The sequence below is a fragment of the Protopterus annectens genome, chromosome 2.part1, assembly GCF_019279795.1.
Source record: "Protopterus annectens isolate FY-2018-M chromosome 2.part1, PAN1.0, whole genome shotgun sequence".
NCBI classification, from domain to species: Eukaryota; Metazoa; Chordata; order Ceratodontiformes; family Protopteridae; genus Protopterus; species Protopterus annectens.
The window spans coordinates 568,683,607-568,827,785 of record NC_056729.1 but is presented as its reverse complement, the minus strand read 5'-3'; the positions used below and the strand labels follow the sequence as shown (position 1 = coordinate 568,827,785).

Below are 144,179 nucleotides of genomic sequence, written 5' to 3'. Positions count from 1 at the left end.
AAAACCATTGTGAGAATTACAAATGGATGCCAGGTGTACGTCAATAGTAGAATAACTACAGCTAACCTCAAATACATTTGAAAGGAACTGTAAAATGTTTGGAATTGAATACAAAAATGGGTCTAAACCTGGTCCTGTAGCCCAAATGGAAAAAATGCTTCCATTTACTCTTGCAAAATTTACAAGTGAAAGTTTTTTGTTTTTTTGAGGTGGACAAGATGCATACTACAGTCTGAGATAAAAAGAAGTTATGTACTCACCATAATGTTCCATCTTTGTCAATTTTTCATCTTTCCTCACATATGGGTTCAGATCTGATCCATCAGATCAGACTCAGCTGTCGCTAAGCTCGTGGCAACCAAAAGGCTCTTGGGCACCTCACCTTGTTGCCTCAGATCTTGTTTGCTAGGATTATCCCCAGAAAGAAAGGAAATTTATATTCAAAGATTGTAAGGAGACCACTGCTGGAGAAAATAAAGGTGGCATAAATTATGCTTCCCGTCCTACCAGAAACCAAAGGTAAGAGGCTTGGAGGGAGGGAATGTGAGGAGAGATGAAAAACTGACAATACAAATGGAACGTTACGGTGAGTACATTACTTCTTTACCTTATATTGTCAATTTCTCATCTTGTCCTCACATATGGGACAGAGTCCCCAGCTACCTTTATCCCGGGCAGACTCATGGGCGGATGTTTCTCAGAACAACTGAATTAAAGGAGGCTCTTCTCCTGGAGACCAAATCTAACTTGTAATCAGTGATAAAGGTATGATTAGCCCATGTGGCTGCTGCACAAATCTCATCCATTGAAGCATTAGACTGGAAAACCACAGAAGTGGCCATGGCTCTGGCTGATTGAGCTTGAACAGGTTTGGAAAGATCTATACCTTATGTGGTGTAGATAAAAGAAATGCAATCTGAGAGCCATTTTGCTAAGGTAACTGGATACTGATAGGTCCTTCCTAGGCCATACATAGAAAAACAACTGGCTTGCTTTCCGAAAATCTTTAGTCCTATGCAAATAGAAACATAGTTGCCTATGGACATATAACAAATGTAGGGCATATTCACCTTTGCTGCTGAAGTTAGGAAAGAAAATAGGCAAATGTATGGCCTGATATTAGTCTGTGAAACACACAAGGAAACTCTGTCATTATGAAAAATCAGATATGGAAATTGGGAGGATAGGGCCTGAATTTCTGATATTCGTCTTGCAGATGTAATGGCCACTAGGAAGATGGTTTTCCAAGATAAGAACTTTATATTGCAAGTCACTGGATGTTCAAACAGGGGCTGAACAATAGGACATAGTACCAAGTTTAAGTCCCATGGAGGAGAGGGATCTTTGTGATGTGGCCTTAACAGGGTCCCTTTTAAAAAGGCTTTGCAAAGTTTGTGGAAAATCAGAGAGAAGTTATCTTTCCCAATGTGAAAATAAGAGATAGCTGCTAACTGTACTTCAATGGTAGAGGTAGCTGCCGCATTATCAAAGTTGAGCCAAAAATTCTAAAATGGAGTGGATAGATGCTTTAAAGGGATCTACATTGTTGGTCAGCCCAGATTACAACCCTCTTCCATTTACTCCTGTAAAACTTTTGAGTGAATGACTTATGACAGGACATCAAAATATGATGGAGTGGGGAGGAAAGCATTGGTTCTTTGGCTATCAATGGAATTGGAGGAACCAAGCCATCAGTTTGAGGTTGGAAAGGGTGGAATGAATCATACTTGGATGTGACAGAAGGTTCGGAATGGGTTCCAGAATCCAGGGTTGCTTCTGTAAATGAGGCCAGAGGAAGGGAAAGCAGAGTTGTCAAGGCCAAAATGGGGCAATGAGGATTACTGTTCTCTTCTACCCATTTGCTTTCTGAAGGAATTTGGGAATCAAGGTGATGGAGGGAAAGACATAGAGGAGACCGGGAGGCCAATCGTGTATGACAACATCCCTCAGGGATTCCCCCAGTGCAGGGATAAGGGCAAAGCAGTGCACTCTGTTACCTGACTGTTTCCAACCCTCCTACAGTGTCTCTTGCCCACTCTACTCTCCTCCCTGCCCCCCAGTGGTCCTACCTTTATTGATATTTAGTAACCACTCCCATCTTTCCAACAGCCTACCACAACACTGCACCTACGCTACCTCCTCCAGCTTCCCACTACTATCCTTCCTGTTCTGCTAATATGTACATGCACACGATACCTTTACTCACTGCATGCACACTCCTCACATACATCACATCTTACCAAACCTCCGCCATTCCCCCACTCAACCACTACCACTGTACTACAACACTCACCACCACTCATATCTCACTCCTACTCTACTACTCTCCCACCAGCTCAAAAACCTTCCCTATGCACCCTCCACATATTCTACCAACCAACCACAGTACCTAAACTAAACTAATCCCCATACCTTGACATAACAACCCTACCACCATGCCTATTACCCACAAAACACAATCATAAAATTTCCCTAATAGCCAAGTAGATTCAAAAATTGATAAAACTAATAATCTTATCCATATCTAACCTAGCACTCAGTGGAGGCATCCATTCCAATCCTGGCCCCTCAAACTCCAACCCCACCCCTCATAATCAGACTAAGAACCATGACTTCTCCCAAACAACAGCCAATAGAAAAGCAAATGACCTCCTCCTGCTAAGCCTACACATTTACCGAAACATGGTTGAAACCACACACTGCCAATGAGCAAATCCTCCCTACCAGTTACAGTATACTAAGAGTAGACAGAATAAATAAGAAAGGAGGTGGTATGGCTATATTATTCAAACAGCATCTAAACATACAGATCTTATACTTAGCAGCTCCCCAAATAGGTAAGAAAGAAATAATATATACCAACCTTAAAATAAACCAAAATAAAACCATAAACTTTATAGGTTGCCACTTTCCACCTGGCCAAAACATCCTTCCACTAGAAAACCTCCTACATTGGACTACCCACCATCTGCCCCAAAAAATAAGAAGTTATGTACTCACCATAACGTTCCATCTGAGTAGGTATCTTCATTTGTCTACAACCTGTGGGATACGGATCCGAGCCGGCAACTTCTATCATAGCATAGATCCGAGCTCTTAGCTCCTCCCCTTACCCATAATCCCCTGCCTGCCCTAACTGACCTCAGATCAAGTTTGCCCCATAGCACAACAGATAACAGGTGTCCCAATGGGAACATATGCTAATAACACAAGAGCGATCAAATCGGTCAGGGGGAAGGAGGGGGGGATGGTTGCAGACAAATGAAGATACCTACTCAGATGGAACGTTATGGTGAGTACATAACTTCTTAATCTGAAGTAGGAACTTCATTTGTCAGCAACCTGTGGGACAGAGTCTCCAGCTACCTAAGTCTTGGGTGGCCTTCATGGAAGGATATTCCGGAGCACCGCAGAGCCAAAGGACGCTCTACCTCGGGAAACAATATCTACTTTATAATGGCTGATAAAGGTGTGAGATGAAGCCCAAGTGGCTGCGGAACAAATGTCATCCAGTGGAACCCTAGCTTGAAAGGCCGCAGAAGTGGCAACGGCCCTAGTAGAATGAGCATGGACTCCTTGAGGTGCAGGCCTCCCCGAACTCTGATATGCTAAAAGAATACAACTCGAGATCCATCTTGAGAGAGAAACCTTAGAAACTGATTTTCCGAAATTACTTTTGGCAAAGGAGATAAACAACTGATCGGATTGCCTATGACCAGCAGTTCTATGGATATAAAAACGTAATTGTCTGTGTATGTCCAAGGAATGTAGCTTGTATTCTCCTTTGTTATGAAAGTTGGGGAAAAACACTGGGAGATTGATGGATTGATTGATGTTCGCTTCTGAAGATACCTTAGGTAGAAAGGACGGGTTGATTCTGAGGTAAACCCTATCCGGGTGAAAAAACAGATATGGTGGTTTGACACAAAGGGCTTGCAATTCCGATACCCTTTTGGCTGAAGTTATGGCCACCAAAAAGGCTGTCTTCCAAGAGAGAAATTTGAGATCAACCGTGGCTGCCGGTTCGAATAGGGGACCAGTCAAGGCCTGCAAGACTAAGGATAAATCCCATGGAGGTACCACCTCTTTAACTGGAGGCCTAAGGAGGAAGGTACCCTTGAGGAAGGTCTTACACAGTTTGGAAGTGATAAGAGGACCAGACTCTTGTCCCGCATGGTAGTATGAGATTGCTGCCAGTTGTACCTTGACTGTGGAAGAACTAGCCCCCTGGTGAAAGAGACAGGTTAGAAAATCTAGAATCAATGATATCGGGGCTGTAAAAGGGTCTAAACGACGGTGTTCTGCCCAAATGGTGAAGCGTTTCTACTTACTCCGATAAACCTTCCTGGTGGAAGGCTTGTGAGCTGCTACAAGAATGGCTTTGACTGGTGATGAGATCCCGGGAGTCCTTATGAGGAGTGGAACTGGAGCAACCAAGCCGTCAGCTTGAGGTTGACCAGGTTCGGAGTCGAAAGACCAAGAGGATGAGAGATGAGATCCGGAATGGGATCCAGAATCCATGGTGGATACACTAGGTGAGACCATAGGTAAGGGAACCATGTCTGATGAGGCCAGAATGGGGCAATGAGGATCATTCTGCTCCCCAGCTGCCTGGCTTTCTGTAGCAATTTCAACATCAGGGGTAGAGGAGGGTAAGCATAAAGCAGACCGGGAGGCCAAGCATGAACTAGAGAGTCTCTCGGGGACTTCCCCGGAGGGGGGATCAGAGCGAAGTAATCGTTGCATTTCGTGTTTGAAGGAGAGGCAAAAAGATCGCAACAAGGTTGCCCCCATCGGGCAAATACTTGCTCTGCGACTCGGTGGTTGAGAGACCACTCGTAAGGAGTCAGGATAGTACGACTGAGCCTGTCCGCTAGAATGTTGGACCGTCCCGGAATGTGCGTTGCTATGAGAAAGCGGTTGGTGGAAATCGCCCATTCCCACACTCTCATGGCCTCGCGGCAAAGGGGGTAAAAACCTGGTTCCCCCCTGTTTGTTGATGTACCAGACTACCGACATGTTGTCTGTCTGTACTGCAATTGTCCCTACCAGAAGAGAGTTGTGTAGTGCCTGCAACGTCAAAATCACCGCTCTCATCTCTAGGACATTGATATGCAAAGAGGTCTCTACGTCGTTCCAAGTGCCTTGGACTGTTCTGCCTGAAAAATACCCCCCCCCACCCCAGGCGAGAAGCGTCCGTGGTCACTGTCGACTGGTGGAGGTAGTGAGAAGGGACGTCCCGTGTGGAGGTTGGGAGACTGGAGCCACCACAGGAGTGATTTTCTGCAAACCTTGCTTAAGGAAATGGGGTGAGACAGAGGGTTGCAAGACAGGGACCATTGTACCTGGAGGGTCCACTGTAGAACCCTCATGTTCAACCGGGCCAATGGCAGCAGAGGGATTGCAGCCGCCATAGATCCTAGGGCCCCCAGAATCAATTCCGCCGAAGGAGTTTGCAGTTGAAGAATGGCCTGCACGTGTAACATCAGGTTCCGAAGCCGATCTGGAGTCAAGAACGCAAGCATCTGTCTGGAATCCAGTCTTGCCCCTATAAAATCTAGCATCTGTGTAGGGATGAGAGAGGATTTGGTCATGTTGATGGTTAATCCTAATAGTGGAGCCAGACTGAGAAAATAGTCCCTGCCTGAACAAAGTAGATGCCTTGTTGGGGCTGTGAGGAGCCAGTCGTCCAGGTATGGAAAGACCTGAATTCCCTGGAGTCTCAGGTGGGCCGCCCGCTACTACCACTATGACCTTGGTGAACACCCTGGGGGCTGAGGTGAGACCGAAGGGGAGGACCCTGAACTGAAAGTGACTGGCTCCCAGCCGGAAGCGGAGGAACCTCCTGGAACGCCTGTCCACTAGAACGTGATAGTACGCATCCTTGAGGTCTATAGAGCACATCCAGTCGTCCTCCCGCAATAAGGGGAGGACGGATTGCAATGTGACCATTCTGAACTTTTCTTTGGGTACCGCCAGGTTTAGGAGAGAGAGGTCGAGGACGGACCTCAAGTCCCCTGTCTTTTTTGGCACCAGAAAGAACCTGGAGTAAAACCCTGATCCGACTTGATCTGGGGGGACGGGCTGGATGACTCTTTTTTGTAGAAGAAGCTGAATTTCTGCAACGGCCACCTTCTTTTGACTGGGTGGGACGTCGGGAAGGCTTCTGATTCTGGGGTTGGCTATGAAGGGAATTAGGTAACCTCTGGATATAATACGAAGCACCCAGCGATCTGTTGTTATGGACTCCCATTTTGCCAGGTGCTACGAAAAACGCCCCCCAACTGCCTCCAGAGTGGAGCAGTCGGGAAACCCCTCAGGGGTTCTGCGGGGGCCTCTCAGAGAAAGGTTCTCTGGACCCAAAATTCCTCGGACCCCCTCTGCCTCTGGGGTGGCGTCCTCCCTGTCCTCCTCTGCCACGAGAGGACTGGTTGTCCTGAGCAGACTGAGATTGATGCGATTTTCAGAACCACATCTTCTTCTGACCCTTTTGGTTCTTGGAAAAGGACCTCTGGGGTGCAGAGAAGCGGACTCTGATGGCAGACAAGGTCTTCCCGTCTTTCTCGCTCTGGACAAGTGTGTCGCGAACGGTTTTGCCGAACAGTGCAAAAACATCAAAAGGGGCATTCGCGAATGACGCCTTAAAGGGTTCCAAGAAGTCACAGTGACGGAGCCAGGCCTGTCTCCTCATGACAAGCCCAACTCCGCCTGCTCTAGCGGCTCCCTCTGTAGCATGAGCATGAGCAATAGCCGCATAGAGGTATTAGAGATAGAGCAGAGGGTGGCCATTCGGGAAGAGTACAAATCCTTGTCTCCCTTCGACATGGACCCCGGGGGGGAGCAGCGTATTCCTTAATTACATCCCGCTGCATCCTAATAACGTGTGCCATGTAGTTCAAGGCCCTCATAGAGAAGGTCGCTGAACTGAAGGCCCGCTTCCCAAGATGGTCCATCGCTCGAGACTCCTTGCTCGGAGGATGAACCGTGGGGCTCTCCTGAGCCAACTCTTTCTTGGTGGCTGCAGCCACCAACATGGCATCCATAGGGGGACCTCTGCTCCAATGTGATCTCTCTGCAGGGGGGCTCAAACATTTGTCTGGGCGCTTGGGGATCGGCTCTACGGTGTCTGGTTCCTTCCAAGCCCTAGAGGATATGAGATCCACCAGGGGGTCGGGTGGAGGGGACACCCAAGAGGTAGATGGTCCTGCCTCAAACGCCTCAAGGAATATGGACTCATCAGAGGAAGCCTTGGGGGCAGACCACCCACCCCTGATTTTGAGCATTTCCATGATGTCTCCAAAGGAGACATCCTCAGGGGGTGATCTAGGGGAACCTTCCCCTTCATCCAAGTCCGTATCTTCTGTGAGACTCTCAGGGGAGTCCATGTGCCTCCTTTTGCACTTTGCCTTGTGGGGAATCTCCTCGGGGGGGCTGTCCGAGGAGTCCTCACGGGCTGTATCCTGTTCCACTGGAACTCCTAAAGGTGCTGAGGCAGGCTGCCCCGAGGGCCGGGTGAGGGGAGCCAGGACCAGATGAGAAGGAGTGCGGGAGGGAGCCGAAGTCAGGACTGGAGGCCTGGAAGCACTCGACAGTGCCCTCTCCATCGCAGCAAAAGCTGAGGGGGAGCCGCTCTCAGATGGATCTGAGATCCGACTCCCACTCGGATCCGAAGCGGGGATCGGACCCGGCGCCGAGAACATCGGATCCGAAGGACCAGTGTGCTCCGACCGGGACGGAGCCAAAAGTACACCGAATCCCTCGGATCCGAAGCTCGGCCCCGAGAGGTCGGATCCGACAAATTCGAGGGAATAGTCTGAGCCGACGTGCCAGCACGGTCGGCTCCGACCTACCCCCGGATCCAACGTGGCTCGGCTCAGAGCCCGGAATGCGGGTCGGAGAAGGAGCTATAGGAGCGAAAAAAGGGGTCGAGCTCCCCCCCAGAGGGGGGGGGGGCAAGAGCACTCCCATCTGCATCTGGGCCTGGATGAATCTCCTCATCATCTGGTCCATATCCGCATCAGACATGCTAAATGTGGACCTCGACGAGGCCACTGAGGCAGACCTGGAGTGTTGCCTCGATGACCTCGACGGGGACCGGATCACCTCCTCCTCGGGTCCCGGGGAGAAACAAGGGGATCGGATCCGAGGAGGAGGAGATTGAAAAGACTTGGACGGGGAAGCCCTCTTGGTGGGCGGGGCCGATGAAGAGTCCTCGGCCCACCACTTAAGGTGCTTCTCCCACCGCTTCTCTTTCCTGGCCTCCCTATCCTCCGGAGCCGAAGCGGGAGGTTGAGTCCCGGTCGGAGGAAGGGAGGCAGGAGTGACCGCTACCGGGGGGGTAGCGGGCACCGAAGCACCGGAGGCCGAAGCAGAGTCTGGGGGTAGAAGGCCCGCCAGAACTAGCTTTGACCTTCGATCCTTGAGTGCCCTGGGGTTGAACGCCGCACAAATCGCGCAACCCGAAGAGAGGTGTTCAACCCCAAGGCACCTAACGCACCGAGTGTGGCCATCAGCCGGTGAAAGCTTGTGACCACACTCGGTGCATTTCGAAAAAATTGCCTTAGGGGCCTCCGACATACTGTAGAAAAGCACACTCACTAGGCCCCTAACACTCAGTCACACACACATGCTACGACCAGCGGGGGAGGGAGAAATATTCTTAAATTAAATCAAAAGCATATAAGATATAAAAAGGAGTAACAGTAAACCTACCACACACACAACCAGTCACTCAGAAAGAAAAAATACAAAACTTTTTTTCTCACAAAACGCCAAGAGCTCTGAACCTAGCTGTTGCTTGAAGAGTGGCAAACTAGATCTGAGGTCAGTTAGGGCAGGCAGGGGATTATGGGTAAGGGGAAGGAGCTAGGAGCTCGGATCTATGCTATGATAGAAGTTGCCGGCTCGGATCCGAGATCGGATCCGTATCCCACAGGTTGCTGACAAATGAAGTTCCTACTTCAGATCTCTAATTTTAGGAGACTTCAACATTGACTGGCAAGCCTGTTCTAGCAATCACCTAACCCATCATGTAAACCTTCATGGCTTCACCCAACTAGTTCAGTCTCTTACTAGGATAAATAAAAACTCCAACAAATACACTACCCTGGATTGGATACTAGTCAATAAGAGCCCGCAGTCATATATAGCAGGCTGCCTATCAGACAGCCTTCAGTGATCACTCCCCAAACACTCCTACTCAGAAAAGACCTATACCAAGTGAAAACTGTCAAATACGCAAAAAAAAAAAAGTCAACCCTCTCATTCAGCTTAGCCCTTAAAAAATGTAACTGGCAACCTCTAAAATACCTCAGCCTAGATGAAGCGGTTGACTACTTTAATAACACCTTCCTAAGCATCCTTAATTATCATGCCCCCATAAGATGTTCCCGAACCAGAGCTCAACCATCCCCATGACTTCAGAAAACTACTAGGTCAGAAATGAAAAACGGATAAAACCTGGGAGCAATGGCGCAAAACCAAAACACCCTCTAGTAGACAGAAATTCCAAGAACTATGTAACAGAGTCAAAAAGCTAATAAAACAGAACAAAATCCAATACTACCAGTCTGCCCTTACCTCCTCCCAACATAACCCCAAACAATTCTGGTCCCCAATAAACTCCATCCTCCACCTAGGTAAAGTAAGTACCCCTACTCCTAACATCACTCACTCCTCCGAAAATATTGCTAACTCTTTCAACACACATTTCACACAAACTGTGCTATCACTAGCTAAACAACACAACCCCCCCCTCCTCAAACCCACTCCAACTAACAATCTCCCCACTAGCTTCTAGTTCTCTCCTGTTCCTACCTACAAAATAAAACTATTGACTAAACTTAAACCCACCAAATTAGCAGCAGACAACCTCCCAAGTGAATACCTACAACTCGCAGCTGACATTCTAGCCTACACAGTATCTATCTTGATTAACAGATCTCTGTCAGAAAGTTACATTCCTACACTATGGAAAGTATCACACATAATTCCACTCCTCAAAGGTGGCCCCTCCAGAGAGCTAACCATCTACTGCCCCATAGCTATTCTCTCTCCACTCTCCAAAATACTAGAGAGATGCATCCATTCTCAGGTCTCAGATCACCTCATTGCTAACAACCTCCTCTCCAACACCCAACACGGTTTCCGACCAAACCATAGCACCACCACTGCCTTACTCTCTTTCACTAACACTATCCTACAACATAAACATACTGGTTTATCTCTCCTCAGCTACTTTCCTAGACCTTTCTAAAGCCTTTGACATGGTACCACACACACAACTCAACTCTCTTCTCAAAAGCCTATCCTTCTCTCAATCAGTCACCAACTGGTTTGAGCTACCTCTCTGACCGCCAACAATTTATTGTATGGAATGACAACCTATCCCCCCAATTACCTGGCTCCATAGGGGTTCCCCAAGGGTCCATCCTTGGACCCCTACTCTTCTCTATTTTCGCCAATAATCTAGCCTCCGACACCATACATGGCACACACATACAATACGCAGATGACTCAACCATCATCTGCTCAGCCCACTCCCTACCCAAACTGCAAAAAGTCACACAGGATGCATTTTCCTCTGTGGAAACTTGGCTATCCCATGCCCAATTAATACTCAACCCAAACAAAACTAAATTACTAATCTTCCAACCCACCAAAACTACCCAAGACACATCTCACTTTAACATCACACCAAAAGACAATACCACTATCCATCCCACAGAACATACCAAGTTGCTAGGAGTCGAAATAGACAACAAACTGAACTTTGATATTCACATATCCATGACCATCAAAAAAATGCACAAAAAACTAGGAGCATTATATAGAAATCAGCAACTACTTACCAAAGCTGCAAAGATTTCAGTAACAAATTCTCACCTTATCGCCACCCTACTTTATGCCTCTCCAATATATACTAGCCTAAGACAATGCAACCTAAATAAGCTCGAAACTTTCTCCAACAAAATCGCCAAATTCACCACAGGGGCTTCTTGCTGTAGTCACCACTGTCTGGCACTGGCAGAACTAGGCTGGCTAGAGCTACCTCACCTCCTTCAATGGTACCAACTCACAATCACCCACAAACTAGTAAACCATCCACTAAAAGTCCCATCCCGCCAGAATCTACTCCAGCCCTCTTACCACTAAGGTCCAGCAACAAAAACCTCCTACAGGTCACAAGACCCAATAACTCTGCTGGAGAAGCACTTTTCTCCTGCACTATAGCAAAATCATGGAACTCCCTCCCAGCCTCAATTACCTCTACAACTTCTGCCATCCACTTCAAATCTTTATTAAAAGCACACTTAAAAACATGGTGGTTATGTCCTTGCAACCCTTCTAAAATCACCCACCCACTAGCTCCTTTTGCACCCCACTAACTACCTTATTTCTAGCTAGCTTAGTTGCTCTCAAATCTAACTACCTACCATATAGTAAGTACTTTTTGTAGCTACAAGTGTAACTGTCTGTTATGTACCTAAATATTCAGCTGACACTAAAGAATTATGTTCTACATCTAACTATGTTCAACTTCTGTCACTATGTCTTAAACCTGTATTACGTTCTACAGCTGTTTTTAAAACTATGTTTTATCTTGTATTATGTCCTACAGCTAGTTCAATGTCTAGAATTTTTAAATGCAATTTTTTTCCTCTAAAAGTATATGTCAGTAATACTAATGTGGAGCTTTTCTCCCTGGGCCTCCGCTGAAAATGGACCTGCATCCAGTCGGACTCTCCCGGTCAACAAATGTAAATACATTTGTTGTATAAGGGACATGCAAAGAGGTTGCAGCAAGGCTGGCCCCATCTGCGGAAAATGTTTTTTTGCTACTGTCTGTTCGAGGGACCACTCGTGAGGCATGAGAATGGATCTGCTCAATTTGTCCGCTATCACGTTGGACTTTCCTGGAATGTGTGTTGCTACAAGAAAGCAGTTGGATGAGATTGCCCATTGCCACGCTCGAGTGCTTCTTGACACAGAGGGCATGATCTGGTTCCTCCTTGTTTATGTACCAGACCAAAGACATGTTGTCACTGTTTCCAGAGGAAGAGCAGTCTGAAATGCCTATAATGCCAGAAGCACTACCCTCATCTCCGGGACGTTTATGTGCAAATTTGACCTCGTCGGCAGACCAGGTGCCTTGGACCATCTTTTCCAGATAATATCCTCCCACCCCATCTGGGAAGCATCCGTGGTCACTGTGGCTGAGGGGGAACAAAGGGTCAACCTTGCTTCAAGTGTGCTGAATGAATCCACCATGAAAGGGATCTTTTGCATGTGTCCGTTATGAGAACTTAGTAAGACAATGGTTTGTGAATAATTGACCATTGGGCAGCTGGAAGCCATTGTAGTATTTGCATGTAAAATCTGGCCAACAGAACTAAAACTACAGCAGCAGCCATTGATCCTAAAGCCTGTAAAACATGACAGGCAGCTATCTTCTTGTTCAGGAGCAATCTGTGTGTTTGGCACCAGACTGTCAACACTCTGGAGGGTGGATGTTGTGCAATCATCTGAGCGGTGTCCAGCAATGTTCCTATGAACTCCAGTGTTTGAGAAGGATACAAGTGAGATTTTTGGTAATTTACGGTTATACCTAGTTCAGTAGAGAACTGAAGAACAGTCTCTCTCTTGCACATATAAGTGGATTCCTGGTCTGGGTGGATATGAGCCAGTCTAAGTATGGAAACACCCTACTTGTTCCAGCTGCATGCACAATGAGTCTCAAGGAAGAGTTCACTACAGAGTATAGGGTCGCTAACTGAGAAGCCACCTTTTCTCATGCTCCCCCAGCTACTGCTCATTCAAATGTATCTGATAGTTCCTGGATCAGATCCCTTTGCAACCTGGTGAAATGGGAAAGGTAATTCAGTGATCGTAAGGCAAAATGTTGCTGAAGAAAAAACTTGTTTCCAGCATCTACCCATCATCCTGGAATCCTTATTAGGAGGATGAATAGTGAAACTCTCTTCTGACAATTCCTTTTTGGTCGCTGCTGCCATGACCATGGGAACTACTGCAACCCCTTTCATCCAAAAAGCCTTGTCAACTGGAGCGGTAATTATTTTGTTTGCTCTCTGTGAAGTAGGTTTGATGGAATCTGGGCTCTCCCACGCCCACCAAGAGATCAGTTCTGTGAGCTCATCAGTGGATGGAGTGACCCAGGAGGTAGATTGTCAGGAACCAAAGACTGCCAGGTATACAGACTTCTCAGCTGAAGGATTACTGGACTGCCAGCCACCCATTTTAAAATCTCTAGGATTTTCCCAAAGGAAACTTCCTCAGGAGGTGACTTTGGGGATCCCTCTTCCTCATCGAGGTGATTGCCCTCTGTGGCTAACTTCTCCTTGGAGTCCAAATGATTCCATTTGCAAGGTCACTTCTGAGGGACCACCTCAGTGGAATATTTTGGGGAGGTATTAGAAGAGGCAGGGGTACCCTGATGGGTATCCTGGCACCTATGGTCCCATTGTCCCTGTGGAATGTCCTGGTCAGATGTGCACAGGGGACATTGAGGGAATTGAGGATCCAAGGAGACAGGTGACTTTCTAGATGTGGTGGCAGCTATAGCCCTCTCCACAGCTCCAAAAGCTGACCCCCTCCTGAGTGGAGAGGGACTCTGGCTCTGACAAGCCATGTCTGTGGGATCGGGTCCTCTCCAGCTCAGAAGACAGCTTGCCTGGGCTACAAACCAGCGCCGAGGTCACCTGTTCAGAAGCCCCAAGGTGCATCGACTGCTCTGAAAGTCTGGGGGTTGAGTGCACATGTGGCCTGAAAGGCTCTTGCCTGCTCCGAAAAGCTCAGAGCAAAGGTCTGCTCCAAGGAAAGGAACATCTTCGGATCTGAGACACCCAGTGTATCAGATCCAGGAGGAGTTAAGAGGGAGAGTGGATGGCTTGGGTAAACCTTAGACCATTTGGGTCAAGGCCGGGGGGGACTTAGTGATGCCCTGCACCCACAATATTTTCTGCACCATTCATTTCACGTCTTCTTCTGTAAGGCTCCTGGTTGAATGGGAAGAGGATGCTGAAGGAGATTTATAGGTTCATAGATTGGTACTAGGCTAACTGCCTTTGCAGACCATTTTAAGCCTAGCCAATTACCCCAAGTGAGAATCAAACCCTGCAACTTGTCTGTGAGGTAAGCACCCTAACCATCATGCCATTCCCAAATATCTAGGTCTGTTAAAAAAGGGGAATGATACCCTCAAAGGCACAGGGCCTAGGGAGTACAGAGTCCTTGGAAGAGTCACAACTGGTTTAGAGAGACTTGTGGTTGGATCTGACCTCAATGGATCTGATTTATCATTACCCAAAAGACAAAGGGCCAAAGGAGCTGGATCCAATGGAGAGATGCTTGGCACTGAAGGTTCTGACCAAGCCACTGAGTCAGGAGATTTACAATGTTTCCAAGTCTTAAATCTTGGTTCTGAAGGATCTGTAGGAGCAGAGGAAGGCCTCTTTTTTCCTCTGTCATAACGTTTAGAGGAAAAAGAAGAGGGGCTCAAATGACTTGACTTATATTTATATGTAGTCACAGATTTAGGGTCACTACCAGAAATGACCTAGCCAAATGAAGATGATAGCATGTCCCTCAAAATTAGTTTATTCTTCCTTCCAACCAAGGCCCTGTGGTTTAAGAAGTGGCAAGTACCGCACTCTTCCTGCAGATGAAGGAGCCCCAGACAGTATACGCACAGGGAGTGCAAGTCACTGAAGGAATTTTGTGACCGCACTTGCTTCGTTTCTTAAAGTCCACTGACTTATCTTGTTTCCCAGCCATAAAGAAGAAAGGGAAGGCCGAGAACACACGCACATAAAAGGGCACACAAAACAAATCTCTCAGAGAGAGGAGAGTTTCTTTTTTTTTTTTGTTTTGTTTTGAATAAGGAAAGAAGGGGAAAGTAAACTACTACTAGTAGTAAGGATACTGCAAAAGGTATAGGGGAGAAAGGGACAGTAACCTAGTACAAAATGGTTACTAGTGGAAAAAGGGACAGAGAGAGAGAGAACATAACCTAATAAAAAATGGTTACTACTGGAAAGAAGAGTTCAGAGAACAAGGGGAGATGAGAAAAACCTAATCACACAGAAAATGTACAAGTAGGTAAGAAAAAGAAAAACATTGTAATCATCACCGAACTATCCCAGAGTTAGAAAGTTTAGACCAAGTCTTCACGAAGTGGCAAACGAGATCTGAGGTAACAGGCAGAGAGAGGTGCACTGTAGCTAAGGGGAGGTATCCAAGAGCTTTTTGGTTTCACAAGCTTGGTAATGGCCAAGTTGGATCCAATGGATTGGATCAGAACCCATATACGAGTACAAGATGAAAAACTGACAGTATCAGATAGGATTCTTGGCCATCAACAGAACTGGAGAAACCATGTAGCTATCAAGAGGTTTTGTTAAGTCTAGGTGAGGCTGCCCAGATGGGTAACAGAGAGGGAGTTGGAAGCCATGGGTTCTCCTTTAAGTAAGACCTTAGCAAGGGGAACCAGAGTTGGCTGGAACAGAATGGGGCAATGAAGAATACTGCTGCTTTACATGTTACTGCTTTCTGTAGAAATTTGGAAATGAAGGGGACTGGGGAAAAGCATATTGAAATTCTGGGGGGGGGGGGCACTGACTGACTCGATGACTGACCCTCAGAGGAATCTGGGTGAAGTATATGCTGCACTTGGTGATGGATGGAGACATTACAATGTCACAAGGCGGCTGGGCCCAAGCAACTGAAGATATGCTGAACTACTAAGGCATTGAGACACCCCTCAGGACACATCAGGGGAGTCCTAATAAGCCCACTCTCTGGACAACTGGCTTTCCATGGCATGTGCTTTATGATCAGAAACTGATGCAAAGTGATTGCCAATTGCCCCACACTCTTGGCCTGTCTGCAAAAGGCTTACAATTTGGTTCCTTGCTTGTTTAAACATTATACCACAGACATGCTGTTTCATTTGACAGTCTATCATTCCAGGTGGGAGAGTGTTCTGAAATTCTTGCAATGCAAGCAGAACTACCCTCATGTCTAAGATGTTAACATGTACACTGGCCTCTGAGTCCATGTCCTCTCAGACCATTTTCCCTTCAAGATGTGCCACCACCCCAGACAGGAGACCTCCATGGTAACAGTTACTGATGGAGGTGGGAGAATGAAAGACTATCCTACAAAGATTGATGGAGATCTTAACCACCATCTGAGATTAAACCTGCAAAGCTAGGTTATGTGTACAGATACAGAGTTGTGATCTGAAAGTTAAGACTACTGCACACTGAGCATCCACTGCAAAACTCTACCGCGAAAACTTGCATGGGAATGTCATCAATCCTATGACTTTGTGAACCAATGAGGCTGGTGGAAAGCATTTTTGTACAGTCTTTGGTTTGTAGCTGTGAGGGACTGAATTCTATCTTGAGGAAGGCTGTCTGTGTAAGTTTTCATGTCCAGATGACACCCAATGAAGGCAATAACGATGTTGTTAAAGAAACATTTTTCTTAGTTTACAGAAAAACTTAAGGACAGGCAGAGCTGCAATAATTAATCTCCGATTGTTACTACAGACTGGTTGTTGCAACAAGGAGCCAACCATCTAAAGCATGTGATGACTCCGATCTTTTTGGGTCTCAGGTGGGCTGTGATTACTGCAACACACTTGGTGAACTTCCTGGGGGCTGTGGTGTAACTGAAGAGCAGGGCTATGAACTGAAAAAAAGAAGTTATGTACTTACCATAATGTTCCATGTTTGTAGTCCATCTCGCCTATATTCTTGCTGGATGGGTTCTTAGCCAATATTCGGCTCAGACTCGGCCGATACTAAAGCTCGAGAGCTTTTATTAGCTCGAGGCTAGTCCCTATCCCATGGTGCCTTAAGGCAATTCCCCAGATCTAGTTTGCAAGAAAGCAATAAATTCCTATCAGGTAAGAATATGAAAGAAGTTGCATGAATACAGCAAAGGATTAGAAATATAATCCATTCCAGGTGGACAATAAAAGAACAATGTCAGGCAGCACCAAAAAGGTCCACCAGATCTCCCAGAAACAGGAAGGGGATTGGAGGGAGGGACGCAAGAATATAGGCAAGATGGACTACAAACATGGAACGTTATGGTAAGTACATAACTTCTTTATGTTATGTAGTCCTATCTCGCCGTAATTCTTGCTGGATGGGACAGCGTCCCTAGCACCTTTATCCCGTGTGGCTCAAGTGAAGAGGCACTTCAGCACAGTGGACCCAAAGGATGACCTGTCCCGGGAGGCAAATCCAATTTGTAATGAGTAGCAAATGTATGGGGTCTTGCCCAAGTAGCTGCTGCACAAATAGTATCAATTGGGAACCTAGATCTAAAGGCACATAATGTAACTACAGCCCTAGTAGAGTGACCTTTAACTTTGACAAGTAATTGTCTACCAGCTTGTTGATAAGCAAAGGATATGCAATCCGAAAGCCATTTCGAAAGAGTAATTTTAGAAACAGGTAAGCCTTTCCTTTTGTCAGAAAAGGAAACAAAAAGTTGATCAGATTTCATGAATTCTTTAGTCCTGTGTATATAAAACTGGAGTATCCTGTGGAAATCTAGCTGGTGTAGTCTATCTTCTTCTTCTTCTTCTTTCGGCTTTTCCGATCACCTTGTCATTGAATGGCAGTGCCAGCTTCCACAGAAGGCACCACCTCGGGCCAATTTAGAGTGTCCAATCCACCTGCAGCATCTCTTTGGGATGTGGGGCACCCCAGCCGAGGATCGAACCGAGAACCTCTTGCTGTGAACCACTGCACCACTTAGCTGGTGTAGTCTATACTCTGATTTATTAGAGCGGTTTGGAAAAAACACAGGTAGCTCAATTGTAGTATTCAGATTGTGCTCTGAGCATACTTTAGGAAGAAAGGAAGGGTTTGTCCTGAGAGAGACTCTATCCTTGTGAAAGATAATGTAAGGAGGTTGAATAGTTAGAGCTTGTAGTTCTGAAACTCTCCTAGCAGATGTTATGGCTATCAAGAACAAGCTTTTCCATGATAACAATTTTAAGTCCGACGACAAGGATGGCTCAAAGGGTGCAGACATCAAAGATGAGAGGACTAAGTTCAAGTCCCAGGGTTCTAATGGCTGTTTTATTGGGGGCCTAAGAAGAACTCCTTTTAAGAACGTTTTACACAGGGAGTGCTGCATGATTGGATTTCCCATGAAACCAAAATGGAAATTGGAAATGTCAGCTAATTAAACTCTAACTGTAGTGGCTGCCGCTCCTTCTTAAAAAATTGTTGTTAGGAAGGATAAAATAGATTCTAAAGGAGCTGTATATGGATCCAAGCCCCAATTCATAGCCCAAAGGGAAGACCTTTTCCATTTGTTAGAACATAGTTTCTGAGTGGAAGGTTTATGGGATGAGATTAGAATGTGTTTGACCGCTGGGGATAAGGGAATACACCTGGCTATTCGTGGAATTGGAGCAGCCATGCTGTCAATTTACGGGTGTGGATGGAGGGATGGAACTGTCCCAATTGATGAATCGGGAGATCTTGAGATGGGTCTAGAATCCATGGTTCCTCCAAGAGGTAGGGCCACAGGAAAGGAAACCAAACTTGTCGAGGCCAGTAAGGAGCAATGAGGATCAAGGAACTCCTCAACTGTCTTGCTTTCTGTATTACTTTGGGGATGAGTGGAAAGGGAGGAAAGGCATAAAGAAGTCCTGGGGGCCAGTCGTAAACTAGAGCATCTCTGGGTGATATCCCCGGATGGGGAAATGAGGGCAAAGTAGCTGCTGCATTTGGTGTTCAGGTGTGTGGCAAACAGATCGCAGCAAGGCTGGCCCCATCTGTGAAAGATCTCTTTCGCAACCATTGGATTCAGGGACTACTTGTGAGGCATCAGAATTGCTCGGCTGAGTTTGTCCGCTATTACGTTGGATTTCCCCAGGATATGCGTTGCTATCAGGAAGCATCGAGTATCCATCACCGATTTCCAAACTCTTAAGGTCTCTTGGCAAAGTGGGTAAGACTTGGTTTCCCCCCTGCTTGATATGTACCACACGACAGACATGTTGTCTGACTGAATCACAATTGTCCCGATGGGAAGGGAGGTGTGAAGTGCTTGCAACACATATAGCACCAATCCCATGTCCAGAACACTGATGTGCAAGTGGCTCTTGTGGTTCTGCCAAGTACCTTGGACTGTCATTCCCAGATAATGCCCCCCCACCCTATCTGGGAAGCGTCCGTGGTCAAAACTGCTTTCTCTTGGAGAGGAACAAGTGGACGACCTAGGACAAGTTGTTTTGTGTGTAACCACCATGTCAGATCCTTTCTGCATCCGTTTATTAATATCTGGTGAGACAATAGAAGGTCTTGCATCAACCATTGTGCAAACAGTATCCACTGGAGAATCCTCATATGTAGACGAGCAAGAGGAACTAATAGGATGGTGGAAGCCATAGTCCCTAGGGCTTGAAGGACTACTCTGGCCTGGACTCTGTTTAGCAAGGCTCTGACCTGACTGTGTAGAGATTCCACTCTTTTCTTGTGTTAGCTTTACTGACATGGTGGTTGTGTCTATTTCTGAGCCTAGATATACAATATGCTGCGAGGGAGATGAGACTGACTTTTGCAAGTTGGCAGTGATGCCTAGACTAGTGCACAAGGATAGAGTCTCGTCCCTGGTCCTTATGAGTTGATGCTTGGTGGCAGCAGTGAGGAGCCAGTCATTTAGGTACAGAAACACCTGGAATCCATGACATCTCAGGTGAGCTGTTACCACTGACATGCATTTGGTGAACACTCTGGGGGTTGTAGTGAGGCCAAAGGGCAGTGTTCTGAACTGAAAAGGACTAGCTCTCAGCCGGAAGCGTTGTCTCTCCTGGACTGCCTGTCCATTTTGATGTGGTAGTATGCATCCTGGAGATCGATTGAGCACATCCAGTTATCTTTCCCGATAAAGGGAAATATCGACTGCAGAGTGACCATTCGGAACTTTGATTTCCATACATGCTTGTTGAGCCTGCTGAGATCTAGAATTGATCTCCAGTGTCTCTCTTTTTTTTTTTTGGAACTAAAAAGAATCGAGAGTAAGTTCCGGATCTTACTTGCTCTGTGGGGACTTCTTGGATAACTCTTTTTTGCAGCAACGAGATGACCTTTGATGTTGCACGGTCTAGTTGGATGGGTGGTACGTCTGGAAGAGACCGGTTTGTTGGGGGTTCAGAAATAGAGAATCAGGTAACCTCTGGATATGATTGTGTGTACACTACAATCTTGAGTGATAGTTAGCCAGACGCTTGGGTACAGCGATATACGACCCCCGACTGCCTCCAGAGATGGACAGTCAGGCAACTCCTCAGGGTCGATGGAAGGGACGATCAGAGAAAGCTTCTCTGTCTTCCTGATGTTGCGGACCTCCTCTGCTGTGAGGGTGGCATCTTCCATTATATCCTCCCCCTCTGCCTCTGGGGGAGGGTTGACCTTGTGCCTGAGGAAAACCTTTTTGGGATTTGCGGAACCACATTTTCCCTCCTGTATTACCCTTGGGATAGGGTCTGGACAGGAGAGAGAAATGAAGTCCAATGGCAGATAAGATTTTCCCTTCCTGCTCGCATCTAGTCAAAGTCTCTTTCACTAGGGGTCCAAGAAGAGATGAACCATCAAAGGGAACATTAGTGAAGGAAGACTTGAAGACGCATCCACGAATGTCTCCTGAGGGATATTCCTGCAGCAGCTGCCCTACTCGCTCCATTTGCTGCATATGAGCTCAGCCTCATGGAGGAGTTAGCTATGGAAATAAGGGTGGAGAGCTGCATACAAACCTTATCCATGGAACCCGGAGCTACTGAACCCTGGAGGGTATCTCCTAACTCTTACAGGGGATCCCTCTGAAGACGAGTAAAATGAGTCAGGTAATTCAGCGATCAATGTAAATGCTGCTGAACAAAAAGTACGCTTCCTGGACTCCTTGTTAGGAGGATGGATATTAGAAGACGTCTCAGATAATTCCCTTCTTGGTGGCAGCTACCACCACCATAGCATCAACTGGAACTCTCTTACTAAGGAAAGACTTGCCCTCAGATGCTGTCATAAATTTGTTTGGCCTCCTCAGGACGGCTTCCACTGAATCTGGAGAGGTCCATGCTTTCCGTGATATGACTCCCAAAACTTGGTCATAAGGCAGTGTCACCCAGGAGGTGGAAGGTCGGGAGCCAAAGGCCTCAAGATACACTGATTCATCCTCAGTAGGGTTAGAGTACTTCCCATCACCCTTCTGTCTAAGGATTTCTAGGATGTCAGAAAAGGAGACATCCTCAGAGGGGGAACCTTCTGATTCCTCAATCAGTATCTGACATGACAGACTCAGGGGAGTCGACATGTTTCCTCTAACATAGCCTCTTCCGACGGAGCTCTCCAGTGGGATAATCTGGGGAGGTCTCGGGGGGGTGGGGCTACTTGGGCCTCTGGTTGCCTATGCTGTGGGGGTAGCAGGGGGAAGAGGTTGCGGTCTGCTGCTGGTGGGACACAGGTTCAAAAGGAATGGCTTTGGCAGAGGATAAAGCCTTCTCTATAGCTTCAAAAGCCTCCCCCCCCCCTCCAAAAACCTCCGCTCCGAAGGGGGCAGATGGCCGACTCCTAGCAAGAGGGAACGGCTCCGAAGCAGAAGTGGGAGCTAAGCTGAGTCGAGTCGAGGCTCCGAGAGGGAGGGTCGGTTCCGACGAGAACCCAGGGTGACTGTCCTCCTCGGAGTCGACATGAGAGCGTCAGCTCCCACAACCCTCAGCTCCAGACTGAGCCATCGAGGATAGAGCAATTGGCTCTGAGGAAACAGGTTGAATCCCCGGAGCTGAAGGTTCAAAGACAGAGGAACCTGAAATAATAGGCTCCGAGAGCGAAGCAGTCGGAGGAACAGTGGTTGGTAAGGGGGTCGACTCAGAGACCTTTGGGTCTGGAGGGGCCAATTTTTTAGCCAGAGCTGGATCTGAAAGCAACCTCTTCACCACCCTCTCAATGTCCTCATCTGATAGGGTCCTGAAGGATCTGGTGGAGACAGAAGGAGACCTCCTTCTCTCCAAAATAGGAGATCTCAATGTAGGAGATACAGTCTTGATGTCGGGCAAAATTTTTGGTACCGAAGACTGTCTCGGAACTGATGAAATCAACGGCACCAAAGATGAAGCAGAATCAGAACCGGAACTTCTTGGTTCAGACGCTTTAGTCTTTTTTGTCAGCTCCGAAGCCGGGGCCGATGATTTTCCTTTTGAGGACTTTGGAGCTGCCTGACCAAGTTCCAGCTGTTCCTGGAAGGAACGGGCCATGTGACCCCTGTCACTGAGTTTTCTCTTCCTTTCATTCAAAACTCTTGTGCTAAAAAGCATGACAGTAGGTGCAGGGTTCCTGTAAATGGGCTTCGCCAAGACAATATCCACCAAGAAGGAATTATCTGAGTTGCCTTCTAATATCCATCCTCCTAACAAGGAGTCCAGGACGATGGATAGGTACGGGAAGTGTACCATTCCAAATTACATCACAATGCAAATCCTTTTACCCCCACTCCTACTAGCCCTAATTTCCCTATGAACAAGAAGAAAGCCTAAACACTGGTGAAACAAGCAAACCACAAAAAAACAGTGTATGGAGGTACCGGAACACCAATAAATATCCAAATGAATTCCAAAGGCTTTATTGAATGAAAGCAAATAAACGAAGGCAAATTCCAATATGAAAAACGTTTTTGTCAACACTATGACTTCCTCAGATACAATTGAAAAGTACATTCCAGGAGATTTTATACATGAATATGTTACCAATCTTTCAATTGACATAAATTGATAAGTTAATTTTAAACAAACAGTAAACCACATGAAATTGTATATACCCACAAGTTGCTGTTTTTCATGTTTAAAATCCTGAGGTGTTGGCAATTGCTAAAAATAATCAAGTATATTATATTGTTGCTATATATAAACTATAAATGTTAAAATAAATTTAAAATCTTGTATCGTGCACTTTAAAAAGTATATATATTATAAAATTTGATATGGAGTCTTATTAAATACAACAGGCTTTTAACTTAAGTAAAGGTTTAATCGATATATGTTCATTTAAGCCTGGCTCCCTGTAGGACTCCAATAGAATCTGCCAATACGTTTCTCTTTGTTCTAATATAATTTCCCAAGGTCCACCCCTGGGATCCTTCACTACAGTTTCCAATACAAAAAACTGGTATTTGGCAGTAGAACATATCATGAGGTGTCTGTAAAGGGCATTCTTCAAATTATGTTTTTGCATTTCGTATGTATGCTCATAAATCCTTCTTTTGAGTGTGCGTTCTGTTTTGCCCACGTAAAAGCGGGGCAGGTCAAACAGATAGCCAAATACACCACCCCCTGGCTGTTGCAATTAGAAAACTTGGTGGCCCTAATAGATTTGTTTCTGGCTGCAAGATAAAGTTCATCATAATGTGCCATATATTGGCATTGCGTACAAGAGCCGCATCTATAAGTCCCTGGACGTTTGTTAGAATTGTTGTGTAGATGGGGATGCTGCTCCAACAGATTTTTTATGTTTCTACCCCTTTTGAATACTGTCCTCACAATTTTATCACTGAGATGTTCCAAATCAGTAATTTCTCTGAAATTGTCCAATTCATTTTTTATAATATTCCTAATAACTCCCGAGTTGGAACTATACTCGGTGATGAATGCTTTGTTGAAATCAGATATAGGTTCAGAAGTGTCAGTAATAATAAATGTTTCCCCTGAACCCAATATAGGCTGATACCATCCATTTCTACCTAAATCCACTTCTTCCCTGACGTTAGAAATGAATTCATAAGGGTAACCCCTGTCTAAAAACATCTGGAATAATTTATGACATTCAGATTTATAATCTTCTTCCTCTGATGTCATACGGGATAATCTGACTAGTTGTCCCTTAACTATTCCTCTCTTTTGGTATAAGGGATATCATATAATATCCCTATCATACAACACATCCATTCAAACACGCATTCCCCTAGTCAATACCTCCTTCCATACAACACACACTATAAATTCTAAACGCCCCCACATACATTTTCAAGCACGTCCAACACTATTTAACACTAGTATTATCCTACACACCCCAAAGTCCAACACACTTTCAACCCCCAATAAAAACACAGCTTATATATCCCTCTCTACACTAAGCCAAGCCATCAAACACCTTTTCAAAATCAACATTATACTCCTTATAGCTGGTGACATTCACCCAAACCCAGGACCCTCTTCCTATGATCTCCCTAAGAAATGTCAAACTGATTTACTAATAATTAACATCAACACGAAGTATTTCCAACAAACTCCAATAACTGCAGGCCTTTATTACTCACTACTCTCCTGATATTCTGTTACTGAGTCATGGCTAAAACCACATATCCCTAGTGAAGAAATCCTACCACCAGGCTATAACATCATAAGGCAAGATAGAACTAATAAGAAAGGTGGTGGAGTAGCAATACTGTTTAAAAATGAAATAAATCTAAAGCCATTCCATACCCCTCTACCTACTTTTCCTAATGCTGAAATCATAGCCTCTACCCTATCTTTCAACAAAAATAAAACATTTAACATCCTATGCTGCTATATCCCTCCCGGAAATAACTCACCAGTCATAGAAGAAATTCTTCATTGGCTAAATCTGAATTCCCCTCAAGAAACTATCTTACTAGGAGACCTTAATACTGACTGGCTAGCTTGCAGCTCTAGTAACCCAACCAACCAAATAAACCTCTATGGTTTCAGCCAACTAATTCTGGAACCTACCATAATTGATAAAAGAAACCAAAAACAAACCAATTATAGAGTGGACACTAGTCAATAACCCTAAACATCACTATCAGACTGGATGTTTACCAGCTACACTCAGTGACCATATACCCACTTTTCTCCTAAGAAAAAATACAACTAGTCAAAAACCCATTACCTATAGACTAATCAGAGATGATCGAAACTGTACCTCAGACAGCCTAAATAGCATATTAAAGCAATGTAATTGGCAGCCTCTAAAAACCCTTCACCTTGATCAGGCAGTAGAATACTTTAATAAAACATTCATTTCAGTTCTAAACTCCATCGCACCAGAAAGAAAAATCAAAACAAAAACTAACTATGCTCCCTAGTTAAGTAGGGACACAAGGGCCCTACTAAAAACTAGAGATAAGGCCTGGAAGAAATGGAAACAAGAAAACACCTCTCAAATTAAACAAAACTATAATCAACTCAGGAACCTAGCTAAAAAATATACTAAACTAGACAAACAAAACTACTTCTTAGATCTACAAAACAAACACCCAAACAACCCCCAAAAGTTCTGGCACAGTATCAACTCCCTTCTGAAACCTGGCACTATCACTACCCCCACTCCTTCCACCTCCAAAGAAAACAAAAATGATACAGCTTCCCAGTTTTATTATTTCATAAACTCAATCCAATCTCTGTCCAACCAAATACAAAACTCCAACAACTCATCACCCACAATTGCTGAAACCCCCTTATCCAGTACCACTAATCTTCCATCTTTCTCTCTCTCACCTGTCCCTACATCTAAAATTAAACAACTCCTTCAAATCCTAAAGCCCACTACTATGGCAGCAGACAGAATACCTGCAAAATTCCTAAAAATCGCAGTGGACTCCCTATCCTACCCAGTATCAATCCTAATAAACAGATCCATTCAAGAAGCATATGTACCTCAACTATGGAAAATATCCTACATTATACCTCTACATAAAGGTGGAAAATCTTATGACTTTTCCAACTATTGGCCTATAGCTATACTATCCCCCCTATCCAAGCTCTTAGAGAAATGCATACATTACCAAACCATGCAATACCTGAAAACAAACAATCTTCTCTCCCACACCCAACATGGTTTCGACCTCACCACAGTACAACTTCTATCATTCTCTTCTTTACCAATCAAATTAACTATAAGAGAAACAACAATAACTATGTATCTGCAATCTTCTTGGACCTGTCAAAGGCATTTGACATGGCCTCACATATTGGATACCCTCCACTCACTATCCTTTACTTCCTCCACTATCTCCTGGTTCAAAAGTTATTTATCAGATAGGAAACAATCTGTGCAATGGCAAAATCAACTATCCCCCCTCTCCCAAACTCTATAGGGGTACCACAAATCTCAATATTAGGCCCACTTCTGTTCTCTATTTTTACTAACAACTTACATACTGCCTCAAAACAAGCCTCGCTAATACAGTACGCAGATGATTCGACACTCATCTGCGCAGGCCCATCTATCAACATCTTGCTAGAACAAGCCCAAGAATCATTCTCTTCTATAGAAACTTGGATCACAGACATCCAACTTATCCTAAATCCCAACAAAACAAAACTTCTCTGGTTCACCCTTAAAACAAAAACTACTCCCAGTGATTTTTCCATCTTATCTAAAAGCGGAACTATCATTTCCCCATGCACCCATACAAAGCTCCTAGGGATAGAAATAGACAACAACCTATCCTTTGATTTCCACATAGCTCAAACTATACAGAAAGTTCATAAAAAATGAGAAACCTTTATAGACACAAAAACTTCCTCAAAGACAAAGCAAGACTCACTCTAGCACAAACTCACCTCCTATCAACACTTACATACACTGCTCCAATACTGACGTATCAAAAAATCTCTTCTGGACAAACTAGAGTTATGTTATAATAAAATAGTCAAGTTTACTAACAACTCCCCTTTCAGAAAACATCACTGCCAAGTAATAAAACAATTACAATGGCTAGAATTCCCTCACCTACTATCTCACTTACATCTTACTTATGCCTACAACATCATAAACTACCCAGAGAAAACTTCAGCCCTACAACAGCTACTAACCTCCTACTCTCCTAGTCACCCTCTCCGCTCATCAAACAAACCTCTCCTAAGTATCACATCTGCAAACACTGCTGGCAAAGCCCTTTTCTCCCACATTATAGCTAAAAAATGGAACAACCTTCATTCTAATATATCCTCAACAACAACAAACTATAACTTTAAAAAACTATTAAAACCACATCTCAGGAAAAACTGGCTCTGTCCATGTATTACTTGAAAATTACTATATCCACACTCCTCCTCCACAACAATCTTAATATTATTTTTCACTAGCGCTTCCACACTTACATACACTCACTCCCTATCAAGCCACACTGGCCTTTTACCTCTTTCTCAGTACACTTATTAGAAAATGTAAACAATCTATTAATAGCAAATGTAGTCTCTACCTTCTCTTGTAATATTTTGTCTACAGATATTGTAAGATACTGCTATTCTCATGTAACCCTGTATGAAGCATTGTGCTAGATTCTTTCATATGTATTTTTTGCTTATTATTTACTTGTCCTACAGTTTACTATATTGCTTATTTTTTGTTTATTTTTACTTGTCATTCTTCTTGTCAAACATGGAGCTTTTCTCCCCGAGCATCCACTGAAAATGGACCTGGTCCAGTTGGATCTTTCCCGGTTAACAAATGTAAAATAAAATAAATAAATAAATATACACAACTGGTGTGGCTGTCTGTAAGAGACATTTTCTGTGCACACCTATCACATTTTTTGAACCCCGAAGGGTGATGATCCTTGTGATCCTTATCTTTAGACATTCTTTGACACCAAGACAAAAAGATAACAGTAAAAGTATTAACAATAAAGGTGAGAAGAGAAGATGATTTTTTTTTAACAGTCTCTCACACACACAGGGAGGAAAGGCCCTCTAACTTAAACGGACCATGTAGTCCTAAGGGGGAATAGAGGTTGAAAAACTTTCAAAAACAGTCGCACAAGAGAAAAGAAACTATATTATATATATATATATATATATATATATATATATATATATATATGTATATATCAGATTGAAAAAGAGTAGAAAAGGACTAAATATAGTAAAAAATCATTTTACTTAGCCAATGAGCCAGTAAGACACAACCTCGAAGCTTTCGCGGCAAACGAGATCTGGGGAATTGCCGTGAGGCACCATGGGATAGTGGCTAGCCTCAAGCTAGTAAAACCTCTTGAGCTTTAGTATTGGCTGAGTCGGAGCTGAATATTAGCTCCAAACCCATCCAGCAAGAATTACGGCGATATAGGACTACATAACTGATTGGTTCCCATCTGAAAGTGCAGAAACTGTCCAGATGTCTTGGCAATCCTGAAGTGGAGACAGACATCCTGAAGGTCTATTAAGCACATCTGATGATCTGCCTCCAAATAGAACAAAATAATATGCACTGTGACCATTCTGAATGGGATCTTCTTTAAATAGGAATTTAGACCACCAAGCTCTAAAACTGTCCTTATGATCTTGTTTTTCTTTGGAACTAAAACAAATGTGGAAATAGATTCCAGTAATTAACTGGTTTGCTGCAACCTCTTGGATAGCTCTATTTGTAAAAGAACAAGACCTCTCTTTGCTGCTTTGAGCTAATGGGGAAAACATCACAGCAGCTGAGACTGAGGTGGAGGGAGATTTTATTTATTTATTATTTATTTTATTTATTTAAATTTGTTGACCGGGAGTGTCCGACTGGACATAGGTCCATTTTCAGCGGAGGCCCTGGGAGAAAAGCTCCACAGTAGAATAAACAGACAGTAGTTACATTGGATTACATAGCGATTAACAATTTAACATGGCAATTACTTACAACATATTTACAGATGAAGAACATAGTATATCAGTAGACAACTAGAATCTTTATCTGCGAAGTACATAACAGACATTAACAAATGTTACAATGAGAAGTTCCTGCTGTATAATAAGTACTAGGCTTACGAGCATCTGAGCTTGCTATAATCAAGGTAGTTAGTGGAGTGGAAAGAAAGGTAGTGGTTGGATGGGGTGGATGATATTAGAGTGGGAGTTGCAAGGGCATAGCCAGCATGTTTTTAGGTGCGCTTTTAGTAAAGTTTTGAAGTGGGTGCATGATGGTACAGAGGTAATTGTGGGTGGGAGTGAGTTCCATAATTTGGCTATGGCGCAACAGAATAGTGCTTCACCAGCAGAGTTATTGGCTTTAGTGATCTGCAAGTGATTTTTGTTGCTGGATCTTAGTGGTCTGGTGGTGCGATAGGGTTGGAGTAGATTCTGGAGGGATGGGACATTTAATGGATGGTTTACTAGTTTGTGGGCGAGTGAGAGTTGATACCACTGAAGGAGGTGAGGGAAGTTCAAGCCTGCCCAGTTCAGCAAGTGAGAGACAGTGGTGACTACGGTAGGATGCCCCTGTGGCGAATTTGGCGATTTTGTTGTAGCAGGTCTCTAGCTTGTTTAGATCACATTGCCTTAGGTTGGTATATATTGGAGGGGCATAAAGTAGGGTGGAGATAAGGTGGGAATTTGCTATTGAAATCTTTGCTGCTTTGGTGAGAAGTTGCTTATTTCTGTATAACGCTCCTAGTTTTTTGTGGACTTTTTTTATAGTCATGGATATCTGAATGTCAAATTTTAGTTTATTGTCTATTTCCACTCCTAGCAATTTGGTGTGTTCAGTTGGGTATATAGTGGTGTTCGTCTTTTGCTGTGATGTTAAAGTGAGAGTTGTTTTGAGTATGTTTGGTGGGTTGGAAGATGAGTAGTTTTGTTTGGGTTGAGTATTAATTGGGCATCGGATAACCATGTTTCAACAGAGGAAAAGGGTTCCTGTGTGACTTTTTGCAGTTTTGGTAGGGACTGGGCTGAGCAGATGATGGTCGAGTCATCTGCGTATTGTATGAGTGTGCCATGTTTGGTGGCAGAGGCTAGATTATTGGTGTAAACAGAGAAGAGTAGGGGTCCGAGGATGGATCCTTGGGGAACCCCTATGGAGACAGGTAGTTGGGGGGATATTTCATTTTGCCATACAATGGATTGTTGGCGGTCAGACAGGTAACTCTGAAACCAGTTGGTGACGGATTGTGAGAAGGATAGGTTATTGAGGACAGAGATAAGTTGTTTGTGTGGGACCATGTCAAATGCTTTAGATAGGTCTAGGAAAGTAGCAGAGGAGAGATAGCCGTTGTTTTTATGCTGAAGGATAGTTTTAGCAAAGGAGAGTAAGGCAGTGGTGGTGCTATGGTTTGGTCGGAAACCATGCTGAGTACTGGAAAGGAGGTTGTTAGTAAGGAGGTAGTCTGAGACCTGAGAGTGTATGCATCTCTCTAGTATTTTGGAGAGTGGAGAGAGAATAGCAATAGGGCCTGTTAGTTGCTCATACGAGGGGGCTGGAAAAAATCACAAAGCAAAGACAAGTATGTGTTGAGAAACTATCACAATTGACCAAGGACTGCTCTGAAACTGCAAGTCATTTCTTAATTTCTCAGGTGGAAAAACAGGATAACCTTGTATCAGTAGGCTACTGTGGTCATAGTTTAAATTAACAAACACACAGTATTGATCAGTTATGGATACTATTTGCTAACAGAAGGGAATAAGAGAAAGTGGAACATAATGTGTGTGTGTGTGGTGGGGGGAGGGCTGCTTACAAGCCAAAGCAGAGTGCTCTCCAGGGGAAAATGAATATTGGCTCAAACACGTATAGACATACTCAAAGTTAACTGTAGCTGTTTGCAGACAGTTCAGACCTGGACTGCGCTTTTCTTACAAGAATGTTAAAGGTGGTACCACAGTTGAATACTTAAGAGTGGTGTTAGGTCTAGAAAAGAAGAGTACAGAGAGGAATAAGCACTTTTGTGATGGTAAATATATATTAAAGATTATAAAAAACACACTGAGCAAATAGCTACTGCATGCAGGACAATGTCTTGAACCAACTACTTAGTATATGCAGATACTGAGCCAATTGGAAGAACATTAGAAGAAAAAAAAAACCCAGACAGTTATGCAGTCACAGATAAAAATATAGCGAGCAGCAATCTGTCGTGGTTCTCTAATGTGATTCTATCCACCAGTAACAGCACAATTATATATAAATAATTAGACACTAGTATGAGCTGTCTACACACAACACAATTACATGAATAACATTAGTGAACAAGGTGCAGCTATGCAAATAGACCATACATACTATTATACTAAAAACAACTTGGTGCATACAAATGCTAGCATGCCATAGTAATATCCAATAAAGCATAAATCATATTAGATGTCTAACACAATTCAACATAAACATATACAGTTGTAAAATGTCTAATACAATTCAACATAAATAGGCATTTACAATTGTAAAACATTTACTGGAGAGACACTGAGCCTTCATGGGGCCTGTAGCAGAGTGGATTGTAGTTTTAAAAATTGTGCCTGCCACAGGTAATATTTAACAACTTTGGGATTGTCTTAAGGTAATAAACAGGGAAGGGGGAGGGGAGAATAAGGATGTGAGCAGGCAGCTCTTTGTACTGCTGCTAATGAGCCAAAGCAAAGACAAGTATGTGTTAAGAAACAATCACAATTGACCAAGGACTGCTCTGAAACTAAGTCATTTCTTAATTTCTCGGGTGGAAAAACAGGATAACCTTGTATCAGTAGGCTACTGTGGTCATAGTTTAAATTAACAAACACACAGTATTGATCAGTTATGGATACTATTTGCCAACAGAAGGGAATAAGAGAAAGTGGAAGATGTGTGTGTGTGTGTGTGTGTGTGTGTGTGTGTGTGGTGGTAGTGGTGGGGAGGGCTGCTTACAAGCCAAAGCAGAGTGCTCTCCAGGGGAAAATGAATACTAGCTCAAACAGGTAGACACATACTCAAAGATAACTGTAGCTGTTTGCAGACCGTTCAGACCCGGACTGCGCTTTAATTACAAGAATGTTAAAGGTGGTACTGCAGTTGAATACTTAAGAGTGGTGTTAGGTTCAAAGTTAACTGTAGCTGTTTGCAGACAGTTCAGACCCAGACTGCGCTTTTCTTACAAGAATGTTAAAGGTGGTACCGCAGTTGAATACTTAAGAGTGGTGTTAGAGATGGAAAAAAGGTGTGATATAGCCAATGGATGCTACCTCTCTTACCCATTTGTTTTAAATGATGACCATTCCACACAGCTGAGTGGAGAGTAAAATGGCCCCAGACTGCCTCCAGATATAGGCATTCAGGAAAACCTTCAGGAACAGTGAATACGTTGGCTCAAAATGGGTTGCCAAAATCTCTAATTTTGTAGGCCTTCATGACCTCTTGGTCAGTATACAATGAAGGGAATGGCTCTGCCATGGCTACCTCCTCTCTGAGGAATCAAAACCTTGATGCTAGAGTTTTCTAAATCATAAAGGCATGGACCCCTTCTGATTCCTTTTAAAGGATCTTTGATGGGTCTGAAAATCTAACACCTGGAGCAGACAGGGTTCTACCTTCGTGCTCATACCTCAATCCGTCTTTTACCACAGGTCCAAACAAGGTGAAACCATCGAAGAGGGCACTGGTGAAGGATGCCTTAAAACTACCTGCAAAGTCATAAATGGTAGGCCAGGCATGACATCTTAGAGTGATGTCTATGTCCTCTGCCCTAACTGTTCCATTGGCTGCATTATGCATCATCCGCATGAAGAGATTTGTAATATTTAACATAGTACACACAGAAGTTTCAACTTATTTCCTTGATTCAACAGTGGATTGCTTACCGCACCTATGACAAAGCATCATTTCACATTAAAACATCAACAGCAGCAGTTGACTATATATTTATGACAGTGTTGAGATAAAAGACAAGGCTGCTAGTACAGTAACCTAACAATCCCACTTTCTTTCCTTTGGGCACTGTCTAACATACTTCATATTGTATCTTTTCAAATGCTTTGACTCTTGTCTTTTTCACTCTATATCTTGTGGATCACTATCTGACTCTTGAAACTGTCCAAAAATAACAGTCTTATATTATTACCATCATCTAGATTGTGGTAATCTCACTTTGCCATGACTGGGCTTTGCAGGGTATGTATTACTAGATAATACTACATAAACTCAAAAGCTTTAACTAAATGTATTTAATAATCCTAGATGCTCTACCTAAGCAAACAGTGATTCAGAACATTAGGTTAAAAAAAAAAAAAAAAAAAAAACTTTCAGTAAGCTCAGACCTGCTATTTAGAAACACAGCTAAATACCCTTTTACAAAACAACTTAACGAATGTCTACAAAACACAGCTGTATGCAATTGTTTTCATGACAATGGCTAAATCAGACTGTCTCTGCTTTTCTCTGCCCATTGCAGCTCTCCACTGCTCATTTCATCAGACTTGTCCTTATAGTACCCAAATGCCGACTAAATATTTGTTGACTTTTTTCTATTTGCTAAATGTTTACAATATGAGTATCTGAATTAATGACTATGACCCCTCCTAATAGTTGTTAATTTTCTGGAAATTACCATACACATTTTACTTCTATATATTTTACCTCATTAATGTTTATGTATGGTGCTGCTGTATTGTTGTCGCCTCACAGTAAGATGTTGTCCTGTTCGATTCTCAGCTAGAGCGTCTTGTGTGTGGAGACATGCGTGAATGGGCATACCTTCATTGAAGGTTGTGCGTCAGGGCCGGCAACTCGGCACATAAAAATCTACTGCCAATCATTAGCGGACCGGAGTTACGCTGTGGCGACCCCTAACCAGGAAAAGCCGAAAGATAAACACATGTTTATGTATTCTTCAGGTCAACTCTGTTTGCCTAATCAATATGCATTCTTTGTGACTGGGTTGTGGAAGAGAAGGGTCTTCAGACCAGCCCACTTATAAAATTATCAAAATGAAACAAATAAAAAATAAACATATCAGCGAGTAAAGAGGGTGGCTACCTGAGTGCAAGCTGTCAGGGTGAGCAATAGGCAGGTGTGACTGATGTACTGTATTTGTGGTTATGGCTGAAGCACTAAAGTGCTTATCATGTAAAGTGTGTGTACATTTAATGCAGCAAGCTGTTTGTTACAGTTTTATCAAGCATCTTGCTAAAGTTCTATGAGAGGAGTAGAATTTTTGTTTTCAAGCTTGAGAAGCTATTCCTTACATTAAACTATTAACAATGGTATTTTATCTGAAAATGAAAGAATGAATGCTTTTTTTTAATAACTTTTTCATCAGTGCCTTTTGTGTAGCTTAATCATCCCTTTTTTCTGAAACACAAGTACATATATCAGTGAAATCCAAGTTCAGAATTTTGGTAATGATGTATTCTCATTCACAATTCACTCAAACCTTTTTTGTGGTTTTGGAAAATTAATCCAAGTACCCAGAGTAAGAATAAGACAAGAGCCTTCTGATCTTCAAGCACCCAAGGCAGGTGTGCTACCAGTTGAGCCACAGTCATTACAAGTATGGTACATGGACTGATAATGACCCTGTCCTCTTGGAAGTTAGTTGTGGTTTAAAAAATGGAGAAATGACAGTTCACACCATCAACAGTGCTACACTGGAACCACACTGTCTGTCCATTTTCCCACTCCAGAAATCTGAATGAGAATGTGCTAATTCTGACCCAGGAGTGTGCTTGTATGCCTGGCAACAGAAAATGCTTGTGTTGCAGTTCTGTTTGACTGGTGAAACATTACTACCTCAAATCACTTGGGGAGTTGAGCAGATCAGCATTAGCTTTAAAGTAAAACTCATGGAGACACTAGATGAGAGAGTAGGTCTTGTGAGGAGTGTAGCCTGAGGCACATATAGCATGTGAACATAGTAACTGTACAACATGACATGATCTTTCAGAAAACAAGTTTCAAAATGGTATGAAACTATTTCATGCATAGTAAAAGTATGTTTTTTAGCTGCCTGTAGATGCCAGTGTCATGGCTATTAATACAATGATGTTTATCTGACATATGCAATAAGCTTGTTCAGTGTTGTGGCTTGGGTCACCTCTGGGAAGTTGGTTGCTTTGATGTTTTAATAACACTGCAACTAAAGGCTTATATGTACAGGTTGAACATTCATTATTTACAGGGTTTATTATGTGCAGACAGTGCCATATGTAGATCAATGGATATTAAGATACTGTGTAAAAGGAACAACAGAAGGTATCTTTAATTTGATGTGGATATTGTCTAGTTTGGGGGGCCTTGAAATGAAGTTCACTGGGCCCCCCCCCCAAACTGCCATGGCAGGCCCTGATATAGTCAGTGGACTTGAATTCCAGAAACAAAAAAAAAATGGTGCAGAGCATGACTGTTTTGTTGATGGCTGGTCATATACAGCTCTTGTGTTTGAGTATTACTAATGTTTTAATACCATTATTAAATTATCACAAGATATAGGCATGTCATGTTACACATGCTAGTGTATTTGCAGTTCAGCTAAGAAATTGCCTTTTTTGTATTTTGTCCTAGCTGTTTTCCTGTAGCCTAGCTCTATTAGCTAACTCCACACGTAATCCCCATTTTCTTCAGTGTGTGCATTAGACTCCATTGCAGCCACATGTCTATTACTGGAGTGCATCAGAGCATCATTATTTGACTTGTTGGAATGTCATCTTGTATTAAGATCTGCACAGTTTGGAAATTAAACTTAACAGTCTCCACAGGTGTAATTTCGATTGAGTCACTGTCTGCTAACACTATCCATAGTGGTGAGTAAACTTCTCAATACATCTTGTTACAGATTAGATTACATTTACTATGCACAGCCAAAAGAGGCAGAACAGTCAAATAATGGGTTGAGCCTGCCAGTTAGCGCAGAGGAGTAACATCTGACATATTAATGAGCTGCTTCCTGTGGTAAGGGTGCAGGGTTTGAATCTTCACCCATGCAGATGGGATCTAAAAGTTCGACTGCTGAATCCTACACTAAGGCACTGTACGAGTACATCCACTCGTGCATGAATCGTGCCATCCCAAATAGAACCAAGATGCTCTCCTCTAAAAAAGGAAGACAATCTGGTGGTCCCCTGCCATAAACAAACTATACAAGAGAAGGAAGAAACTGTTGCAGAAAAGAGGAAAATCCCAGGATGCAAAAAACTCCCTTACCAGCCCCAGTAAGAAGCTGAGATCCCTCATAAAATCCTCCAAAGCTAGTTATGAAAATAAAATTGGCAAAGATTCCAGACAACCACAAGGCATTCTATAGTTGTCAAGAATCTAAATGGCAATGCTCAGATCTGCTCTGAGCTACAACAGAATGGCATTAAATATACTGATCCCAAGGATATTGCCAATATTCTGGCAGATCGATTTAGTGCCAACTTCACCCCCCTCTCATCCCCTAAAGGGCCCATTTCAGTACCAAAAGATTGGAAAATTCCGGTAATCCTGACCACATAGGTAGAAACCGCACTCTCCAAAGCTAAGAATATAGCATCCATGGGACCAGATGACATCCCGGGCAGTGTACTACATGAACTACAAAATGAACTGGCACCTCACCTAAGTGTCATGTTTAATCATAGCCTCACCTCAAGCTTTGTGCCCACTGACTGGCGCACAGCTAGAGTTATCCCACTCCACAAGGGGGAGGACCCACCTTGGATCCCGGGAAAGTACAGTTTTGTACCTACCATAAATGTAGATGTCCGATAGGTATGCATCTGCAGTCATCAAATATGGGTTGTCCTGCCTCAGGCAGCCCTTTGGTCGGCCGGATTCCAAAGCCTGGGTCCGGCGTCGGCTGATGTCGCCCTTTCCCCGACGTCAGAGCGCCTGGGGTATAAAAGCGTCAGCCGACACCATTTTCCTGTTTTTCTTGCCCCAGATGCCAGGTGCCCTCTAAGGAAGGCTAAATTTGGAGAAATGCAATAGATTCCAAACATGCACAGAAATATATATACATATATATATATATATATATATATATATATATATATATATATATATATATATATATATATATATATATATATATAAAAACAAATACACCATAATAGATAACCCCAGATAGCTATGAGAGGGAAAATTACCCAAGAAATACCACAGAGGGGAAGGAGGGAGGGAAAACCTGACTGCAGATGCATACCTATCGGACATCTACATTTATGGTAGGTACAAAACTGTACTATGTCCTTCAAGGATGCATCTGCAGTCATCACATATGGGTAGAATACCATAGCCAATCTGGGGGTGGAGGATCTAAGTAAAGGATGGTGTAGCTAAGATGCCCTGCAGGACTGCCGTAGCAAAGCCTGCTCTGCATCTGGAATATAAAGGTAAGTTGTAATGCTTGGAAAAAGTATGCACGGAGCTCCATGTAGCAGCTTCTAAAATGTCCTTGGTAGCCACCCCTCTTAAGAAGGCTGTGGAGGTGGCTGTGGCTCTGGTCGAATGAGGTCTAATGTTAGCTGGCACAGTTTTTCCATGAAAGGAGTAACAAAAACAAATGCAATTCCCTATCCATTTTGAAATTGTCTGTTTTGAAATTGCTTTTCCTTGTGCACCAGAAGCATATGCTACAAACAGCTGGTCAGTTTTTCTGTAACTTTTAGTTCTGTCCAAGTAGTAGCGCAACTGTCTGTGTATGTCCAGGGTGTGCAGAAGCGTTTCCTCTTTGTTTTGAGGATTTTGAAAGAAGGTAGGCAGGTGAATAGCTTGGTTTAATGAGACCCTGGATACCACCTTTGGCATAAATGAAGGATTGGTTCTCAATGAGACTCTGTCTTGATGAAAAATAAGAAATGGCTGTACTGCCATGAGGGCCTGCAACTCAGATACTCTTCTTGCTGAGGTTATGGCCAGAAGGAAGGCAGTCTTCCAAGACAGGAACTGTAGTTCTGCAGATGCTGCTGGTTCAAAGGGAGGCAGTGTTAGTTTTTCCAACACGAAGTTAAGGTCCCAAGTAGGCACTGGTGGTTTCCTCGGAGGGTTGATGCTTTTAATTCCTCTTAGAAACTGTCTTAGGAGAGGATGAGAGAAGACAGGTGGATCAGTATTGTACTCTGCTGAAATTGCTGAAGCATGAATTTTAATGGAAGAGTAAGACAGGCCATTGTGGAGCATTTCTGCCAAGTATTCCAGGATATGTGCCATGTTCATAACTTTCGCATCTAGGCCCTTTGTGGTGCTCCAAGTGTGAAATCTTTTCCATTTTGCTGAGTATGCCTTTCTTGTGGAAGGCCTGCGAGCTTCCATGATGATATCCTTCACTCTCTTGGATAGCTTATCCTGGGGATGAATCAAGGTATTTTCCAGGCTGTTAGTTGCAATGTTTTCAGGTTGGAATGCAGAGTTTTGTAACTGTGCTGTGTCAGGAGAAGTGGCCATTGTGGAAGAGGCCATGGTTTAGTGCGTGACATGCTCCTTAGCAATGTGTACCAGTGCTGTCTTGGCCAGTCCGGAGCTATCAGAATCACTCTTGGCTGCTCTGCCCTGATCTTCAGTAAGATCTTGGTCATTAATGGAAGAGGTGGGAATGCATACACTGTTAAGAGTTCTCCAGCTGAAAGAGAGGGCGTCCACTTTCCATGCTTGTGGGTGGTATGTCCTTGAGCAGAATTTCTTCAGCTGATGATTGTGTGGGGAGGCAAAGAGGTCTATGTCCGGCCTCCCCCATGATTGTGTTATCTGAAGGAAGATGTCTGGGTGCAGCATCCATTCGTGTGCATCCATGATGTTCCTGCTTAAGCTGTCCACCAGTATATTGTCTTTTCCTGGCACAAACTGGGATTGCAGTTCTATATTGAGTGTCAAGGAAAGTTCCCATAGATTCATTGCCAGTCTGCAAAGAGGGTAGGAATGGGTACCCCCTTGCTTGTTTATGTACCACATAACTGTGGTGCTGTCTGTCCTTATTAGTAGGTGGCCTTGATGTAGAAATAGCTTGAAGGCCTCGATTGCATGTATCACTGCCAGCATTTCCTTTTGGTTTATGTGCATGCGTAGCTCTTTTTGTGACCATAGTCCTTGAATGTACCTTTCCTCCATGTGCGCTCCCCATCCGTGGTCTGAAGCGTCCGTTGTAATGGTTTGGCTGGCTATTGGTTTGCTGAAGGGCAAACCCCTGTTTGACTGGCTTGCTTGAGCCCACCACAGAAATTCCCTTTGAAGGCATGGGATGAGTGGTATCAAAGTTTCCAAGCTGTGACTGTGCTGAGTCCATAAACTCCTTAGGTACCATTGTAGTTTCCTCATATGTAGCCTTGCTTGTGGAATCAGAAGAATGCAAGAAGCCATGTAACCCAGGGCCTGCAGGATTTTCCTTGCAGTCAGCTGAGTTTGTCGACAGATTTTTGAAGTAATCCAGTAGTTGACTTTGTTTTTCTTCTGTGAGGAAAGCCATTTGGGTGGTTGTGTCTAGATTCGCACCCAGAAAAGTTATTCTTTGGGATGAACAAGTCTTGACTTGTGAATGTTGACTGTATATCCCAAGGCCTGAAGTAGGTGGATGGCATAATTCAAGTGTTTTACCAAAATTTGTTGGCTGTCCGCTTGTATAAGGCAGTTGTTCAGTTATGAGTATATTTGCATCCCCTGAAGTCTGCAGTGTGCAATTACTGATGCCAGGCATTTCGTGAATACTCTGGGCGCAGTAGATAAGCCAAAGGGCAATGCTGAGAATTGATAGTGCTCTGAACCTGCAAGAAATATGAGGTGTCTTCTGCAACTTTCTCTGATAGGGACATGCAGGTATGCCTCCTTGAGGTCCAGAGTTACCAGCCAAGACCCCTTGCCCAGCATGGGAAGGAGTTGCTGTAGAGTCAGCATTTTGAATTTTGGCACAATGAGATAAGTACTCAGTGCGGACAAGTCGAGAATAGGCCTCCATTGCTTTTCTTTTCTTGGAACAAGGAATAGTCTGGAATAAAATCCTTGGCCTTGTTCTGAGAGAGGAACCTTTTCTATAGCTTTCATTTGCATTAATTTGGAGATTTGTTTCAAAGCCTCTGCCGTTTGATTTGGTGGCAGGTCTGGCATGCCTTTTCTTTTTGGTAATGTGTGGAAATGGAACCTGTATCCTTTGTCTATTATTTGTAGTGTCCATTTGTCCCTTGTAATACTGTGCCAATTGTCTGAGAATAAGGAAAGCTTTCCGCCCAAAGGTGCTTCCAATTGAGCCCTGGTTGGCGGTGTCAAAGTAAAGTCATTGAGTCTGTCCTTGTGCAGCAGTTGTAGGCCCTGCACTACCTCTCTGGTTGGGAGGCTGCCATTGACGTCCTCTGTAGGAGCCTCTAGCTTGCCCTCTACCTCTGGCACGCCTGTTCTTGCCTCTCTGAAATCTGTCTGTGTCTGGAAAGGACCAATTTTTGGAAGGCCAATTTCTGCTGAATCTTGGTGGTTGGACTTGCAGAAAATCTTTGACTGTTTGTACAGATTTTGCCTTTTCTTCAAATTTCTTTAAGACCTCCTGAGCAGTGGAGCATCCAGTAGCTTTGCTTTAACATGGTCTGGCAGAGATTGCTCCTTCAGCCAAGCATGCCTACATATGACTGCATCTGTCATAGCTGACCTACATGAAGCTTCCAATGCATCATAACCACACTGCAAGAAATGGTTGCTAACCTGTTGAGAGTTATGTACCAGATCCTGAAGTGATTTGCGATCTAGGGGTTCAGGTGAAGACAGTTTTTTATGCAATTCATCTAACAAATACTCTTGGTACTGTATCATATGAAATTGACAATTTAAAGCCCTCATAGAAAGGGTAGCAGAAGTATACACTTTTTTACCCCATCGCTCTAAAGCCCTGGACTCCTTTTTCAGAGGGGAGTGGATTTTTTGTAGTGGCAGCTGCAACCCCTTTAGGGCCCTGGGAAATAGTTTCTGGATCAGCAAAGTGAGCCTTATAAAGGAAAAGATGTGATTCCGGGACCCTGTAGTACCTATCGGGTTTGGCAGGAGCCGGAGGGAGAGTGTCAGGGGTTGTGCTAGACTCAAAGTAAACATCATCAATGACATTCAAAACAGGGGGAATAGCCAAAGGTCTATGCTGAGGCAAATGCAAGAAGGTCCTTAATCTCTTTCTGGAATCAGAGAATTCCTGGCCCTGCCATTGGAAATGCTCTCTCATAGTGTGCAGAGTTTCCCCAAAGGACAGCTCTTCAGGAGGGGAGGCCGAAGGGATAGATTCCTCAGCATCAGAATCCTCGTAGGCCGAAAAAGCCTCCTCCTGGTAGTCCAAGAGAGTAGAGCCATCAGAGGCCTCATCTGAGGAGTGGGGATCAGAGGGCTCAACCCTGGGCCTTTTTTCTGTAGGAGGTTGAGAGCCCCTGTCCGGATGAGGCTGTGAGCCCCCTAATTAATGAAATAAGGTCCTCTGCTAGACTAAGGATCTGAGAACCTGTAGTGGATCCCTGAGGGATAACCCTGGGAGGCAAGGATTTTGAAAGTTTAGCAGCTTTAGCCCTAGAGAATGCCTTTATGGACATGGATGCAGGAGGCCTGGCTGCACCACGTGCTGGTGTAGTTTTGTCTAGAGGAATGGTGTCGGTAGGTTCCAGGACACCAGTTTTTAATGGAGATTCAATAACCGATACAGTAGGGGCCTCCGGGGCAGAGGTTGTCGGCTGTATGGTTTCGGTGGTCGGAACTACCAAGGACTCAGTATCAGCCGAGACCGAGACACTCGCGGTAGGCCTGGCCGTGGCTTCAGCCGAAACCGCGGCCCACGTGTGTCGGTCCTTGTGAAGTCGGAGTCTCTGACGGCATATTGTAAGCAAAACTAGCCCCAAAAAATTCCTCTGCAAACTCCGCCCGACGTCTAAGAGTGCGTCGGTTGAAGGAAGCACAGGCTGAACAGGCCGAGACGTCATGGTCTGGGCCTAGGCAGGGGAGGCAGTAAGAGTGGAAATCCTTATGAGGTATTTGTTTCCCACAAGTTGAACAATTATTAATTTTATCTGACATCGGCTGAGGCAAGAAAGAGTCCCCAACGGGATACTTAGCTTTTGAAGTCTTCGGTTTAGCTGAATTACAGGAGCTGGCCAACCGGCACTTGCGAACTGCTTCTGCTTCGGGCACCACGCGGCAAGAAAGACTGAGGAAAATGGCGTCGGCTGACACTTTTATACCCCAGGCGCTCTGACGTCGGGGAAAGGGCGACATCAGCCGATGCCGGACCCAGACTTTGGAATCCGGCCGACCGAAGGGCTGCCTGAGGCAGGACAACCCATATGTGATGACTGCAGATGCATCCTTGAAGGACATCTACTGTCCCATCAGTCTGACGAGCCTGATCTGCAAGGGCATGGAACACATTATCATGGAACTTATAAACAAAGACACTGGCAACCTTCAAACACTGGACCCCACGCAGTTTGGGTTCGTGAAGGGCCAGTCTTGTCTCCTGAACCTGACTGACTTCTTCGAATCAGTCTCCAGAGCTGTGGATGAGGGTAAGGCGGTCCACGCAGCCTATCTGGACCTGGCCAAGGCCTTCAACACCATCCCCCATGCTGGAATCATAGATAAACTTACTAAGCTGCGCATAAATCACTTACGTCACTTGATGGGTTGCCAACTGAGTTACTGACAGAACCCAGACTGTAAAAGTAGCAGACTCCAAATCCAGCTCCAGACAAATGACAAGTAGAGTACCTCAGGGTTCAGTCCTGGGGCCACTCTTGTTTGGCATCTACTTCTCTGAACAGGCCAAAACTAAGAGACTCTGGCTAACAAAGTTCGCAGATGACTGCAAACTGGGAGCCATTATTGAATCCCCAAATGATGTGGCTATTCTACAAAGGGGCCTTATAGAAACAGATGCTTGGTGCCAGAGCCAAGGGTTCAACTTAATGCCAAGAAATGTACAGTTATCCCCTTTGGGAAAAAACATGTACCCATGAATTACCACAGAGGTGGCAGTAAGCTAAACACCGAAAGTGTGATGACAGACTTAGGGACACAGGTGGACAGTGGTCTCACCTTCGATAACCACATTGCCACAACAGTCAGGAAATCCTTCTATGTGGCACACCTCATCTCTAAGGGCTTTTCATCCAGAAAAGAAGGAGGTCAATGTCGCACTGTACTCATTCCTCTTTAGACCCATTATAGAGTACAACACCCTATTTGATATGTACCTCACAAGACATCTGCAACAGCTGAAAAGGATGCAGAAATTTTACCTCACTAAAAGAATCACAGGCCTAAGGCAGATGCCCTATGCTGACCATCTAAAGAAAACTCCAGCTATACTCTGTGGCATATCGTCTACTCAGAGGCAATCTCTGCTTAATATACAAGGCCACGTCAAAACCCTGAGCTGTTGGACACGCTCCACTTAAAGAAATCCCAATATCTCAGAGCCACATGCTTCAGGGATCTAAACCTTGTCATCACAATGAACACAACATGGTGGAGGAATAGGTTCCTGACCCAGAGACTCCCCATTCTCTGGAATAGACTGCCCATACATGTCAAGCAGAGCGCCTCCTTGGTCATCTTCAAAAGGAACCTTGACGATTGGATGGGAGATAGGAAATTAACCCCGGGATCATGTCAGTCACCCTGCTAGACAGGGGTCCAGGGAAGTATATATTGTGGGAAGAAATATCCAGGGAATTGTTATGGCTAGCCTTGTATAGGCCCTAGGGCCGATAGCCTAGTACCAACCTATGAACAGGATATTGCAAGCAGGCCACTTTCCATAAAAGTGGGATCAGCCTCTCATAGTACATATGATACAAGCATTAAGGACAAGTGAAACTGGAAAAAGTTCTGTAATAAAGATTTCATAATTTGCTTCAAGAAAGTGACCACAAGAAACATGAGACCCACGAAAGGAGATACATCCTTTCTTATTACATGTGATATAAAATAGGCTAATAAAGTCGGTGATAGCTTTATAAAAGCAGGCATTTTCAATTATCAAAGAGTAAACCACTCTGTTAGATGGACCTGATCAAGTTCACGTGAAAGTGTTTTCTTAAATATAGTAAAATAATGGTAGCTCATCATGTGTTGGCATGTTTTGTCAAAAATAAAAATAAAGACCTTTAAACTAAGAATGAGGTGCCACAAGGTGCTGAGCTGGTCAACCCTCATAGGTCTTTCAGGAATACTCAAATACGGGACTAACGCCTAAGCTTTGGGCAGTGGCGGCTCGTGCCATCGGACTGCAAGACTGCACCCCCCCACAGCTGTGAAAAGAAAGAAAAAAAAAGAAAGAACATTTTTAAAAAATAAAATATTTATTTGTATAATTATACTACTGCTGTCTGTACTGCTACTGGCTAGCTACTTAGCTGCGAGTCTGACTGACTCGCTGAAGTCCCGGAAGTCTTAACTGCGTTTGCTCGGCGAGTTCCCGGTTAAAAAAAAAAATAGTTTCTGAAATCTGGGCTGCTGTAAAAGCCACCCAGATTAAGGAGAGAAGGCATCACTGTGATGCCCAGAAGTCTATACAGTTCGTAACTGCATAGAAATGGAAGGGGATCGGACTGCCACGTCCGCAATCACGTATGCGACGTGGATGGCTACTGACTGGTTCTCACTCTCCCAGCGTTTTGCGTGCTGGGAAGAGTGAGAAACAATCAGTAGCAGCAGTACTTTGATTTAAATGTAGAGCAGAGAAGGACCAGTGGATAATAGAGAGAGAGGTGAGAGTTTAGGGTTGTGGAATTTTTATTTCTGCTTTTATTTTTATTACCTCGATGACCCTATAAGGAACAAATCCAATTTTCTTCTGGAAGCAAATTAATGATACCAACCAGTTTTGGGCTAAAAAAGAAGTTATGTCTTACCATAATGTTCCATCTGAGTTGTTGATCTTCCAGTCATCACTGATGGGTTCGGTTCTGAGCCATCAGAACAGAGTCGGCCTTATACCAAGCTTGTGTGCACCAAAAACTCTCGAGCTAAGCTGCTATCCACAATGCCCTTCACTCAGTTACCTCAGATCAAGTTTGCATGCAACATCTAGAAGAAGAAATAAGTCAGAGGCCATCTCTGCGCAGAAAGCCTAAGACACCACAAAGACCCAGAAGATCCGCCAGGAACCTTTGGAGGGGGTCAAGTGGGAGGGTGTGATGACTGGAAGAAGATCAACAACTCAGATGGAACATTATGTTAAGACATAACTTCTTTATCTGAAGTTATTAATCTTCCTATTCATCACTGATTGGACCGAGTCCCCAGCTACTTGGAGAACCTGGGTGGTCCTTATGGAAGAACATTCCTGAGAACCATTGAACCCAAGGCCACTCCTCCCCTGGAGATCAGATCCAATTTGTAATGCTTGATAAAGGTATGGGGTTTAGCCCAAATGGCAGTTGCACAAATGTCCTCCATGGAGGTCCTAGAGTGGAAGGCAACCGATGCTGCAATAGCCCTAGTTGAGTGAGCTTTGATTTGGCCAGGCTTAGATCCATCCGTAAGCGAATATGAGAAGGCAATGCAATCCCCGAGCCATTTAGACAAAGTAACTTTCGATACTGCACCTCCCATTCTAGGACCCGCAAAGGAAATGAAAAGCTGGTCCGACTTGTGAAAGGATTTAGTTCTGTCCAGATAGAAACGTAATTGTCTATGAACATCCAAGGAATGTATACAGTAGTCCCCCTTGTTAGAATAATTTGGGAAGAACACAGGGAAGCTCAATGGACTGGTTAATCAAAAAGTCAGAAACCAATTTGGGGAGAAAGGATGGGTTAGTATGAAGTGATACTCTGTCCTTATGAAAGATCAGATAAGGGCTCTTGATACATAATGCTTGTAATTCAGAAATTCGTCTGGCTGAGGTGACGGCCACCAGAAATAAGGATTTCCATGACAGGAATTTTAGATCACATGTTGCAGCAGGCTCAAAAGGGGTCAGAGAAAGACTGTAGAACCCAGGAGAGATTCCATGCCTCCACCAGCTGCCTAATGGGAGGCCTGCTGTGGAAAATGCCCTTGAGGAAAGTCTTGTAGAGATGAGAGGAAATAAGCGGGACTCCATCTGAACCATCATGGAAGTTGGAAACAGCTGCTAGATGGACTTGAACGGTGGAAGCTGACGCCCCACTGTCAAACAGTTCAGCCAGGTAATGAGAAATAGTGGCTACGGGGGCCAAGAACAGATCTAGCTTCCGATTATGTGACCAAATAGAGAATCTTTTCCATTTGTCCCTGTAAAGTTTCCTGGTGGATGATTTATGAGAGGCCAAGATAATATCATGTATGGGTGAAGAGAGGGTTTCTTGCCTGGCAACTAACGGAAGTGGAGAAACCAAGCTGTCAGCTTGAGAGTGGACAGATTCGGGGGAAGTCCGCCCTTGTTGGTGAGACATGAGGTCCTGACGAGTGTCTAGGATCCAAGGAGGTTGTAGCAGATGAGGTCAGAGGAAAGGAAACCATACTTGACGAGGCCAGAACGAGGCAATGAGGATCACTTATTTCTCAACCGAATAGCTTTCCTTGGAACAAGGGGAATCAGAGGAATCGGAGGATAAGCATAAAGTAGACCTGTGGGCCAATCGTGAATCAAAGCGTCTCTCGGTGACTCCCCGAGAGGGGGAAAGAGGGCAAAAGGAGGGGCTGTTGGATGGCTCGTTTTTGACATAGGTTTCGTATTTCGGAAGCTGCCTCCTCCCTTTGACTGGGTGGAACGGGAAGGGATTTTGAAGGTCTTGGCTAAGATATTAGGGGAATGTGGTAGCCCTCTGGTAAGTATTCTCTGCACCTACTGATCATTTGTAATAGAGAGCCAGGCAGCTTGGTGCAAAGAAAAACACGTCCCGACTGCTTCCAGAGGAAAGCAATCGGGCAGCGCTTCAGGAGCACTGATACAGTTTCCCAAAAAGGAATGTCTGGAGCCCTGGTTCCGGGGACCCCCTCTGCCCCGAAAGGGGCGTCTTCCATTATTGGAACCCCCTCTGCCTCTGGGGGAGTCCTCACCACGTGCGTCATGGAAAGGACCTTGAGACTTCTTGTGCCACATCTTACCGCTCCTCTTGATTCCTGGAGAAGGATTGCTAAGATTTGGAAAAGCGTAGGCCTATGGCAGACAAGGTCTTCCCAGTCTTACTCGCACCTGGCTAATGTATCCTTGACCTTAGCACCAAACAGAGCTGATGGTTCGATAGGGGCATATAAAAAGGAAGACTTGAAGGAGTCCGCGAGGTCACAAATGCACATTCAGCCGTGGCATCTCATGACTACGCCTGCACCCACAGCTCTAGCCGCTCCTTCAGTTGCATGTAACAGCAACCTCATGCATGAATTGGATATTGACTCTAGGGTGGCAAGTTGGGACGCTACTTTTATCTCGTGTTCCATCCGATACTTGGCCTGCGATGGTTCCGGACAGTTCGGGGATGAGATCTCTCTGCAGCCTCATAAAATATGCCAGAAAGTTCAGAGACCTGACTGTAAAGGTAGGTCACTGACACAAAAACTCACTTCCCTAACCTGTCCACTGCCTGGGTGGACAGCAGGACTATCTTCAGCAAGGTCCTTTTTCGTGGCTACCACCACCACCATAGCATTCAGTGGCAAGCCTCTAGACCAATGGAGTTGATCCTCTGGAGGGGAGAGTACCTTGTCTGATCTCCTGGGGATGGCCTCAACAGAGTCTGGGTTCTTCCACGGCCCGCTGCACTTTGAGCTTAACCAAATGATCAGCGGGAGGGGTTGGTCACCCAAGAAGTGGAAGGCCGAGAGCGAAAGGCCTGTGGGAATACAGATTCCTCAGAGGAAGGATTGGAGGGCTTCAAGCCACCCCTCTGTTTCAAGATTTCCATGATGTCTCCAAAGGAGACAGTCAAGGGGTGACCATGGGGGGGGTCCTTCCCCATCATCGTAGTCCGTATCTTCTGTGAGGGACTCTTCTGGGGAGTCCATGTGTTTCCTCTCTTGCACTCCCATTTCCGAGGGGGTTCTTGGGTGGGAGCATCCGAAGAAGACTCGGAAAGGGAAATACCCTGTACAGGAATTTCCTGGGCCTTGTGCTCTCGGAGTCCTGGGGGGGTGGCCTTTGACAGCTGCGGGCTCAGAAAGAACTGGGGTGATAACCAATGTGGGAGGATTGCTAGAAGCAAGCATCCTCTCCATCACCTGGAAAGCGGGCCCATCCGAAGAGGAGTGTGAGCCCGGAACCGAAGAAGACAAAACCGGAACAGGGGTCACACCCCGCCCCACACGGTCTGCCCCCAGGGGCGGAGCCTCAAGCAAACTCTGGGCAGTAGTCACCCTCGGATCCAAAGCCAGGACCGACAACACAGTCGGAACAGAGACCAGAACTGGAGGTTCCACCCCCCATGCATGAAATTGATGGAGGGTGGGTTCCAACAGAACCTACACCCAAAGGGCCTCAGACAGAGTCGTTGTCGGCACCGAGGAAGGGGGTCCCCTCAAAAACATCGGGTATATGAGCCTTGGAACTGAAGGATCCAATGGAGGAGAGTTATGTAGGGGTCGCTGTAGTAATAGACCCAAAGCCTGTAGTGGGATAAGGTCTAGGCAAATTTGAAATTCCCCTGGTCAGCAGCTGGTCAAAAAGGCGCACCACATCCAAATCTGAAAGGCTCCTGGTGGATCTTACCGATGCCCCTGAGGGGGAATCAGGCTGGTCCAAAAAGGGGCTGCAGGCTTGTTCGGCAAATGGGTTCACAGATGAGTATCAAGGTCCATGGTGCATCATAGAACGGCACCAACGATTCTAGCTTAGAAACCGGCAACATCGGAATGGTTGGAGCCAAGAACGGGCTCTGAGCCAAGGTCACAACAGGGGTGGATGTCAAGAATGGCTCCGAAGTAGTCGGAACCGACATCGGAGCGGAGGTGGGTGACGTCAGTGCCAAGACAGAAGCAGACAAACTGATTGGAACTGACGTAGTTGCTGGTGTCATAGTCATCGGTGCTGGGTTAGGCGCCGACGAGGCGTCCTCGGAAAGCTTCACTGGAGCCGAACTCAGAACCAATGTAGTCGGAACAGAAGATTCAGTACAGTGCTCGGAGGAAGCCTTTTGAGCCTTGTGCTTATGGCTTTTACCTCTGTCACCAGCTGGTGAAGAGGGGTCCGAGCTAGGACGTTTCTTGTCCACAGAACGAGGGGATGAGACCTCCGTTACAGAAACAGCCTCAGAAAAAGGCGATGAAAGCAGGCCATTCAGAATCAGTTTATTCTGACGTTCATTCAGCATCCACTGACTGAAGCTAGCACAAATATCACATGGGGGTTTCGCCGACAAATGCAGAACCCTCAAACAGTACAGACTCTCTTCATGAAGGTCGCTATTCGGAAGTTTACCACTGCAAGAGCAGCAGTGTTTAAACCCCGTAGTTACCTTCTTCTCAGACATAACAGCAAACACTCTCACACAAAAAGGAAAGAGTGAGGAAATTGAAGAAAGTAAAGAGAGAGAAAATACCAACAATGGTAATAGGATACCACAAGGATAGAAAGTTCAAAATACCAACAATGGTACAAAAGGGATACCCTGTGGGTAGAGCAGAGTATAAAAAGATATCAAAGAACAACTAACGAGAAAAATTTTTCACAAAAACTTGTAAATATATAAGATAAATCACTTAGCTGGACAGCTCAGTGAAACACTGCTATATGGCTGCACAGCAAACGAGATCCGAGGTAACTGAGTGAAAAGCATTGTGGGTAGCAGCTTAGCTCGAGAGTTTTTGGTGCACACAAGCTTGGTATATAAGGTGGGCTCGGAAATGAACCCATCAGTGATGAATAGGAAGAATATTAACAACTTCAGATGTGGATTATTTCTGTTTGCTGAGCGGGGATGGGGGATATTGACAACTGGGAAAGATGACCACCCCTACCTGCGAATGATGATCTGTTGGTCACCAAGAAGGTTCCTGGAGTGACTGGGCACATAACCCATTGCTGTCGTGACGGTCTATTTTCTTTTATGTGAAGATGAAATCAGCTTTCAGTGTCAGTGGGTGTTAGTGAAGCTGTCCAATAAAATATTACCATCCATGGAGTTTAGATAAAGTCATGTTTATTTTCTTGCAAAATAATGTATAAAGCTATATTTTTGCATCTTAAATATTTCCATAGTTTTTTAAATATTGGGCTGCAAAACTCTGTGAAAATATTTAGAGTAGAATATGTTTTTGATGCTTTGGATAAATCATCTTTTCGCTGTAATACCCCATCCTTTATGACACCCAACTCCTGTCTTTCAGGAGGACAGTTCTGCCCGATGTCGAGCATTTCAAATTCGTTACATGTCTGCAATATTTTGATTTTTATCGAGGGGAAGTCATTGCAGGATATAGAAGGATACTACTTGATCTGTCAAGCATATGAATTATTGAGGAACCCTGGGCATATACTCTAGTACATCATTGATATGCATGCATGGTCCACCTTTGGACAAATCTAGTTTTATTAGTTAACCAATATAAATGTATAAAAGGTCACTGTCACCATTCATTGGGATATGTATGCAGGTAGACCTGCCCTGGCAGGGTATTTTAGAGACCTTAATGCTGTGCTTGTGTATGCAAAGCCTGTGAGTGCAAGAACATTTTAAAATAACGTAGGAAATGTAAAAAAAGAAAACATGTACAACTTCTGACAAGCATACAGTAAATTAGACAAATGCAGTATCAGTATTAAGCACATTTATTTACATGTGTACAGTAGCATGATGTAATTGATAATTTATAACATACAAAATGGAAAAGTCCATGGAGAGTTGCGTGACAAATAGGCAAAGAAATTTTTAAGGCAGTATACAGAGAGGACAGAGTTATGTAAAGTGAAGGAATGCAGTTGCACTTAACTTGATTTATTAGGTGGAATTTTAGATAAGCATGAAAGCAGGGAAAGGAAGAAGTGTCTTTGATATAGGAGGAAAGGAGTTTCCAGACTTTGGAACGTAGTCTGGAGAAGCAAAGGTTTGTGGTAAGCAGTTTGCATTGAGTCATTTGCAGCAGTAAGCCTGAGTGCCTGGTGTGCATCAGATTATAGGATGGATTTTCTCTTCTAAGTTTAGATGTTAATGGGAAAATGTCTGTTCATTAAGGAGCTTGAACAGTTGATAGGAAAGAAGCAGTTAACTCAACTCTTTGCTTGACTGGAAGCCATTTAGCTTTGTCCATAGTTATGCAGTGGTGTTTGCTTTAATAGAGAGGATGACGAAATAGCAGATTTTGATTGTGATAGGTTGGATTTTTGAAATGCTGTTTTTAGAGGCAGCACCAGCAACTAAGGGAAGCCTATCTTCAAGGTGACTTCATAGGTAGGTACTAGGCTATTTGCCCTAGGACCTATATAAGACTAGCCAAAAAGGTACCCTGGCTTTCGCCACCCAAGAAAATTATTTTCCTGTGCCCATCGAGCAGAGCCACAGAGGTGATCCCCAAGGTGAATTTCCTATTTCCCATCCAATCATCAAGATTTTTCTTGAAGAATGCTAATGAGCTTTGTTTGATACAGATCGGTAGTTTGTTCCAGAGTATGGGAAGTCTCTGGGACAGAAATCTATCCCTCCAGCATGTTCTGTTTATTGTAGTGACAAGGTTTAGGTCCCTAGAATGTGTAGCTCAGAGGGATTGGGATTTCTTTAACTGGAGCATGTCCAACAGCTCTGGGTTTGACATAGCTTTGTATGTTAGGCAGAGATCGCCTCTGAGTAGGAGATATGCAACGGAGTAAAGTTAGAGTTTTTTGAGACGGTCTGCGTAGGGCATCTGTTTGAGGCTGGTAATCCTCTTTGTGAGCTATTTCTGTGGCCTTTCCAGTTGTTGTAGATGTCTTGTGAGGTACATACCAAAAGGGGCATTGTACTCTATAATGGGTCTAATGAGTGACAAGTAGAGAGGAACAATGACCTCTTTTTCTGGATGAGAAACCTTTTGTGATGGTTTGCCACGTAGAAGGATTTCCTGACTACTGTGGCGATGTGATTATCAAAGGAGAGACTACTGTCCACCTGTGTCCCAAGGTCATATCACACTTTTGATGTTACGTAGACTATCACCTATGTGGTAGCTCATGGGTACAGTTTTTACCAAAGGGGATGATTATGCACTTTTTGGCAACAAACTTGAGGCCATGGCTTTGATACCAGGCATCTGTCTCCATGAGGCCCTTTTGTAGGATGCCCACATTGTTAGGAGTTTCGATTATGGCTCCTAGTTTGCAGTCATCTGCAAACTTTATTAGCCAAGGACCTTCTGTGTTAGCCTGTACTTCAGAAAAGTAGATACCAAACAGGAGAGGATCCAGGACTGAACACTGTGGTACTACACTTGTCACTGGTCTGAAGTTGGATTTGAAGTCTGCTACTTTCATAGTGTGGGTTCTGTCAATGAGCCAGTTGGCAACTCATCTTGGGACATAGGGATTTATACCTAGTTTAGTGAGCTTATCTATAATTCCAGAGTGGGGGATGTTGTCAAAACTTTGGCAAGATTTAGATAGGCTGTGTGAACCACCTTACCCTCGTCTACGGCTTTGGTGACTGCTTCAAAGAAGTCTATCAGGTTTAGGAGATGATCTGCCTTTTACAAATCTGAACTGGGTGGGGACCAGAGTTTGGAGATTACCAATGTCTTTGTGTACAAGATCCATGATGATACATTCCATGGCCTTGCAGACCAGGCTCGTTACGCTAATGGCACAGTAGTTCCCGGGGTCCGTGGTGGCTCCCCCTTTGTGGAGTGTGATAACTGTCGCTGTGTGCCATTCAGTGGGCATAAAGCCTGAGGTGAGGCTATGACTGAACATGGTGCTTAGGTGCGGTACCAGTTCATTCTGTAGTTTGTGTAGAGTGCAACCTGGGATGTTATCAGGTCTCACGGATGCTGTGTTCTTGGCTTTGGAGAGTGTGGTTTTTACCTGTGCAGCTGTGATTACAGGAACTTTGCATTCTTCCGGTACAGAGATGGGTCCTTTAGGGGGTGAGAGGCTGGTAAAGTTAGCACTGAACCTATCTATCTGCCAGGACGTTGGCAATATCAGTTGGTTCTGTATATTTAGTGCCATTGTGCTGTAACTCAGAGCAGATCTGAGTGTTGCCATTAAGATTCTTGACATAGCAATGCCACTTCTGTCTTAAGAAGCGTGAAGTTGGCTTTGGAGAAATTTTTTACGGTGGTTTCCCTAATGGGGGTGGGGGTGGGATTTGGATGTCTAGGGTGATTAGCTTGTGGTCAGATCTGACCAACGAGGAATTGTCCTCTGGTGTGGAACACCGGCCGCCCATGTTGGTAATGACCAGGTCTAGGATATTGCTGCCCCTGGTGGGGGTGTGGATAAGTTGATCCAAGGCATTGGAATTTATGAATTCCAGAAAACATTGAGCAAAGAGTTGGTACAGGAGTAGTTTTCCCAGTTAATAGTGGGGTAGTTGAAATCATCCATTACTGGGCTGTTGGGTTGTACTCTAATATTTTCCAGTGTATCAAGAAATGAGGAGTGGGAATCCTGGGGTATGGTGGGGGATCTGTAGCAAGTTACAGTTTGGATTGCGGTCTTGCCCAGAGTTAGTTGCACTTGGATAATCTCGGATGCATTATGCTGAACAACTAGCCTGCAGGTGTGGATACCCTTAATGAATATGGACACGCCTCCGCCTTTAGTGCTTCGGTCCAAGTTAGGCGGCCGAAAGATGTGGTATGAATTACAGCCTGGTAATGCAGGGGTGCTCTCTGGAGCCTTGAACCAGGTCTCTGTCACTGCACAGATGTCGATGTTCTCCATTTTAAGAGTGAATGTATTTTGAGGTTTAGACGTCTAGCATCGAGTAGCATTACCCTCAGATTTTGCTTGCTTGTACTTGTTAAGGTGGTGAATTTGACATTTGAACCTTGCCTAAAAAGGCACTATAGGGGTGGCAAGAGCCTTAGCCAGTATCTGGAATCCCAAGAGCGACAATTGCAGGCCATCTCTGGCAAAGCATCATGGTCTGTCGATCATGTCATCCCAGGGGGACAGATACTGGATCCCCTTAGAAAGACACTAGAAGCTTAGCCAATTGTTGAAGTCAATAATTTTGTCCTTGCACTGTATCATTCTGGGTGATAGCAGGATGCTACTCAGGGCTAAGGTAATACCTGCCTGGGCTACAAGATCAGAGAGCTCCTCCATGTCTCTTTTCATGTAGTCCAGGGAGGTACGTCTCAGGTCATTTACACCAACGTGGACAATGACAGAGTCATATTTGTACTTGTGGAGTGACCTGAGTGCGTGCATTTAGGCGGATCCTGGCACCTGACAGGCAGCAGACAGTAACTTTCTCCTTGTTTAGCCTGGTGGATGGAACATCAGTGTGCCTGACTATAGAGTCAGCTATGACTAGAGTGTTGGGTACGTTGTTATGCCTTACGGACTGTGGTTGAGTAGCACACGGAGTTTGTGGGCGTGTGTCATTTGGGTTGTGTTGGGGGGGGTGGAGGTTGCTTGCGTTTCTGCTTTGGAGGTCTCTGTTGCTTGAGCAGATTTTTATTGAGAGCTTCCGCGAATGTAGGTGTGTGTTTTGTGTTTCTAAGTGTGCGTTTTGGTGGTGTAGGTTTTGAGGGACTATGTGATGAGTGTGGTGTGGTGCAAGTGTTTACCTTCTCCTCTTGACTGTCAAGTCCAGTCTTGGGTGAAGAGAGCTTTGCTTCTAGTTTGGCTACATAAGTGCATTTCTCACAGGTTGTAATGTTGGTGGTAGGAGGAGAGGGTTGTCTGTGTACATGAGGCAATTGCTGCATTGCCCCAAGATGCCCAGATTCACCAGGTAGACAGTGGCTGACCTGGCAGAGTATTAAAGAAAGGGAGAGATGTTGTTAGTCCATAAAAGGAGTGTATTGATCTTTTTCATGTATTGTCCAGATGTAGTTGAACTTTAACACTGGAGTTTATACATATTCTGAGATTCTTGAAAGAGTTGACATTTTCTAATGGTGTACTAAATTGATCAAATATTACCTAAGCATTATGAAGTTCGCCTAGGCATGGTAATAGGTTTCATAGAAAAGTTTGTAGGAGTAAATAAGCAGATTATCTTGTATTGGGGTGTCATATTCACTCTGATAAAAAAGAAGTTATGTACTTACCATAACGTTCCATCTGAGTAGTTATACTTCATTTTTCTGCGAGCCGGCAACTTTTATCTAGCATCTGCTCCACGCTCTGAGCTCCTCCCCTTACCCATAATGCTCTGCCATCTCCTATCTTCCCTCAGATCGAGTTTGCTGTAACTAAAAATATATATGCAACTCAACCCAATAAACCAACCTTGAAAAACAGGATAAGGTCTGGGGGACGGAGGGAAGGAATGTTGCAGAAAAATGAAGTATAACTACTCAGATGGAACGTTATGGTGAGTACATAACTTCTTTATCTGAAGTAGTTAACTTCATTTTATCTGCAACCTGTGGGACAGAGTCCCCAGCTACTCCGATCCTGGGAGGCCCTTATGGAAGGATATTCCCGAGCACCGCAGAGCCAAAGGATGCTCTACCCCTCGAAATCAGATCCAGTTTGTAATGGGAAATGAAGGTATGTGAATTGGCCCATGTCGCTGCTGCACAAATATCGTCGAAAGGCACCCTAGACCAAGAAGCAGCAGAAGTCATCATGGACCTGGCAGAGTGAGCCTTAACTATACCAGGAGGAGATAAACCTTTTGCTTTGTAGGCATGTGAAATGCAAAGAGTGATCCATCTGGCTAAAGAAACTTTAGAAATAGCTTTTCCCATAAAAGATTTGGAAAAGGAAACAAACAATTGGTCAGTCTTGCGGAAAGACTTTGTTCTATGAAGATAAAAACGAAGTTGTCTATGAACATCTAACAATTGGGAGTTTGTATTCACCTTTATTTTGGAAGTTGGGAAAGAAAACTGGCAGATTAATGGATTGGTTTAGGTTTGCTACTTTAGGTAAGAAGGAAGGGTTAGTACGGAGGGAGACCCTATCCTTATGGAAGGCCAAATACGGAGGCACAGCAGACAAAGCTTGAAGCTCAGAAACTCTCCTAACCGATGTGATGGCGACTAGGAAAGCTGTCTTCCAGGACAAAAATTTCAAGTCCACCGAAGCTGCAGGCTCGAAAGGAGGAGCCACCAATGCCTGTAAAATGAAAGTAAGGTCCCAAGGAGGTACAGAATCCTTGACAGGAGGCCGTAACAGAAAAGTACCTTTAAGAAAAGCCTTACACAGCCTACAGGAGGCTAAAGCCATGTTGTCTTCACCACCGTGAAAACTGAAAATGGCTGCCAATTGTACTTTCACTGTGGAGAAACTAGCTCCTTGCTGAAAGATACCAGACAGAAAGTCCAACACAGCTGGAACGGGGCTGTAAAGGGATCTCTTTTTCTCTGAGGCCCATATGGAAAAGCACTTCCATTTACTGCAAGAAAGTTTCCTAGTGGAGTCTTGGGGATGAAAGACTGGGAGTCCTGGCAATTAACGGAATTGGAGCAACCAAGCTGTTAGCCTGAGGCTGCCCAGATCGGACGGACGTGTCCCCGACGGATGGGAAATTAGATCAAGGCAGGGATCCAGAACCCACGGGGGAGCTAAGAGATGAGACCAAAAGAATGGGAACCAAACCTGACGAGGCCAGAACGGGACAATGTGGATCACTTTGCACCGTAGTTGGCAAACTTTCTGAAGAAATTTCGGAATGAGTGGTAAAGGTGGATAAGCATACAGAAGCCCGGGGGCCAAACATGGACTAGAACATCTCTGGGGACTTCCCCTGGTGAGGGAATCAGCGCGAAGAACTTGCTTCACTTCGCGTTGGAAGGAGATGCGAAGAGATCACAGCAAGGCTGACGCCATGCAAGGAAGATCTCCTCAGCTACTGACCGTTTCAGAGACCACTCGTAAGGCATCAAAATGGCCCGACTCAATCTGTCCGCTAAAATGTTGGAGCGCCCCGGGATGTGCATTGCTATCATAAACAGACTGGTGAAAATCACCCATTCCCATACTCTCATGGCCTCGAGATATAGAGGGTAGGATCTGGTTCTCCCTTGCTTGTTGATATACCAGACAACCAACATGTTGTCTGACTGAATTGCAATCAATCCAAGAGGGAGGACTGTGTGAAAGGCTTCCAACGCTAAAAGCACTGTCCTCATCTCTAGAACATTTATGTGCAAATTGGTCTCTGCCTGGGACCATGTGCCTTGGACTGTCCTTCTCGAACAGTGTCCCCCCCCACCCAAGTTGGGAGGCATCCATGGTCACTGTGGTTTGGACTGAGGTGACACAAAGGGGTGTCCTTTTGATATCTCCGGTAAGCTTAACCACCAAAGAAGAAATGTCCAGCAGATGCGACTGATCTTGATCGGAAATTCCATAGGCAGGTCTAGCCAAGATCACTGAACAGCCAGAGTCCATTGAAAAACCCGCATGTGAAGGTGCGCATAAGGAAGAATAGATATGGCGGCAGCCATGGAGCCCAGAGCCCAGAGAACCTCGCTTGCCTTTGAAGACTTGGAGCTTGCTATATGAGATATGTGGCACCTGAGATGTAGAATCCTGTATGGAGTTAAGAATACCTTCATCTGCAAAGTGTCAAACCGTGCCCCAATGAAGTCTAGAACTTGTACTGGTTGCAAATGGGATTTGTGAACATTGACTGTAATTCCCAGTAGATTTGCTAACCAAATGAAATAATCTCAGGCCAGACACAAGTGATGCTTGTTGGGCGCAGCGAAGAGCCAGTCGTCCAGGTATGGAAACACCTGAATACCCTGAAACCTCAGGTGAGCCTCTATAACTGCCATTACCTTGGTGAACACCCCTGGGAGCTGTGGTGAGACCAAAGCATAGGGCTCTGAACTGAAAATGACTGGCTTCCAGCCGGAAGCGCAGAAACCTCCTGGAGCTTTCTGTGTATTTTGATATGGTAGTAAGCATCCTGAAGGTCTAACTAGCACATCCAGTCGCACTCTCGGAGATAAGGTAGAATGGACTGTAGGGTGACCATCCGGAATTTCTGTTTAGCTAGACAGGTTTAATGTTGACAGGTCTAGAATGGGCCTGAGGTCCTCCATCTTTTTTGACACCAAAAAGAACCTTGAGTAGATGTCTAATCCAGACTGATCTGGGGGACCTTTTCGATGGCTTGTTTGAGAAGCAGCTTTGAAACCTGCAGCCTCACTGTGAGCGGGTGGAACATCCGGGAGGTGTTTTGTAATATTTGGAGGGACAACGAAAGGAATTGAGTAACTTGTGGATATTATCTGAAGAACCCAGCGATCTGTCGTAATGGACTCCCATGCCGCTGGGTGTAAGGACAATTGTCCCCCGACTGCCCCCAGAGTAGGACAGTCGGACAACCCCTCAGGGGCTGCTGACCGGGTCTATCAGAGAAGGGTTCCCTAGACCTGAAATTCCTGGGACCACCTCTACCTCTGGGTCGGCATCGATCCTGTTCCCCTCTGCCTCTGGGGGAATAGCTGTCCTGAGAATCCCGGGAAAACTGATTTTCAGAACCACATCTTCTTCTGCCCTCTTTGATTCCTAGAGAAGGACTGCTGAGGGTTAGAGAAGCGGACTCCGACAGCAGACAAAGTCTTCCCATCCTTTTCGCTCTGGACAAGTGTGTCCCGTACTGTCATTCCAAAAAGGGAAGAACCGTCGTAGGGAGCGTTGATAAATGACACCTTGAAAGGGTCCGCGAACTGACACAATCTGAGCCAGGCATGACGCCTCATGGCTATGCCTGTCCCAGCCACCCTAGTGCTTCTTCCGTGGCATGGGAAAGGAGCTGCATAGACGTGTTTGAGACTGACTTCAGAGTAGACATTTTTGCCGAGAACAGCTGTCTGTCCTGCGGCGATAAAAACTCTGGGGGCGACTCAGCGAATTCCGAAGCAAGGTCTCGCTGAAGCCGAATCATGTGCCAAATAATTCAGCGCACAGATAGAAAACGTCACTGAGGAGTACACGCGCTTTTCAAGCCTATCCACTGACCTGGACTCCTTGTCTGGAGGGTGGACTAAGGAACTCTCCTGTGCTAGTTCCTTCTTTGTGGCCGCTGCGACCAACATAGCATCAATCGGGGTTCCTTTCACCCAAGGTTGTCTGTCAGAAGGGGGAGATAAAACCTTGTCAGGGCGTTTGGGGATGGGCTCTACGGTGTCAGGCTCCTTCCTCGTGGTGATGAGGTCCACCAAGAGGTCTGCTGGTGGGGACACCCAGGAAATAGATGGGCCCGTGCCAAAGGCCTCCAGGAACACTTGCTCATCCCCAGAAGATTTTGGGGCTGACCAACCTCCCTACTGGCGGAGGATCTCCACAATTTCTCCGAAGGAGACGTCTTCGGGAGGTGACCTGGGGGAACCTTCTCCTTCATCTAAGTCAGTGTCAGTAGTGAGGGACTCGGGGGAATCCAAGTGCCTCCCTTTTGCACTTGCTCTTACGGTGACCCTCTTCAGTGGGACTTTCAGAAGGGGATCCGCGAGCCGCAGGGGTTTCCCTCAGGAAAATTGACCTGGGGATCCTCTGGCATGGGCTGTCCCTGAGACAGGATGAAGGGAGTAGTCACCATATCCAGGGGGGGCCTGAGTGGTATCCGATGGGTTGGGATGGGGTCTCAATCCCTGGGAGAGAACTCTCTCCACCACTTCGAAGGCCGAGGGAGAAGCCCTCCCCAGATCCGAGGAACTCTAACAGCCGGAGTCGAGGTTGGAGGAACAGTCGGCACTGAGCTACCAGCTCCAAAAAACCTCGGATCCAAGAGCCCTAAAGCTGAAGCATGGAACGGGGAAGGAGAGATGGGGCGGAAAAGAAGCATGGAGGTCCCCCCTCCAGAGGGAGAGGGGCCTGGCAAGACTCCCATCTGAATTTGGGTCTGAATAAATCCCCGCATCATCCTGTCCATATCCATGTCCAAAAGGCTCAGAGTCGACCTCAAAGAGGCCACCGACTCGAATCTGGCGGGTCTGCGCAGTGGGGAAGAAGGCCTCAGATCAGAATGTTCCAACGGCTCTGGTGAGAAATGAGGAGCCTGGAGCCATGGAGAAACAGGCCTCATGGTCTTAGATGGGGGGCTGAGAAAGAGCACCCTGTCTGGACACCTCTTACGATGCCTGTCCTTTTTCTCCCTTTCCTTCTCTTTTTCTTTGTCAGACTCGCTGACTGAAGATCTGTCCTTTGAAGACCCATCGCCAGAAGAAGAGGGAGGTTGAGTCCCTGTCTGGGTGGAAGGTGGTACACTAGAGACAGAGGCAGAGGCAGATTCCAGCATGGCAGCAGGGAGAAGGCCTTTGGCAAATAGCTTGGCCTTATGATCCCTAAGGGCCCTAGGGTTAAAACCTGAACAGACAGCACATTGAGTGGACAAATGTGCCACTCCTAAGCAAATCACACACAGTGTGTGACCATCGGCTGGGGAAAGCTTATGGCTACACTCTGTACATTTTTTAAAGACAGGCTTTTGCTGGTCAGCCGTAGTCCTGTACTCCAAGGTACAAGCACTACCTCTCCAAAAACCACACACACACAGGTAGGGGAAGGGCAGTCCTAACTACTACTCTATACAAAAAACTTTTTTTTTTTTTTTTTTTTTTTTTTTTTAACACCGATGAGCAAACGAGATACTACACAAGGGGAGGAAGGGAAATCTTACTCAAGCACACCTAGATATCAGCAAAAAATACTACTTACTAAGCCTAAGCTCAGGGCAAAGGAGACCACAATGCACACTACTGGCATGGCAAACAAGATCTGAGGGAAGATAGGAGATGGCAGGGCATTATGGGTAAGGGGAGGAGCAGATGCTAGAAAAAAGTTGCCAGCTCGGATCTGATACGGATCTGTATACCCACAGGTTGCAGATAAAATGAAGTTAACTACTTCAGATAAAAGGATATAGCAAGCAGATCCATTTTATCAACTAACAGTGCTTTAAACAGAGCCCTGTACAGGCTTTCATGCTCTGAGAATATCCACTGATGATTTATGAACATTTTACAGAGAGTTTATGTGCTGAGTTGGGGCAATTGTATATTATTACATATATGGCGTGGAACAGCATTATACCTTGGGTTCTTTGCTGCATGAATCAGTCATAAGGTGTTCTGCAACATATTACCTAGTTATAGTAGTGGTGAGGAAAACAGATCCTCAACAATAGGATGTATAGTCAGGCTACTAAATTTAGGGTTATGCTGTATTTGGATTATGCTTGTAGTTGGATCTGCACTGCTGTGAAGTAGCTTGCATGGTGCAAAAATTATAGGATTTGGGGTACCATTCAGGACACACTTTTGCTGTGGTGGTAGTGTAGGTGGCAGAAAGTGATACCTTTGTTTGAAGAAATGCATGTATGTCCCCCTGCTGGAATTGGGGAGGTGTAGGTTTACTCCGAGACATTTGATTGAGCCTGCCTGCAGAAAATTTGGTCCTACAAAAGTGAAACTGTATGGCCATGGGGCTGTACTGCACAACAGTGGCACAAATATGATGAATACGAGAATCATTGTGGGTGGCATTGCTATCATGTATGCATGCATATTTATTGTCCATGGATCATGAAGTACATGTGATGGTAGTAGCTCACCAGGGAATACCATTTCTAATTATTTTAACATGTGTGAGCTGTCCCCAGTGAAATTCAGGAAAGACTCGTGCACAATCATGCCATGCTTGTTGGAACCTTTGCCTCCCTCAAGTGGCATCCTTGCAGTAGCAGAACAGCTCTACCTATGTATGGGATTTGTAACCGCAGGACATCTGACTTCCCACTATGTACTGCCACAGTACTAGGTCCCTGTTAGAACTGGAGTTCTTGCTTTGCCAAAACCACTCAAAGTTCTCTGGTTTTGTTGCTTCACGATTTTATATTGGCATGCTTTGCTGGTGTAAAGCTCTGCAAAAATTTGATGTTGCAAACCCAGTTCTTCCTTTTGGAATTGGGCATAAGGCTATGACAGTCTTCATATATATATATATATATATATATATATATATATATATATAAAACTGCTCTGAGTAACATGTTATCAAGCATCTATGATCTTTTGGAATCCCACAGCTTAAGTTATAAACTAACAGCCACCACATGGAGGTCCAGAAGGGGATCCATGTGATACAGAAAATTATAGTGCTATAGAACTCTTGACATCTCTGCATTACTTGAAATAACTGTTGCTGAGACATAGAGCAGGCTGATACTGTTGAAGATGGTTCATATTTCAATTGTCAGAGATCTGGAGTCAGGCGCTTATGGCTATGAGGGTAATAATCTGAGTAAATGTTTAGCTCTTACAGGAGTGTCTATTGGTGTAGACTACTTTCACAACACTGCAGAGTTCTGGTATTCTTTTTAAAATTTTGTTTTTCAAAGCAACAGAGCCTCTAGTATTGGTTCTGTGCAGTGAGAGATAGTTTTATAAAACAGAAAAGAGAAAATATACATGTTATATTTGGTTACATTTTCACATTAAGTAATACAGAACAGAGTAACGTGCAGCTGATGCAAGATGAAATAAAATGAAAGCTATATACATGAATGCTGTGCATTATCATACACATATTCCAAAATGAATTAGAGAAGAGAGCTAAGAAATGTTAGTACATTATGCAGTCTATGCAGAGCACATAAATGAGAAAGAATATAGATTCTCTGAAGTGCTGAGTACAAGTAGAATCATGTAAGCCCCATCCCAACACCTTCAGAGATGAGAACCTTTGATACTTTTTGTTGTGTCTTTCGGCTTTTCCCGGTTAGAGGTCACCACAGCGGAGCTCTGGTCCGCTCATGATTGGTAGCTGATTTTTACGTGCCGAGTTACCAGCCCTGACGCACACCCTTCAACGAAGGTACGCCCATTCACGCATGTCTCCACGCAGAAGACGCTCTAGCTGAGAATCGAACCGGAAAGCGTCTGACTGTGAGGCGACAATGCTACCGCAGCGAGAACCTTTGATACTACTAGAGCTATATTAAAATTGTTGTTTTCCTCTTGAATTCACTTGCTGTATTACTGCTTCTAATGTTGTGTAATTTATTGCAGATATCACTGCTGATATTAGATATAAGGACATATTTGTAATGTAGATAATTGACAATTCAGATCATGATGAAGCACAACTGACTTGTTTGCATTGAGACAGGTAGTTGAGAAGAAGCTGAAGATGAGGAGAGTCTAAAACTGGGCATTCCTAGACTTGGAAAAAGCACATGACAAGGTCCCAGAAAACCTGATTTGGGCAGTCCCTTGAAGGTTTGAATTTCCAGAAATATTGCTATAACTGGTGCATATTAGGTATAAGGACCCAATGACACATGTACGAACTCAGTGTTCCCAGTGAGAGTGATTGTGCAGAGTTCAGCTCAGAGTCAACTGTTGTTTATACTGGTGATGGACTACATTAGCAAACGGATCAGAGGAGGCATATTATCAAATCTGCTGTATGTAGATGATATGGGAATATGACCAGACTCTTAACATGAACTTCAGCAAATAAGGGAATGGAATGTAAAACTGAAGGCACATGGTATGAAACTAACAACACACAGGACAAGATCCTGATGGCAAATGGGGGAAATCAAGGGTAGCTGAAAATGGATATAAAAGGGAAAAGAGTGGAACAGGCATGGGTGGTTGCGGAGAATGGAATTCTGAATAAGGAGGTCAAAGCTAGAACAAGAGAGGCAGCAGCCAACTGGCAGTGTGCATCAGGAATAGTGGATGACAGAAGAATACCAAAGAAGCTTAAAAGTAAGTACAAAACAGTGGTGAAACCAGTACTACTGTACAGTACAGAAACATGGGCAGTAAAGACAGAGGAGTTGAGGAAGCTGGAGGTGATGGAGATGAAGTGCTTGAGACAGGTAGTATGATGCACAGTGTGGGACAGACTAAGAAAACAGGACATCCGAGAAGAAACCAAATAGCGCCAAATGTAGAGAAGGTCAAATAAAACAGATTATGGTGGTTTGTGCACATGTGCAGGAAAGCTGTGGACAATCTGGTGAAAAAGATCTGGGACAGATAGGAAGAAGTCATGAGGAAAGATGTATGGAATGTGTGAGAGTAGACCTGCAACACTCAGGCATGACCATTAAAGAAGGTGGGAGAGTGGCAATGAAATGAAAAAGATGGCGACAATTGACGCAACTCCTCAAACCCATGTAGAAAATGGGGAAAAAGGAGGTTGATGCTGCTGGTGATTTCTCCTCAGATTTCCTCTGAAACTGCGTTCTATCTAGTATGACTAACCTGGTGAGCAAAGAAAATTATTTGCTTTTTCATTCTTGAGGACTAAAGATTTTAAAATATTAACACCTGTCCAGAATATTAACCAACAATTTAAAACCAGTTTTACTACCTTGTTGTTCTGTTCACTTTCTCAATATGCTGTAAATAAAGTGTGCTACAAAATTAGTGTAGCAGACTCTAGAAATAATATTTTGTTTGCATTTTTACCAGCATTACAACCAGGTCAACAGATGAAAAGGCATCCATGTCTACTGACTTCAAATTAAGAAGAAACTTTAGCCAAAGATCAGGCCAATAAATGGAAGCACCACTGAAAAGAAGTCAGCCTTCTGGCAAGAAATTAAATGGGTTTTTCCAATGTTGTACTACTTTGTGTCTATGTATTCTGTCAGGACTACCTTAGAAGACTTTTCAGTGACAATGACTCATTTACATAAGAGGTGTGGGGGGTAAGACGCTAACTAAAAAGGCAAGTGATCCTTTTCTTGCTCTTGCCTATTCAATTAAAGGGCTGCTTTTTACAGTCTTCTACATTATGACTGTACAACATTATGATACTACAGAGAGCATAACTCTGAACTACTTCAAGTTCTCTGTTACTTGATCAGAAAATATTTAACAGTAGTATTCTCATATCTAAAACACAAACTCTGACAAGAATGTTCTTTCATACGCATAAAAAATGTTAATTTATCAAATGAAGTCACCGCAATCTGAATAACATGACTGGGTGTTAAAAAAAAAAAAAAAAAAAAAAAAGAATACAGTAAACTCTCAGTTAACCGGTACCCATGGGAATTGGTAGATGCCGGATAACTATTGTTTCTGGTTGCTTGAGAGTTACTATTAAAAATAGGCTGAATACTGTACCCTATTACTACTTGTTTGGTTTGACTTGTTCTTAGGTTAGGGAAAGGGAATGTATTCCTATCTTTCTTTTTAAAACTCTAAAAATGTAAGGTATGCTTCTGTGAGAGTAGGGGTGGGGATAGAAAGTGCAACACATGAAAATTGCACTGCATTTCTTCGATATTTTTTTGCTGGTTAACTGAGTTTACTGTAGCTTTAGAGAAAGCCAGGGATCAGCACTTCTGAAAACTAAAAGGTGTTCTATGCTGCCAACTGGTGGAGAAAAATTTTCTATGACTCAGTGACTGAGACACCACCTGCAAATTACACTTTACCGTATAATATTCAGTTAATGGTAAGCTAAAGCACATTATTTCTACTGAAGTTATATAAAATGTTACTTAAACACAAAGAAAACTTTATCAAAACCAAGGAACACAGCTCCCAAATTTTAATCCATTCCAATAATATGCTTTTTAAATTAACAAAACTGTGACTTACAAATCCCATTTAAGGTAAAACTTTATCTTTACAGTGTGTGTGTGTGTGTGTATATATATCTATCTATATATATATATATATATATATATATATATATATATATATATATATATATATATATATATATATATATATATATATATATATATATATATATATATATATATATATATATAGATAGATATACATATATAATGTATATGCACATCAGCTATTAAGTTCTATGTGGATGATGAAAATGTCCAAAAAAAAACTATATACCACAACTTATTTCATCGGCAAAAGTACAATCAGTTATACAGCTGATAGCTGTGAGCACATATCAGTGTTCATTTCAATTATATACATTATAAGAACAAAAAATGTTTCACATCTTTAAAGATAACCAAATATTTAAACAAATGTCAGAACAAAAATATTAAATACAGAAGAACAAAAAAATCATCTTGCTTTATAAAGTAAAAACTCATTATATATTTATTTTAAATATAAAACCCTGCATTAAATAGTGACTGCTGGTGTATTTGGCTTGATCAGTATGATGGATCAAGACTACAGTAAAGCCCTATCTGAGCAATTTATTGTTTAATTCTTGTAGAGCTAAAAACTGGCAAAGGATACCTGTAGTGCTAGCTTATACAAACATAGTAATTTGATATCAGTGGATAAAGCAGAAATTGTAGGAATTTGAACATTTCCGAAGTGTACCCTTAAAATAGGAAACTGTTAGCAATGTCTGTACTGTTTTTCAGAAGAAAATCTGTTTGGCATCTCCTGGACTTTGTTCCATGGGGCAGTAAGGACATTTTAATCTAAGACAGAGAGAGAGAGAGACAGAAATAGGTCAAGTTAGAGTAATCATATGGTCAGTATAAAAAAAAAAGAAGTTATGTTCTTACCATAACGTTCCATGTGAATTGTTCATCTCGCCTTTGTTCTTACACACGGGGTTCGGAGCCGACCCTCAGCACCGAGTCGGCCGCTTCACAAGCTCTGCATCTAAGAGAAAGCTCGAGGCACAGCCTATATCCCATGATCCTCCTCTACCATCCCTCAGATCTAGTTTGCAAGAACCAGAATGCACTACTAATCACTGCGTCTAACGCTCACACAATCATACACTTGAGACTGAAGAATACTAGAACCAACCACAGATCAAATAGCTAATAAGCAACTTACTGAAGACTAGGTAGAGAAGGCAACCTAGAGAATACCAACCAGGCACTAGTCGTACCCGTTCTTCCAGAACGTGGTGGGGGAAGGAGGGAGGGGATGTAAGAACAAAGGCGAGATGAACAATTCACATGGAACGTTATGGTAAGAACATAACTTCTTTATGTGAAATTGTTCAATCTCGCAGTTTGTTCTTACACACTGGTAGCATCCCTAGCTCTGTTACCCTGGGTGATTCATGGAAGAACGTTCCTGAGTACAGTGGAACCAAAGGACGCTCTGTCCTTGGAGGACCTGTCTACTTTGTAGTGAGTGACAAACGTATGAGGTTTTGCCCACGTAGCCGCTGCACAAATAGTATCCAATGGAAGAAGAGCGGCATGGGCTGAAGAAGTAGAAACGGCCCTGGTAGAATGAGCCTTAGGCTTGAACAGAAGTGGTTGCTTTGAAGCAGAATAAACAAAATTTATGCAGTCCGAAAGCCATTTAGATAATGTCCGCTTGGTTACTGCCATGCCCTTTTTATCTGCGAACGACATGAACAGCTGATCCAATTTTCTGTAATCCTTTGTTCTGTCCAGATAAAATCTTAGTTGTCTATGTACATCCAACTTGCGTAGCATGTATTCCAATTTGTTTGAATGGTTTTTGAAAAATGTGGGGAGTTCAATAGATTGGTTAATGTTAAGCACAGAGCATACCTTTGGGAGAAAAGACGGATTTGTACGCAAGGAAACTCTGTCTGGGTGAAAAATCATGTATGGCGGTCTGACTGACAATGCCTGTAGCTCTGATATTCTATGAGCCGAGGTAACAGCAATAAGGAAGAGGGTCTTCCATGACAAACACTTAAGTGAGCAGGTTGAAGCTGGTTCGAAAGGTGGTAGCATAAGCTGAGACAACATCAAATTCAAATTCCATGGAAAAACCGGCTCGCGGATGGGTGGCCGAAGGTGAAAGGTACCCTTCATGAAAGCCCTACAAAGCCTGTGAGACATAACTGAAGAGCCCCCTTCACCTACATGGAAGTTCGATATGGCTGCTAATTGCACCCTTATTGTAGAAGTAGAGGCCCCTTCGTGAAACAGTGTGGATAAAAATTCTAGGATTTTGTGTATAGGGGCCACCAAGGGATCTAATCCTTGTGCTGATGCCCAGTAAGCAAAACGTTCCCATTTGCTTTTGTATAATTTTCTGGTAGAAGGTTTGTGGGAAGAAACTAAAATGTGTTGTACTGAAGGAGACAAAAACTTTGACCTGGCTAAATTGGGAAGTGGAGCAGCCAAGCTGTCAGTTTGAGAGACTGAAAGGATGGATGAGGAACCCCCGACGAGTGAGTCAATAGATCTGGCTCTGGGTCCAGAATCCATGGTTCCTCCATCAGGTGGGCACGAAGGAAGGGAAACCAGATCTGTCGAGGCCAGAATGGTCCTATGAGTATGATCGTCTTTTCCAGATTCCTGGCTTTCTGTAGAAATTTGGGAAACAAAGGGACAGGAGGAAAAGCATACAGGAGACCTGGGGGCCAATCGTGTACCAGTGTGTCCCTGGGGGCACCCTCCAGAGGGGGAAGAAGGGCAAAGTAGCTTCTGCATTTGGCATTCAAGGGGGATGTAAAAAGATCACAGCAAGGCTGGCCCCATCTACAGAAAATCCTTTCCGCTACTTGACTGTTCAGGGACCACTCGTGAGGCAACAGGATGGCTCTGCTCAACTTGTCCGCAATGACGCTGGATGACCCCGGGATGTGCGTTGCTATCAGAAAATGACCTGTGGACGCCGCCCATTGCCAAATTCTCAGGGCCTCTCTGCATAATGGGTAAGATCTGGTTCCACCCTGCTTGTTTATGTACCAGACCACCGACATATTGTCCGTCTGAACTGCCACTGTTCTTAGAGGTAGAGATTCGTGAAAGTGTTGCAACGCTAGGAACACCGCTCTCAGCTCCAGAACATTGATATGCAGATTGTACTCTACCTTGGACCACTCTCCTTGGACTGTTCTCCTCTGGAACAGCCCCTCCCCACCCCATCAGGGAAGCGTCCGTGGTTACTGTGGCTGTAGGACTGGGTAATACAAACAGACGACCCATCGTCAGATCCTGGCTGTTTAGCCACCATCGAAGATCCCGCTTGCAAGATTCCGTGATCGAGATGTGGTGTGACAGAGGGAGCTGTTGGAACAACCACTGTGCGAAGAGCAGCCACTGGAGGATCCTCATGTGCATCCTGCCCAGAGGAACTGCAATCAGCGTGGCTGACATCATGCCTAGAACTTTCAGCACTTGTGCCGCAAAAACTTTTCTGTTCTGAATAAGAATAGCGACCTGGTCTCAGAGGGCTGATACTCTTGTTTGTGGGAGCTTGATCAGCATTGTAGTAGTATCTAACTCTGCCCCTATGAATGAGATATGCTGTGAGGGTGATAAGGCAGATTTTTCAAAATTGACTGAGATTCCTAAACGGGAACAAAGTTTGATTGTGTACTCCCTGGATTGCACAAGACGATGCTTAGTGGTGGTGGTGAGGAGCCAGTCGTCCAGATACGGAAACACCTGGAATCCTATCCGCCTCAGGTGGGACGCCACAACTGCCATGCATTTGGTGAACACCCTGGGGGCTGAGGTGAGACCAAAGGGCAGAGCTCGAAATTGGAAATGACTGGGTCCCAGCCGGAAGCGCAGATGATCCCGGGACGCTTTGGCCTTTTTGATATGGTAGTAAGCGTCTCTGAGATCTATAAAGCACATCCAATCGTCCTTCTGCAGGAAAGGAAGGATCGACTGTAGCATGACCATCCGCAATTTTTCCTTCCATACGAAGGTATTGAGTTTTCTGAGGTCCAAAATCGGCCTCCAGTCCCGTTTTCTTTGGAACTAAAAAAGAACCTTGAGTAAGTTCCGGATCCTATCTGGTCCGCCGGGAATGGCTGGATGACTTTTTTTCGAGCAGCTTTCTTATTTCTATGGCTGCTTGATCTCACAGACTGGGTGGAACATCTGGAAATCTCTTTTGTTGGGGGGGGCATGGTTATAAATGGAATGTTGTATCCTCTGGTTACTACGCTTTTTACCCAAGAATCCATAGTAAGACTTAGCCAGGCCTCTGGGTATAAAGCTAAGCGACCCCCGACTGCCTCCAGAGTATGACAGTCGGGCCTCCCCTCAGGAGTGCTGGAAGGGCTTCCCAGGGACGCTATCCCTGTCGCCCTGGTTCTGTGTACCCCCTCTGTCGCCTGGGCGGCGTCTTCCATTCCTGCCTCCTCCTCTGCCTCTGGAGGAGGCGTCGCTCTGTGTGGGCTGGAAAGATCCCAGAGTCTTTCGGAACCACATTTTTCCGCCTCTTTGCCCTTTGGGGTACGGTCTGGTTGGGGCGGAAAAACGGACCCCTATGGCAGACAGGGTCTTACCTTCTTGCTCACACCGAGTGAGAGTCTCTTTCACTTTGGGACCAAACAGGGAGGCACCATCAAAGGGGGCATTGGTAAAGGAAGACTTGAAGGCTTCCGCAAAGGAGCAAAGGCGCATCCAGGATTGCCTCCGTAGAGCGATCGCTGAGGCTGCAGCCCTACTCAAACCCTAGGCCGCATACGAGATGAGCCTCATGGACGAGTTTACTATCGAAGTGAGGGTGTTAAGTTGTGCTGTTACCTTTTCGGAGACAGCAGCATTTGTGTTACCCTGGAGAGTATCTCCCAACTCCTTAATGAGATCTCTCTGAAGTCGCGTAAAATGCGTGAGGTAGTTCAGCGAACGCATGGAAAAAGTTGCTGAACTGAAAACGCGCTTCCCGTACCTGTCCATATTCCTGGAATCCTTAATAGGAGGATGAACAGAGGAAGATGACTCAGACATTTCCTTCTTCGTGGCTGCCGCTACCACCATAGCATCCACTGGGACTCCTTTTGTGGGATAAGCCTCGTCTCGGGGGGCAGTAATATACTTGTCAGCTTCCTAGGGACTGGTTCCACTGTATCTGGATTCTCCCACACCCTTCAAGCTATTAGATCCATTAGCTCATCGAAGGGCGGGGTCACCCAAGAGGTAGAAGGTTGAGCCCCAAATGCCTTCAGCAACACTGATTCGTCCTCAGTGGGGACAAGGGTCTGCCAATCACCCCTCTGTTTCAAGATCTCCAGGATGTCAGCAAACGAGACATCCTCTGAGGGGGACCGTGGGGACCCCTCTGACTCATCCAAATTGGTGTCTGATGTCAGTGATTCTTGCGGAGAATCAATGTGCCTCCTCTTGCACAATTTCTTCCTCGGGACTTCATCAGAGGGGGCATCTGTTGAAGCTTCCGAGGAACAGGGAACACCCTCTGGGGGTGGCTGAGGTATTGGGTCTCTACGCTTGGGGGGGATCGCTGGTACAGAAACAGAACGAGGCCCTTTGGGGAAGGAGAAGAGGATTCCGATGAAGTGAATGTCTTTTCAGATAAAACCTTCCTCATGACATCGAAGGCACCGGAGCCCCGGGCCGAGGATTCCACCAGATCCGAAGAGCATGGTAGTTTCCCCGAGACCGGGACCACGGGCTCCGACCCAGAGGATGGAGCCGAACTAATCTGTACCGAGGCTCCGAGGGGAAGAGTCGGAACCGAAAGCTCGGTTCGACTCTCGGCCCCGGAAACAAGGAGAGACTGTCGGCTCCGTGACTCCTCGATGGACTCTGAGGGAGTCTAGGTTAGTGGCGCCGATCGCACAAAGGTAGGCTTCGGCGCCGAGGGTTCAACAATCATCGGTTCCTCTTCTCCCAACTCCGAAGACTCGAAGGGTCGTGGAGGAGGATCTGCTGGAGATACAGGAAGGACTTCCAGTTTCGAAACCAACTGGGACGAAACCGCAATTAGTTTGGACAGAGCCGTATTCTCCATGAGCTTCTGTACCACAAGATCCACGTCAGTATCAGATAACGGCCTCGAAGAACGGGTCGAAGGGGCCGAAGATGTCACCAATTGAAGGATCGAGGGTGGAGGCATCTCCGACACCGGCTCCAAAACCTGAGGCTCGATGAGAGATAATCGCTTGGTGCTCGGCCCCGAGGTCTGTGGAGCCGGCGACCGAACCCTAGATGAGGTGCTCGGAGCCGATGACCTGGGCTCCGATACCTTCAAAGTCTTTGACCCCCTTCGAAGACAGATGCCTGATCTGCCTTCTCCAAGGCTTCTTGAAAGTCAGGCTTTAGTAAGCCCCTTTCTATCAGCTTCCTGCGCCTTTCCATCATGACCCTTCCACTGAAAGAGTGACAAATGGAGCAGTCCTCCTGCAGGTGGAGAGGGCCAAGACAGTAGACGCAGGAAGCATGATTGTCAGTAATGGACATCTTCTGTCCACACAATGACATCTTTTGAACCCTGATTTAGCTTTTTCAGCCATGACTGACAGGGAACAAACTTTACCAAGAAAGATAGCTAGCTTAAGAAGAGTATAACACTAATTTACTAAGTAATATGAAAAGCTAAGTAATGCTAGCAACAGTCACTAATTTAACTAATATGAATGTACACTACACTATTAGAGTAAATATAGGTATATATAAATATATATATATATAACAAGTAAGTATATATCAAAAAACACTGTACACAAATACTATACTGCTAAAATTAGAAAAATATCTAACTAAGCTTATACTACTAAAGCTGTCAGAGCCCTGACAGTATTAAATAGGCCTAAGCCCTAAGATTATATTTATCACTAAACAGAAAGGCAAAATTCCTAGGTAAAAGAGTACACACACACACTAACACTCTAAATATTACTAGAAAAAAGGGTTTAAACAGCTCTAATATAGAAAAATACAAAAATTTTAACTGGCCTGAGCTCTCCTCGACACGATCTGCTGCAGCGGCAAACTAGATCTGAGGGATGGTAGAGGAGGATCATGGGATATAGGCTGTACCTCAGGCTTTCTCTTAGATGCAGAGCTTGTGAAGCGGCCGACTCGGAGCCAAAGGTTGGCTCCGAACCCCGTGTGTAAGAACAAACGGCGAGATCGAACAATTTCACATTGCTTATTAACAAAAAACACTAAAATAAACCTGACTGCATTCAAGCAATTACCAATACTTTGAAAGGCTTCCCATTTTACAACTTTCAAGATGCAGTACAGCTTGTTTACGGCCAGAAACACACATTAATGGATGAATTTTACTAGCACAGCTCATTATGCAGTTTTACTTTCATAAACAGAGATATCACAAAATGCATTGGTGTTACAAATTCTCAAATACTGCAAGTTTTTGTCTGTCTAAATCTTAGATGTTGACTAATTTCAAGAAACATGACTCTGTACTCAATCAGTACCAATAACTGTTGTGCCAAGTTAAAAGCACAACTTTGTAAAATATAAAAAAGTGGTAAAAAAAAACACCTCCAACACCTGACCAAAGTACACGCTGTTAATGCAAATGGAATTCTGTGAAAGACCTTAGTTTGACAATTAGATCAATTAAGAGAGGCACTCGCACAACATGCTGAGGGCCAAATGTGTGAAACTTAAAACTTGGCAAAAAGTAAAGTCTGGTGGAGCTAATTACTACAAAGGTGCAATACTCGTTTTCTTCAACATACAGTGACTTCTGAAACTGATAACTCATATTGGGGGGGGGTGTAGTAGGGGATCTCCTATTTGATTCTCTTGCTGGGGTGCCATCTGTGTGCATTTTGCATGCCCTCCCTGCATTCTTATGGCTTTCTCCAGGCCCTCCAGTTTCATCTTACCTTATAAAGACATGCAAATGATGAACTGGTAGTTTTCAAACTATCCTTAGATGGGTGTAGAGAGTTAGTGGTGTGCATTCTGTGACAGCACCCTATCCAGAATTGGGTATAACGCACTGAATCCACTGGGTGCTGGGAAAAAGTGGCTTATAAGAAAATGACTAAAGTGTCAGTGGCACGATAGGTAGCGCACTGGATTTGGATTTGTTCTAGAAGACCAGAAGGCTGTGGGTTCTACTCCCATTCCAGGTGATTAGATTACTAACACTGCAGTATAGGATTAGGGGGTGCTACACTCCTCAGTGTGCCATCGTTTGGATGAGACATTAAACAGAGCCCTAAACTGCCTCAGTTGGTGGCAGCTCAAAATATCCCGCAACATTTATCGAAAATAGTAGGGGCTGCTTTAATTCTTAATACTATACACTTTTTAACATCTTCACTTTCATATTTACAATACTTACACCTTCAATTTCACATCAGTCACATTTACACATTTCATATTGCCATACTCACATTTTCACAACTTTTACATGACTGCCTTCATCATTCATCTTTCCCTCTACCTGTCCATCCTTTTCAACTAATCTTCTCTGTTCTTATTGTACAATAATCCATCACATCATCTTTTCCACAGTTCCCATACTGTTATAACAAATACTCTATCTTAAGTTTACATTTTATTCCCTTTTCATAATTCACATAGAATATCATATGTGTTTATACTTCAGAATCCTTCCCATTTATACTCATTTTGGCACTTTCTCATTAATTTAACAATCTAGAAAAGAATGTTTTGTTGTTTCTTCCTCATTACATTTATTGCATTTTATTTTTTTTCTATCACTTTATACTTCATATTTCCTTTCACTGACAATTTGTCCAATAATATTCTCCATAAAAAGTCCCCTACTTCATAAAAACTTTTTTTCTTCTGTTTATTGCAAAACATTTTCTTTTAAAATCTTTCCATAGATAAATCAGATATTTTTTCAATTAAACTGCTATACCATTATTAATGCCATCCATCTTCACCTTCCATAAAAAAAGTTATATACTCACCATAATGTTCCATCTGTGTTGTCTGTTTTCATTCTTTCTCAACTGTTGGGTTCAAATCCAATCCTCGGATCAGACTTGGCCATTACTTTATCGTGTGGCCACCAAAAAGCTCTCAAGCACCTCCCTTACCCACAGTGCACCAACCCTTAACCGTTAGACAAAGTAGGGAGTACTATCATAAATCTCCTAACAGAAGAGACCATATCTGGAGCTCAATCTGAAGGACAGTGGGGTCCTCAAACTCTCATTTTAGAAAACAAATGTGAAAAAATGTGGGGGTTGGTGGGTGGGGAGTTGAAGAATGAAAATAGAAAACACAGATGGTACGTTATGGTGAATACATAACTTCTTTATCGGATATCAACTTTCATTCTATCCTTAACTGTTGGGATACAGTCCCTAGCTGTCTAAATTCCTGGATGGTCTCCAGGGATATTCCTGAGCACAGATGAGCCAAAAGCTGCTCTTCCCCTCGAGACCAAATCTAGTTTGTAATGAGTAATAAAGGTACGAGGACTGGCCCAAGTTGCAGCTGCACATGTCATCCATGGAAGTCCTAGATAAGAACACAGAAGAAACTGCCATGAGTTGAATCAGCTCTGAGATGTTTTGGTAAGAATAAACCCAATTTCTTTTAAATAGATGACATGCAATCAATCAGCCATCTGGCTAAAGACACCTTTGGAACTGATTTTCCCAATTTAGAATCTGCAACGGACACAAATAATGGATCTGTCTTTGTAATATCTTTCGTTCTGTATTGGTAAAAATGTAACTGCCTGTGGATGTCCAGTAAATGTAAATAGAAGTTATGTACTCACCATAACGTTCCATGTGGAGTGTTCATCTCGCCTTTGTTCTTACACATGGGTTCGGAGCCGATCCTCGGCTCCGTGCCGGCCTCTTGCAAGCTCTGCATCGAGAAGAAGCTCGAGACAGTCTAATACCCACAATCCCCCTCTGCCTTTACCTCAGATCTAGTTTGCAAGCAAACCAATCTACATAACAGAACATTCCTGCCCTACATGTATACATACATAACAGACACATATAAGTATATGTGTATACCAACTATGTACAGAGAATAAGACAGTAGTAACAATGCTACTGGCCAGGCATCAAAGAACGTTCCTCCTAAGGGTGGGAGGGTGGGACTGTAAGAACAAAGGCGAGATGAACACTCCACATGGAACGTTATGGTGAGTACATAACTTCTATATGTGATAGTGTTCAATCTCGCCGTTTGTTCTTACACATGGGTAGCGTCCCTAGCTCCTAAATCCTGAGGAACTCACGGTAGGGCGTTCTTGAGCACAGTGGAACCAAAGGTTGCTCTGTCCCTAGAAACCTTATCTACTTTATAATGAGAAATAAATGTATGTGGCTTAGACCAGGTAGCAGCCGCACAAATAGCATCCAGAGGTAGGCGAGCTGCATGAGCCAAAGACGTAGATATTGATCTTGTGGAATGTCCCTTGGGCTTGTTTAGAAGGGGTTGATTTGCAGAATCGTATACATAGATTATACAATCAGATAACCACTTTGAAAGAGTTCTTTTGGTAACTGCAAGTCCTTTCCTGCTATCAGCAAAAGCCACAAAGAGTTGATCTGTTTTCCTGTGATCTTTTGTTCTATCCAAATAAAACCTTAGCTGTCTGTGAACATCCAATTTGTGTAACATATACTCCATTTTGTTGGAGTGGTTTTTGAAGAAAGTGGGTAATTCAATGGACTGATTAATGTTATTAATAGAACACACTTTAGGGAGGAAGGATGAATTAGTGCGAGAGAAACTCTGTCAGAGTGAAAGATTAGATAAGGGTGCTTGATGGAGAGAGCCTGAATTTCAGACACTCGTCTAGCAGAAGTAATGGCTACCAGAAAGAGAGTTTTCCAGGACAAAAATTTCAATGGGCAAGAAGAGGCAGGTTCAAAGGGGGGCAACATTAATTTAGATAGTAACAAGTTTAGACTCCAAGGTGACGTAGGAGATCTGACCGGAGGTCTAATATGAAAAACTCCTTTTAAGAAGGCTTTACAAAGTCTGTGAGCCATGACAGGAGCTCCACACTCTTCCACATGGAAATTCGAAATGGCAGCCAATTGAACTCTTAGAGTAGCAGGAGAAGCACCCTGATGAAATAAGTCTGTCAAGAACTCTAAAATCTTATTCAAAGGAGCTGTGAAGGGATCAACGTGGTGTGTATTCGCCCAGAATACAAACCGCTTCCATTTGCTAGTATATGTTTTAGTAGTGGAAGCCTTATGCGAAGCCACTAATATATTCTGAACTGCTGGTGACAAGAGATCAGACCTGGCTAAGTTGGAATTGGAGCAGCCAAGCTGCTAGATGGAGTGACAGGAGCGGGATGGGGAACCCCTGACGAGTGAGTCAACAGATCCGGCTCTGGGTCCAGAATCCAGGGTCCCCGAATGCAGTGAGTTTTCAGGAGGAAACCAAATTTGACGAGGCCAGAATGGAGCAATGAGAATTATCGTCCTGTGAAGGTTCCTGGCTTTCTGGAGAAATTTGGTATCAGAGGAAATGGAGGAAATGCGTACAGGAGTCCCGGGGCCAATCGTAAACCAGTGCGTCCCTGGGGACTTCCCTGGAGGGTAATAGGGCAAAGTAGCTCCTGCATTTGGCGTTCATTGGAGACGCAAACAGGTCGCAGGAAGGCTGGCCCCATGTGCGAAAAATCCTTTTCGCCACTGACTGTTTCAGAGACCACTCGTGTGGTAGCAGAATTGCTCTGCTTAGCTTGTCGGCTATGGCGTTGGATGACCCGGGATGTGCGTTGCTATTAGAAAGCGACCCGTGGACTCTGCCCACTGCCAAATTCTCATGGCCTCTCTGCATAGTTTATAGGACCTGGTTCCCCTTGTTTGTTTATGTACCAGACTACCGACATGTTGTCCGTCTGAACTGCAATAGTCCCTAGAGGAAGAAGGGGAGCAAAGTGTTGCAACGCTAGAAACACTGCCCTCAACTCTAGAACATTGATGTGCAGATTGTACTCCAAATTGGTCCATTCGCCTTGGACTGTCTGTCCCTGAAAGATGCCCCCCCACCCTATCAGGGAAGCGTCCGTGGTCACCGTAACTGTAGGCGTGGGTAGCACAAACGGCCTCCTGGGAAAGGTTGCACGTTTGGAGCCACCAGTTTAGGTCTGTTTTGCAAGTCCTTGTTATGAGAATCTCGTGTGTTAGAGGTAGCTGTTGAAATGACCATTGAGCAAACAGTAGCCATTGAAGAACTCTCATGTGCAGCCTTCCCAGGGAATTGCAATAAGGGAGGCTGACATGAGGCCCAACACCTTCAGAACTAGTTTTGCAGGAGATTTCCTTGACAAGAGCAAAGACGTATGTGAGTTTGCAGCGATACTATCCTTTCTGTGGGAAGCCTCAGAATTAATTGCGTGTGTTTAACTCTGCTCCTATGAACAAGATATTTTGTGATGGCTGAAGTAAGGATTTTCGAAATTTACGGAGATCCCTAGGTGAACACACAGTTGAAGAACATAGTCTCTGGCCTGCAGTAGTTGGCCGGGTGGTGTCTGAAAGGAGCCAGTCGTCCAGTTACGGCAACACCTGGAATCCCTGCCGTCTCAAGTGAGACGCTACCACTGCCATGCATTTGGTGAAGACCCTGGGGGCTGAAGTCAGACCAAAGGGCAGGGCTCGAAATTGAAAGTGACTGGCTCCCAACCGGAAGCGCAAATGATCCCTGGATGCCCTGGCCATCTTGATGTGGTAGTATGCATCCTCTAGATCTATTGAGCACATCCACTCGTCCTTCTGTAGAAATGGAAGGATCGACTGAAGCGTGACCATTGAACTTTTCTTTCTTGACGAAAGTTTTGAGGTAACTCAGGTCTAGAATGGGCCTCCAGTCCCCTGTTTTCTTTGGAACTAAAAGAACCTTGAGTAAGTCCCGAATCCTTGCTGGTCCGCTGGGACTGGCTGGATGACTCTTTTGTCTAACAGCTTTGAAATTTCTAAAGCTGCTGGCTCTCGCAGATGGGGCGGTACATCTGGGAGTCTTTTCTTTGGAATGGGATAAGATAGAAAGGGTATGGTGTAACCTCTGGTAACTACGCTTTTTACCCAATTGTCTGTAGTTATATCTTGCCAGGCCTGAGGGTAAAAGGCTAAGCGACCCCCGACTGCCTCCAGAGCAGGACAGTCGGGCCTCCTCTCAGGAGTGCTGGAAAGGTTTACCAGGGAGTGTATCCCTGTCACCTTGATGTTGCGGACCCCCTCTGCCGCCAGGGCGGCGTCTTCCACCTCTGCCCCCTCCTCTGCCTCTAGAGGGGGCATCACCCTGTGTGCCCGGGAAAGACCCTTGATTTTGTTTCCGAAACCACATTTTCCCACCGCGTTGCCCTTTGGGGTACGGTCTGGTTGGGGTGGAGAAACGGACTCCGACAGCAGACAGAGTCTTTCCCTCTTGTTCACACCGGGTAAGGGTCTCCTTTACCTTGGGGCCAAAAAGAGTGGCACCGTCAAATGGGGCGTTTGTAAAGGAAGACTTGAAGGCTTCCGCAAAGGAGCATAGGCGCATCCAGGATTGTCTACGAAGAGCAATCGCTGAAGCTGCTGCCCTACTCGAACCTTCGGCTGCATAGGAAATCAGCCTCATGGACGAGTTAACAATCGATGTTAGGGTATTAAGTTGCGCTGTCACTTTCTCTGAGACAGCTGCATTTGTAGAACCCTGGAGGGTATCTCCCAACTCTTTGACTAGATCCCTCTGCAGACGTGTAAAATGGGTCAAATAGTTCAGGGACCGCATGGAAAAAGCCGCTGAACTGAAAATGCGCTTCCCATATCTATCCATCGTTCTAGAATCTTTATTAGGCGGATGGACAGACGAAGAAGACTCCGACATCTCCTTTTTCGTGGCTGCAGCCACCACCATAGCGTCTACTGGAACTCCCTTAGTAAGGTAGGACTTATCCTGAGGTGCTGTGATGTACTTGTTCGGTTTCCTAGGAACAGGTTCCACTGTGTCAGGAGCCTCCCACGCCCTTCGAGCAATAAGTTCCATTAGTTCGTCGAAAGGCGGAGTGACCCAGGAGGAGGAAGGGCGAGCACCAAATGCCTTCAGCAGAACTGACTCATCCTCAGAAGGGGGAAGGGACTGCCAGTCACCTCTCTGCTTCAGGATCTCCAAAATGTCTGAAAAGAGACATCTTCTGAAGGTGACTTAGGGGACCCTTCTGACTCATCTAAGTCAGTATCAGATGTTATGGATTCTTGTGGAGAATCCAAGTGTCTCCTCTTACACAGTCTCTTCCTAGGGACTTCCTCGTGGGGAGCATCCGAAGAAGCCTCGGAGGAAGAGGGGCACCCTCCAGGGGGGGCTGAGACACTGCTGCCCGACGCTTGGATGTGGCCGTGGGTGCAGATGAAGACAAAGGCCCTTTATGGGGAGGAGAAACTGCTTCCACTGATGTGGTTGTCTGGGTAGACAACACCTTCCTCATCAGGTCGAACGCCCCGGGTCCCGCATCGAAGAATCCCCGGCTCGAAGAGATGGGAAGAATCCCGACACGGGCACGAAGGCATCGACCCGAGGACGGAGCCGAATCGATCCGTGCGAGGCCCGAGGGAGAGTCGGAACCGACACGTCGGTTCGACTCGGCCCCGGAACCAAGAACAGACCGTCGGCTCCGAGACTCCGGTACGGGTCCGGGAGTCGAGGTGAGGGAACAGACCGAGAAAGGACGGTTCTGGACCCGAGGGCTCCACAATCAGCAGATCAGCCTCTTCCGGCTCCGAAGACTGAATCGGTCTCGGAGGAGGAATGGATGGAGATACAGGAAGGCCTTCAAGTTTCGACACCAGCTGGGTGGAAACTGAAATAAGTTTAGAGAGGGCCGAATGCTCCAGCAGCTTCTGCACCACACGATCCACATCGACATCCGAAAGTTTGGAGGAGGAACGGGTCGAAGGAACCGAAGACGGAGCCGACCTCAATATGGCCGAAGGAGGGAGCTCCATCACCGGTTCCAAGACTCGAGGCTCAGGAACCGACACCAGTTGAACACTCGGCCCCGAAGTCTGTGGAACCGGTGATCTAACCTTAGAAGAAGAGCTTGGAGCCGATGACTTGGGCTCCGAAGTCTTCGATTCCTTAGAGGACTTCGATGCCTGGTCAGAAGCATCCAAAGCCTCCTGGAAAGCTGGTTTCAACAGACCTCTGTCCATTAGTTTCCTGCGCCTATCTGTCATGACCCTCCCACTGAAAGAGTGACAAATGGAGCAATCCTCTTGTAAGTGGAGAGGGCCAAGGCAGTAGACACAGGAACTATGGTTGTCAGTGACCGACATTTTTTGGCCACACTGACAACGCTTGAAACCAGACTTTGCCTTTTCAGACATTGTAGGTAATAAACAAGTCTAGAAACAAAAACACAGTCAAATCCGGTTAAAATAGTCACAATTAGGTAAATGTCACAATCAGGTAAATGTCAAATCCGGTTAGTCACAATCAGGTAAATTTGACTCAATATAGCAGTAAATGGTAAGGGTGTAGGCCCCGGTACAAAAATACAGATAAAAGGGTTAACGGTACCAAAGAACTACGGAACCAGAACACAATCACACCAGGTTATACTAACAATATCAAGTTAAATAAGATTCTTAGTAAAATACAACAAAAAGTTATATCTTAGCTTAGAAAACCCTCGAGCTAGCTCCCAACGATGCGAATGCAGCAGCGGCAAACTAGATCTGAGGTAAAGGCAGAGGGGGATTGTGGGTATTAGATTGTCTCGAGCTTCTTCTCGATGCAGAGCTTGCAAGAGGCCGGCACGGAGCCGAGGATCGGCTCCGAACCCATGTGTAAGAACAAACGGCGAGATTGAACACTATCACATCATATATTCATCTTTGTTTGCAAATTTAGGAAAAAAGACTGGCAAATTAATGGACTGGTTAATATTGGATTCTGACACCAACTTCGGAAGGAAAGAAGCCTTAGTACGTAATGCTACTCTATCCTGAGGAAAAATCAAGTAGGGAGTTTTACAGGATAGTCCTTGAAGTTCTGAAATTCTTCTAGCCGAGGTAATAGCCACTAGAAAGATAGTTTTCCAAGTCAGGAACTTAAAGATGACATTTAGCTGCTGGCTCAAAAGGAGAATGGATTAAGGCCAAAGTAAGGGGAACCATATCTGTCGAGGCAAGTAAGGTGCAATGAGGATGACTTTGCTCTTTAACCAGGCAGCTTTCTGTAGACATGTTGGAATTAGGGAGTTGGGGGATAAGTACAGACAAGACCCGGGGGGGGGGGGCAATCGTGGAGTAGAGCATCATATTAGGGGTGGGCCACTAGAATGGAAGTTACATGAAAAAGAACTAATTTGGCAACTGAAATTGAATGCCTTATTCCCCCCGGGCTTGACTGATTCTGTTTCTATCAAAAGTATCCTTAAATTGAGGGCTCTGATTAGATAAAAATATATTTACATATCTTTATATGTTTTCATACATTTGTATAATATATGTATCATTTGATGCTTTTTAGTGTTTTATTGTTTAAATACCTTTTCTAATAGATTGTATATACACCTGTACTGTATTATGTAAGTGCTTTAGCACTTTAAATTGAGGCTTGGTTTATTTAATTAAGAAATGATGTCATGACTTGAAAGCTTATTTAAGGGTGTTTGTATTTTCTTGATTTGTCTGATGAAGTTTGCCAATTTCATTAAACAAAAGTGCTAACTTTTATTTTTGGATTCAGTGTGGTTTTTACTCTATTTTCATCAGTTTGTGTTTTTAATTGGTTTGTAAAGTGTGCCAAATAGTTCAGTGAGCGAAAGGCAAAGGTCACTGAAGCATACATGTTTACCAAATCTGTCAATACCCTAGCTTCCTTTTAGGGTAACGGACCTTATCAGGTAACTTTTTCACATTCTTCTACTTATTCCTTTTTACAGATATTCCTTACAAAAGCACTGTCCACGACTTTCATTTCTTCATACTTCACATTCTGCTCAACATTAAAATTGCAGCCATCCTCCTTTCTCTTTTAACTTCTTGTCCTAAAAAAGTGAACTCGCTTTTTTTCCTTTCAAGAAGAAAGGCTTATACAATACATTTTCTCCATATTACTCTCATATATTTCTATTTCACTCTTATTTTTATCACATCTTTCTTTTTCATACTCCAATTTTTTTTATTCTTTTTTTTTTCAATTTGCAATAACTTTTTATATTTTTCTTTATTCACTACCCACCAGAATTGGCCAACTCATTCTCATTTGTTTGGTCCATAACTTATGTTCTTCTTTCATTCTTCCTTTCTATTTACTTCACCAGTTAATATTAATTTATTTCTCTTTCTTTATATAACTCCTTAATTCGTATTCTGCCCATATCACCATATGATCTGAAAATTCAACCACTTCTACTACCCCTACTTCTTACTTCCTTCATACTCTTTGAATACAAAATGAGCTATTTCAGTTTTTAAAATTCTTCTTTGTCCATTCCCTATTTTTTCCACATTCAGTCCCCAGCATTTTATAACTTTTTCACTGCTTTGACATCCTGTTCTTTTTCCCTTTTTTCTCAACTCAAAATTAATAAAACATATCCTAATTAATGGTATATTAATTACAGAGTACTTTATTTCTTCAACGTTTTCCTTTTTTCAGACATATTTGGACATGCACACACCATCTGTCTAATACATCTTATCCTCTTTCTCATATCACATACTACCAATCTTCACATATACACACACACACAAAGGAAAGTTATATTATCTCCAAGCTTATGAGAACCAGGACTTCTAAGATGGCTGCACACTGGGTAACAGCTTGTTTCTACCTCTACCACTGTGAAAACTGGAACTCAGCAGAGATGGCCAGTAGACTTGTGTTTATGGGTAAATTTCAGTAATTGGCTAATAACTGCACTACCTGGATGCCAGGAATAAAGAAATACAGAAGACCCGGAAAAAATCAGCTACAAAAAGTGAGGAAGTAACACCGACTGGGGAAAGTTCTTTAACCTGTTCAGCAACAAGCAATGCAACCTTCAGACATGATTTCCAATAACCCACAGGAAGATACAAGACAAATGCAAACAGACCTGGTTAAACTAAACAAAACACTGATGCAGTACATCAACACAAACAATAAAAGGCTGGAAAACATGGAAGAAGCTTTAAACAGATATTCAGTGGAGCTGATAAAGCTGCAAAAATCAGGTTGAAATGAAGAAAAGTCTGGCTGAATATGAGACTGCTCAGGAAAACATTTAAAAAATAACAGAATTAGAGGACAGAGCACATAGAGAAAACCTGAGATTTTCAGCTATACCACAGAAGCTGGAAGGAAGAGACTACATTAAATTTTATGAAAGCACAAATAAGCAACTGGACTGGTATTCCAAAGCAGCAGTTGTTAGTTTAAAGGGCATATCATGGGTAGGCTCCAAAGATAGCTATAAGAAAGCAACCTAGACCTGTAACAGTAAAGATGAAATCCTACTAGCGGAAGGATTTGATTCTGACAAAACTGTGGCAGCAGAGCAAAATACTAAAAATGGGAGACAGCAGTGTGTTTGTGGAGAATGATACTCACTGTACAGCAGGCAGAAGAGTAAATTCATTCCACTATTTAGGGAATGTCAAGATGCTGCATCCAGCTGTCTTTAAAGTATTCTTCCCTGGAGGGACAAAATAATTTTTTGATGATGTGAACACAAAGAAGGAAATACAAATGTCTGTCCAACAAAAAGTGAGCTGTGAAACAGGAGATTCCATTTCTTGTTCTACCGGTAAGAAAGACCAGAGAGACTTGTACCCATGAAACCTTTTCCAGTTGGAGAGAAGGAAGGGAGCAAGAGAGTTGAGTAGAACAACTGAGAGCACGTTGGAAATGAAGCACAGACAGGATATGGGCAATGGAGAACAGTAATAAACCAGTAACTCAATGTGGGATTACAATGCAATAATTATATTTGTGAAATATGACAGAACAAGAAAGTCTCGAAATATTGCACTTTTTCAAAATTTCTTGGATTTGTGGGGGACTCTAAAGCACATGCCCCACTTCATGTCATTAATGTTTGGAAAATGCTTTGGGGAAGGGAACAGAGGGGAAAAAGCTAACTAAGTAAAGAAAACATTTTCTTTCCTTAACAGTACTGTATTTGTGGTGTATGGTCTTCTTTGCATACTATTTAAGATTAATGGGGATTGTAAACGGGTGCTGCAGTTTACCTTTTCTCCCCTCTTCTCTGTTTCTTCTTGTACAGTTTTGAGAAATACAGGTAATGCAATGTAAAAAAAAAAGCCTGGTTAAAAAGGCATGACAAAGTTAAAATTCATGTGCTTTTTTTCATTCTTGCATGGGGAATTGACTGTATTAAGGACCTTAGATTGATTAATTTTAAGAGAATGCAAGAAAATGAAAAAGAACATTGAATATAATTATGCTTTTTTTTTCTAGCAATTGCTGTATACTTTAGTAGCATTTCTGCAGCTGTCATGTTTCCATGGAAACGATCCGATACAGAGAAACAATGTCTGGCTATCATGTCTCCATGGAGACAACCTGATAAAGAAAAACTGGAGACAGTCTGGTGGAAGGAGATTGGCTAAGGGAAAAGAAAAACCGACTAGGACACAATGTTCTCTGAAAGCAATCAGGGGGTTTTCCCATCTGGGGGGCTTTAAAGATAAGATAAAAGCAATTAGACTTGAAGTAAAATTTTCTCATTTTTTTTTTAAATGCAGTGGGGATACTAATATAAACATTTGTTTTTTTTTTCTTTTCCTCCCTTCTTTCTATTTGTTCAGTTTTAAGAAATGCAGGCATTGCAATGTAAAAAAAAAGGGGGGGGTCTGGTTAAGAGATTATCACAAAAGAAAAATCAGTGTTCTTTTTCCCATGCTTGCATAAGGAAATGACTGGGTTAAGAAGCTAGGCATTATCCAGTAACAAGTTTATTACAAAGCATGTAAATGAAAAAGAATACTGAATATAATAAGTTTTTTCCTGGTAAACCAGGTACCCTTTATCAGTTTTCTGTCTGGTTTACATGTCATTAGAAGACAATTTGATAAAAAGAAATGGCCTGGATAAAGTGTTTACTAAAACCATAAAAGTGTTTTTTTTTCAGCTGGGAGAGCAACAAAGATGGACAAAATCAAATGGCACTTACTAATAGCACAGGTTGTACCATATATTGTAGCAAGACTAGCCTTTGTTTTTGGTTAACTCTAGCCTGTGTGGCTATCAACTTAGAACTTTTGTTCTTATTAGGAAGCATAAACTTCAGTATTTGAAGATGTACATTATTTTGTGTGTAATTATTAAGTTAATAGGTTTTAGAGGAGTTTTTTTGGGGGGGGATTGTTTGTTCTGTTTGAGGGCTTTCAAAAAAAAGTTATGTAAGATGTGGCATATGCTCAAATGGATATGACAAGAAACAAATGTATAAAAGACCAACCTGCCAAACAGTATATGCATGTAACATAAAATTTGGAACTAAACATTTAACAAAAAAAAAACAGTTATACATAAAAGGTGGTAATAATAACTATACAAGAAAATGATTTATGTAATGTCTTGCAATCTGAATGGTCCTACAGATAAATATAAAAAAGAAAGAGTAGTGACCTATATTAAAAATGTAGAATGCAAATAGCTATGCTACAGAAGGCACACCTAGAAAGAACTGCACTTGTGAATTTGATAAAGAACGATTTTCAGAATGCTTACTCAGCAGAATATCTGGGGCAAAGGAAAAGAGGAGTACTTATGTTAATTGCAACAGGAGCTCCAATAGTGAAAGAAGAGGAAAAAAGATAATAATGGAAGATGTATAATACTAAGGGCCTACTTTCAAGGGAGGAGGATTACACTGGCATGCATTTACATTCCACCTAAAACTGCTACAATGGAACTTAAGAAAATTGTGGGATAACAAATCCACTTTCAGCAAGGAATATTACTTACAGGTGGAGAATGGAACTTGGTTTGCAACAGTGAAGATGTGTCTGTGGGACCCTAAAAGGGAAAACATAATAAAGGAGGGTAGATTTTTGAAGAATTTTATGAAGATGTTTTGCATGTAAGATGTGAACTTAGTACTACGAATTTGGAGTGAATTTACATATTCTCCTAGATATAAAAACTGGGCTACGCTATATAGAATTTATATCCTACAGGAACATGTGCATTTAATTGAAGGTCTTGAAACGCACCCAATAACCATTTCAGATCATGTGCCAGCAATAATTACAATAAAAATGCAAGGCAATGAAATAAAAATGAGATACTGGTGCTTTCCCACCTGTTGGCTGAAAAGAGAGGAAATTAAAGAATGGGTTTTGGGATTAATTCAGCAGCTACTAGAGAAGATAGAAATTTGTTCTGAAAATATAGCTAGGGAGTGGGCTAAAATTAAAGTGGAGTTTAAAATTAGGGTGGAAATAAAGGAAAAGGAGATATGGCTAAAAAGTAACAAGAATTATTTACAGGGGTTGACAAATGTTAAAGTATTGCAAAATGGGGGAATCTCTTAGAACATGAAAAGGAGCAACTGCAGAATGCTAAACAGAAAATAAGGGATTACCTCGATAAGATGGTTGAGTTTAGAAATATTACAGTTAAGAAACTGTTTTTTGATAATAATTCTAGAGTACAAAAACTGTTAGCATGACGACTCAGGCAAAAGGAAAGTAGAAGGGGCTGTCACCAAGCTTAGGGAACCAATAACAAGGAAGATAAGAGATCTTGTAGAAGTATAAAAAAATATTTTGAAAATTTTATGAAAGTTTCTATAAAGCAGAGAAATATGGAAATCAAGAAAAGGTACAAATGGAAATGTTAATGGAAGAAATAAATATGCCAAGGTTAGTGGTAGATGAGGCTCAATTATTAACAGGATAGGAAGAGATGAGATAAAAATAGCTATGTATAACCAATATACAGGAAAGTCCCCAGGAATAGATGGCATTCCTGTGGAAGTTTGGAAGCTATGAGGGAAATTCTGATAAAGATCGGGAAGATTTTGTTTAACAGTATTTTAAGAGGAGAAGTACTAGCATCCTGGAAGAAGGTGGTGGTAACGGTATTGCCAAAACAGGGTAAAGATCATCGGATCCAGCTTCATACAGGCCCATTTCAATACTAAACCATGACTAAAAAGTGTTTACGTCTACAACAAAATTGATAGATATGGATCAGTGTCGTTTTGTGGAGGGGGGGCAAATATTTGACAATATTAACAGAGCATTGATCTAGATAGAAGCAGAATGTAAGAAAATACCAGTCTTATTGGTGGGTCTTGATGCAGAGAATGCATTTGACAGAATAGACTGGGACTTCATGAGCAGGGCAATGGAAGCATTTGCTTTCCTTGATACAATTATAAGGTTGATTAGGAGTACATATGAGGGATCGAATGTGAAAAATTAAAGTGGGCTGTGTCCTCTCTGACAACTTATGCTCGAGTACAGGAACCAGGCAGGGCTGTCAGCTTTTCCTTTGTTGTTTGCATTATCGATAGAACCACCGGTAAAGAAAATAAGGGACTCAGACTTTCAAGGATATAATTGGTATGGTAGTCAGGAAAAGCTGGCTGTATTTGCAGATGATATTTTATAAATGACAAAACCAGAAAGGGACATTACAGTGCTGTGGAACATTTTAAGACAATTTCATATCTTCTCGGAATACAAAATGAATGAAGCTAAAACAAAGGCAATTGCAGTAAATTATGTACCCACCCAAGAATTGGTCCAACAATATCCATATTTATGGGGACATGATAAAATGACATATCTAGGAGTATGGATTAGAAATGACTCTGTTGTGGCAGCTAAGGATGTGTGGGAAGAGACTAAACAAAACATAACACAAAAATTGAGAAACTGGAAGCTTTGTTATATGGATATGGACACCAAGATGCAAGCAATTAAAACATTTTAGTCCCTTTATTCTTATACACAGGCCAGGCACATTTTTTATCAACCAGAGGAAAAGTTGAGGATAGCAATTAAAGAGTTGAAGGATTTTACCTGGAAAGGGAAGACAGCAAGGGTCAAGTGGGATAAGCGGATTCTTCAAATAGAGCAAGGCAGACTAGGATTACTCAATTTGAGGGGGTATTTTAGAGAATTACTCAATTTGAGGGGGTATTTTAGAGTAACACAGTTAAGGCACTTATACATAGCACAAGTAGAAAAGTATAATTCAAAGTGGGCAGGAATGAAGATACAGAAGAGCAGCTCAAGAAATAAGGACATATTGGGATTTTGGATGCAGACTCTTAAGAAAAACAAAAATCATGCAGAGTATTATATTCATAAAACAGCAGGGAGTGTTCTAAGAACTAAACCAGCATGAGAATGGAGAAAAGAGATTTTGCTTATAGGGATGACTGTGGTTAGGGATACAAGATTAACAGGCAAAAGGGGGCTGGAAATTATTGGAAAAAACTGGCAAAGGAACCAATGTATTGGGAGCAAATAACAAGAAAGAAAAAGAGCCCAAGCATTTCTTTGGATTGTAGGTTACAGGTTGCCGTCCCTATCAAGGATTGAGATCAAGAGTATAGGCAAAGGGAAATAAATAGTGGGGTCCTAAATAAAAGATCAGCACTGGTAGAGTTTTTAATAGAATCTAGAAGAGAAGCTGCCATTAAAAAAGGAATAATTATAGTACAACATACAAAATATTGCATAAGAATCAATCAGGGGAGCATAGAAAGGATTGGGAAGAGAGACTGGATAAACAATTCACAGACAGACAATGGGGATATATGTACATTTCCCAAATATGTAAAAGTCTAGAAGATTTATGATCTTTGCCTGAAGTGTTTACATAGGCATTTTTATACTCCAAGTCGACTCCAAAGAACTTTTCCTCAGGTGGATAGCAAATGTTGGAGGTATGATGGGCAAGAAAGAAGTGGCTGGGAACATATTTTTAGGAGTAAAATGAGCTGGCAGACTTTAGGGATTCCCTGCAAACCACTGCGTCTGAAATGCTGAGGAAGTGGATTTGATTGACTGGGAGATGTTTTTTGAGCTAAGATACAGAATCGAAATTGCCTAGATATAATAAAGCCTAATTATGGTGGCTGCCAAAAAAGCAATTACTAGAAAATGGAAATCAAAGTCTAGACCAACTTTCCTAGTAGTAGTGAATATAGTAACAGAGATGAAACAGCTGGAATTGGGATCTTTAGAAAAGGGATGGAGCAAACTACATAGAAAAAATAGGAATTGCAGGACCAATATATGCAAAGAAGGAACAAGGTTTAAGAGGCATGATTTGAATAAGCGAAACTATACCTAATTGACAATGCCTGGATAGATAACTGATGTATAATGTTTGCAACTACAGTTGTTTCAATGGTGTCTGTGATGTATTATGTTTGTAACTAAAGTGGGGTCATCAATGTTGTTTGTTTTTCATTTATATAAATGTAAGACTGCCTATGTCACACATGATAATTTAATGAAGATGTTTACTGAAGAAAAAAGAATTATTGGAACCAGAAGTCTGACTCCTCCTCTACCCATAATTCCCTAGCCTGTACCTCAAATGCTCAGATCGAGTTTGCCCTTACTAGTCCGAAAAATATATTAAGAAAACTACCTAGGGGAAAACCCCTTCCAAGATAAAAAGATATAATCTTCGTAATGTACGAAAAGGAATTCCAGTCTAGTGTGACTGTGCATGTGCAAAGATAGGGAGTTGTGTCCACTCTTTCTCAAAGCCATAGTAGACAATTTTGAAGGGGGTAGGAAAGAAAAACTAGAAAAGGGGGCTTCGAGGAGAGGGCATGGGAAATCCATCTGGTTGATGTTACTATGATCAGGAAAACTGTTTTCCATGTGAGAAATTTTAAGACTGCAGTTGTTGTGTCTTTCGGCTTATCCCAGTTAGGGGTTGCCACAGCGGAACTCCAGTCCGCTAATGTTTGGTAGAGGATTTTTACATGCCGAGTTACCAGCCCTGATGCACAACCTTCAACGAAGGCACGCCCATTCAAGGTGCAAAAGAAGACTGGGTTAAAGTTTTAACACAATAGTAATTGTCCCATGGGGGAGCTGGGTCCCTAATATGAGGTCTCAGCAGAAAGATCAAAAAGCCAGCACTCAGTTGTCATAAAAATAAAATTTAATCACTTGTGTTCCTCACCCCAAGTAGGGTAACTTAAGCATACTGGTTTTGATTACAAAGCCTTCATCAGTGCAATACCCATATTGTTCCATATCCCCTCATTAAATAATAACCATAAAACTCCTATTGGTCAATCACAAGTTCTCATTAAGTCCTGCAGAAAAAAGTGCTCCTAATAAAATAATCTTTCTTTACCTATTTAGTATAGTACGTCAACCCATCTTGTTTGTATCTTTGAAGATAATTCTATGATGACAAATCTAAACCTGGCAGTGGGATGCTTGACTTATCACGAAGGTGCTCAGAAATACATAATTTTAGTGGACAAGACGTTTGTCCAACTTCTTATGATGATTTAACATATTACCCATCTTGCCTTTTCTGTAAGGAAAACAACACCTAGAAGGTATCAATTCATGCAAGGTGTCATCAGACATTAATATACCCCAATGTTTATGTATCAGTTCTATCAAGAAAGATGTGTTTGGACAATAGAATTACAAGGTCGCAACAAACATTACAAGGTGGAATGCTAAGGCGTTGTCGCCCTTGTAACCACTGTAGTTTTTGTTCACACATATTTAAGACCACACAATTTAGTACTCAAAATACAGCAAGGGTTTTTGACATATAAGTTTATGGGGATTGTCAATCAGACTGGGTAATTTGGCTCTATGTACATAACCTGCTTTCTATGCTGGACAAACCTCTTGCCCACTAAAATTACGTATTTCCTAGAGAAAGTCTTTGCGGGGAAGAGAAGCATACTCCCACTGCAGAGTCAGTCTTACCATCTTGTTGGCTCTTGGTGAAAAGTGTATCCTTAACTTCTGGTTCAGACAAGGTTGAACCATCATAAGGGACATTGATAAAGGATGACTTAAAGCCTTCTGGTAAGTCACAAAGTCACATCTAGACATGAATGGTTATACTGGTACTGCCTGCTGTGTTAGACATAAGAAACATGGCCATATTAGAGGGAGGCTGAAGGGTGGGAAAGCTTGGGAGTCCAGTGTTTTTTGAATATGCACATGCAACAACCCCTGAGACTGACTTTGTGATCTCTTTAGTCAAGTTTCTCTGGAACCTTGTTTAACGGACTAGGTAGTGTAGCAATCTAAGGACGAAAGTCGCTGACGCATAAGCCCACTTCCCAAATCTGTCCATTGCTACAGATATTCTGTTAGGAAGATGAACTGATGAGCTTTCTTCTGATAGCTCTTACTTTGTGGCTGCTGCCACCACCACAGCATCTGCAGGTGGACTCTTATTCCAGTGCTTTCCTGTCTGTTGGCAAAGATAATATACAGCTGACTTTCTTCAGCATGGGCTTGACCACATCAGGGTCCTTCTGCACCTGCTGAGCCATAAGGTTGATAAGCAAGTCAATGTGGAGTACCACTCAGGACAATGTTGGTCTGACATCAAAGGCCTCCAAGAATACAGACTCATCTGCAGAAGTGTCTTGAGGTGTCCAACCCCCTCTCCGTTTCAATGACTCTAGAATGTTACTGAATGACACATCTTCAGAGAGGGAGTGAGGGGAACCCTCTCCTTCCTCTAAGTTAGCATCTTCAGTGAAATACTCTGGTGATGAGTCTAGGTACTTCCCCTTGCACATCTGTTTTCTGGGAACACATTCTGGGAGTGCAGCAGAAGGGTCTGAATCAGAATGGGAGTTAATGAAACAGACTTCCTCAAAACCCCCTGGTGCAGGCTGTCCCCGTACAACACGAACAGGCAAAAAAGCAGAGTGCAGATGGGGTTTCAGTGGAACCCAATTGGCTGAAGCTACCTTATCTTTGGTATTTGGCAAAACACTTTCAAAAACCTCAAAGGATGCTTCTGAAACAAATGATTCCCTCCATTCAGAAAAATACAGGGAAACCTCTGATGCAATGAGCCTTGGCACCAAAGCTGATCTCAGTTTTAAGCTATCCAGGACTAAAGCCGTAAGAGACAGATCAGAATCTCAGCATTGGCCCACCTCATTCAGAACTCCGCTCCGAAGCTTCATCTCAGAGTCTCATCTCAATTTCATGGCAATGGAGTTGAGAGAGATTAGGAGACAGTGTCAAACTCACAAGAAGCTCTGGTGCCGACAAAGGTGCCGTGGTTGCAATTGGCTCTGAACCTGAAGGTTGGGTCAGTGTGGATTCTTGCATAGGAGAGGTAAGTTGGTCAAACCCTTGGTACCTTCCCATTGGATGGTGCCAGTATACCCCTAAGCTGTACCTGTGTTCTCAGGAATTTCATCATCCTGTCAGTACAGAGTTCTGTTAGGCTTCTTGATGATCAAGTGGACGATGCTACTGATGATGGTCGAGCAATATCATCTCTCTTGTAAAACTGGAGAAAAAGGTCGAGCAATATCATCTCTCTTGTAAAACTGGAGAAAAAAAGTCTAGAACTCACTGATCCCAGTGACTGGTTTGAGGAGATACGGCCCTAGAGCAGGCCATAGAAGCTGTCAGATCTGATCTTCTGGACACTTTAGAAGCAGGGCCAACAGAGGTTTCCAGTTGGAGAGACCTTAATTTCACAGATTTAGATGAAGGCTTGCTCCTTTCCTTCTCTCTCTTATCTTCTGTCTTTACCCTGGCCCTTAGACTTCATTTTTTCTTTCTTGGAAGGTGGAGTAGCCTCTGTCTGTGTGGGAAGGAGACCCTTTAAAATTAAATAATTTGTCCCTTTTAGTCTGAAGGCACCTTGCACTGATTGCTATGCAATACATACTCTATTGTCTAGGTAAGTGGCACTGAGACAAACATTTGGAATGTGGGTCCTGAGGATGTAGTTTGTGCCCACACTCCAAGCATTTTTTTGAATCCTGTCAATTCTGACACCGAATAATCATAAAAAATAGAACTTTGTAACACCAACAACTAGGTACATCTTTTCTAATATATTCTACAAGTATAACAAAATATTTCTTAAAGAAACCTACCGCCTTAACTGTAGAGTAACTACCCAAGAGTATGTAGACCCAAACAGAGAGTATATAACTAACAAATGCTTATCTAACATTTTCTAAGATATATTCTAATACAAGTATAGTGAGAAAAAAACTCTCATGGTAGGAGAAGAGAAATGACTATAATACTGAAAAAAATCCTACAGAATCACTGACAGCTCTCCACACATCCATTATGTTCAAGCGGCAAACGAGATCTGAGCATATGAGATACAGCCTAGGGAATTATGGGCAGAGGAGTAGAGATAATTCTGGTTCCGAAAAGCTTTGAGATCGGTGCCGAGGTTGGATCCCGACTGCCAAAACATAGATTATATATATATATATATATTTTACATACATACATGTACATTTGCTATGGGATGGTACCTCTGAAGAACTGAGTCAGTTCATTCAATATCCAGAAGCATCAACAGATTTTCTCAAGTTCACAGTGCATGAATCATATACTTGGATGGAATTTTTGGATAGCTTACTTAGAGTTGATGCAGATGAGGGTCTTGCATACTAGTCTTCACAGGAAAGAATGTTGAAGAACTCGCTCTCATACTAGTATGCATCCACAATACATATTACCAACATTTTTAGGAGTCAATTAATTAGACCTTCCAGACTCTGTACTAGAGGATGATGAATTTATTCAAGGCACTGGGAATATAGGTCATCAGTTCATAGATAGAGGTTATGCAAAACATGAACTGGAAAGAGAAATAACTGCAGTAAGAAGCAGGAGACAGACAATGGGAAGACTGTTTTTCTCTAAGAAAAAAAATGATTCTGTAAATTCAGGAACTAATGCGATCACATCCACTCAGAAAAATCAAACTACTTGCATATGCCAGTGACAACCATGTCTGTGTTATCAAAGAAAACTGGAAAATTTTGACAACAGATAGAGCAATAAAGAATACAGTAGGAGATGTACCATCATTCTGTTTTAAACAAAATAAAAATCTGAAGCAGCATTTATGCTTCACTTCTCAGATGAACAACATAAGATCTGAGAGAACTGGTACTTACCCATGCAGGATGTGCACATGCTGCAAGTATATTTCCAAAAGAAGTGAATTTATACATCCAATATTTGGAAACAAATATGTTACAAGACTACATGCTGACTTTAAAACTAAAAACATGGTTTACACTGCTTGCTGCAGTTTTGTGCAGCAGTTTTTATGTAGGAAAAATGAACACACAGTTAAAGGAACATATTTCGAAGCACATTAAGTGAATCCACTTAGGGCACCTGAGGAATCCTCTTGTAAAGCACATCATCAGCCCTGGCCATAATTTTCTTTTCATGACTTTAAAAGTTATAGAAGTATTAGGGGAGGCAACGTTGTAGACAAAATGGAACTTGCAGAAATGAAATTGGGGATTTGCAAGCAGATAAACCACCTGATCTGAATGTGAATTTACCTCTTAAGCCAGCCCTTAAAGGGTGTAGACTGCACAGATGATCATGATTGGTTGAAATATCTCTAAGTAGCTATGTCATGACTCAACCCTCAAAGCCAGCCCCTGATGGGTGTCAGCAATTTAACAGGTTTTGATTGGATATCATGTTTTTTAAATGGTTTTACTTACTGAGCATAAGTAGGTCTAAGGAAGGGTTAGTGTTAACCCGAATATGCTCATCTTTTTATTTTAGGGTTTTATTAAAATTTATGACCTTAGTCCGCGGTGGTGCAGCGGTAGCATTGTTGCCTCACAGCAAGAGGTTCTCCCATTCTATTCTCAGCTACTGTACAGGGAGTGCCTTCTGTGTGGAGCCTGCATGTCCTCCCCGCGGGTCGAGTGGTGTTCTGAAAGACATGCGTGAATGGGCATGCCTTCGTTGAAGGTTGGGTGTCGAGCTGGCAACTCAGCACCGTGAAAATCTACTGCCAATCATTAGCGGACCAGAGTTCCGCTGTGGCGACCCCTAACCAGGAAAAGCCGTAAGACAACAACACAACATTAAAATTTATGACCTTCACCGTGGTGATCAAACTGTTTTTTTCTCTCTATAAACACATATATTTACAAAACACAACAAAAAAATTAAAAAAAAAAAATATATATATATATATATATATATTTACATATACGCAGTTATATAAACACACAAAACCCTGGCAAAACAAATTGATGGGGGGAATGGAGGAAATAAGTGTCTACTGTAACAGTGATCATTCAAACATCTACGGTTATGACAAGTATACTCAAACCTTTTCTTTGTTCATAAGCCTGCCAAAAAAAGGAAAGGACATCTGTCTTCCAGGCCTTCTTGCATGGTGTCTTGGAGTAGAACTTTGCCAGCTGATTGTTTAAAGATGAGGCAAAGAAGTCTACTTGAACTTCCCGTGGGTAGATGAAGTTTTGGAAAGCACCCCAATCTACTTTAGAGTTGCGAGGGTCTTCCTTTTACTTGCTCAACTTGTCTGCAACACACTTTTGCTCTGACAGGATGTATGACTGTAGTGAGAGACTGTGCTGCTAAACTATATCCAAAGCTAATGTGGCTAGTCTGCAAAGGGGGTAAGAACTGGTTCCCCCTTGATTGTTGATATACCATGACTATGGTACTGTCTGACACAACTTGAACTCCAGGGGACCAATGATGATTCAGGGAGTTCAGTGCCTTGATTAGAGTAAGTATTTAATTTACATTTGCGTGCTTGTGTTTGTCCTTGGTATGCCAAACATCTCACACTTTTATCCCTCCTGAAACTACTCCCCAAGAAAAGTCCAAAGCAATCTGTGGTGCCTGAATGCTTTGGAGTAAGGGGAGACCTGGACTTATGGATAGTTGTGGTCACCACCAAGAGAATTATTTTGATAAATCCTAGAACTAGGATTTGGTCCCAGCATCAATAACTGTAACCTTTTCAAAGAGACTTCACTTATCCTTACGTGGAGTCTTACCATTAGTTTTGTGAGAATCGAAGATGCCAAGAGAACCAAAATTCTCGAGGTATTCCCATGCAGAGACGACAAGTCTAAGTGGAAAACTCTTATAATGGATCTAGATCTATTTATTCATGTGGATGAAAAGTTCTTTCAACTGAAGCATCTAGCAGATGCCCCTGGAATACAAAACTCTTGTGATAGTGTCAAAAGACTTTTTTGAATGTTCTCTTGGAATCCCAGCTTGTATAAAACCTCTCTCACCCAAGAGAGAGATTCCAGACACCTTGAAAAAGACTTTGTAAATATAAGCAAGTCATCTAAACATGGAAAAATATGGATACCCTGTAGTCTGCAATTAGTTATAACTAGAGTTAGACACTTTATTAACACTCTTGGTACAGTGTATAGTCCAAAGAGTAGGGCAGAGAGCTGATGTGATCCACACAAACACCCGAAATCTGAATTGGTTGGGATGTGATAAACATCTTTTAAAGTTGGTGTTACCAGAAAACTTAAATAAAGAAGAAGAGGTAACAAGTTGTGAAATGACAGCTTTTTGAACTTGGGCACTACCACAAATTGGTTTAGGAAAAAAAGATCCAAGACTGGTCTCCAGGCATTTTCTTTCTTTGAGACCAAAAGCATCCTTGAATAAAATCCTTCACCATACTGGAAAGGATTAACTTGTTCTATTACCCCCTGAGACAACATATGTTGAAGAATAAGGGGAATAGAGAAGTCTGAACTGGTGGATGAGGAAATACCCACTGAAAAGGAGGAATTTCCTCCCAATGCCATATGTAACCTTGATGAATGATCTTAGGAAGCCATTTTCTGAAATTATGTGTTTCCAAAGATATAAATGGAGATTCAGACTTTCTGGACAGAAAAAGGACTGCTAGACCAGTGGATGGGAATAGGAAACATACACCAGGCCTGGAAGCCATGTAGTTTATGGACAGAGGGTAACTTACAAATCCCTGGTCCTTAATGTCCTGTTTGGATACATGACTATCATTATTCTTTCAGGAAATCTTGACTAGGCTTACAAAGGCCCCCTGACAGCTTAGTAACAATCTATGACTCTAGAATGGGAGGCAGGTTTGTGGGTTCCTTAGTCATTCAGACTCCTTAACTATCCTTTGTTTTGGGGGTCTCCTGTTTTCCTTTATGGAACCCCGTTGTCATTGTTTCTTAAATATCTGTTTACTAGCATTTTGATGAGACTGTTATATTGTTTCTTGACAAAATTGGACAAGGAGGTACAAAATCCCTTGGAAAATTTGGAAAAGGAGGGCTGAAAAATCTGAGATATTCCAACTTACCTCTCTCATTACACTTTTTGATACATTTGGAAAAGAAGGGCTGAAAATCTGAGATATTTCTACTTCCCTCTCATATCACACTTTTTGATAACTTCTGCGATAGAGGGCCCAAAAAACAATCTTTATCCAAAGGAGAATTTAAAATCTCAGTTTTTAAATTTTCTGGAAGCTCTTAGAATGAAGCCAGGCAAACCTCCTCAAAACAGTACAAGTGAACATAGCCCTGGAAGACATCTCAACAGAGTCATATACCCACTTTAAACAACGAGTTGTGACCTGTGAGATGGAAGAAACTAGAACTTTTACAACAGATTTTTCTCTCAAGAAGAAACTCCAGACAAAACATTCCACGTACTTTCACCATTACTCAAAATAATCTAACATATACTAATTCAAAATTCTAAATAATCAAAGATGCAGAGCATCTACTTTCCCCACTTTATCCATTATTCTCCCATCTTTGTCAGAAAATTTATGATTGAAATTAACTAAATGTTTGGCAACAGTAGGATAAACTAAAGCTATAGGTCCTGGTTCAGGTCTGGGATGTGTAAATAACTTAAAATACTGAGGACATTTACACAATCTATCTTTTTAGAGGCAACAGACTTTCATGAAAATTGCAGGTCAGAACACATACATCCACTGCTGTTGACAGAACTGGTGAATGTTCTGGAAATTAGGAAGAGAGACACACAGGGGGAGGAGGAGAAACAGACAAAGGGGATACAGCGAGAGACATGGGGAGAGAGAAAGACAGTGACAGATACATTGGGAGAGAGACATCTGGGGGAGAGAGACTACAAACACATGGGGACAGGCACAGTGGGATACAGCGACAGACACAAAGGAAAAGAGTGAGAGAGACACGTGGAAGAGAGAGAGAGACACGTGGAAGAGAGAGAGAGACACGTGGGAAGAGAGAGACACGTGGGAAGAGAGAGAGACAGACACGTGGGAAGAGAGAGAGACAGACACGTGGGAAGAGAGAGACACACACACATGGAGAGATACAGAGACACACACATGGAGAGATACAGAGACACACACACATGGAGAGATACAGAGACACACACGGGGAGAAAGAGAAACAGACACAGGAGGGGAGAGAGAGAGCCACAGACGCACATGGGGAGAGGGAGAGAGAGAGAAACAAGACAGACAGAGGAAGACAGAGACAGAAAGTGAGAGAGAGACAAGATAGAGGTAGAAAGAGACAGACTGTCAGAGGTAGAATGAGAGACAGGAAGAGAGAGTCAAAAAAACAGACATACAGGACAGAGGGACAGAGAGAAGAGAGAGAGAAACTGACACAGGGGGACAGAGTGACAGACACAGGTGGAGAGAGAGACAGCGAGCGAGCAAGCAACACAGGGAGAGGGCAAGCAAGCGACCCCAGGGGGGAAGAGTGCACATGAGCGAGCCATGGGGAGAGAGTGACAGAGAGCGAATGAGCCAGGTGGAGAGAGTGACAGAGCGAACGAGCCAGGGGGAGAGAGTGACAGAGAGCGAGCGAGCCAGGGGGAGAGTGTGACAGAGAGCGAGCGAGCCAGGGGGAGAGTGTGACAGAGAGCGAGCGAGCCAGGGGGAGAGTGTGACAGAGAGCGAGCGAGCCAGGGGGAGTATGTGACAGAGCGAGCCAGGGGGAGAGTGTGACAGAGAGCGAGCCAGGGGGAGAGTGTGACAGAGAGCGAGCCAGGGGGAGAGTGTGACAGAGAGCGAGCGAGCCAGGGGAGATGTGACAGACAGCGAGCCAGGGAGAGTGAGAGAGCGAGCCAGGCAGAGTGTGAGAGAGAGAGCGAGCCAGGGGAGAGTGTGACAGAGAGCGAGCCAGGAGAGTGTGACAGAGAGCGAGCCAGGGGGAGAGTGTGACAGAGAGCGAGCGAGCCAGGGGGAGAGTGTGACAGAGAGCGAGCGAGCCAGGGGGAGAGTGTGACAGAGAGCGAGCGAGAGAGAGCGAGCCAGGCAGAGTGTGAGAGAGAGCGAGCCAGGGGGGGAGAGAGAGAGAAAGCCAGGGGGAGAGAGTAAGAGAGAGAGCGAGGGGGAGGGAGAGAGAGCGAGGGGGAGGGAGAGAGAGAGAGAGCGAGCCAGAGGGAGAGAGAGAGAGAGCGAGCCAGAGGGAGAGAGAGAGAGCGAGCCAGGCAGAGAGAGAGAGAGAGAGAGAGAGCCAGGCAGAGGGAGAGAGAGAGAGAGCGAGCCAGGCAGAGGGAGAGAGAGAGAGAGAGAGAGAGCGAGCGAGCCGGGGGAGAGAGTGAGAGAGGGAGGGAAAGAGAACAAGCCAGGGGGAGAGAGTGAGAGAGGGAGGGAGAGAGAACAAGCCAGGGGGAGAGAGTGAGAGAGGGAGAAAGAGAGCAAGCGAGCCAGCAGGGGGAGAGAGCAAGCCAGCAGGAGAGAGAGCACGCGAGAGGGAGAGGGGAGAGAGCACGCGAGAGGGAGAGGGGAGAGAGCACGCGAGAGGGAGAGGGGGAGAGAGCACGCGAGAGGGAGAGGGGGAGAGAGCACGCGAGAGGGAGAGAGGGAGAGCACGCGAGCCGGGGAAGAGAGAGAGAGCAAGCCGGGGAAGAGAGAGAGCGAGCGGGGGAAGAGAGAGAAAGCGAGCCGGGGAAGAGAGAGAGCAAGCAAGCCGGGGAGAGAGAGAGCAAGCAAGCCGGGGAGGGAGAGAGAGGAAGCGAGCTGGGGGAGAGAGAGGAAGCGAGCCGGGGAGGGGAGAGAGAGCAAGCAAGCCAGGGGAGGTAGAGAGTGAGAGCAAGCCGGGAGAGAGAAAACAAGCGAGCCGGGGGGGAGAGAGAAAGTAAGCAAGCCAGGGGAAGAGAGGAAAAGAGAGACAGAGGCAGAGAGAGATAGACAGAGCAAGCGGGGAGAGAGTGCTGGGGGAGAGCAAGCGATCTAGGGGGAACAGAGTGAGCAAGTGAGCCGGGGTAGAGAGTGAGAAAGAGCAAACTAGGGGGAGAGAGTGTGAGCCTGGGGGGAGAGAGTGCGAGTGAGCCAGGAGAGGGGGCAGACAGAGAGGGAGAGCGAACCAGGGAAGAGAGAACGTGAGTGAGCCAGGGGGAGAGAGAGTGAGAAAGTGTGTGTGCAAGCCAGGGGGAGAGCAGAGAGAGAGAGCGCGAGTGAGCAAGGGGAGGAGAGATGGAGAGAGAGCGAGTGAGCCAGGGGGAGAGAGAGAGAGCGAGTGAGCCAGGGGGAGAGAGCGAGTGAGCCAGGGGGAGAGAGAGAGAGAGAGAGGGAGAGGAGAGAGTGAGCCAGGGGAGAGAGTGAGAGGAGAGTGAGCCAGAGAGAGAGAGTGAGCCAGGGGAGAAGCGAGAGACGAGTGAGCCAGGGGAGAGAGCAAGTGAGCCAGGGGAGAGGAGAGGAGCCAGGGAGAGAGCCGAGAGCCAGGGGAGAGAGTGAGCCAGGAGAGAGGAGAGAGACAAGAGAGACAAGTGAGCCAGGGAGAGAGTGAGAGAGAGTGAGCCAGGGGAGAGTGAGAGAGAGCGAGTGAGCCACGTGAGAGAGAGCGAGTGAGCCAGGGGGAGACAGCGAGAGAGCAAGTGAGCCAGGGGGAGACAGCGAGAGACAGCGAGTGAGCCATGGGGAGAGAGAGAGAGAGAGCGAGTGAGCCACGCGAGAGAGAGCGAGTGAGCCACGCGAGAGAGAGCGAGTGAGCCACGCGTGAGAGAGAGCGAGTGAGCCAGGGGGAGAGAGCGAGAGAGAGCGAGTGAGCCAGGGGGAGAGAGCGAGAGAGAGCGAGTGAGCCACGCGAGAGAGAGTGAGTGAGCAAGCGACCCAAAGGGAGAGCGAGCGAGCAACCCAGGGGAAGAGAGAGAGCGTGACTCGGGGAGGATAGAGAGAGTGACTTGTGGGGGAGAGAGACCAAGCAAGCAAGTGGCCTGGGGAGAGACACAGTGAGCTAGCAACCCATGGGGAGACAGTGAGAGCAAGCTAGTGACTCAGGGAGAGAAAGTGAGCGAGCAAGTGACCAAGGGGAAAAAAGGAAGAGAGACCCGGGGAAAGAGAGAGAGAACAAGCTTCCCGGGGGAAACAGAGCCAGCGAGTGACCCAGGGGGATGGGCGCCCATTGTACCACACCCGTTATAGCACTCCCTCTCTGGTCAGATCAGACTACAAACTGATAACCCTAGACATCCTCACCTCTCCACCTCCCCCACTCAAAGAAACCATCGTAAAAAAACTTTCCAAAGCAAACTTCAAACTACTTGAGTCAGAAGTGAAAAGCTTCACTATTCCCTTGCAGAAGGATAACGATATCCAGGATGCAGAATCCCACACCAAGGCACTTTATATACATCTTCAGGATTGCATGGACCGTGCTATCCCAAATAAAACCAAGACTCCTTCCTCAAGCAATAAGAAACCAGTCTGGTGAACCCCGACCATAAGCAAACTATACAATAAAAGGAGGAGTCATACAAAAAAAGGCCAAATCTCAAGTAGAAAAATCTTCCCTGATCTGCTTTAGTAAGCAATTGAGGGCCCTCATCAAGTCAACTAAAGCCAATTTCGAAAAGAAAGTTGCCAAGGATAACCTTAAGGCGTTCTACGGTTACGTCAAAAACCTAAATGGCAATGCTCAGGTCTGTTCTGAGCTAGTACAAAACGGAACAAAATACACTGACCCCACTGACATTGCCAACATCTTGGCTGACAGGGGGAAGAGAGCAAGCGAGCTAGCGACCCAGGGTGGGGGGAAGTGAGCTAGCGACCCAGGGTGGGGGGGAGTGAGCTAGCGACCCAGGGTGGGGAGGAGTGAGCAAGCTAGTGACCCAGGGTGGGGGGCAGAGAGCAAGCTAGTGACCCGGGGGGGGGGGGAGACAGCTAGTGACCCAGGGTGGGGGGCAGAGCGAGCCAGCGACCCAGGGTGGGGGGGGGAGAGAGCGAGCCAGCGACCCAGGGTGGGGGGCAGAGAGCGAGCTAGAGACCCAGGGTGGGGGGCGGAGAGCGAGCTAGCGACCCAGGGTTGGGGGGGCGGAGAGCGAGCTAGCGACCCAGGGTTGGAGGGGCGGAGAGCGAGCTAGCGACCCAGGGTTGTGGGGGGTGGAGAGCGAGCTAGCGACCCAGGGTTGGGGGGGCGGAGAGCGAGCTAGCGACCCAGGGTTGGAGGGGCGGAGAGCGAGCTAGCGACCCAGGGTTGGGGGGGTGGAGAGCGAGCTAGCGACCCACAGTTGGGGGGGCGGAGAGCGAGCTAGCGACCCAGGGTGGGGGGGCAGAGAGCGAGCTAGCAACCCAGGGTGGGGGGCGGAGAGCGAGCTAGTGACTCAGGGTGGGGGCGGAGAGCAAGCTAGCGACCCAGGGTGGGGGGGGCAGAGAGCAAGCTAGCGACCCAGGGTGGGTGGGCAGAGAGCAAGCTAGTGACCCAGGGTGGGGGGGAGCAAGCTAGCGACCCAGGGTGGGGGGGAGCAAGCTAGCGACCCAGGGTGGGGGGGAGCGAGCTAGCAACCCAGGGTGGGGAGGAGAGAGAGCAAGCTAGTGACCCAAGATGGGAAGGAGAGAGAGCAAGCTAGTGACCCAAGGCGGGAAGGAGAGAGAGAGAGAGAGAGCTAGCGACCCAGGGTGGGGAGGAGTGAGTGAGCTAGCAACCCACAGTGGAGGGGAGAGCAAGCAAGCCCTAGAGAGAGTGACCCGGGGAGGGAGAGAAAGAGAGTGAGCAAGTGAGCTGGGGAAGAGAGAGTGACCGAGCTTGTGAGCGACCTGGGGGAGACAGAGAGTGACATACACGGGGGAGAGAGAGAAGCAGTATATAGGAAGAGAAACAGAAAGATACACAGGTGTGGGAAGAGAGACAGAGAGAGACACACACACACACACACACACACACACACACACACACAAAGGGAGGGGGAGAAAGAGAGAGACACATACAGAGGGGAGAGACAGCCACAGACAAGCACAGAGGTGACAAAATAGAGAGAGCGCAACATACGCAGAGGAGTGAGAGACCAACAGACATGGCAGAGAGAGAGACACAGACAGAAGGGAAGAGAAAGAGAGCGACAGATGAAGAGCGAGACAGAAACATAGGGGAAGACAGAAAGACAGACAGAGTAGCAAAAGACTGACAGGCACAGCGGGGACAGTGACAGGGGGGAGAGAGGGGGAGACACTGATACGGGGGGGTGAGGAAGAATGATAGACATGGGGAGAGAGAGAGGAAGACAGACAAAGACAGATGGACATAAAGAGAGAGAGAGAGAGAGACAGATGAAGGCGAGAGAGAGATGGACATGAAGAAAGAGGGAGAAAGACAGAGGGAGGGAGAGAGACAGACAGGGAGGGAGAGAGACGGACAGAGGGAGGGAGGGAGAGAGACGGACAGAGGGAGGGAGGGAGAGAGACGGACAGAGGGAGGGAGGGAGAGAGACGGACACAAGGAGGCAGAGAGACTGACAGAGGGAGAGGGAAAGACAGAGGGGGAAGAGAGAGACACAGTGACAGGCACAGAGAAAGAGGGAAAGAGACAGAGAGAGACACACACACACACACAGACACCACAGACAAACAGAAAGAGATGGGGAGACGAAGAGAGAGACAGAGACAGACACAAAGAGAAACCCAGAAAGGGACAGAGAGAAACACAGAAAGGGACAAAAAGACAGAGGGGGAGAAAGACAGATGGACAGAAAGACAGAGAAAAACAGATGGATAGACAGACTGACAGAAAGAGAGAACAGATGACAAAGGGAGAGAGAGAGAGATGGACCGACAGAGAGAGACAAAGAGATGGACCAATAAAAAGAGAGACAAAGATCAACAGAAAGAGAAAGAGTGTAACAGATGGACCAACAGAAAACAGATGGACTGAAATAAAGAGAGAGAGAAAGAGAGAGACAAAGATGGATAGAGAGAGACAGAAAGAGACAGCCCAACAGAGACACAGATGGACAGAAAGAGCAAGAAAGACAAAGAGGGAGAGAAAAAGAGATGCACACACAGCAAGAGAGAGACAGAGGGAGAAAAACAGAAAGAGAGACAGACAGCAAGACAGAAAAAGAAAGAGCCATGGGGGCAGAGACAGAGAGAGGCAAAAGTACAGTTGTGTACACTTACCATAAATGTAGATGTTAGAGTGTATTCACTGTTGCAGTCATTACATATGGGTAATCTGCTGGCAGGTTGACCTCAGTCGGCCTGAATTCCAAAGTCTTGGGGTCCTGCATCGGTTGCTGTCTTCTCTTCCATGATATCAGGTCATCAGGGGTATAAAACATGCAGCCAACGCCATTTTCTTTAGTTTTTCTTGCCCCCGATGTCAGGTGCCCCCAAAAAAGTAGCAAAAAAAAAAATAAATATATATATATATATATATATATATATATATATATATATATGCGTTCATGTCAGTACATCGACAACTTAGTATATCGACATCCACTTCACCGACATATGAAATAATCGAAACCGCAAATCACGGACATTTAACAGGTAAGAGTTTAAATTTCACTAATCATGCCTACCATGTTTTAGTAAGTATGGCAGTGTTATGCATGTGTGGTAGGCATGATTAGCGAAATTTAAACCTCTTACCTGTTAAATGTCCGTGATTTGCGGTTTCGATTATTTCATATGTCGGTGAAGTGGATGTCGATATACTAAGTTGTCGATGTACTGACATGAACCCATATATATATATATATATATATATATATATATATATATATATATATATAAACATACATGCATCAATATAAACTTTACCTTCATCTGCAAGCAAATACACCACATAGGATGTAGAAGAGAAGGAAAGATAAACTCCAGAATGACAGGGGGATGGCGGGAGGGTAACCTGGACTGCAACAGTGAATACACTCGAACATTTACATTTATGGCAAGTGTAAACAACTGTACTATGTTCTTCATGTTTCACTGTTGCAGTCATTACATTTGGGTAGAATCCCAAAGCTATGGTTGGGAGGCTGGAGCTAAACAGCATTAGGTGCAGCTATAAGTCCCTGCAGTACTGCAGTGGCAAAGCCTGCCCTGGACTTTGAGTAGACAGGCAAATGATAATGCTTTGTAAAGGTGTGAACAGAACTCCAAGTAGCAGCCTCTAGAATGTCTTTGGTTGGTACTCCTCTGAGAAAGGCTGCTGAAGTAGCAGCAGCTCTGGTGGAATGAGACCTAATGCCCTTGGGCACAGGTTTACCATGGTGTAAGTAGCAGAAATGGATGAAATTGAAATAGCCTTTCCTTCTGATCCTGCAGCATGACACTAGTAATTGCTCAGTTTTTCTTAGAGCTGTAGTTCTGCTGTAGAATCTTAGTGGTCTGTGTATGCCCTAGGAATGCAGAATTCTCTCCCCCTTGTTCTGCGGATTTGGATAAAAGGTTGGCAGATGAACTGTTTGGTTAAGAGCCACACTGGAAACCACCTTAGGCATAAAAGTAGGATTTGTCCTCAGAGACACCCAGTCTGGGTAAAATATGATAAAAGGCTCTACAGCCATGATGGCCTGCAGCTCTGAAACTCTTCTTGCTGAAGTAATTGCTAGTAGCAGAGTTGTTTTCCATGATAAGAACTTTATATCAGTGGTAGCAGCTGGTTCAAATGGAGGCAGGGTGAGCTTTTCCAACACATAATTGAGGTCCCATGCAGGTAATGGTGATCTTCTAGGAGGCCTTACATTTTTGGCTCCTCTCCTCTAAGATATTGCTTTAGTAAATGATGAGAAAAGATTGGTGGCTCTGTATTGTAATGAGTCAAAATGGCAGAGGCATGGATTTTAATTGATGAAAAAGATAGGCCTTTGTCAAGCATCTCAGTTAAGTATTGCAAGATCTGAGGAATATTTGGTTCTGCTGTATCAGTTCCTCGTGCTTGATTCCAAGCACAGAATCTCTTCCATTTGTCAGCCTAAGATTTTCTAGTACTAGGCCCTCTGGCCTCCAAAATGACATCCATCACAGCTTTACTGAGAGGTGTTGTTTGTATAACTACATGATGAGCCATGCTGCCAGGTTCAGTGTCTGTAGTTGATTGTGCAAGATCGGATTGTTTTGCTGGGACAGTAGTTGAGGTCTTTGAGGCAAGGTCCAAGCTGGGTATTGAGACAAATTCCTTAGGATTGGGTACCAGTATTGGTGGGGCCAGTCCGGGGCAATTCGTATCATCTTTGTTTTTTCTTGTCTGACTTTTAGGAGGACCTTGGGGAGAAGAGGCAGAGGAGGAAAAGCGTAAACTGATAAGTTTTTCCAGCTGAAGGATAGGGTGTCCAATTTCCATGCTTGTCTGTGATAAGTCCTTGTGCAGAATCTTTTCAATTGATAATTTTGAGGAGAGGCAAATAGATCTATGTCTGGGCTCCCCCATTTCTCGGTTATCATTCTGAAGACTTGTGGATTTAGTTTCCACTCGTGAGGATCCACAAGGTTTCTGCTTAAATTGTCTGCCAGTGTATTTTGTTTTCCTGGCAGGAATTGAGCTTGAAGATGTATTTGGTAGGTCAAAGCTGTGTCCCACAGTGCCATGGCTAATCTGCAAAGGGGGTGTGTGTGTGTGCCCCCTTGCTTGTTTATATACCCCATGACTGTGCTGTTGTCTGTCTTTATCAGTAGTTGCCCTGGATGAAGTAAGTCCTTGATGGCTGTTAGGGCATTTTGAACAGCTAGCATCTCTTTCTGGTTGACATGTAGATGCATTTGTTTTTAGGTCCATATGCCCTGAAAGCATCTTCCTGCCACGTGGGCCCCCCAGGCATAGTCTGATGCGTCTGTTGTTAAGGTTTGGCTGGCAGGGGGGAGAGTGAAGGCCCATCCCATGTTTTGGTGACATGCCTTTGCCCACCATGAAAACTCCTGTTGTAGGCAGGGAATGAGAGGAATCATTAGTTCCAGACTCCATAAACTTTTCAGGTACCACTGAAGTTTCCTCATATGCAGTCTTGCATATGGAATCAGTAGGATGCAGGATGCCATGGAGCCCAGAGCCTGCAGAATTTGTCTTGCAGATTACTTACTTCAAACTGATGGCAACAAAAACCGTCTTTGCTTGTGTGGCATGAGGTAAGCCATCTGGGCAGTTGTATTCAAGCTTGCACCCAGGAAAGTTATCTTTTGAGAGGGTACCAGTTGTGATTTCTTTTCATTTATTGTGCACTCTAGGCATGTTAGAAGCCTTTTCACAAACGCCAGGTGTCGAAGAAGAATGTCCTTGTTCTCTGCTTGAATGAGACAGTCTAAGTAAGGATATATTTGTATACTTCTTTGTCTGCAAAATGCAATTACTGGTGCCAGGCACTTTGTAAAGACCCTGGGCGCAGTAGATAAGCCAAAGGGCAGTGCAGAGAATTGGTAATGCATTAAGCCAGCCTTGAATCTGAGGCATCTACTGCATGATTGTCTTATTGGGACATGCAGGTATGCCTCTTTTAGGTCTAATGTCACCAGCCAAGCATTCTTACCCAGCATGGGCAGAAGCTGCTGCAAAGTCAACATTTTGGAATGTCCAGGTATGTGTTCAAAATTGATAAATCCAGTATTGGCCGCCAGGCCTTGTCCTTTCTGGATACCAAGAACAGTCTTGAGTAAAAACCTTGTCCTTTTTCCTGTTCTGGTACTGGCTGAATGGCCCCCATATCCATGAGGGACGTAACCTATTTCTGTGCCTCTGCCCATTGATTTTTTGGCAGATCTGGCCAACCATTTGCCATTGGCAGAGTGTGAAAATGGAATCTGTATCCCTGTGATACTATGTTTAGAACCCATTTGTCCTGGGTTATTAACTGCCAATTTTGAGCAAAAAGTGCTAACTTTCCCCCTATGGGTGCTGCCAAAAGATAAGTGCTTGGTGTAGGCAGAGGGAAGTCATTGGAATTGTTTTCTGTAGGTTTGTGCTTTATCTCCTCCAGATTTGGAGGTAGATGCGCCCCATTGCTTTGACCTGTATGAATCTTGTGCCTGGTATCTGGAACACTTAGGGCATCTGGATTTGCCCCTTTGAGCTCTGTCTGACACAGGAAAGGACCAATTTTTTGTAGGTCAGTGTCTACTGAATCTAGGTGGCTGCACTTGTAAGAAATCTTTAACAGTTTGCATAGACTTAGCTTTGTCTTCCATTTTCTTTAAAACCTCTTCTGCCTTAATACCAAACAGAGAATCATGCTGTAACGGTGCATCTAGCAATTTAGCTTTAACATGATCATGCAAATTCTGTTCCTTTAACCAGGCATGCCTCCTAATCACAGATCCAGTAACTGCGGCCCTCCAGGAGGCCTCTAAGGAGTCAAAACCACATTGCAAGGTATGCTTTCCAACCTGTTCAGCTGCATGCAATAATTTCTGCGATTCTTTATTTTCTGCACATTCTGAAATCAACATTATTTTCTGTTTCAGCAATCCCATAACATGTTGTTGGTACTTAAGCATATGAAATTGACAGTTTAAGGCCCTGATTGCCAAGGTTGCAGATGTATAAACCTTTTTTCTCCATCTGTCCAGTGCCCTTGAATCTCTGTCAGAGGGGGTAGGATTTTTTGCTGTTGAGGCCTTAACTCCCTTTGGACCCTGTGAAATAGTTTCAGGATCAGCAGCACGGTTTCTAAATAAAAATTTATGTGAGTCAGGGACCCTGTAATATCTGTCAGGCTTACTGGGAGCCAGAGGTAAGGAGTCAGGGGTCAAGCTTGACTCCGAAAACACATCATCCACAATGTGTAAAACAGGGAATGGCTAAAGGCCTGTGCTGAAGGAGAAGGAAATCCTGAGCCTCTTTTTTGATTCTGAGAAGTCTTGACTCTCCCAGTGAAAATGTACCCTCAAAGTATGCAAGGTTTCTCCAAATGAATAATCCTCAGGAGGAGATGCAGATGGTATAGACTCCTCTGCATCAGAATCCTCATAGGGAGGTATAGATAATTCCTGATCAGAAGAGGAATCAGAAGAAATAGAAACCTGATCTGAAGATTCATAATCAGTGTCTTGCCTAGGCCTGTTATCTGGAGGGTGATGGGTACCCCTGATCAAGGTAATGAGGTCTTCAGCCATTTTGATCATCTGTTTTTTAGGCATAGAGGCCTGTGCACGTGGCTCAAGCGTCATTTTTTTAGTCTTAGAAGTTGCTTTTGTCTTTGGTTTTGCAGCTGTCGTCGGTTTGATATACAAATGTTGAGGTCTGAATACACCTTCAGAAGCCAGTACCTGCTCAGCGGCTCTGGACCCATCACAGAGAGACACATCCGTCGGTCCAATACCTTGAGTAACTTGCGGCATGCTGGACTGCACGTGGGTGTCGGTAGAGGCCTGCGACTTGAAGGTAGCGGGTATCGGGCTGCGAAAGTGCCTCACTGAGTACCGGTGAACCGGCGACTGGCTTAGGAGGCGCTTCATCGGTTTTGGATCTCGACTGCCTTTCTCTGTCCTTTTATTTGCGTTGATGTATTCCGGTAGTCAGATTGCTATCAGACGACATTTCTGGGTAGTTAAATCTGTTTCCAAAATACTTAGATGCAAAAATATACCGATGCTTAATAGCGCGTTGGTTAAATCTAGCAGAAAACCGACAGCCAGGCACATTGTGATCTAGGCAAGGAATACAGTATAAATGGAAATCCTTATGAGGTATTTGCTTCCCACAAGTAACACAATTATTAACTTTTTCTGACATCGGTAAGGAGCACGAAAAAAGTTTCCCCAACGGGGTACTTAGCTTTAGTGAAGACTTCGGTTCTGAAATTCAAACTCGAATATTTCAGTAGTTGGCCGACCGGCACTTGCGAAATGCTTCTGCTTCTGGCACCACGCGGCAAGGAAGACTAAAGAAAATGGCGTCGGCTGCATTTTTATACCCCTGACGACCTGACGTCATGGAAGAGAAGACAGCAATCGACGTAGGACCCTAGACTTTGGAATTCAGGTCGACTGAGGGCAACCTGCCAGCAGATTACCCAATAATGGCTGCAACAGTGAAACACGAAGAACATCGGGGGGGGGGCTAAGAGAGAAATGGGGAGACAGAAAGATACATTGGGATAGAGAGAGGGGGAAAGACACAGGGGAAAGGGAGAGTGAGAGAGATGGACACAGGGAGAGGGAGAGTGAGACAGACATGGGATCAGATAGAGAGTGTTAGAAAAATGTGTATTTGAATACATGAGAAATGCTAGCTTAAAAGCAAAGTAGTGTATAATGCATTTTATTCTATTAATCATATAGTAGTAAAATTAATTCATGTCTAAATATGAAGTAGTTTTGAAACTGCAGTGTGGCTTGAAGCAAAGCTGATCTCTGACCCTGACAGAATGCTAGCTTAGCAAGTTTTAGTGTGTATGCTTTTCACAAGTGATTATCTGCTGGGTCAGGAAATTAAATATGTGAAATAATGAAATCTTATGCTCTTTCCTGTTGGAATGATCTGGCCTTGTATATGTGTTACTTAGATAGCACGCAGCTGTGTGAGAAAGTATAACAGAGAACAAAGACATACATTAAAAGACTGAAGCTGCTATTGTATTCGAACTGATATGAAACCTTGAACAAGTAACTTTACAGAAAGACATTATGACTGACCAGCTGGATAGCAAGGCCGTATTGTATCTAGAGGAAAAGTTTTTTTTAAAATATACTGCATCAGCAGATTAAAAGAATAGAGGCTTGTAAGCTAAAGTGATGTAGATGCCCTGTGACATGTCACGTCAGTAAGGTGGGCATAGCTTGAATGTTAAACCTATATAAAATTGTGTGTTTCCTGTTTCATGTCAGACAAAATTCTGTACTTATGTTTTTTTGCCTCCTGGTGTACACTAGTAAAGTTCTGAATCTGAACCTCCTGTGTATTGAATTCTTAATTTTATTTAACAGTTTGGTCCTTCGAGCCGGAATTCCCTTGGTAAGCCGCAGATCAGAGCATATTGGTGGTCGAATACTGCGCAGGAGAAGTTACCGAAATGGTTCTTCTTGAGTGAAAAGACCTCCGACTGAATTGTCGTGTGTAAAGAGGCTGGCCACTTTCTGATCTGTGGCCGAAAAGCAGAACTTGAACGATTTTTAATACCGGAGGCTCAGGTAGGAAGAATTTGCATTTTTTCTGTTTTAGGTCAGGGACTAGGTTACAGTATATTGTTGTCAAGATTTGTTTTGCAGATCAGGGACAAAAGGAAGTACTGTATATTTGGTCATAGATCAGGGTAACAGAATAAGGTAGGCAGTTATTCTAGATGAACTGTAAACAGGAACTAAGAACTTGATATCACGTGATAAAAAAGGGTTACGTAACATTTTCTTTGACATGGGTAATCAGTGCACTAAAACCTCGCGAGATCTGCCCCTAACCGAAGACGCAAAATACATGCAATTGCAGCGTTCTGATAACATTAGGTATTATACGAAATGGGTTAATAAATTTGAATTTGATGGTAAACTAGATAAACCTTCACTAGTTAAACTCCTTAAACAGCTTAAATCTGATGCAGGAGGTCAGGCAAAAAAGCAACGCCAACTAGGCATTCCTCAAGCACACAGGTGGATTGAGGAAGCAAATCGTAGAGAACAGAAGCTTAAAAATTCAAAAACATTATTTTTAGACAAAGAGGATAATAACTTGGTAATAGAGACAGCTCCTCCTCCTCCTCCCTTACCCCCTCCCTTACCCTTTTCAGGATATGAAGCGAGTGGACAGGCTGGTCCGCCTCCGCGTTATCCTGAAGTTTCAGTAAGACCACAACTATTTGTTAGAGATCCTACTGAGACTAGGTCCCGAACACGTAAAACACATAGGGACACAAAATCGTACCAAATAGAAATCTACAGGATGAGAGTGAGGAAGAAATATGCCCACTTATAGAAGTTCCAAATCCTCAGGCAGGACAGGAAGGGCAGGATCCAACACTCTTAGTATATAGACCATGGACACCGGAAGACATCCGAAAGGCTACCGAGGGAATCCCCCATCCGAAAGTTAATTTTACGAAATTTTTAGATGATTTACAAGGCATAAGGTTAAGTTACCACTTGAATGGGGAAGAAGTAAAAAAAGTAGTAAGACAAATTATAGGTCCAGATTGGCACATGATTTGTGGCACCTGGAATCCTCGTAATGCAGAGCTTAGACCACTCCCACATAGTGACACAGAGTTAGACAACAGAGTGAAAGGTCTGACAGACCGAATCTCTGAAAAATGGAAACCTAGAGCAAACTTGACTTGCATTAAGCAATGCATACAACAGGAAAATGAGACAACAGATGGATATTATGCTAGATTATTAGAATGTTTTAATAATCATAGCGGTATGTCAGTTCCTGAGAACCAAACAAATGATTCCCCGTATGAACAACAATTAAAAAAGGCATTTTTGAAAGGTTACATTGCACCTATTAGTAGCTTCATTACGAAGCATATGATAAATCATCGAACAGGGAGGCTACAAGCCTTACTCGAATACGCTAGACATGCTGAGAGACATTTTAATAGTAAAAAGAAAAAGAAGGCGCAAGTCCTCACTGCTGAAGACAGAGCTGAAGTATTTGTATTACAGTCAGGTAAAAAGGACAAGAAAAATACCCAGGGAAACAAACAGTCTGACAAACGATCAGAAGATTTTAAAAAAAGGAAAAAGAGAGGTGAATGCTTCAAGTGCTGGAAAAAATGACATCTAGCAAGGGATTGTAGGCAAAACAAAAAGGTAATTACAGAAGATAAGGGAGATGAGGACTGACTATATGATAGTGAGGATACATCAAGTAAAAGTCAGAAATCATCAGGAAAAGTTAATGAACAGAAAACAAATGTAAATGTGATAGAAGGAGTAGAGGAAGTGCAAGTAGATATGGAGGATGAAAAAAGTAAAATTTTGGACTTAGCATTATTGAGCTTAGAGCTCTACTTGGCAGATACGAAACCGGAAGTTACACTTCTGGTGGAGGGAAGGGAAGTCAAATTCCTGTGTGACTCAGGAGCGTCACGGACTTTGATACACCCCTCCAAGTTGCCAGAACATTCCGAATCACCTGATTATATACTAGTAAAAGCCGCAAATGGACAGTTATACAGGGAACCACTTTCCCATGATATAGCAATAACTGACCCTGTTTCAGGTATGACCCAGAGAAGTAAAATAGTTGTTTCTGCAAAGTGTCCAGTAAACCTATTGGGCAGGGACCTTATGCAGATATTTGGCATAGCAGTAGTTCCAACTGTACAAGGTATGGAGGCAGAGAGACAAATGGATACCTTTGTAGTGCGACCGGAGGATGAAACCTTTTACTTGTACAGCCAGGACCTAGTCACGACTGGTCCAGGGGCAGTAACCGAGGAGCTGATGAACGTAGCCATCAGTAAAGCCCCCTCCCTTGACACTGATCGACAGCATTTGTTACACTGTACTCTATACTACTGTACTACACCAGGACCTGATAGAGAATATGAGCAAGAATTGTTAAGAAATCGTGCAACTACATTGGTTTTGTGTACTTTGTACTGGGATACTGAGGGGAACAGTGTAGTTAGCTGTTCATTACCTCAAAAATTCCTTGCATTGTATAGATCAAATCGGTTGCCACATGTCAGCTTGACAAAAAACAAAAGTGTTAAATGGGCAGATTTAGGAGAAAAAGTAACAAGATGGGAGAAACAGATTGATTTAGAACTGTCAGAACAAGGGATACAAAAACAAAAACTGAATTGGTTGACACAGACACATCCAGCTGTACACTTGCAATCCAGCGAGGACAGCTGATTAGCATTTTTATTAGAAGAAGAAAAAAAGGCTTTATGTAAAATTCCAACAACTCTCTGGTCAACAGGCAAGTCAGATGTAGGACTTATTCAAACAGCAGGACCAGTTACAATTACCCCAAAGTCAGCTTTCAGACCACAGAAAAGACAATACCCTTTGAGAAAGGATGCATAAATAGGAATTAAGCCTATAATAGCAGCATTACTCAAAAAAGGAGTACTGGTAGAATCTCCTGATTCACCATGTAATACACCAATATTTCCTGTTAAAAAAGCAAACGGGGAATGGCGGATGGTACAAGATTTACAAGCTGTAAACAATGTAGTAATACCTAGAGCACCTACGGTGCCAGACCCAAATACCTTGTTAAACGATTTAGAACCACAACAAAAGTATTTATCTGTGGTAGATATTAGCAATGCTTTCTTTTCAATACCTATACATCCTGATAGTCAATATTGGTTTGCATTTACATTTCAGGGTAAAAGGTATACGTATACTCGACTACCACAGGGATATTGTGAGAGCCCAACAATTTTTGCACAAAAAATGGCTAGCAACCTGGCAGGATTTACCCCACCGGGAGGTAGTCAAATTCTACTTTACGTAGATGACATCTTGCTAGCAGCCCCCACCCAGCAACAGTGCAGGGAGGATACTGTAGCATTATTGAAATTTTTAGCAACACAAGGACACAAAGTAAACAAAAGTAAGTTACAACTTTGGAGAAAACAAGTTAGATACCTAGGATATGTAATATCCAATGAAGGTAAAATACTAGATGAGGAAAGAAAAACAGCGATTTTGCAAGCACCCAAACCAACAACCAAGAAAGAAATTATGTCTTTCTTAGGTACAACTAATTTTTGTCGGAGCTGGATACCAAATTATGCTTTGGAATCTGCTCCACTGACTGACTTGATATATAAGACACCAATGGCAGCACAAGATATTTTACAATAAACAACTGAAGCAGAAACGGCTTTCTGCAGGTTAAAGCAGTTAATAGCTTCTTCATTAGTTTTAGGACTTCCAAATTATCACAAACGGTTCCTTCAGACCGTAAATTGTAAGCAAGGATATATGATGTCAGTACTGATGCAACAACATGGGGACAAGCAACGCCCCATAGCTTACTATTCATCACAGTTAGACCCAGTGACACGATCTTTGCCTCACTGTGTACAAGCAGTAGTTGCAGCCGCAATGGCAGTACAGGCTTCGGCCTCAGTGGTGTTATTCCACCCTCTCACATTGCGAGTGCCTCATGCAGTTGCAATAATTTTACTGCAAGAGAAAGTGGCATACCTTTCTCCTGCTAGACATCTTTCATGTATGACTATACTGCTGAGCCAACCTCATATGACAATTGAACGATGTACGACATTGAATCCATCAACATTACTTCCAACTCCTGTGGAGGGCACACCACACAGCTGCCTGCAGAAAATTAAACAGTTAGCTTTACCTAGGTAAGATCTTACAGATATGCCCTTGAATAATGCCGAGGTGACATATTACGTGGACGGCTCATGCAGAAGGGGTCCTACAGGGAAGAATCTGGTGGGGTATGCAGTAGTTACAGACACTGAAATTTTAAAAGCTCAGTCCTTACCACACAACTTATCTGCACAAGCAGCGAAATTGATAGCTTTGACACGGGCATGTACTTTAGCAAAAAACAAGTGTGCGAACATATATACTGATAGTCAGTATGCTTTTTCTACAGTACATGTATTTGCACAACAATGAAAAAACAGAGGAATGATGACATCTAGTGGAAAACCTATTAATCATATGCAATTTATTTTGGAGTTATTAAAATCTATTCAGTTACCTACCAAAGTAGCCATTTGTAAATGTGTAGCTCATACAAAACAGCAGGATAAGATTTCGAAAGGCAATGCACGAGCTGATGCAGCTGCAAAGCAAGCAGCCTCAGACTCAGAAACTTTACTTTTAAATGAGGAATTACAACCCTCTGAGATTTTAGATTTAGACATGTTAAAAACAATGCAGACGCTTACTACAAAAGCAGAAAAACAAAAATGGGTAAAACGAGGTGCAATTCTTGAGAATGGACTGTACATTTCCAAAGAAATAAAAACGATATTGCCGTCTAATTTATTTAGATATGCAGCTTTGTTCAGTCATGGGCAGTGCCATGTCTCAACAGGGGGGATGGTACAGTTAGTAAATTGAATATTCCAAACATACGGATACACAAATTACACAAAAAAATTTTTGTGCAGCTTGTCATACTTGTAACAAGCATCACGCACAAGGGGCATTTAAAACCAAGCAAGGAAGTTTTCCTATACCACCATACCCGTTCCATACTATTTGTATGGATTTCATAGAATTGAATAAATGTAAAGGGAAAAAGTTTTGTTTAGTTATTGTAGACATGTTTTCTAAATGGGTAGAAGCTTTTCCAACCAAAAACCCGGGTGCAGCAACAGTGGCAAAAGCCCTGATAAAAGAAGTAATCCCTACATTTGGCATTCCGGAAAGGATTTACAGTGACAATGGCACACATTTTGTGAATCAAACGATTCACCAGCTTGGGAGATTTTTTGGTATCTCCTTAAAGAACCATTGTGCTTACCACCCACAGTCAGCAGGACTGGTGGAAATGTACAATGGTATCCTAAAAAATAAACTTAGGAAGTTAGTAGAGGAGACTCAAAAAAATTGGATATACTGTCTGCCTTTAGCACTGCTGAGTATGAGAACGGTTCCAAATGTAAAGGGTTTGACTCCCTTTGAAATGGTTTTTGGGAGAGCATATTATGTGCCTCAGTGGAAAGCTCTCATGCCTGCAGAGCAAGAGGCTGACAGTTCATTAGCTAGTTATATGAGGAAACTGTTAACAAATAAATCTGTTTTGCAGTTTAACTCTTTCAGATAAGGAACAGACCAGACCGGTGGAAGCAGTCGTGGTTCCTGGGACATACGTTTGGGTAAAAGTGACGAAAAGGAAGAATTGGGCGAGTCCAAAGTGGGAGGGACCGTACCAGGTTCTGTTGGCAACACCTACTGCAGTCAGAGTGGCTGAGAGGACGTCCCGGGTTCATTTGACGCATTGTAAACCGGTAAAGAACTTTCAACTTGATAAAAACTTTGTGACTAATACACAACCAGACCGAGATGGCCAAAAACAAAGCGAATAAAAGTCTAGATCAACCCCAGAGATGTTGCATAATCATTTTGTTGAGTGTACATTTATTAACTGTAATAGTGACAATTTTCCTCTTGCTGTGGTTTATCCTGCACACAACCGCACAAGTGAAAGTGGGAAGGCGTGATAAAACGTCTACAGACTGGCATCCAAATTTTAACACATACCTAGCCATGAAATGTGTATATGCAGAGACTATGAACATTTCAAATTGCTGGGTTAGTACAGCTATACCGACAGCATATGGAGGACTGATAATGTCCGCTGTCCCTTTGGGGATAAATGAGACTTGGGAGAATTTAATTTTCGACACAGAAACTGTAAGATCACAGGACAAAATAGCTTTATTTTTACCTATCACACAAAAAGGAGTTGTATGTTTCTATAAAAATGACACTCTCCAGGTGGGCTGGAGCAATTGTAACATAACTATTTCTTACCGATGTTATATTAAGAATAGTAATGGCAATACTTTTTGCAATACTAATTATGACTTGTATTTAAACTCATTAAAAACAACTATGAGTGACATTCAAAAAAATCCAGTTTTGTTTAAACAATTGTCAGTTATAGATCAAAAAATGTTTCATGCAGGTCTGATGCGTATTAGTACTAAAGTAGAAAACTGTTATTTTATTTGTGGGAAAAAGGCATATAAATGGTTACCTGAGAATTGGTCCGGCAGTTGTTTTTTGGGTTACTTGGTTCCGGCAATAAGACATACTGCAGAATTACCTTCGGTAAGATACGAAACGTAAGAGAAACAGCTCGAAAATCCGAAGGTCCAGTTAAGAAACCTGTGTATCCAGTTGGAAAGATCGAAGCTGGTTGGAAAGACCATAATTCAGTAAAAGATAAAAGCGAATTGACTCATATGGACTTGAGTGACAGTGTTATATCCTGGGCAGGAATATTCCCAGCCTATGGAGCAGTCAAATCGATCTGGGAGCTGAGGAAGTTGTCGAAACTTCTCGAAGTAATGAGTAATGCAACTTTTTCCGCCCTAGAATTGGTGACTAATGAACTGAATGCAATGAGAACTGTTATACTACAAAATCGGATGGCTCTTGACTTCACCCTAGTGGAGAGAGGTGGTACGTGCACGCTTATCAAAGAAGAATGCTGCGCTTTTATTCCTGACAATCGTCATGAGATAAATAACCACCTAGAGGTAATTCAGCAAGTATCAGCCATGACTAAACCAGGCCCAAACCCACTGACGGACTTTTTCCAGAATCTATTTGGGGGGTGGGGTTCCATCCTAATGAATATTCTGATTGCCATTTGTGTGGGTATACTCCTAATAGGAGCATGTGTTTGCTGTGAAATTCCCTGCATGAAAAGATTAATCAAAGATTTTGTTGATGTATCTGTAACTGAAACTTTCTACCAAGATATTGAAATTGAAAGATTGATTTCAGATGACACTTTTTCTGAAGTATAGATTAAATGACTCACCTAGCTGAAAATCCTGAGTGGAAAAGGCTAGGAGATAAAATGACACTATGCATACTTCAAAATAGAATAAAAAGTATTAATAGGGGGAAAATGTTAGAAAAATATGTATTTGAATACATGAGGAATGCTAGCTTAAAAGCAAAGTAGTATATAATGCATTTTATTCTATTAATCATATAGTAGTAAAATTAATTCATGTCTAAATATGAAGTAGTTTTGAAACTGCAGTGTGGCTTGAAGCAAAGCTGATCTCTGACCCTGACAGAATGCTAGCTTAGCAAGTTTTAGTGTGTATGCTTTTCACAAGTGATTATCTGCTGGGTCAGGAAATTAAATGTGTGAAATAATGAAATCTTCTGCTCTTTCCTGTTGGAATGATATGGCCTTGTATATGTGTTACTTAGATAGCACGCAGCTGTGTCAGAAAGTATAACAGAGAACAAAGACATACATTAAAAGACTGAAGCTGCTATTGTATTCGAACTGATATGAAACCTTGAACAAGTAACTTTACAGAAAGACATTATGACTGACCAGCTGGATAGCAAGGCCGTATTGTATCTAGAGGAAAAGTTTTTAAAAATATACTGCATCAGCAGATTAAAAAAATAGAGGCTTGTAAGCTAAAGTGATGTAAATGTCCTGTGACATGTCACGTCAGTAAGGTGGGCATAGCTTGAATGTTAAACCTATATAAAATTGTGTGCTTCCTGTTTCATGTCAGACAAAATTCTGTACTTGTATGGTTTTTTGCCTCCTGGTGTACACTAGTAAACTTTTAAATCTGAACCTCCTGTGTATTGAATTCTTAACTTTATTTAACAGAGAGGGACAGAGAGAGAGAGGAGAGAGACAAACATGGGGGAGAGAGAGAGCACCAGACACAGGGGGGAGATAGACAGATGAGAGACACACACAGCAAGAGAGAGAAAGACAAGAGCATCAGACACAGGGGAAGAGAGAGACACACACACGGGGGAAGAGAGAGAGAGACACACGGGAAGAATAAAGAGAGAGAGAGACACACGGGGAAGAGAGAGAGAGACACACGGGGAAGAGAGAGAGAGACACACACGGGTAATAGAGAGAGAGACACACACATGAAGGAAGAGAGAGAGAGAGACACATGAAGGAAGAGAGAGAGAGAGACACATGAAGGAAGAGAGAGAGAGACACATGAAGGAAGAGAGAGAGAGACACATGAAGGAAGAGAGAGAGAGACACATGAAGGAAGAGAGAGAGAGACATGGGGGAAGAGAGAGAGACACATGGGGGAAGAGAGAGAAAGACACATGGCAGAAGAGAGAGACACACGGGGGAGAGAGAGACACACACACGGGGAGAGAGAGAGACACACACGGGGAGAGAGAGAGACACACACGGGGAGAGAGAAAAAGACACATTGGGGAAGAGAGAGACACACACGAGAGAGGGAGAGACACACACGAGAGAGGGAGAGACGCAGGGGGAAGAGAGAGAGAGACACAGCGGGAAGAGAGAGACACACACAGGGGAAAGAGAGAGACACACATGGGAAAAGAGAGAGAGACACACATGGGAAAAGAGAGAGAGACACACATGGGAAAAGAGAGACACACACATGGGAAAAGAGAGACACACACATGGGAAAAGAGAGACACACACATGGGAAAAGAGAGAGAGAGACACACACATGGGAAAAGAGAGAGACGCACACACATGGGAAGAGAGAGAGAGACGCACACACATGGGAAGAGAGAGAGACACACGGGAAAAGAGAGAGACACACATGGGAAGAGAGAGAGACACACATGGGAAGAGAGAGAGAGAGACACACATGGGAAGAGAGAGAGAGAGACACACATGGGAAGAGAGAGAGAGAGACACACATGGGAAGAGAGAGAGACACACATGGGAAGAGAGAGAGAGAGACACACATGGGAAGAGAGAGAGAGACACACACATGGGAAGAGAGAGAGAGACACACACATGGGAAGAGAGAGAGAGACACACATGGGAAGAGAGAGAGAGGCACACACACATGGGAAGAGAGAGAGAGGCACACACATGGGAAGAGAGAGAGACACACACATGGGAAGAGAGAGAGACACACACACACATGGGAAAAGAGAGAGAGAGACACACATGGGAAAAGAGACACACAAATGGGAAGAGAGAGACATGGGAAAAGAGAGAGGGAGACACGTGGGAAACGAGGGGGAGAGACACACACATGAAAAGAGAGAGACACACACACATGGGAAAAGAGAGAGACACACACATGGGAAAAGAGAGAGACACACATGGGAAAAGAGAGAGAGAGACACACATGGGAAAAGAGAGAGACGCACACACATGGGAAGAGAGAGAGAGACGCACACACATGGGAAGAGAGAGAGACACACGGGAAAAGAGAGAGACACACATGGGAAGAGAGAGAGACACACACATGGGAAGAGAGACACACGCATGGGAAGAGAAAGAGAGACACACACATGGGAAGAGAAAGAGAGACACACACATGGGAAGAGAAAGAGAGACACACACATGGGAAGAGAGAGAGACACACACATGGGAAGAGAGAGAGAGACACACATGGGAAGAGAGAGAGACACACACACATGGGAAGAGAGAGAGAGACACACATGGGAAGAGAGACACACGCATGGGAAGAGAAAGAGAGACACACACATGGGAAAAGAGAGAGAGAGACACACATGGGAAAAGAGACACACAAATGGGAAGAGAGAGACATGGGAAAAGAGAGAGGGAGACACGTGGGAAACGAGGGGGAGAGACACACACATGAAAAGAGAGAGAGACACACATGGGAAGAGAGACATGGGAAAAGAGAGACATACACACACATGGGAAAAGAGAGAGACACATGGGAAGAGAGAGAGGGAGAGACACGCACATGGGAAGAGAGAGACACGCATGGGGAGAGAGAGACACATGACACACATGGGAAAAAGAGAGAGAGACACATGGAAGAGAGAGAGTGAGAGACACACATGGGAAGAGAGACACACACATGGGAAGAGAGAGAGACACATGGGAAAAGAGAAAGACACACATGGGAAGAGAGAGAAAGACACACATGGGAAGAGAGACATGGGAAAAGAGAGACATACACACACATGGGAAAAGAGAGAGACACATGGGAAGAGAGAGAGAGAGAGACACACATGGGGAGAGAGAGAGACACATGGGGAGAGAGAGAGAGAGACACATGGGGAGAGAGAGAGAGAGACACATGGGGAGAGAGAGAGACACACATGGGGAGAGAGAGAGACACACATGGGGAGAGAGAGAGAGACACACATGGGGAGAGAGAGACACACATGGGGAGAGAGAGACACACATGGGGAGAGAGAGAGAGACATGGGAAGAGAGAGAGAGACATGGGAAGAGAGAGAGAGACATGGGAAGTGTGAGACAAATGTGAAAAGAGAGAGACACATGGGAAGAGAGAGAGACACACACATGGGAAGAGAGAGACACACACACACATGGGAAAAGAGAGACACACATACACATGGGAAAAGAGAGAGACACATGGTAAAAGAGAGAGAGACACAAATGGGAATAGAGAATGACACATGGGAAGAGATAGAGAGACACACATGGGAAAAGAGAGAGAGACATGGGAAGAGAGAGACACACATGGAAGAGACAGAGACACACACATGGGAAGAGACAGAGAGACACACATGGGAAAAAAGAAAGAGACACATGGGAAGAGAGAGAGACCACAAATGGGAAGAGAGAGAGAGAGACATGGGAAAAGAGAGAGACACACACATGGGAAAAAGAGAGAGAGAGACACACACATGGGAAAAAGAGAGAGAGTACCGTTTTCATTCATCAGGAAGATAATGATCCATCGTCAGAAGAAAGAGTACTGACACATAGATGAGGAACCTTAGAAAAGTTACTGAGATGCACATTGGAGAGAAAGATAGTTGAGAGAGCACCCACACAACGCAGATCACACAGAGTTAGAAGACTGAAATACACCTGCATCTGTACAGAGACGGGACAGACAGAAAACATCTAGGCAGAAACCTTAGATAGTCACGAGAGACATATATATATACCTTTGACTAAAGACAGAAAGAGCAGACACACACACATTCTTCTGTGAGAAGAGAAAATTAGTGAGACACACACATACTATATATATGTCGAAAATGGACGAAAGATTGAGGCAACAAATCGGCTTATATATTCAGACACACACATAAAATAGGCATTGAAAACGCATCGGGCACTTGGCTAATCTAAACTACATGTTTAAAAGCAGCAGGGAATGGCAAGTTACAAGACTTCTTCACGGGAGACACTATGATCGGAAGTGATCGAGGAACGCACTGACATATGAACAAACGCATCGAGGCTAGACCCTTGCTACATAGTAATACTTAGGAAGCTAATATTCCTGGACACACTGGTATATATAAATTAAGGAGACACAGGGAACATGACTAGCAAAATGCTTGACTAAGCATACATACATAGAGGAATAGACCTAGCAACGGCCCCATAGCAACATACACATCAGAAACAACTATGAGGGTTAGACCTTAGCGTACCTACGCATATATGACTACAGACATACACACAACACATTGAGCAAAAGAAAGTTACTAGACGAGCTATTTAGAGTTTCTGGACAATGCGTAGAGCAGACGAACCAAATAGGCACAAAATGGGACTGTACTGGATTCACCACACATATAGCAAATGCGTAGACCTGCCTAAATTAGGTATATAATTGCGGTACTGCTAAAAATATGGCGGGCCTTTTTTAGGTCAAAAGCTCATCTATATGGTGAAACAGGGGCAGACGACCACACTTACAGTTATGAACACTTCTCTAAGACAGGGGCCAAGAGCGTAGCCATAGGTTAAAAATAATCCTACATAAAGGTCAGTTAGACTTCGACACCATATGGACATAACCCACACACAGATTTTAAGAGCTACACACACAGAAAGATGACAACACACAGAATAGACACATACAGACACAGATTACTGGAATAGAGAATACAGAATAGAGAGACAGTGTTAACAGAGACAAATAATATTAAACAGAGAGACACACACAGAACAGAGACATACACAATACAGACAACATTATTAGAACACAGATGACATAATACAAGAGATGAGATATAGAATACAACAGCATGACAGATTATTAAAACAAGGATGCTTCATGCTCACCAAATGATTTATAAAAATCAGTGTATACCAACATTATACATTCTCAGTTCCAAAGGCGGGATGGGCCTCTTTGAAATTGATTACATGTATAGATCTGCAATCGTGGGACTCCACACATCTACTGACCTCAGAAGATCCAAATGTAGTGAAAGTTTTGAAACATGAGGAGAATAAATCTAAAATGACATCTCTGCTTAATTTAGCATAAGCATATCAACGTCAAGCAGAAATGGAAATCAAACCAGAAGTAGATAAAAAACAGGCACCAAATGAATGTGCTAAAAAACAAAAGAAAGAACATAAGGTGAAGGACCAGATGAGAAGGCAAGAAATGTGGAAAAAAAATATAGTTGCAAGTATAGAAAACTTCTGGAAGAGCCTCATGTTGATCAAGAACGAAGGCAGGAATGGTTAAGGAGAGGTGAATTCACATTAAGAAATGAAAGGTTAATATTGGCAACCCAAGACAGTGGGCTACGTACATGCTGGTTTACCAAGTCCATTGAACATGTGGGAGAAAGAGACATACGTAGGTTTTGTAAAACCAAATTGGAAACGCACCTCATTGCTGGTTGTGACTCACTAATGGCAGAGGGAGTGTATACTGAAAGACATAATAATATGGCAAGACTGTGCAAACATCATGGTATCGAAGTGGCTGAAAATACTGGAAATATGAGCCACAAAGACTCATAGAAAATAATGTATATCACATGGGATCACCCAATACCAATAGTTCAAAAAATAGATGCTAGAAAACCAGATATAGTGTTCCAAGAAAAGAAGAAAAAAGTAGCACTGATCATTGAAATCACCACACCTAGTGACTACAGTGTTTTGCGTACAGAGAGACACAAAGTCATAAAACACCTTGATCTTCAGGCAGAAATGAGACCCATGTGGAAGAAAGATACCCAGACAGTTTCAATAGTAGTAGGAGTAACTGGTCTTATAAAAAAGGGGTTCCTATTAAATGACCGAAGACGCATTCTATCGAAAGCATCTTGGTCGCACTTAAAACAATGAAAAGGCAAAATAGCGAAGCGGCTTTTAAGCGCTTTCCTAGGGAAAGAATTCGCTTGGCCCTTCCATTACCTTTGCCATTTTCAACACTGTAGTGCGATCTCGGAGTTGGTATATTTAAGGGGGGGGGGCACTTTATGTATTCTTTCAATTTTTTTTTTCTTTCTTTTTTTGTTTTGGAAAAAAAAAATCTCCGTTCTGAGCTTTCAAGATTGTAAACATTCGCTTACATGGGGTTGAGTATTCATCGTTTGCTTTTTTAAGCGTTTGAGGATATAATATAGACCCTAAAAAATAATTTAAAATCATACTTAGGTTACCAATTCATGTAACCGTACGAATTGCATAAGGAAACATTACTGGGCACATTGAGGGTGCTGTGAAGAGCACTTTTGGCTGACAGAGTGAAACAATATTACTTTCATGAACTTTACTCGTACTTTGACTTAGGAAATGGGGTCCACTCCCATCATGGTATTAGAAACACAAGAGACACATGGGAAGACAGAGAGGCGCACACACATGGGGAGACAGATTCACACACGGGAAGGGGAGAAAGAGACCTTGGGAGAGAGAGTAACAGACAGGGAGTGAGAGACAGACATACAGACAGAAGGGAGAAAGACAAACAGAGGTACAGTGATAGATGGAGAGAGAGAGATACACAGGGGTGACAGATGTAGAGAGAGAGAAACAGACACAGGGGTGACAGATGTAAAGAGAGAGAAAAACTGACACATGGGAGACAGATGTAGAGCGAGAGAAACAGACAGGGGAGACAGACAGACATGAGGACAGAGAGAGAAAAATACAGACACAGGAGAGAGAGACAGAGAGAAATACAGACACAGGAAAGAGAGAGAAATACAGACACAGGAAAGAGAGAGACACAGAGGTAGAGAGCAAGTCAGAAATATACAGGCATGGGACAGAGATTTAGAGAGCAAGGGAGAGACAGACAGACACAGGAGGAGAGAGAAGAAAAGCAAGTGACACAGGGAGAGAGAGCAAGTGACACAGGGGGGAGACAGAGCGAGCGACACGGGAGAGAGTGTGTGAGTGATACAGGGGGAAAGGGAGAAAGAGCAGGAGCGATACAGGGGGAAGGGAGAAAGAGCAGGAGCGATACAGGGAAAGAGGGGAAGAGAGCAGATATAGGGAAGGGAGAAGGAGAGCAGAGCGATACAGGGGAAAGAGAGACAGGATTTTAACAGGGGAAGGGAGAAAGAGCAGGAGCGATACAGGGAAGAAGAGAGCAGAGCTAACAGGGGAAAGGAGAGCCGAGCGATACAGGGCCAGGGAGCCCAAGCTGAGAGTTTAATGGCCATGAAGGAGCGCGAGCGATACAATACAGGCCAAGCCGATACAGGGCATACACACTAAAGCGATACCAGAGCACGAGATTATGATAAAGATGCATGAGAGGCCACAAAAGGAGATTGTTTAAGGCATACACGACCCAATCAAGGGAGAGATTATACAGATACAGGGGAAGGGAGAGCGACAGGGGAAGGGAGGCCGACAAATGGGGAGATGAGCCACACAGAACAGGAGCGCAGAAGCGACAGGGGGTAGAGCAAGCGAGCGACACAAGGGAAGAGACGATAAGGACAGGAGAGAGCACACAGAGGACACACAGGGGGAGAGCATGCACACAGGGGAGCCACACTGACAGGGGGAGAGACACATGACACAGGGGTGGAGACGAGCACACACAGGTGGAGGCACGACAGACAGGGAGGAGCGCCGACACAGGGGAGGAGCGCAGGCGACACAGAGGGAGGAGGCACGCGACACAGGGGGGAGGAGCGCACGAGTGACACAGGGGGAGGAGTGCATTTGACACAGGAGGAGTGCACTGAGCCACACACACACAGGAAGAGAGTGTTTACAGGAGGAAGAGAGCATACAGGGGAAGAGAGCGCAAGCGACAGGGGAGGAAGAGAGCGCAAGCGACAGGGGGAAGAAAGATTAAGTGAGCGACATGGGAAGAGAGAACAAGCAAGTGACACGGGGAAAGCAGAGCACGAGCGACACAGGGGGAAGGAGGAGGGAGAGAGAGCACGAGTGACAGGGGGAAAGGGAGTGTGTGTGAGTGACATGGGGGTGAGAGAGTGAGCAACATGGGGAAGAGAGAAAGAGCGAGCGACATGGGGAAGAGAGAAAGAGCGAGCGACATGGGGAAGAGAGAAAGAGCGAGCGACACGTGGGGAAGAGAGAAAGAGCGAGTGACACGTGGGGAAGAGAGAAAGAGCGAGTGACACGTGGGGAAGAGAGAAAGAGCGAGTGACACGTGGGGAAGAGAGAAAGAGCAAGTGACACGTGGGGAAGAGAGAAAGAACAACGACACAGGGAGAGAGAGACAGACATGTGGAGACGCACAATAGGGGCATCAGAGACACAGACAAACATAGGGGTGAGAGACAGACAGCAACTGGTACAGGGGAGTGAGAACCAACAGACACAGAGAGACAGTAGTGAGAGAGACAGAGACAGATACACAGGAAGAGACACAGACAAAGGGAAGGGAGGGGGAGAGAGAAACACAGGGGGGAGAGAGAGCAATAGACAAAGGGGAGTGAGAAACCGACAGACACGGCGAAAGAGAGAGAGAGACATAGTGGGGAGAAACAGGCAGAGAGATGGACAGACACAGAGGGAATGAGAGACATTCAAATATAGGGGAAATGAGAGACCGACAGACAAAGGGGAAATGAGACAGAAAGGCAGGGAGGAAAAGAAAGATAGCGACAGAGAGACAGACAGGCACAGAGAGTGAGGGAGAGAGACAGACAGGCACAGAGAGTGAGGGGAAGAAGACAGGCACAGAGAGTGAGGGAGAGAGACAGATACGCATGCGTACACATACACCACAAAGAGAGAAAAACAGAGACAGAGAGACAAAGACAGGAGAGAGAGAAACAGATGGACCAACAGAAAGAGAGAAAAAGAAAGAAAGAGCGCGATGGACTGACAAAGAAACAAGAGACAGATGGACCGACAGAAAACACATGGACAAAGAGACAGGCAGACAGTCAGAGAGAGAGAGAAAAACAGATGGACATACAGAAAGAAAGAGACCAGGTAGACTGACAGAGAGAAACAGACATGGGAAAAGAGAGAGACAGACACACACATGGGAAAAGAGAGAGAGATACATGGGAAGAGAGAGTGAGAGACACACACATGGGAAGAGAGAGAGAGAGTGAGAGACACACACATGGGAAGAGAGAGAGAGAGACACACATGGGAAAAGAGAGAGAGAGAGACGTGGGAAAAGAGAGACACACACACGGGAAGAGAGACACACACACGGGAAGAGAGACACACACACGGGAAGAGAGACACACACACGGGAAGAGAGACACACACACGGGAAGAGAAAGACACACACACGGGAAGAGAAAGACACACACATGGGAAGAGAGACACATGGGAAAAGAGAGAGAGAGACACACACACGGGTAGAGAGAGAGACATGGAAAAAGAGAGACACACACATGGGAAAGAGAGACACACACATGGAAGAGAGAGACACACATGGGAAGAGAGACACACACATGGGAGAGAGAGAGAGAGAGACACACATGGGAAAGATGGAAGAGAGAGAGACACACACGGAAAGAGAGACACACACGGAAAGAGAGAGAGAGACACACACGGAAAGAGAGAGAGACACACACGGAAAGAGAGAGAGAGACACACGGAAAGTGAGAGACACACACAGAGAGAGACACATGGGAAGAGATAGAGAGACACACATGGGAAAAGAGAGAGAGACATGGGAAGAGAGAGAAACATGGGAAAAGAGAGACACACATGGAAGAGACAGAGACACACACATGGGAAGAGACAGAGAGACACACATGGGAAAAAAGAAAGAGACACATGGGAAGAGAGAGAGACCACAAATGGGAAGAGAGAGAGAGAGACATGGGAAAAAGAGAGAGACACACACATGGGAAAAAGAGAGAGAGAGACACACACATGGGAAAAAGAGAGAGAGAGAGAGACATGGGAAAAGAGAGAGAGAGAGACATGGGAAAAGAGAGAGAGAGACATGGGAAGAGAGAGAGAGACACACGTGGGAAAAGAGAGAGAGACACATGAGAGAGAGACACACGAGAGAGAGACACATGAGAGAGAGACACATGGGAGAGAGACACATGGGAGAGAGACACATGGGAGAGAGAGAGACACGAGAGAGAGACACATGGGAAAAGAGAGAGAGACACACGTGGGAAAACAGAGAGACATGGAAGAGAGAGAGACATGGGAAAAGAGAGAGAGAGAGACATGGGAAAAGAGAGAGAGAGACATGGGAAGAGAGAGAGACATGGGAAGAGAGAGAGAGACACACACGAAAGAGAGAGACACACGTGGGAAAGAGAGACGACATGGGAAAAGAGAGAGACACACATGGGAAATGAGAGAGAGACACACGAAAGAGAGAGAGAGAGACACATGGGAAGAGAGAGAGACACATGGGAAGAGAGAGAGAGACACACACACGGGAAGAGAGAGAGACTCATGGGAAAAGAGAGACACACACATGGGAAGAGAGAGACACACACATGGGAAGAGAGACACACACATGGGAAAAGAGAGAGACACATGGGAAGAGAGAGAGGGAGAGACACGCACATGGGAAGAGAGAGACACACATGGGGAGAGAGACACACACATGGGAAGAGAGAGAGAGACACATGGGAAGAGAGAGAGAGACACATGGGAAGAGAGAGAGAGACACATGGGAAGAGAGAGAGAGAGACACACACATGAAGAGAGAGAGAGACACACACATGGGAAAAGAGAGAGAGAGAGAGACGTGGGAAAAGAGAGAGACACACACGGAAAGAGAGACACACACGGAAAGAGAGACACACACGGAAAGAGAGACACACACGGAAAGAGAGACACACACATGGGAAGAGAAAGACACACACATGGGAAGAGAGACACATGGGAAAAGAGAGAGAGAGACACACACACACACAGGACAGACACACGGGTAGAGAGAGAGACATGGGAAAAGAGAGAGACACACACATGGGAAGAGAGACACACACATGAGAAGAGATAGAAAGACACACATGGGGAGAGAGACATGGGAAAAGAGAGAGACACACACATGGGAAAAGAGAGACACACATGGGAAAAGAGAGACACACATGGGAAAAAAGAGAGACACACACATGGGAAAAAAGAGAGACACACACACATGGGAAAAGAGAGACAGACACATGGGAAAAGAGAGAGGGAGAGAGACACACATGGGAAGAGAGACACACATGGGAAGAGAGAGAGAGACACACATGGGAAGACAGAGAGAGAGACACACATGGGAAAAGACAGAGAGACACATGGGAAAAAGAGAGAAACACACATGGGAAGAGAGAGACACACATGGGAAGAGAGAGAGAGACACACATGGGAAGAGAGAGAGAGAGACACACATGGGAAGAGAGAGAGACACACATGGGAAGAGAGAGACACGGGAATGGGAAGAGAGAGAGACACACATGGGAAGAAAGAGAGAGACATGGGAAGAGAGACACACATGGGAAAGAGAGAGAGACGCACATGGGAAGAGAGAGACACGCATGGGAAAAGAGAGAGACACACAAATGGGAAGAGAAAGACACATGGGAAGAAAGAGAGACACACACACATGGGAAGAGAGAGAGAGAGAGAGACACACATGGGAAAAGAAAGAGAGACATAGGAAAAGAAACAGACACACATAGGAAAAGAGAGAGACACACACATGGGAAAAGAGAGAGACACACACATGGGAAAAGAGAGACACACACATGGGAAAAGAGAGACGCACATGGGAAAAGAGAGAGACACACATGGGAAAAGAGAGAGACACACATGGGAAAAGAGAGAGACACACATGGGAAAAGAGACACACAAATGGGAAGAGACACACACATGGGAAAAGAGAGAGACACATGGGAAGAGAAAGAGTGAGAGACAGACACATGGAAAGAGAGAGAGAGAGAGACATGGGAAGAGAGAGAGAGACACACGTGGGAAAAGAGAGAGAGACATATGTGGGAAAAGAGAGACACACACATGGGAAGAGAGAGAGAGACACATGGGAAGAGAGAGAGACACATGGGAAGAGAGACACACACATGGGAAGAGAGACACACACATGGGAAGAGAGCCACACACACATGGGAAGAGAGAGCCACACACATGGGAAGAGAGAGCCACACACATGGGAAGAGAGAGACACACACACATGGGAAGAGAGAGACACACACACATGGGAAGAGAGAGACACACATGGGAAGAGAGAGAGACACACGGGAAGATAGAGAGAGACACACATGGGAAGAGAGAGAGAGAGAGACACACACATGGGAAGAGAGAGAGAGACACACATGGGAAGAGAGAGAGACACACATGGGAAGAGAGAGAGACACACATGGGAAGACAGACACATGGGAAAAGAGAGACACGGGAACGGGAAGAGAGAGAGACACACATGGGAAGAAAGAGATACACATGGGAAAAGAGAGAGAGACGCACATGGGAAGAGAGAGACACGCATGGGAAAAGAGAGAGACACACATGGGAAAGAGAGAGAGACACAAATGGGAAGAGAGAAAGACACATGGGAAGAAAGAGAGAGACACACACATGGGAAGAGAGAGAGAGACACATAGGAAAAGAAACAGACACACATAGGAAAAGAGAGAGAGAGACACACACATGGGAAAAAGAGAGAGAGAGACACACATGGGAAAAAGAGAGAGAGAGACACGTGGGAAAAAGAGAGAGAGAGACACACGTGGGAAAAAGAGAGAGAGAGACACACATGGGAAAAAGAGTGAGACACACATGGGACAAAGAGAGAGAGACACACACGCATGGGAAAAGAGAGAGACACACACGCATGGGAAAAGAGAGAGACACGCGCATGGGAAAAGAGAGAGACATGCGCATGGGAAAAGAGAGACACACGCATGGGAAAAGAGAGAGACACACGCATGGGAAAAGAGAGACAGACACACATAGGAAAAGAGAGAGAGACACACACATGGGAAAAGAGAGAGAGACACACTGGAAGAGAGAGTGAGAGACAGACACATGGGAAGAGAGAGAGAAACACATGGGAAGACAGACACGGGAAGAGAGAGAAAGACACACATGGGAAGAGACACACACACATGAGAAGAGAGAAAGACACATGGGAAGAGAGAGACATGGGGAAAGAGAGACACACAGACATGGGAAAAGAGAGAGACACACATGGGAAAAGAGAGAGGGAGAGACACATGGGGAAAAAAGAGAGAGAGACACATGGGAAGAGAGAGAGACACATGGGAAGAGAGAGAGACACATGGGAAGAGAGAGAGAGACACATGGGAAGAGAGAGAGACACATGGGAAAAGAGAGACACATGGGAAAAGAGAGATACACATGGGAAAAGAGAGAGAGAGACATGGGAAAAGAGAGAGAGAGAGACATGGGAAAAGAGACAGAGACACACATGGCAAGAGAGAGACATGGGAAAAGAGAGACACACACACATGGGAAAAGAGAGAGACACACACATGGGAAAAGAGAGACGCACATGGGAAAAGAGAGAGACACACATGGGAAATGAGAGAGACAGACACACACATGGAAAAAGAGAGAGAGATACACGCACATGGGAAAAGAGAGAGACACATGGGAAGAGAAAGAGTGAGAGACAGACACATGGGAAGAGAGAGAGACAGACACATGGGAAGAGAGAGAGAGAGACACATGGGAAAAGAGAGAGAGACATAGGAAAAGAGACACACACATGGGAAGAGAGAGACACACATGGGAAGAGAGACACACACACATGGGAAGAGAGACACACACACATGGGAAGAGAGACACACACACATGGGAAGAGAGACACACACATGGGAAGAGAGAGACACACACACATGGGAAGAGAGAGACACACACACATGGGAAGAGAGAGACACACACACATGGGAAGAGAGAGACACACACACATGGGAAGAGAGAGACACACACATGGGAAAAGAGAGAGAGATACATGGGAAGAGAGAGTGAGAGACACACATGGGAAGAGAGAGAGAGAGTGAGAGACACACACATGGGAAGAGAGAGAGAGACACACACATGGGAAAAGAGAGAGAGAGAGAGACGTGGGAAAAGAGAGAGACACACACGGGAAGAAAGACACACACACGAGAAGAAAGACACACACACGGGAAGAGAGACACACACACGGGAAGAGAGACACACACATGGGAAGAGAAAGACACACACATGGGAAGAGAGACACATGGGAAAAGAGAGAGAGAGACACACACACACACGGGTAGAGAGAGAGAGACATGGGAAAAGAGAGAGACACACACATGGGAAGAGAGACACACACATGGGAAGAGATAGAAAGACACACATGGGGAGAGAGACATGGGAAAAGAGAGAGACACACACATGGGAAAAGAGAGACACACATGGGAAAAGAGAGACACACACATGGGAAAAGAGAGAGAGACACACATGGGAAAAGAGAGAGAGACACACACATGGGAAAAGAGAGAGACACACACATGGGAAAAGAGAGAGGGAGAAAGACACACATGGGAAGAGAGACACACATGGGAAGAGAGAGAGAGACACACATGGGAAGACAGAGAGAGAGACACACATGGGAAAAGACAGACACACACATGGGAAAAGAGAGAAACACACATGGGAAGAGAGAGACACACATGGGAAGAGAGAGAGACACACATGGGAAGAGAGAGAGAGACACACATGGGAAGAGAGAGACACATGGGAAGAGAGAGAGACACACATGGGAAGAGACAGGGAATGGGAAGAGAGAGACACACATGGGAAGAAAGAGAGAGACATGGGAAGAGAGACACACATGGGAAAGAGAGAGAGACGCACATGGGAAGAGAGAGACACGCATGGGAAAAGAGAGAGACACACAAATGGGAAGAGAAAGACACATGGGAAGAAAGAGAGACACACACACATGGGAAGAGAGAGAGAGAGAGACACACATGGGAAAAGAAAGAGAGACATAGGAAAAGAAACAGACACACATAGGAAAAGAGAGAGACACACACATGGGAAAAGAGAGAGACACACACATGGGAAAAGAGAGACGCACATGGGAAAAGAGAGAGACACACATGGGAAAAGAGAGAGACACACATGGGAAAAGAGAGAGACACACATGGGAAAAGAGAGAGACAGACACACACATGGAAAAAGAGAGAGATACACGCACATGGGAAAAGAGAGAGACACATGGGAAGAGAAAGAGTGAGAGACAGACACATGGAAAGAGAGAGAGACAGACACATGGGAAGAGAGAGAGAGAGACACATGGGAAAAGAGAGAGAGACATGGGAAGAGAGACACACACATGGGAAGAGAGAGACACACACATGGGAAGAGAGACACACACACATGGGAAGAGAGACACACACACATGGGAAGAGAGACACACACACATGGGAAGAGAGAGCCACACACATGGGAAGAGAGAGACACACACACATGGGAAGAGAGAGACACACACACGGGAAAAGAGAGAGAGATACATGGGAAGAGAGAGTGAGAGACACACACATGGGAAGAGAGAGAGAGAGTGAGAGACACACATGGGAAGAGAGAGAGAGACACACACACATGGGAAAAGAGAGAGTGAGAGACGTGGGAAAAGAGAGACACACACACGGGAAGAGAGGCACACACACGGGAAGAGAGGCACACACACGGGAAGAGAGACACACACACGGGAAGAGAGACACACACATGGGAAGAGAAAGACACACACATGGGGAGAGAGACATGGGAAAAGAGAGAGACACACACATGGGAAAAGAGAGAGAGACACACATGGGAAAAGAGAGAGACACACACACATGGGAAAAGAGAGAGACACACACATGGGAAAAAAGAGAGAGACACACACACATGGGAAAAGAGAGACAGACACATGGGAAAAGAGAGAGGGAGAGAGACTCACATGGGAAGAGAGAGAGACACACATGGGAAGACAGAGAGAGAGACACACATGGGAAAAGAGAGAAACACACATGGGAAGAGAGAGACACACATGGGAAGAGAGAGAGAGACACACATGGGAAGAGAGAGAGAGACACACATGGGAAGAGAGAGAGAGACACACATGGGAAGAGAGAGAGAGACACATGGGAAGACAGACACATGGGAAAAGAGAGACACAGGAATGGGAAGAGAGAGACACACATGGGAAGAAAGAGAGAGACATGGGAAGAGAGACACACATGGGAAAGAGAGAGAGAGACACACATGGGAAGAGAGAGACACGCATGGGAAAAGAGAGAGACACACATGGGAAAAGAGAGAGACACACATGGGAAAAGAGAGAGACACACAAATGGGAAGAGAGAAAGACACATGGGAAGAAAGAGAGAGAGAGAGACACACACATGGGAAAAGAAAGAGAGACATAGGAAAAGAAACAGACATGGGAAAGAGAGAGAGACACATGGGGAGCGAGAGAGACACATGGGGAGAGAGCCACACACACACACACAGCCACACACACACAGCCACACACACACACAGAGCCACACACACAGAGCCACACACACACACACAGAGCCACACACACACACACACACACAGAGCCACACACACACACACAGAGCCACACACACACACACAGAGCCACACACACATAGAGAGAGAGAGAGAGACACACACACACAGACACACAGAGAGAGAGAGAGAGAGAGAGAGAGAGGGGCACACAGAGACATACACAGAGAGACACACACACAGAGGCACATAGAGAGAGAGAGAGAGAGAGAGAGAGAGAGAGAGAGACAGAGAGAGAGAGGAGAGAGAGAGACAGAGAGAGAGAGAGAGAGAGAGAGAGAGAGACAGAAACAGAGAGAGACACACACAGAAAGAGACACAGAGAGCGATAGACACAGATAAAGAGATAGGCAGAGGAAATACGCACAGACAGAAAGCGAGAAAGGTGCGCAGAGAGATAATGACACACAGAGAGAAAGACACAGCTAGACAGAGAGAAAGACGCACCTCCTTTAAAGTACTGCTTCTGCCTTCCAAGATGTAAATGAAAAAAGTCATCTCCTCTGCCTGTAAACACAAAACTTTTACCCATACAAAACAGGATAACATATGTAGCAGGACTGTATCAAGTTAGATGTAAAAAGAATTTTGACATTGCAAATATTAAGTTGCAATAAAAACAGGATTACCACCTGTCCCTCTTTATAAGGGACAGTCGCACTTTGGGCAGTTGTGTCTTGAAAACTAAAAAATGGCAAATGTCCTGATATTTCAAGACAAAATATATTTCTTAAGTTTTCTTTAATAGTGGCATAATACAGTTATTTCATACCTGGAACACACAAATGTTATATGAAATAGCATAAGCAACTCAAATGCTACAAAAACAAGCTTTTATTTTGGCAAAAAAAGTGAGGTTCTGTCCTTTGTATTGGCTATAGGTATGTTTTGTCCTGCAAAATCTCACATTTCTACAAAAAATGTCCCACTTTGGGCATTTGAAAAGGTGGCAACCCTAAACAAAAACGAAGTAACACAGGAACAAGACCAAAGGTAACCAAGTAAAACCAAAACTATTTGTTAAAAGAACTGGTAAGCACTTTCACACTTCGAGTGCTTCATCAGACCAATACAATAAAACCACATCAAAGCATTTAAACAAGTGGACACATTACTACCATCCAATCAACTCTATCAGAAATTCAAACAAATCAAACAGTGCTATTGAACAATAAAATATTAAAATCACATAAATAAATCCCTTGCTTTCAGAGCAGGTCTTAAAGAGACCGTACCATTAAGGCCCAGAGGTTTTATCAGCCTGTAGTTTATCAAGTGCAATTCACATTTTTCAGTAAAGTTTCTATCACCACCCTTGTGCTCACTCATCATCCCTTTCTCTATTAGTCTAAAAGTAAAAAGCTGGTCACTTCCCCAATCTATAACATGTTTTAGCAAGAGCACTCCTTACATCCCTGTTCCATATATAATACATATGTTCCCTGAAACGCTCCATCAGACAACGATTAGACTTCCCAACATAAAAACTCAAGCAGGCTTTACAATTTGCAATGTACACTACATCCGTAGTGTTACAGTCAGTCTGAGTATTAAACCTGAACTCAACTCCTGTCTGCAGGTGAATAAACAAATGAGAGGTACTGATGTAAGAACAAAAAATTACACTTAATTACAGCACAGCATCCCAGGTACATCAGTGACTCCCAATATCCCTTGACCATTTTTCCCATATCACAGCTGCCTTTTCAGCAACTTCTTGCTCTTAAAAATAAAAGTAGGTTTATCACCTATCACATCTTTAACATGTTCCTCTGTAAAATGGGCCAGTTCATCTTGATAATGTCACATACAGCTCTGATGTCACTAGCATAATAAAGAGAAATTGGGACCTTCTGTCATCTAACATAAATCCCTTTGGAAATAGCTTCTCTACTTCAAGTCCCATCTTTCCCACCGAATGAAAAATAGGGCTGTGCCCTACTAGTCCTCAGGACTGATACTATCAAACATCTCATTCACTTCCTTGTAACTATGCCCCTTTCTAAACATCAGAGCTCAAAGTTTGTAAATCCCACTGGAATCCCTTCTCTGAGTCCAGAAATGCACATGCCCTGACTACTCAAAATGTTCTTTATATACAAACCCGGGATGCATACTGCTAAGCTGTAGCATCCCATCCTTTCTACAGAATTTCCTACACAGTCCAGTATTAAACTCAAAATCATATTCCCTGAAGATGCATACATCTAGAAAATCTATGGACTTGAGACTCAAGTACTAATAAGTAAACCTTAAAAAGGAGGTAGTTGAGTGGAGATTATCCATAACATGACTTGGCTGTCCCTGGTTACCGTCCATAACTGAAATTAGTCATCAACAAATCTATAGAATCGGTGATGTGGGGTAAACTTATGAGGTCCCAATATGTATTGTGATTCCCACTGGGCAAGGGCAATGCTTGGCTTAGCTATTGGCACAAGACATGCCCATAGCTATGCCAGTCTTCTGAATGAAAGTTGAGTCTTCAAATAAAAAAAAAACATGGTCAAGCACAAGCTCTAAAAACAAACATATCAAGTCAATTATTGCAATGTCATAGGAACTATGCATTCTAAGAAAGTCCATGACTATTTCTATCCCTTCTGAGTTGGAAATGACCATAAATAAAGACACATCAAGGGTAACCATAAAACAATTCCTTTGCAAATCACTCGTACTTGTATAACTCTATAAAGCATTCAAAAATGCTTAGTGTCTCTTAACACTGGCTACTCTATTCAAAACCGGTACAACTATCACCTTATAAGCCTAACTAGCCTGGTCTGCAAAGCTATGGTGCGTATCATCATGGAACTCATAAACAAAGACATTGGGAACCTCCAAACACTGGATCCTACCCAATTCGGCTTTGTTAAGGGCAGATCTTGCCTCCTGAACCTGGTCAATTTCTTTGAAACAGTCACCAAGGCCATAGACGAAGGGAAGGTAGTCCACACAGCCTACCTTGACCTTGCGAAAGTCTTCCACACAATACCCCACTCGGGCATCATAAATAAGCTCACCAGCTTAAATATCAACCCCTATGTCACAAGATGGGTTGCAAACTGGCTTAGGGATAGAACCCACATGGTCAGAATTGCAGGTGCCATGTCAGACTCTAAACCAGTTACAAGTGGCGTCCCACAAGGCTCAGTCCTGGGACCTCTCTTGTTTGGTATATATTTCTCTGAGGTACAGGCTAACACAGGAGGACTATGGCTGAGAAAGTTTGCAGATGACTGCAAACTGGGGGCCATAATCGACTCGCCGGCTGACACAAGCATCCTCCAAAAAGGTCTCACAGAGACGGAAAACTGGTGCCAGAGCCATGGCCTAAAGCTAAATGCCAAAAAGTGCATAGTCATCCCCTTTGGGAAAAAACAAAGTGCCCACAAATTACCACATAGGTGGTAATCCATTAAGTACGGAAGTAATTAGGGATTTGGGGACCCAAGTAGACTGCAATCTCTCCTTTGACAATCACATTGCCAAAGTGGTTAGAAAGACATTCTGCATAGCCCACCTTATCACAAAGGGGTTCACATCTAGATCAAGAGAGGTCATTGTGCCCCTCTACTCATCAGGTCCATAATTGAATACAATGCCCCATTTGGGATGTACCTTACCTGACACCTGCTACAACTAGAAAGACCCCAAAAGTACCTCACCAAGAGGATCAGGGGACTCAAACAGATGCCCTACGCAGTTAGGCTAAAGAAACTCCAGCTGTACTCAGTTGCTTACCGCCTACTCAGAGGCGATCTGTGCCTGACGTATAAAGCCATGTCCAACCCAGAATTAATGGACATGCTCCACCTCAGGAAATCCAAATCCATCAGAACTACACACTCCAGTGACTTAAACCTCAGCACAGAAATAAATAGAACATGCTGGAGGGACAGATTCAGATTCCAGAGGCTCCCCTCACTCTGGAACAAAATCCCAATCCATGTCAGACAGAGCCCCTCAATGACCCTCTTCAAGAAGAATCTTGACGTTTTGATGGGAGATCGTAAATTTACCCCTGGGATCCCTTCTGTGTCACTGCTAGACAGAGGCATGGTAAACTAACCTTAAATGGGCTATCTTCTGTGACCTACTATACAGAGGCACAGTTAACTAATCTAAGAAGGGTGGCGAAAGCCAAACACACACTGGCTAGGCTTGCAAATGCCCTAGGGCAGATAGCCTAGTATCAACCTTTGAACCTATGAGCTTCTTGACAAAAATCAAGGGCTCAGTGAGCCAACCCTTACCTAAGACTATCAAGTCTGAACGGCTGTCTAGTAGGGCTCTTATGTATTTTTGGGAGCCCCTAGAACAACGGTATCAAAGGACAATCAACCAGTAAATATTGTACTAATTCTGTCATAATCAAAGCACTAAGAAGACAATCTTCTATAGTTAATCTAACTCTAAGTGTTGCAATATAACTCATCTATAGGCTCATAGGTTCCAACATTTGCTAGCATTTCAAAAATAGAATCAAGAAAATATTGATAATCCATTATAACAATTGCTCCACCCTTATCGGCAGGTTTAATGTCCAGCCCTCTATCAGTCCGCAATTCTACAAGCGCTTCCCTTTCAGCTTTGCTCAAATTATAAAAACTATTCCTTAACTCTCCATTATTAAAAGCTTGGTACAAACCTACTTCACATTTCTTACAAAAAGTTTTGACAGTAGAATGCATAACTGGTTGAAATAAACTAGGCTTCTAAAAAACATTTATCTCAGAGTCATTAGTGAACACAATCTTCAACTTGACACTCCTTGCAAATATTCTAACATCGCTCACAATGTCACTAAAAGCTGACTGTTTTGCAGGTATAAATGAAAGTCCATGCTGGAGTAGAGACATCTGTGGGGAAGTAAGTTGCTTACTAGAAATACTCCATACTAGACACTTTTCATTTGATTCCATATCTGCTTCAGTTATCGCAACTGGGGTTCTTCCCTTAATTGTCGCTGTCTTTCCCCCCTGCTTAGTGAACACTACTTCACATCGGACTTCTTCTGTCTGATAAGTAATGGTAAAGGAAGGGTAGCCTGTTCCATGGTGATTATTTTCCTCCTTCCATCTAGTTGCTTCACTGGCTGCCCCTCCCCTAAAGGAAGACCAACCAGTGTTGATGCCTGTGTGGGTGTGCATGTAGATTCAATCCTATTGGTGGATAAACCCTGTTGTATATCATCAGGATTGCTATCCCCTCTCAGCTGATTGCGAGTCATTCACTAAACCAAATCAAGTCTCTCATGGCCAGGAAAACACATGTCCTAGCTTGAAATCATTAATGCTCCAATCCAGTTTCTTACTCTTTTGCATCCGCAAATGCTGTTCATAAGAGGAAACATTGTCCAAAATCACATCAAGGGCTGATAGACAAACCTCACTTGGGTATCTAGTCAACAGTAGTTGTCGGTTCTTGTTCACACCCTCAAGGAGTTCTGACTCAAGAGGTTTAAAAACTCAATCAGCAACTGGATGCAATTGAAACTCTATTCTATATTCAGTTGTTGCAATCTACACACAAAAAAAAAAAAAATCAGCATATGTATCTCCGTATGTTGGCACTTTTAGAACCCTCGGCCCTTGTGGAATAACATGATGAAAAATACAGGCTTCTAAATGCATTTGCTGCAATTGTATGTGCTTTAATTTAAATAAATCATTTTCAAGCTCTCTTATACTTGACCTAAATGAGTTCTCATCAAATTCAAGTGAATTAACCCTGGAGTCCAAAACAATTTTCCATTGCGCCAACAATAGATTTGCATCCATCTGCAAAAGTCTGTTAAAAGGTTCAGTCAAAGCCAATGTCCAAGGTACTAGGAACATACTCAAACTCTATCTCCCAATCAAAGCCCTCGGCCATGCTCCCAAGAGGGAAGAACACAGTACAAGACAAGTGTAAATAAAATCACCCTTCAGTCCTATTTCTGGGTTACTACGTTTTTGCTGCAACTCTACAGTGTGGTGTTGGTCGCACAATTTATTCCTTGAGGGAGATTTTATTTACAGTTATCACAAATATTAATATCAGTTTGGGTTAATCTGTTTAATGGATGCAAGCATTTGACCACTGTGCTATATTTTGCTAAAATGGGAAAGCACTGTGGGGAATAAAATGTTAATGAATTTCAGTGCACAAATTCCAAAAGGAATGCACTTGCATGAATGGCATCATGACAGTTATAAATCTAATAACAAATATCTATCTACAGTTTCAGAAGTGACAGCTTGCACAAATTCTCTTTCACTCCTCTTTGTAAGTTAGATCGTTTTCCCCACTAACTGATTTTCACAAAATTTTCATGTAGCAATTCCCTCATCTTCATTCATGTACCAAAGTCGCAACATTTATTTTTTTTAAAATCTCAAACACCTATCCATCACTTGCACTGAAGCTCAACACCTTTAATCCTGCCGTGCTTTTACCTTCTAATTTTACATTTGCTTTTTGATCTGCTTCTACTCTTGTACCTGTAAAATGCTTCTTAAAACATTCAGAGTACATTCTTAAATTAGTACCAAACCTGGTTCAGTATTGTCTGTTTTTTTAAAGCCCGCTGCTTTGCAAATAGTACGTTGTGATAGTACCCACCTTGGTGTGCAGCTATGTTGTGCACTAGCTATTTTAATTTTCACGGTATCAACTGCTGACAGTAGACTCTATGCACGTCTATCCTGCACTGTTGAATTTACTGTGCAACTGCCAGTAGATATAGCTTAAATACTTTTAGTGAAGAGTCTCATAAAAGCCAACCATACATTCTTAAAATTTAAATTCACAATGGAAAAATTACACTTCCAAGATTTCTAACAAGACATTCTACAGCTACTCAAATTCATGAAGTGATAAAGTTGATCATTTATGCCATTACTCTCTCTCTCTCCCACCCCTTAATTCACATGAATAAAGTAGGCACCAGCTCAATGATATTTTGCAGAATTGCTTACCATCTATCATTAAACTTATCTAAAGCTGAGAACAGTAAAGCCATTTTACTTAGCTTGACTACCAACTGACATCACTCTAATTCCCTGCAATTTGGTGTTGGGAAACGTAATGTATCCATTAGCAGATAAAAAAGGCAAATGGCTTACTTGTTGCCATTAAACATTTTATTTAAAGCATCTTTTGAGATGATGTGGCCACATACAAGCTTCATAGGCGGATTGCTATCTGTGGTTTGCTGTCGTAGAATGGGGCATGCAAATATTGAGTGGTACCAGCACTTTTTACCAAGATCAACTTCGATCTGTAAACAAGAAGAAAGAAAACAATATTAGTGCCATCAAATGTCAGTCCTGCAAGCATTTATATACACAAAAATAGTGATAATCACAGATAAAAGGATATGTGGCCTCAGACAATCCACATGCTTATAAAAAATAAACTCTCTCAAACACATCAAACAAGGGTCTTCTATAGCATTCTGTGGGTTGGAGAGTTTCTAAAAAAGGAACATTTAAAGCACTGGCTACAAACTGAAATACTAGGGAATCTTTGTGCAGTGAGTAAAACCCCTCAATGTAACCTGGCTAATGCATTCAGTTTCTCAGAAATGAATGATCCAGAACTGAATGCAGTGTCATTATACATTAGGCACTGCATTGCACTATACTACTATCATTCCTCATGCCTATCAGCAGAATGATGGCTGCATAATACTATCAATGATTACAGTACAGCAGTGATCACTACAATGAGCATCTCCAAATTACTTAAGTACACCTTCCCACCAAGTTGAATGGTTATGAATTCTGCTCCATTCAAATGTGTAAAACATTTTCACTTAGCAAGTTCAGTTGTCAAGTTTAGCAGCTTATGACTTTATTTTAACTTTTAACTAACATTCTTCTTGAGCATTATACAATCCTTTTCAGGTTCTTAGCATTAATGGAACTAGGATTAATGCATAGGTTTACAGCCAACATTACCCTCCCATTCCTTAATTTAAGGACAACTGTATACTACTATGAGAAAGAACAACTATGTGTGGGCAAATTCATGAAAAAGACTATACAGGTTCATAGGCAAATAAGGCTAGCTGTCCTTGAGAGCCATTTTAAGCCTAGCCAATTTTTCCCTTTTTGTGCTTAAACTAACCCATCCCATTTTGTTAGAGACTGACCTTACTCATCCCATAGTCAGTAACTATACATTACTTCTAATCAGAATGACTGGGACTGTATCATAGATAATTTGAGGGGACCCATGCATGGAATAAAACATTTAGGAACTGCCTCTGTCCACTAGTAGTACAGGGGGGCAGTCCTGGGGTAAATTTTTTGGTTCCCATCCACAGATCCAACTTGTGCTTAAATATGGACAGGGATGAACTTTGTTTTATGTGCATGGGGAGTCTGTTCCAGAGCAGTGGTATCC

The 144,179-nt window shown here is 44.0% G+C and overlaps 1 long non-coding RNA gene across 1 annotated transcript; it reads right to left on the bottom strand.

Moving 5' to 3' along the window:
- Positions 1–65,760: 65,760 nt before the first annotated feature.
- On the bottom strand, positions 65,761–143,050 carry LOC122794148. The gene is made up of 2 exons (XR_006363619.1): positions 142,895–143,050; positions 65,761–66,118 (listed from the first exon to the last, which is right to left on the bottom strand). It is a non-coding gene; the product is annotated as an uncharacterized LOC122794148 (long non-coding RNA).
- Between the last annotated feature and the right edge of the window lie 1,129 nt (positions 143,051–144,179).